The sequence below is a fragment of the Fundulus heteroclitus genome, chromosome 23 (assembly GCF_011125445.2).
Source record: "Fundulus heteroclitus isolate FHET01 chromosome 23, MU-UCD_Fhet_4.1, whole genome shotgun sequence".
NCBI classification, from domain to species: domain Eukaryota; kingdom Metazoa; phylum Chordata; class Actinopteri; order Cyprinodontiformes; family Fundulidae; genus Fundulus; species Fundulus heteroclitus.
This window is the reverse complement of record NC_046383.1, coordinates 4424834-4569012: the sequence shown is the minus strand read 5'-3', so window position 1 is coordinate 4569012 and position 144179 is coordinate 4424834. Positions and strand designations below refer to the sequence as shown.

General features: G+C 40.3%; 2 protein-coding genes across 2 annotated transcripts in view; one reads left to right on the top strand and one right to left on the bottom strand.

Annotated features, from left to right (window-relative positions):
• The window catches only part of xpnpep2 (X-prolyl aminopeptidase (aminopeptidase P) 2, membrane-bound), a 28365-nt gene extending 28131 nt beyond the window's left edge, over window positions 1–234 (bottom strand). Inside the window, exon 1 of the mRNA XM_012861668.3 lies at window positions 113–234. Within this exon, the coding sequence (XP_012717122.2) occupies window positions 113–212 (100 nt within the window). The 5' untranslated portion in view covers window positions 213–234. The remainder of the gene's footprint in view (window positions 1–112) is intronic.
• A 91039-nt stretch (window positions 235–91273) lies between these two features.
• On the top strand, window positions 91274–119673 carry apln (apelin). Its single transcript, XM_012861776.3, has 3 exons — window positions 91274–91779; window positions 112948–113117; window positions 117670–119673. Exons 1-2 carry the CDS (start codon window positions 91713–91715, stop codon window positions 113109–113111), a joined length of 231 nt encoding a protein of 76 aa, XP_012717230.1. The 5' UTR covers window positions 91274–91712; the 3' UTR covers window positions 113112–113117; window positions 117670–119673.
• The last annotated feature ends 24506 nt before the right edge of the window (window positions 119674–144179 follow it).

Sequence of the window (144179 nt, the reverse complement as noted above, 5' to 3'; positions counted from 1 at the left end):
TCTGCTACAAACCAGTTCTAACAGACAGGGTTTCAGTAATTATTACAGCAGAAGCAGTGGCCATCAATAAAGAGAACAGAGACAGAAAACAGCACGAAGACAAACTCTTTACCCGTCAGTACGGCCACAGAAAGAGCCCACAGCCAGACGGTGGAAGGCATCTTCAGCCAAACAGATCCTGCTCTCTGACTGCCGGCTGAGCTGATGTGCATGCAGGTTATGTGACAAGGAGTGCCCGGCAATATTGGGAGTGAGTGTGTGTGTGTTTGTGTGTATGTGTGGGGGGGCGGGGCGGTCCTCTCTCTCCCTCCTCCTGCTCCTCCTCTTCCTCACCACCACTCACCCTGTCCTCCTTCTCCGGCCCTTCCTTTCCTGGTAGGATTTATTTACAGAGGCCTTCAGAGCAATAATTCTTCCCTTCCTTATCTAAAACATGTCCCAGTCACCTTTTTCCAAACATTTCCATAATCAAACATTATTTCTCACTTGTTTTCTCCATTTCTGGAATAAACCTTCCATGTTTTATGTCAGTGGGGATTACATCTTTGCTGTGAATTGTTGTAATATCCAGAGAGAGAGAGAGAGAGAGAGAGAGAGAGACAACGTTTTGGCATTTTTTATTACTTTCTTCAGCTTAAGAAGTGTACATAAATTTGTGTTGGCTTTTCATAGACAACAATCATCTCTTTAAACAATCTGGGTAAGACAAAATGATGATGCGATGGCTTTCCAAGCTTTCAATAGGTTGATGCACAACATTTGATTTAAACAGAGGTACTGCTATTGATGAGTCTTAAGGCAAAACCTTAAAATCACTGCCTCCTTTTGTGACATGATAGAAAAAAGCAAAATACAGAACTGTACATATTATTTCTTGAAGAGAGTTTGGACCACCACAAGTCTTGCTTATCCCTGGGTACAGTTCCCAAATGCCTAGAAGTGCCCTTAATCTATTTTAAAATAATTATCATAATAATAGCAATAATAATTATGATAAATGTAAACACCATGGGAATATATACAGCTGTAATATGGTTCAGGAAGGAAACGGCTTCTTTGTCCCTGAGATTAACATGTTTCGGTGCGAAATGTGTGAAACAACTGAAAAAGACGTTGTGGGGACGCTGGCCTAAGCTGTAAAGAGAGCATTATTATCCACAGTAAAACGGCTGAACGGCCACTCAGGGAGGAAGAAGTCATTACTCTAAAACAATATAAAACCGTCAAATTACAGTTCACAAATGTGCACATGGACAAAGATGTTGATTTTTTAAGACAAGTCTCTTGGCCTGATGAAATTACATTTGAAAGAAAAAGGCTTGCCTGAATGAGAACACCTTCCCTACTGTGAAGTAAGCTGGTGGCCGCATCATGTCGTATGAGGGTTTTTACTACAGGAGATACTGGTGTCCTTGATAAAAAAAATAGATGGCGTCATGAGGAACAAGCATTACTTGGACATTTTGAAGCAATTTCTCAAGACATAAGCTAGGATGTTGAAGCTTGGGCACATTATAGTCTTCTAATGGACGATAACGTAAATCATACCAACAAATGCCCAAAGTTGCAGAAATGCAAGATGAAGACGTTTCTGAGGATTTTGTGAAGAGATTTTATGCAAAGATAATGATGGAATAAACAATAATTTGTCTTCAGATTCAGAGACAAGTGGCTGGTCTCTGTTAATTCTCAGGAAATCAAAAGCATTTCTATAAACCTTAACTCAAGCTACATTTAAAATAATAACAATGTAAAATGTGTTACTGAAATTATTAACCTTAAAAAACACATATTTTGTGTGTCTTATTTTTTACCTGTGGTCCTTTATAGGTAGATCATATAAAATACCTACTAATTCCTAATAAAACTAGTGTGTGCTCATAGTTCTAATGTCTGGTTTACATACATCTCTTGATTAGTTGTTTTGGTTTTATTGCACAGAGATAAGAGTGACAGCAACATTCCTACACAGGTCACACTCAAGGTCCACTCATTAGGCTTGTTGTTTTGTGGTTTTGTTAATACAAATGACAATTCAACCAGTCCCAAAATAGAAGAAAGGGGATTTAAGTGACTTTGAACTCATTGTTGGTTCCAGACAGGCTGGTCCGACTCTTGCAGAAACAATTTTTTACATTTTCTGACCAATCTCTGTAAATGACATGTAAAATCTTAACCACACTGCTGGGGGCCACTCCTTTCAACTAAGATCAGCTAACAGAGGCTACAATTAGCACAGGCTCACCAAAACTGGTCAATGTGGGGTTAGAGTTAAGCACCACAGTCTAAACACATTTTAAAGATAGAGATATTTTGAGCTTTGTGTTTTTGATATCTGCCCCCCCTCCCCTTAAAAAGTAAAGAAAAACCATAATAATATTATAATATTCTAGATACATAATATCTATGTGGCCATCTTTAAAATAGCATTTTTAGAATCTAATAGACCCAGGTGGAACAATTCATTTATAAAAAACTTAAAAAGTAAAAATCCATCAGAAACACTTTTGCTGCTGATTTTGTAAGTCTCCCAGGCTTGGACAGGAACCCTTCAAAAAACTCAAACATAACATATGGGATGGGGACAAAACAATTAAGTTTGTGACTTATAAGTCAAACAAAATATTCAACTGTATTAATATGAAGCGTTCGAAAATAAAAATTACACAGATTGTTGGGCAATGCTTCTATTAAAGATTTCAAAGTATGTGTTTTTTAGAACATTTTGATCTAAATTTTGTTTTTTTTTTTGTTAGTATTTTACAGCTACTTCTGTTGATTATAATTTGGCCATATGTGAAACACCAAATAAATAACAGGTTATTATTCTGATTGACATTTAAAGTGATGCAAAGCAAATACGATCAGCGGGCCAATTAGCTGCAGGACCTCCACATCAGGCTGTTGTTGCTGGTTTATTAATACGGCGCTCCACATTTAGGCTCCTACTGTACCTCGTGAGAATGGATCCACCCCATGTTGTAACACCTCTGTGTTGCTCTGAGAGTCTCCAGCTTTGAAGATGACTTCAAAACCTGGCTGCTCTACAGACCTAATGGCACTAAAACAGGTTCAGGTTGAGATCTTTTTTTTCAGGGATTAAAACTCTTCTGTTTTCTCTGTTGCAACCATGCGAATCTGTTTAGGAAGTTGAGAAAAAAAATCCAGGTTTGTGGTGTCAGACTCAAAGCATCTTCTTGTTTCTTCTCATAATGCTAATTTTAGATATCATGAGACCCAGACACTAAAGTTGAACATCGTATTATCTGTAAACAGGCCAGAACATCTGATTATAATTGGCTTGCAAGCCACACAACACTGAAAACATTTTAGTTTGTAAGGCTTGATCTAATCAGATGTAGCTTGATTAGGATGTGTTTTAAACCTGCAAAGTGACTGCAATGTCACCAAATTAAATATAAAGTCTATTATTGTCAGTAAATTTTGCAAGGACCGCTGATGTGCAAATATCTTCATTATAACTTATGCAATAATACAGTAATGTTCGCATCCAGACATGCTTCCATACCAAAGACCATAACGTTAGACAGCAGCCTTAAGTGATATGCAGATTAGAGAGAATAACTGCAAAAGTATTGGCCCCAGGGATGCGTACATGATTTCAGCCTGTAAGAAAAACATGGCATGCTGTGATTCTCTGCTTGTCTGAACAGAACAAGGTGGGCAGATAAAGTGCAAATCAAATCGCTGCTCAGTCAGGAGTTTATGAGCAACCCTGGAGCCTAAACTCGAGATTGCCATCCTTCATTCTGAACCACAAACAAGTTAAGACTCATGGTCAAGTCAGCGTTTTTACATGCTTCATTTGGGTTTGCAGAAAGTACATTATTTTGTATATTCATACGCCTTAAACGCACACAGCTGCATAGTTTGGTCATGAGAGAAGAAGAAGAAGTGGCCACGTTGGCCTAATACCAACCTATCCATGTCCACACTTAGTTGGCAGGCCTAAGAATGATTTATTGCAAAGCTTTTGGCTTTCAGGGCAGCAACAACAAGGCTGAGGCCCAGAAGTTGCTGATGTTGTTTCCTCCTCCTCCGCAAGGCTGAAACCGATGGTGAAGAGAGAGAGAGAGACCTCCCATATCTGTGTAGGCAAATACCAAGAGATATATGTAAGATAAAACATTTCAGCTGTCATAACTGAGATCATTTCGTTGTGATAGGATGGTCATAAATCTGCTGGGGCAAAAAAAAAAAAAAAAAAAACAACGGGAAAAAAAACATGCAGAGTAGTGAGAAAGCAGTAGAGTGCACACTATTCTTCACATTTAACAACATAAACAATAAAATCAAGAAATAAAACTGTGATGAATTGATTAAAACAATGCAAGCCTCTAGTGTTAGGACTTTTTTTTGGTCCGTGGTGGATTTTATCATCTGGCTAGAAGGTGTTGCTCAGGGTTGACGTTTTAAACTTGCGTCTTCTGGAGTGAGAGTGAAAAGCTTCTGCTGGGCCTCAAGCGAACAGGATCCAAGCATAAAATTCTGGCCTCTATTTATAAACCCTCTTTCTGGGCCTCCATGATCACTTGACAAATATCTCTCCATCATGTTTTTTACTGTGGTCCAAGAAAAATATAATAAAAGGATCTTAGTTTGGCCTTTACTTTGAGGAAATCACCAGCATAATAAAAAACCCAACCACCACACTCCATTCAACTTTATTTTTATTTCAAGAAATGGAGATTGTTAGCTATTTTTGAGGACTTTATTTGGACAGGTTACTATAAAATATGAAGAAAATGTGCAGAAATGTGTAAATGTTTGCAATGCCCCTGATGAGGCATCTAATTTTCTTTATCTTTAACTGGACTGACAAACAGGCTTTTCAGTCTATCCAGGCTGTGTGTCATTTTAAGCTCTACTAATAATATTATAGCACAATGTCACAATGGTACTAAAAGGTTAAATATACAGACTTGCTGTGCAATAAACAATTACAACTGATTTTAACCCTGCCATGTCAAATGACGACTCACTTGGTTTTAAAAATTACAGTTTTTTTAGAAATCTGCTTCATTACATTTTTCAGATCGAATCCTGAGATTTCTACTACCGATCACCGGGAAAAGCCTGAAATATCAAATATAAAGTTAAACCACTTTTACAAAGAAGTCTGCAACGTGCCAGTGTCAGATGGTTGGTGCTGACCTCTTTCATGTTGATGAACGTATTAATAATTAATCTGTTAGAATAAAACACTAATGAGGTGATTTTACTCTGAGAAAACCCCTGCTGATACTAGATCAAAGTGTTGAGCTTCTCGCTCTGCTCAAGAAGAGGAGAATTGTCTTCTTCCTTTCCTTTATTTCTTGTATTTTCTAGTTGGCTGATTACTTTCTTGGGGAAACGTGTTTTTTTCCTGCATCCTTGCTCCTCTCCCCGTTAGACTGCTCTATCCACACTTGAACTGACCAGATGTACTTCCCCATTTTGCCGCAATTTAAAAAGGGAATTAGGAACATGTATTTTTATTGTTCATTGAGAATTTAGAGAACCAATTTTTTTTTCCCAAGCAGGGGGAATTTCGCTTTGACATTACCTCAAAGCTTTATATAGATCTTGTTTTATAACCCACGCCTGCTTTACACTTCTCCTCAACTTTCTCTCTGACCTGTCTGCTTCCTGGGTCTTTATGATGCTGTTTCTTTACTAACAGTCTCCCAGAGGCCTTCACAGAAAAGCCATATTAATACTGAGATTAAATTACACTCAAGTGAACATTTCATAAGCAATTAGGTGAGTTTCCAAGGCAATTAATGGTTGCAGTTAATTATATTTAGAAAAGGGGTCTGAATGCAAATTCAGGGCACACTTTTTAGACTTTTATTTGTGAACCATTTTGAAAACCATGAATCCTTTTTCTTCTACTTCACAGTTATACAGTGCTTTCTTTTTGGTTTGTTTGCTGTAAAATAACAAAAGGAAACGAGTGTGAGTACTTTTCCAAGGCACTATTTGTATTTTGTTGTTGTCTTCTTTAACAACAGAATAATAATAATAATAAAAAAAATCAGAATGAGACACAGATGTATATACAAATTTTGAGGAGCATCCTTCATCGCTCTCCCCCTTGACACACTGGAAGCATCTGTATTCTGCTTGTAGCACGGCCTGGCTGCAGCACTGTAAATAATCCTTTCTAAGAGCCTCTTATGTGTAGCTGTGTGGTGCAGACAGTCATTATCTGCACAGGGATGAACTGCAGCTCCCAGACCTTTTTTACTGTTTTGCTCTTGTTTCCTTCAGAAGACTGCACACTAATGGAAAGACCTCTTGAACCTGGATGTAAACACCCACAAAAACAATAGCAACTGGAGAATTCTGATTGATGAAATAATTGAGACGAAACCCAGAATGTCTGTCGCTGCAATCAGTGAATTTTTGCAACAGAAATGTAAACGAAAGTGAATTTATGACAAGAGGTTTTTGAGTTTTCCTACAAACGAAAAGAACATGATAATAGTTTTTCTACTCTATTATAAAAACTGGCTTTTTACCAAAATATGAAATATTCATCAGCATCTGATGAAAACCCTTTTCAATTACTGTCACTCAGCATCTCACTTTTCACATTCATTCAGGTTCAAGTATTGATAAATGGAGGAATAGAGATCACTTTAAGAAAATGGCCCTTTAAAATAAAATCAACCATTTTGGTACACAATGTGCATTCCTTTGGTAATTACTGTGTAACATTTATATGATTAAAACATTCAATCCAATAGCCCCGTTTACACTACCCTTTTTTAACCATGCCGACAACGGTCCGAGCTCGGTAACTGAGATAACTTTCGAGTGTAAATGGAACGCAAACTGAACTGAACCATGCCAGACACAACCGAACCGCGCTAAATCTGGACCAGTTTGATAGCAGAGCTCGGCCCGGTTTTTCAATGGCTTGGTTCTCTGATAACAAAGAGCGCATGAGCAGACCGCGTCATCTCCTCAGTCAGCTGACTAATTTTGCGGTTTCAGACATTCATAATAATACTAGCTTCCTTACCGTGCCACACGATTTCCAGAGATGATTCTGCTTAGCAGTGTGATGAACCTCGACGTCCGTCTTTGTTTCCTGCTTCTGTAAGCCCTGATTAGACGTACGTTTGTCTTATCCATTTCCCAAAAGCCGACTCTGTCAAGTAAATTTACCAAAGGTTGCCTTCTTCGCTTGACTCTCCGCAAACAACAACATATCACAATTATAACCAAACATAACTTCCTCAATGTTACGGGCGCCGCCATTTTTATTTGCTTGATTCCCTCCTTCAATCCTGGGTAGTGTAAATGGGGCTTATATGTCTAATTATGAACTTTTGTTTGGTCAGTGTCCTCATCTCCCTGTTGACTTGCCTTTTGGATTACCTGTCAGAGAACCACCGTCCATCTCCCATGCAGAATATGTCAGACATCTGCGTTTATAACTTTCTTGTATACAAGAAAGTTATAAACTCTCTTCTGAGAATACCCTTAAATCAGCTGCAAAGAACAAAATCAGTTTCAATCAGAAAATCGGAGATTCAGTGCTGGTTTGCAACGTCCATCTGCGGGATAAGCGTAAGCTAGCAGATAAATGGGAACAAAAGTGTACAAAGTTGTTGATTGTGCCAGAAATCTACCGGTTTACACTGTACAACCTGAAAACCAAGAGGGGCCAACTCGTACTTTACATCAAGACTTATTGCTCCCTTGTGAGTTCCTGTCAGTTTGCTCTGCAGAAGAGCCCTCCATTACTACGCCTGCCCAACAACTAAAGACTCGCAGCCAGGATGGTCATCACTAAAACTTTTCTGATATTGAGGAAGAAGATGTAAAACCACCTGTTCCAGATATTTCCATTCAACTCCCAATCAGATTCAGTGTTAATAAAGTGAGACAATCTAAGCCATCACCTGAGTCTTTTATTACTTTGGAGCCTACTTCATCATTGGCTCAAAGTGATGCTGACGCTCCTGACCTTCTCTTACCTTTCATTCAGAGCAAAGATCTTGAGACTGGTATGCCATCCGAAGATCATTTACTTGAAAACCAGAAACCCGTTTTTACAACTGATTCCACACTTTCTCACAGTGAAGAAGAGTTATCTCTGGACGTACTTGAGAGCGAAGAACTCCCTCAACCACATACATCTAGAGCTATTGACATACATGTGGAGGGAGGAGTACTTTCCAAAGAACACTTACATGAAGTTCAGGAACCTGAAGCTGAGGCCCGTGTGAACATCCAGTCTGAATCATCTGTGGGTTCTGCTGATGCCAGTTCATCCCATAATTCAGCTGAGGCCGAAATATTGCCCAGGCGATCTGATCGACAAACGCTAACCTCCTATAGTCGCCTAATTTATCCTGTGTTGGGTAATTCACTCATTTCGGTTGTTCAGACTCTATTGCATAGTTTGGCGAATGTGTACATTGAGGCTCTCGGTCAAGTTTGTAATGTAAATACTTACTACTACTAATACTAATGAAAATGTGAATTATATTAACCGTGCAACGGGATGTGCAGGAATTAAAGAGGGGAGGATGTAACCAGGGTAATTTTTTTCCATTCCCATCAGGAAACTTCCCCATTTCCATTAGATTAACTTTTCATTATTACTTTGAGTATTGTTTCTCCTTTACCATTTTTATTTGTGTGATTTAAATTAGGTTTCCAAAAAATGTATTTTCTTAAAGAATTACATATTTTTATTTATTAATTTAAAGATTTATTATATAAATCTTTAGTATATTTATATACTCTTTTCCTTAATTTTCTTAAGTATTTTGTTTCCTACCATTCTATACATTTCTCGCGTGATTTCAATGTCACGTAACTGGTAATAGTACGCCGCCGTCAGTGTCTCATTAGACAGCTGCTGCTCATCACGCTAAGTGGGAGATGCTATTCGTAGCTGCCACAGATGTCTGTTTGAGGAAAAAAAATAAGCTGATTGTACTTTCTGAAGTGGGAACTGGTCTGTTTTACAAAGGCCAGGTTCCTGATTCCTGTCTGTTGCTGATATGACCAGACTGATGGTGAGCTAACCCAAACCAGGAGATAGGAGGTAGGAGGTGTTCAAGGCTACAACCACATTCTCATTTCTACTCTGAACTCAACTGGATTCTGCCAACAAGCTTTTTACTCCCATCAGGGAGTTGAACCATTGACCCTTTTGCCTTGGGCACAGAAAAAAACAACATTTGGGGGTATTTATGAAGTCACATTTTCAAGTACTTGTCTGTATATATTTTGGTAAATATTAGTTGAATACATTTCATTGTATTTTGCACACTGTCAGTGTGTGTGTTTACAATGTAACACTTTCCTCCAGTAGTCAAACCAACTAAGAAACTTCTGATCTAGCTTCATCACAAACCAGCTCATATAAAAAATATGCATATATATATATATACATACACACACACACACACACACATATATATATATATATATATATATATATATATATATATATATATATATATATATATATATATATATACTTTTTTCAACCAAATTGCTAATAAAAAAGTGGTTGATGAGTACAAAAACTATGTGGTTAAGGTCCAATCTGCTAAGAGTGGATTGAATATTAATGGGGATGAATGTAAATATTTAAGCCTGAGTGGATTCAAATTTGCAAAATCAGTGGTTCATTTAATGAATTCAAAGACTGAAATCTGTTATAATGACACTGTGTGTAGACTTCAGACTGCAACTGCAGCTCCTGTATGAGCCAACGATTCCTGAGCAGCGGTCTGTTCTTGTAACCATCACCACGAGGTCACTCTGCAGAGGATGCACAACAGTTTGCCCTGTGGCTGCCTCAGCTGCCGCGTCCCTTTCTTTAATACATACATCTCAAAAGCTTAGACTTTGGACCGCTGTCACATGCAATGCAGCTGTTAATGTTTGGCTACACCTGTGCCTGAACAATGAAAACTGCACACGAGCCTATAAAATTACACAATTCAGTGATAACACAAGAAAATGGAAGACGGAGACACAAAGGCAAGCAATAAAAGGGATTGCACAATCCGCACACAAAGGTTTAAAGTTTGCACGGTGAAATCAGATTGTGAAGATCTGATAATAACTAGCACTGGTTATTATACTATGCCCAGAAACTGTACAATGGGTTGCACAGTTTTGTCTCGTGTTTTAAAGGAGCTGAAAAGTCCATCTTTTATCCATTACATTGGCTTTGGAGGTCCAGCTGTGTAACATTTTGGTTGAGTAGAGAGGATAGCTGTGTGGTAAAGTCTGTTACTAATGCTGTGATAAACGTTCAATAAGTTGGCCTGTACTGTGCATCAAGGCTAAAGCAAACTCTGATTTAGAAACTTCAGACCAACATAACCTCAAAGATTCACAGCGACCCCATGAGGGATTAAGCGGATCAGAAAATGGATGGATGGATAGTTAGATACCAAAAATGTGCAGAAAAAGTCAATAGCTGACAACGAGATAACAGTTTTGGTTGATTAGAGGAATGATAGAGTACATTTATTGTGAAAAATATAATGACAATATTTGTTAAACATCTAATAATTACATGCATTAGAAAACAAAATGCAGATTTGACTGGAATTTGTTTCATTCAACACAGAATCTGACAAACATCCACCTCATGAAACATTGGGTTTATCTTATCTACTCATAATATTTTTGTTCTAACAATAGAAATAAACTCATAGACCTGTTACCATTAAATTCTACATCAAAAGCCTGTGATGGTCACAGTTTATGCAGCTTATTTTTGACCAACTTTCAGCCATCCGAGTTTAATAGTTTCTGTTCTCACTTCCCCAAACATATTTGGCACCTATACTGAAATAATGGCGTCGGTTGAAGGTGCGCTTTCTGCATGCTGCTGCTACTATGTGTTATTTCAGTGCAGCACTTGTGCAAACTGCTGACTTTAAATAAAGGTTGTCCTTTATTTACTACCTCGACTCAGCTTAAAACACTTCACATGTTTTAATGTAAATGCTTTTGCACAAATAGTCACTTCTCACTATGTTCCTTCCTGAATATGTGTGAAAACAGAGAATGTCCTTATCCAAATTAACGCCAGATGACAGTTACTTTTTTGGTTTGAATAAACTACACAACACAATTCAACCAGCATTAAAGCTGATCTGGAAGGCTAAAAGTCTTTGCCTTTTTGTCTTTGTTGCTTTGAAGGTGAACAACAACAAATAAATGAAACAAGTAGCCAAACTTGGAACTGTATTTTTATGTAGTTAAGCAAAAAAACGAATAAATATTTCTGCTACACTACAGCTTAAAGTTGCTCAAAACACAAGTAGAAGATTGCCAAACAATCTTTAAACATGCTAGCTGTTAAGATGAGTAATGGAAAATAGAGAACGCTTCACTTTGGGCTACCATATTTATAGCAGAAATTGGCAATGAACCTAAACGACCACAAGGGGGCGGGGTTTACCAGGAGTATTTTTTATTTCACAGTGAAAGCTCATCCCGGGTTAATGCACTTCCTGGATTAACAATCACAATGTTTCTACGTAAATGCGCGCTGTGATTTGAACATAAGAGCATAAATAAACAAGAAGACAGAACAACAATACGGACCATGTGCCGAATTTACTGAATTAAAGCGGCTTCAATACTAGTACTACTACTACTACTAACACTAATAATAATGATTCCACTACTAGGAGTAATATATATTGTTATTAATATTATAAATGTATGCAGGGCCGGATTTAGGAGGATGGGGGCCCCTGGGCTGGAGTAAGGATGGGGGCCCCTGGGCTAGAGTATATATATATATATATATATATATATATATATATATATATATATATATGCCCTCTGAAGGATTTTTTACAGCCCCCGGTTCTCAATAAAAGCAGAGGTGGGTGCAAATGAACAATTTATCATGTTCTAGACCAAGGTTTTTACAGAGAACATCTTGAAAAATATGAAGAACAAAATACAGATTTCCATTTATTAATGACACTTTTGCATTCAACTTCTTTGTAGGAACTTGAACCACAAACACGACCTACATTTACTCAAACGCAAACCAAATAAGAAAACAATACTCAACCCTGAAAAGTTTGAAACTTTGAGCCTGTCTTATAATGCAGACATGCACAATCTTTGTTTTGTATCTACACTCATTTAAATTTTGATAAACTTTAAAAAAGACCAAGTTTGTTTTCAAAATTATTTTACAGCCCCAAAGTTGTTTTAACATAATATTAACCCTCATGTCAAAAAGTTTGGACACCACTGCCCTAACCAGTAACACCAAGCCCTTTCAGTAATGAGTGAAAGGGTTATCAGACATTTAAGCCTTAGTCTGATATGAAATTTGAAAAGTTGCCCACTTTTCTGGATTTTTTTGCTGGAGGTTTCCCTTGATGCTCCTCCTCCCCAATGCGTAAGATGAGTCAAAAGTGGACCAATAACAAGCAAACATTCAAGATGGACGTTTGCCAGAACAAATGGTGTTCCGCGAGCAAGTTATTTTAAAACGTGACGTCATATCACGTGGTACAAGTTGGGCAAATATGCGTTTTCCTCCACTCTTTTGCTGTACGTTACCCTTGGTTTAACTCAATAAAACGACTGCTTTTTCTAAGTCTAAGACGTCTCCTAACCATGGTTTTTAAACATTGTTGTTATGGAACGTGCAACAGCGACTCGAGGTACACTGATAGGCCGCATATGAAGGATGTTAAAGCCGCAAGCGGCGTTGATCGGCCCTCGCAGCCAAGCGCCGCTGCGGTGCCGGCCGGTGGGCGGGGTCCGCGCACCGCCGACCGGCCGGCCGGCGAGGATCGCGCACTGCCGGCCGGCCGGCGGGCGGGGTTTGCGCAGCCAAGAGCTGCTGCGGTGCCGGCTGGCGGTGCCGGCCGGCGGTGCGCATACCCCGCCCGCCGGCCAGCCGGCGGTGCGCGTACCGACTATCCATTCACAAAAATAGAAAACATCCTTCGGGGCCCCCGAAATGCCGGGGCCCTGGGCTGCAGCCCCGGTAAGCCCCTGCTAAAATCCGGCCCAGAATGTATGTACAGTGATAATATTATTATTTGAAGTTTTCACAGCAACAAAAATATATGTTTTAAGAAGAAAAAAAAAAACAATTTATTTAGAACATACCATCATTTCTACACAATTTCTCTGTCAACTGTGTTCAATTGTCCAAAGTTATGAGCCAAGTGTTAAGAATAGAAAATAGGCAGCTGTGTACCCAGCGGAAAATTGCCAAATAATTAATCTTAAAACATCAGTATGCAGAACCTGAAATCATCACAGGCTCTTGATTGATGTCAATATTTATTTGCATGCCTCTACATCAGCATAGATACGGCATTGATACAATTGTTGTGCAAACTATTGTTCTACAAAAAAACAAACAAAAAAACCCCATGGTGGCAAAATTAACGTTTGCCAGAGAGAATATTCAAAATTTAAAGTTTTGAACATCAGAAAAGCAGACATGCTTGACATAAACCAAATGTAGCTTTCCAGGAAAATATCCTCATTCCAAGCATGGAGCTGGAAGTGGCATGGTTTGTGGAGGCTTTGCTGAAACACAATCTGGCCGGCTCACCGTCACAGAATCCACCATGAATTCTACCGTATATCAGTGGGCGCTTGAGGAAAATGTGAGACCATCTGTTTTAAAGCTGCGGCAGAACTGGACCCTGCAAAAGGACAATTACTCAAAACATAGCAATAAATCCACCAAGAAATGTCTGAAAATTTAGAAATGGCGAGTCCTGGTCCCAGTCAAAGCCCAGATCTTGAGATGCTGTGGGGCAACTGAAACTGGCTGCACACATAAGAAACTCCTCTAACATCTCACAGCTAAAAGTGAGGAATGAGACCTCAGGCAGATATCAGAGACAAGATGCCTCTCAGCGAAGTTATCACAGCCAAAAGGGTTGCAGTCGCTGCTTGGTGCCTTATTTCCTCAGCTAGAAAACTCATATTGTAAATATATTTTCACACGACTGTATTTGTATTGCAGATTCTGTTTTATGAAGGCCTACCTCTGAGGGGTTTCTTTGTGCCTAAAAAGTGCCTTTACCTTTACTTGTTTGCTTTAAAGACTAGCAAATAGGTGTGTTATTAAGCTTTTTAAGTTTTGTGATACCAAAATATGATAAAATGTACTCTTTAAAATAAATGTAAAGCACTATGACAAACCAACCCCCACACGACATCAGGTAAAACAACAGCATTCTTCCTCTTCAATGAAAAAATTCACAATTATTAGAACATAAAATCCATCTAATGCGTGACAAAACCAAAAATGGGAGTCCTCTTACTTTCTGCATATGGGGGAGTGAGGGACCTGACCACCAGGGGGCACAAGTTCCCCAGGTATGGTAGCTCTATCTCCAGGCCCAGCAAACATCCTGTTCTCCAGAAATCTTGCTCCATCATTGTTGCTCCCATTCACAGTCCCCATCAGTCAGACACAAACTCATTTCTCTGCATGTGGGTTTGCGTCAGAGCGATTCATTGCCGGTGTCAGCCCTCAGGCCACGCTGCAGCCTGAAGATGAGGCTCAAAGTTGAGGACCAGGGTTAATAAACGGTAGCTCTGGCAACAGTGTTGAGTGCGTGAGTCAGAGCAGCTCAGGCAGGGGTGCCGTGGCCAAACGTCTGGCTGCCACCCCGAGTCGCATCTGTGCCCAACACAGAGTCGGAGGTTGATTAGGAATTACAAGCAAGTCAACACGATGAGCAGAGGAACCGTTTTCACGTTCGGAGCTCTGTTTGTTTTTGCTCCACTGTAAACCGCAGCAACAGTAAATGCTGTTTGAATGGCTTCAACGACATGAAGGATTAAAATGCAGTAAACAATGAGGGAGTAACAACATGGGTGTTCCCTGCTGCAGCAGCTCTGGGATCGTCGAGATGTACAGTGGTTGTGATTCTTCCAGCTCTCCAACGGGTGGATGTTATTTTTAAAGCGTCCACAGTGGCTGCTTGGGGTCTTTTTTGCTTCAGACTGGACATAAATCAGCTTAACTGTAGCAGACATCGAGCACCAACCCTGAGGGCTTTGAAGACCCACAGATGGATAATAGTTTGCAATGAAATGACAGACAATGAGGACTTTTGGGGGGGAAATTAAAGTAATCAGCAGTCGTTCTGCTCTGTTATGCAGTTGGATGAAGGGTTTCTGACTTTGGTCACGTTTACACGGTGCGGTCCTGTACGCAGACGTTGGTCTCTGCATAAAGTAAACATCAACCCACCAAGTTGGGGTCACTCACTTCCAATCTTTGAGCGGCCTTTGTTTGCTGTCCCGCTGCACAGAACCCAGGAAGCTGATTACAAATCAGTGCACTTCCCCAAGATAGCGTGTTTATAACAGTTAAATGTTTTTGCTCAGCTTCACGCATGTTGTCCAGCTTCATATGAAAGCCGGTAACAATTAAAAAACAAGGCTTTTAAAAAGGGAAATGTCACTCTGCTAGCATCCATTTAGCAGTTTCATTTATCTGCCAGGCTTTTAATATTTTCAAGCGGTTTGACAAATAGTTCTTCAAAATTTTTGAAAGTTTTCCAAAGTTTTTCTGTGAGCTGTGAGCTTTGGCAGCATTGTGGCTTATTTATATTTCAGTTCCTGTTTCTGGCAGTGAAAGAATGCTATGAAGTCAGTGTGTGCTTAAAGAAATGACAAAAACGGACAAGTGGGGGGCAAAAAAAGAAGCGTCAGGGTCAAAGCAGCAGGTGAACCATATCTTTAAGTCATGTTTTCAAAAAATTAATAGGCAGGCATGATTCACAGCATGGAAGACTTGAACTGAGCCATTTAACTACCAAGATTATTTCTTAAATGTGTCGTCTTTGCCCTACAATGACATAGACCACCTGCAACAATGAAGCACAGTGCCTTGCAAAAGTATTCATCCACCTTGGCTTTTTACCAATTTGGTTACATTCCAACCTTTAATTTAAATCTTATTTAGTCTTTCTGTATGGAGTTTGCATGTTCTCCCTGTGCAAGCATGAGTTTTCTCAACTCCGGCTTCCTCCCACAGTCCAAATCATGACTGTTAGGTTAATTGGCTTCTCTACATTCTCCTTAGGTGTGAGTGTGTGCGTGAAAGGTTATTTGTCCTGTTTGTAAAAGACTGGCGACCTGTCCAGAGTGTACCCCGCCTCTCGCCCAGTGAACGCTGGAGATAGGCACCACACCCCCTGCGACCCCATGAGGGAATAAGAGGGTTCAAAAAAAAAAAAAAAAAAAAAAAAAAAAAATATATATATATATATATATATATATATATATATATATATATGTATATATGTCTCTATATAAATATACAGACATATAAATAAATAAAAACACTAACTTCTTCATGTCTATCCACCTTCTTTGCCATGAAACTCCTACATCCTTCTGGTCCCACCATTTACCTTGAAAAGTCACAATTAGAGAAATAAAGTCCACCTGTGTGCAGTCTAAGTGTCACATGATCTGCCAGTATAAACACACCTTTTCTAAAACCATAGGCTGCAACACCACTAAGCAAGAAGCATCGCACCATAAAGATCAAGGAACTCTCCAAACAAGTCAGGGACAAAGTCATTGAGAAGTCAGGGTGGTGTTATGAAGAGATCCAAATCATTGATGTTCTCCGTGAGAACCATCACATTCATCATCTTCAAATGGAAATGGTACCACACCAAACCCGCCAAGAGAACTCACAGACCAGGCAAGGAGGGCATTAATCAGAGAGGCAGCATAGAGACCAAAGGTAACCCTGAAGGAGCTGCAGAGACTGGAGGATTGTCCATAGGGCCGCAGTAAACCGTGCACTCCATAGAGCTGGGCTTTATGTAAGAAAAAGTCATTATTTAGTGTTAAAAATAAGAAGCCATATTTAGAATTTCCCAAAATGCACGTGAAGAAACTCAGTAATGAAGAAAGGTGCTCTGGTTGATAAGAATAAACTTTTTGGCCACCAAGGAAAATGAAAACATTATATCTGGCACCAACACACACCTTCACCTCAAGAGCACCATAACTAAAGTGAAACATTGCAGCATCATGGTGTGCTGATGTTTGTCAGCAGCAGGGACCCAGAAACTGGACCAGGAATAACAGGTGGTGTTGTTTTGCTAAATACAACGATATTCTGCAGTCTGCCTGTGATTTGAGACTGAGATGGAGTTTTTATTTTTCAAAATCTCAATGATTATAAATAATACATAATAATACACAATATACAGAATACATAAAGTCTAAACATATAAGTTGAGAATAATGAATTACATCAAAATATTACATCATTGGTAACACGTTCTTTGTTCATTTTGATATTCAACACAGGCAACCCACAGAGAGGGTCGCTCCACGACTGTTCAAATAGTGAGACCAAGTTCACTTTATTAAATAAATACAATCTTTATCTTTATTTCAGTGACTTGGTGGTTTATTTTATCTACTTAGTTCTTGTTTCAGTTGAACTTTTGAAAGTCTGAACTAAATATCAGCAAAGCAAATTCATGCTTGTATCTCCAGATGACCGTCAGCTGTGGCAGAACCAGTTTTCAGGGTTGGGGGACTTTTTCACATTGGCCCCGGTTTGTTTGGATAGCTTTTTTTAAACTTTAATAACTAAAATCCTCATTCAAAAACATTCTATTTGTTCTTACTCAGGTTATATTTGTCTCATATTAAAATACAGCGTATTTGATGTCTGAAACCAACAGTTGAGGCAAAAAGTAGAAATTTGTAAGGAGGGCGAATTCTTTTTCCAAAGCCAAAGCGTTCAATTTTCTCGAGTCTTCATCCTTAATTCACCATTAAGGTTATTTCCAGTGCAGAAACATCAAGCCATGGTTATGCCACCTTTCTGAGGTATGGTTTCTGTAAATCTGTTTCCACTATATAATCATCCTGTAGTGAGTTCAACAGCTGTCCAATAAAAACAGGTTTTATTTGAGATGAGCAGTAATTGCAAACAGACAGCACGCTGCAATTGGAAAACTGTAGCTTCGTTTCATCTGCATCATAAACACCCCAACATCTTGAAGACATTAGGACATTTCAGCACCAGCCATACATAATATCTCTGCCTCTTTTTCTCCACAACACAATGCATAATTTGAGATTGTTTGGCTGGGAAGAAAATCTCCTCCTCTCATTGTGTTGACAAAGCGCTCTGAAATAGAGCTGGGAGCCCAAGTGAAACCAGATTGCTCGGAGAGATAGAGGAAAGCTGGGCGATAAAGGGCGGTAAATCAGATGCTGCGGAGACAAATTTCTGCAGCCTGAGGTGCCGTTTTTCAGGCTGCACTCGCACCTTTTTGGTGTGTAATGTGGTAACCTCTGTAAAAGCCAATATTGTGAAGCTGTGACATTTTCAATTTTCCTGGCATTTGCATTTTAGAAACCCTGCAGGACGCTTAATGCGAGCTGCAGTGACTGTTAAATTCCCATAAAAACAAGATCAAGAGTGTGAGGAGATAGAGCCTCAGTATCAGATGTTTTTTTTTTATGAATCATTTTAGTTTGTCTTTAAGTGGCAAACAAACAGCTGCTATTTGAGTTTACCCTGTTTACCACATTACATTTATTAATCAGAGTTAAACACACAGTAGGCTTTTACCCCCACTCTGCTTTGTTAAACAGTTTTTTTTTTAGCTCTGCTACGCAGTGTTATGAACTATTTGTCAACTTTCCTTTCACCCTGGAGGTTTTTTTGGTCAGACGAGGCCAAAGCTGTTGTAAAAACACAACTTTCCTCCACTGACTTGAAAGCATGACTGATATCGTTGCACATTGTTTCTGTTTCATTAAATATATTCAAGTTTGCTTTCAAGAATGTCAGTAACATCTGTGACTCGTGTTGCAATTCAGTTATTTATCGCTTGATCTGCGGTTTTTATTACGCAGAAATAAAAACGTCACAGATTTTAATACCTCACTCTGGCCTAAAGCCAAACATAAGACGACTTGTTTTACTTTTAAAACTCTCCAGAGTTTCTCTTATCCGCACAGCTCAGTGCTGTTTGTTCATTTTGGGCCAGCTGCTACTGACGAAATTTAGGGGTTGTTTTAGGTGGTAATTTAAATAAATAGCCTCCCGGCTTAAGGGCTGAAATGTTTGAACACTGCTCATCAAGACTAAATACAGAGGTTGATTTAAGTTTTATTTGCTTTCTTCTTGGTTGGCCGCAAACCAATGTACTGAATAAAGTAATTTTTTTTCTAATAGAGGATGAAATAACACCAGATCAGTGAAACCTTAACAATTTGTCCTACATCTGACATGAACGTCTGTTCCAAATTTCATGCTAATTCAAGCAGTTGTTAATCTAGGCTGTTTCCATCCCTGAAGTCTCTGGTCTAAGTGGTTTCTGGGGTAAGAAGCATGTCTGAAATATAGAAATGCATCAAAAACAAAGTTTAATTAAGCAGGTTTACATGAAAGATCAATAAGCATTGGATTGATTTTGTTTTATCATGAGAATCTGGACAAACTGTGTAATTTTTATGATATTCTCATCTTGAAGATGTCATATGCAATAAGCACATCGGCAAGTTTCCTTACCAGACTGTCAACGGAGGCCTTAAAACTTCCTTCAAGGAAAATACAATGCTGCTTGGAAAGGCAGGTTTTATACTTTATATGATGTGTTTATAAAACATTACAGAAAAGAATAAAGGTGGAGCACAAACCTGAGCACACCAGTTCAGAATGCAGATGGAAAGCACCAAAGAACAAAGACTTGGATATCAGGAACATTTATGTAAAACAATGATCACATAGGAAGAAAGTGGTGATGTTGGCATTGGCTGTTAAAACATAAATATACTGTATATGGTTGTTTGGTTCCTTGTCAAGAATACAGTTAAGATAAACGTCTTAGAACCAGTAACGTGGGGGCGTCACTGGTTCACCCTATCACTAAAACTGAGCCCAGCTACCCTCCAGATGAAGCTCATTTCGGCTGCTTGTATCCAGGATCATGTCCTGTTGGTCATGACAACAGGACATGATCCTTTTTTTATTCTAAGATTTTTACAGGCCTGCAGTTCCCACAGAGATCTAATTTTTAATCTCCTTTTTCTGAATACATAACATATTTGCTACTGTCAGGATGGAAGGACAATTTTACCCAGTATAACAAAAAAGCTTTTTCTCAACAGGATTACCAACTGTATCTTTAAGCCCCCCCTCTTACCATTTCACATCCCATCCTTAACTCGGCTCCAGCTTCCCACATTGTGGTCTGTAAACCTACGCCTGCTGACCAACTTTTTTCAATAACTCCATCATTATTTTGAGAATGCGCAATCATCCCCAGGCTGATCTCAGGGAGGGTGAGTCAGCGTACAAGGAAAAGGAACAAAGACTGCCTGAATGACATTGAGTAAATATTCAAGGCCTCAAAATAACAATAATAAAGGAGATGATTCGGGATGTCAGAGGAATCGATTTAAAAAAAAAAAATGACCTTCCCATGTAAACATGGAGTATGCATGTTTAGATGCAAACCTACATTTCTGGGGGTCCTTATAGACCTCTACTCCTATGTTTGACCGTCTGGATGGTGTGTTCATTACCAGACGGTTCAACTTTGGTCTCATCTTAGCAGAACATCTTCTCTCACATCTTTATGTGTTTTCAAACTGTACACAGAACTTTAATGGCTTCCTTTGAACCATGGCCTCTAGGATCCTGATTAATGCTTTTTTTATTATTTTGCCAGGGTTGTTAGTACATATGGTTTGATAGGTTGAAACAACGTCATACGTTTTCCATTCAAAATGAGGGATCTGGGATTTACAAACCTTGTGTGATTGTTCAATTGGTAATTTAGGTTAAAACTTCTCCACAGGGAGTCTGCCATCCTGAATCAGTCAGGATGGCAGACTCCCTCACAAGTTTCCAAAGCAGCCTGAAGACTATTGTTTCATGCCGCCATCAAGAAATAAGACTTCCCATATGATTTCCTTGTTCTTAACTGCAATTGTTGGCCATATTTCAATTCCATTATTTTAGATTTGTCAGGTTTTTAATCTTCATTATTTTAAGACTTGTTATTCTTGATTGTTTTAAACCTCGTCTATTCTAGAACTGTGAAGTACCTTGAGAAGTTGCAAGATTTTAAAGTGTGCTATACAAATAACATTTATTATTATTATTATTATTATTATTATTATTATTATTATTATTATAAAATGTAGGAAGGTTTGTTAGGACAAATGATGAGACTTCTACTGGAATGAAAACTTTTGCAAGTCATTGTAGATGATATGCTGCTGCAGACTGAAAAAGCCCCTTTGAGATGTATCAGGACTGCAGAGCAGAACACTGAAAAAAATTACTGGCCTGACCAGATGAGAGCCAAAAGCATGATTGCAGAGCATTCTCACTCGGCCCACCTTCGCTTTGAACTGCTGCCCTCTGGCAGACACTACTGAGCTACCAAAACATGAACCAGCACACCACAGACACCCACAAATGTTACTCACATCTCATATACACCAGTGTCATACTTTGATCCTCCTAAGATTGCACTTAAACTCAAAATTGTTGATACATGTCAGATTAAGATTTTGACGAATATTTGTATTTTGACCAGCATGCTTCTTTTGACATGCAGTAATGTTATAGCAGTGACCAGAAGCTGATAGAGAATTAAAATTAGGGTGATGGTCAGGAAGCTCCCCAACATCAAAGACTAGGACCAAATTCAACATAAATTATCAGTAGAAAATGGCAAAAAACTCTGGTCCTTTTTTTTTTTCTTTTTTTCTAAAACAGGTTAAATTTCTGTAACGCTAATTGGGATTTTTTCTATTTTTATTGAGCCTGGTCTAAAATATTTTCAACATTTTGAATAGAATATAAATAAAAGCCCAAAAATATATTTCTTTCAAAACTGTTGTCCCATTTACATTGTTTTATTATCTTTTAAATGATACCTGCATCATTTTTATCACTTTAAAGTGGCCTACGATGACTCTACAAATAAAAATAATATTAAAAAACATTTTCTTTGTTTTACAATTTGTTTTTGCTCTATTTGTTAGTAAAGAGCTTTTGTGTATATTTACCGTAACAAGACCACGTGACCGGAAGTACAATATTGTACGCGATGAGTAAACATGTAAAAGCAACGGAGCCAGAAACGTCCAGCAGAGGTGTGAAAGGTGCGAGTAAGTAACCCTAACTCTGTAGATCGGGTTGGTCTTCAACCGCGCCGAACTGTCCCTTCACTCTGAGGCATAGCAGGATGATTTATTGGCTCTTAGTAGCTGCGTCAGTTCCTGATGGCACAACAATGATGATGTCTGCTGGTCGAGCCCAAAAAGAATTCGAAAAGGACTTAACATTTTATTTGAAGAGGAATATATGTTGGTTTTCTAAATTTATTTATTTCATAATATATGGTCATGGTACATGACTAGGCCACTTAACTACTTTTAGAGCTGCGGAGTCCAAAGTCAGTTGTCAGGGCTGGTGTCCTTCATGGTTTTGATGTTTCCCAGGTTCGACACAGCTGAATCAAATGGACATCTCATTACCCGGTTACTGCAGGACTTAATGACAAGCCCCCACAGGGTGTGGGGGAGGCAGCGTCTCTGGGCTCCAGGGTTGGGCTCTGGTTGGCCGGCCTGTTCGGTTCATATTGGCCCCGTCTCCGGGTAGATGGGCCCGTGGGTCGTCTGGGCTGGGATCGGGGTGGGGGTTAGGGCCGGAGTATGGACCATTGAACATTAAATAGTCCAAGAATAAAATCTAATAAAGCTTTATGCATATATATAAATCAAGCTGAGCACTATGTAAAATTAAATCTGTTGGGCTCTCTTTGGAATTAAGAATATAATATGCAATACTTAATGCTACACTGCCAGACAGGACATGTTAAAAAAGAAGATGAAAAAACAACAAAACAATCAATTGTATGAGCTAATCTTGTCTTCATTTAGCTTAAGGTTCAGTTTAAACCTTTTTCTTGTGGAGGCTTAATTTTGACCCAAGATGGTCCCTATGGTAAGGGTGTAGCAATATATTTAGCTAAAGAAGCAATATTATACAAACATACAAACGTTGACATATTTTAGTAAAAGTAAAAAAAATCATCCTTTTGGACTAAACTTTTGATCTTTTAAGAAATTAAAATTTCCCTGATCTCAAGCTAAGTAGCCTGTTAGAAAAATTTTAAGGACATTTATGTGAACTTGACCTTAAAGAAAGCAATAAGATATTTTAAAATGTCCCTCTTAATATTCAGGACATTAGTAAATAGAAATAATCATGTTAATCCAAACTGACCTAAAACCAATATATATATATATATATATATATATATATATATATATATAGTTTGATTTTATAGACAGCAAAAAGAAAGGTCTAGGATCTTTTTGCAAACATCTGGTTTCACCTGTTTGTCCATTTGTAACAAAAGTGATGAACCTGCTGACACGACGAAAGAAAACTCTGAAGGAGAGCCACAAGCTGAACTCAGGGAAAGGAAATCACTGCAGAAATCTGACCCCACGACAATCATGGAGGAGTCCCTCCTTTCAGCGCCAACTCAAGACAAATGACAACCGCTCCTCCGAATCAGGCGGGACGAGATGATACAAGAGGACTCCGCAGATTAAAGCAGGAATGCAGAATGAATGGCTGCAGATCGTGGTCAGTAGCCGGCGTTGGGAGTCCTGAGTGTGACTGCGTGTCGGGACGGCCGCAGATCAAGGCTAACTTTGATGCTGCGGAGGGTGGCATGCTTTCCATCCATGTGTGAGCCAGCAGGGAGTGAGATAGTGAGCAGTGCTGGGATTACTGGAAGGTCGGGAGCTGTCAGGTGAGATGGATGCAAGACTTCTCCGCCGGCGGCTCAGATCACACACAAGCACAGTCAGAGGTGGAGGGGTTCGAGTCCCCGAGGCGCAAATGTTTCACCCGCCATCCACATGTGTTTAGATGCGAATGCACACATGAACTCAAAACAAAACAGATGTATACATGCATACATTCTCTTTCTCACACACACACACACAGTTCAGCTAAGCAGTCAGCTCACAAACTGCACACATCCTACTGGGCTGTGCTCCAATCAGCAGGATTAATGAAGAGGTATCACATTTTACAGTACAGCAGCATGTGGTGCTCTAGGGTATAAATGGCAAGAGGCTGCAATTCATCAAGTCTGTCTTCGATAATGTAATAGACTTTTAAGTTTAGAGAATGGTTAAGGTAGCTCGGAGAACTTTCTCGCATGATTGAGTTATGTGCATAACAAGTTTTTCCACATGCAATGTGCTTCTTTAGATGGACCACAGATCTTCAGAAATACCTTATGTGTAAATAAGAATAGGCACAGTGACGTCATAAAGTCTCTCAAGAAATAAAATAGAAAAATCACTCTAGAACAATGTTTAATATGATGATTCAACTTTAAGTCAACCGAGCCTGGAAAACTTCAAACTGGAGCCCGTAAAGAGCACAGCTTCATGAATCTGGTCACGCTCATATTACAGAGTCAACCTGAGACGTGTTGGACGCCGATCATTCTCCATGTCAAGCATGGAGAGAGCCTTCAAAGGATTTTCACAGGTTGAACATTTCCACGTTTTGTCACAAACTTCAATCAATAGCCTTTTCTGCCATAAACCAACACAACGTAGTGTTTAATTAATAAATAATTAGTCAGTGATGGCTGATTCCAAAAATGTCTTATAAATAAAAGTCTGAAAAGTGTGGCATGAGTTTTTATCGATCCCCTTTTACTTTAACACTCCTGAATAAAATTCAATGGAAGCATCTGTTGCCAGAAGTTTCTTAGAGAGTAAATAAAACCCACCTGTAAGCAATTTAAACTTTAAACCTCTGAAGTTTTTTTTTTTCTTACAGAACACCAGTGGCCAAAGAGCAGCATGAATCCCAAGGAGCATAGCAGAAAGGTCAGGGATGGAGTCATGGTGTTATGTTTTAATAACAAAACAAAAACGTTGCTACTCAGTTGTTCAATGGGGCTAAAAATAGACATAAATAGCATATATAGGCCCACAAGTGTGTCAGGCTTCTTAATCAGAGAAACAGTCACGAGGCTAATGGTAACTATGGGGGAGCTGCATAGATCTGCAGCTCAGGTACAAGAACAAAAAGTGTGTAGTCCACAAATTTGGCCCGAAGTCCACAAAGAGTGGCCCGAAGGAAAGTAGAATAGAAATCTTTTTTTGTGAGTGAAATTGTACATTCCAACAGACTTTGTCTTCTGCATTTAATGCATCGCTCAGGGAGCAGTGGGCATCTTACAGCGCCTGGGGAGCAATCTGGGGGTAAGGGTCTCGCTTAGGGACCCACAGTGACAGCCTGCATGGTTTGAAAAGGGTACTTTCAGCCTTCGTAGAATGAAAGCACCCTGCTCTAACCACTAGACCAACACATCTAACCCCTAGAAGAAAACAATAATGAAAGAAAACCCCTAGGAAATCATGCTTTTGGTTTGCCACAAGCTACACAGTCGTACGTCAAATATGCAGCATGAAGAGGCTGAACTGTTTGGTCGAAATTCAAAACACCGTTCTGGCAGAAGACCAGCACTGCATATCCCCCTGAAAACAGCATCTCCATGTGAAAACACTGTGGTGGCAGTGTTCTGCTGTGGGAGTGCAATCCTGGAAAGAAAAGTTTAAGTTTGAGCTTTTTCTGTCGCAAAATGTTAATTTGTAGATGTCCAGGGACAAAAGTCATGACAAAAAGAGCCCAAAAGACTTTAAGCCGTATTTATAGTGGCCGGTGTTTGAACACAAATTTCCCTTTCACAAAACAATTAAATGGTTTGGGATTATTAAAGTATTTAAGATAAGATAAGATAAGATAAGATAAGATAAGATAAGATAGGCTTTATTGATCTCACACTGGAGAACTTCACGTCACATCGGCTCAGTAATCAGTAGTCATAGGAAAGAGGAGTCAAGTAGGACGAGGTGCATAAAATATATACACAATGTCCTCGTTATACCATGGATCAAAAGGAGTAGGTAAGAAAAAGCAAAAAAGAAAGAAAAAAAAATACAAAAGAAATAAGGCAGAGGATGTCTTCTGTAAGGATGTCTTCTGTAATTATTTTTGATTCTGATTAATAGATAAATAATACTCGAAAATGCTTTTGCGAGGCCAAACGGCGAAACCTCATGCTGTTGTGCTGATTATTTTGCAGAGGTAGCTGTTGTGCTACAGGCCGCTGTCATCTCACTGGCCCATGCAAGTGCAGCTGGCGAGGTGCGTTGGCAGAGAGCGGGATGATAAGAGCGTGCAGTCGGTGTAAGGTGACAGGTTCCTGCTTCAGTACTGGTCGCTAACCAGGGAGACTTTTACGCCTCCGTTTGTCTGTGCGAGTGTCAAATTCCAAACCGCTGAGGGAATAACCCGACTGGATGCAGGCGAGAGAGAAAACATGTCAGGGGAGAGTTCAGTAGATGAGTGCTGGAGTAGCAGGTTTAAAAATATAAACGCCTGATAAAGCTTGGGCAGAATATATGATACAGTGAGAGTCAGCAGGGCAGTTCTGCACTGAGCTGACTAATCTGGCGTTATCAGCGGCCGTTGTCTTGTGTTGGCACAAAATCAGCAGAGCTTTGGGACGTGTGAACAGACACAGAGTTGCACGTTTATATGAGTGGCCACAGGACTAGTGGAGTTTTGGGTCTTTGTTGTCCTAATTAAGGCATTAAAGCAAAGCCCCTGTGATACAATGAACAATGAGATTCTCACTGGATTCCTGGCAGAGCTAAATCCAGGTACAGAACCACCTGAGGTAAAGCGGACTAAAGGGACTGAGTGTAATCCCACATTTGACAGGAACGTGTGTCTATTGTGATTTAATTTAAGGAATATAAAAAATTGTATTCCCGTACGAACTTTGGAGTTGTTCAGGAAAAAATAATAATTTAAAATGATTCCTATTGTGGCAAAATCAGGTAAAAAGCTGCGAGCTCAATAAGCATTTGATTAAATCTTTGGCATTTCTTTGTTTGTTTTATTTCTATCCAGTTTTTGACCCACAAAATAACAGTGGAACAACAGATCCATAACCGGTTCAGTAAATAAACATTTCAAAGTTAAACACACATACAATGACTACACCAACAGTACGTTATTCCACTCTGTGTCCCTTCAAGTTGAGCCCAAAAATGTTCATCCCTCTAGCACCTTTAGTTTTGAAGCCATCTTTCGATAACCCTAACATGTTTTCTCTATCTGGAAGTAAAATTAACGTTTTGGAGCAGCCCAGCCACAGTCCCAACTTGAATCCGATACAGAATCTGTGATGAAATTTAAAGATTGGAGTGATGGCAACTGTAAAGACATGGAGCTCGTCATCAAAGATTAATCAACAAAATACCAGTGGAATCACGCCAACAACTAGTCAACAACTATAAGAAGTGTTTGGTAGCGATAATGTATTTATCCAGCATGCCATGTTTTACATACATTTTTATTAAAGCAGATTAAGTATTATTTTATGTGAGATGCACATCTCACTTATCAGAAACCGAATTCTTGGTTGATTAAACATAATTTTAAACACAGATCTGCAGATTTATGCATAATGTCAGGTTAGGGGGTGTGAACCCTAAATTAGCCAACACACATTGGCTACGTTAAAAAGGATTTAACGAAAAATGGAGAACAGTGGCAGATGAGGCAGGCAGGCAGGAGACTAGAAGACGCAGGTGAGTCTGCAGGCAGAACCAGATGCAGATGCAGGTTGAGTACATAAGAACTCAAGGCATCATGGCGGCAGGGCACAAGTGAGAAGACCAGGACCTGGATCATATAATTTACCCACTACTAAGTTTTGTTCTGTCATAAAGTCCCAATTTAAAAAAGTTTGCAGGTGGAACAAGAAAAAGGTTTAAAAAAGTTAAGATGTGTAGACACTTTTGCATGTTTTAAAGTTTTAAGTTGATAATACAATACTTTATATGTATATAATTACACTGGAAAAAGGGAACTAAAAGTAAGCAAGTAGGATTTTCTTGACCTGAGTCTTTGTCCTTGATTTGAGCAGGCAAGGTTAAATGATCTGCCACTGAAATACGATTTTCGCACCTAAAATAGGAAAAACTGCATCATCTTTTTTCAAGTGCAGTATATCTAATTATCTTATTTTAGGGGTCATGATACTCATTCCATTGGCAGATAAATCTAATTTACCTGCTCAAATCAAGGACAAATATATTTCTAGAAAACTGTACTACTTACTTTTAGTTCCCTTTTTGCAGTATATATATATATATATATATATATATATATATATATATATATATATATATATATATATATATATATATATATATATATAATTAGGCTAATAAGTAAAACATTGTTATGTTTATGTGATTTTTAACCGTCTGGTTTATACAAAGTTAAAGATCTACAGTTTGGTTGAAAAAATAGACTTGTAATCCCACAGGGAGGAAATAAACAATCTTAAAGGAAGTCCTTGGAAAAGTCATTGTTAGATTTGGCATTGAAGGCATTAAGAGACCACAAGGACTTCTAATGGCTGAACCATGCTAACGCGCTGGAGGTCGGTCCGAGGCTCTAGAAATAGCAGAAGCTCAAACCGGCATGGTTTCAAAACAATGCATCGCAGCATGAACTCAATCGGACTTCCTTCTGCCGTTATTTTGAGCGTTTTTAATGACGTCCGGTGGCCCAGAACAGACCGGTGAAGTCAGGCGGGAGGTACCTGGTCCACAGGAAGATATTGACTTCAGGGACCAGAAGAAAGCACCCAAACAAGCAGGAGGCCGAGTCTGTAAACAGGAAAATACACAAGAGGAAGGCACCTGGTTTGAGTGTGCAGAGCCTTCAGGGACGACGGACACACTCCTGCTCGTGCTCTGTTGTTTCCTATTGACACGCAGCTTCTTTACTTTTGGACATCCTGCATGTGTGAGTGTATGTATGTGAGTCAGTCATTGTGTCAGTTTGTTTGTTTAACAATTCCTATAGCGGGTGCCATTAATTTCACTTCGGAATGCGCTGCTTACTGATTACATAGGATGTTACCGCGTGTGTAGGAATGCTATTGTTTTAATCGGTACGGACGGTTGAGAGATCACGTTGAAACACCTTCTCCCGGAGCCCAGACAGAATCCCGCACAGCTCAGATGTTGCGGCTTGATTGGACCTGGATGTTTCCCATAAAAACAATCATGTAAAAGTTTCAAGTTAGCGAAAGAAAGCAGGTTGGAAGAGGAGAAGGAACATAAATTTAATAGGAAACGAGAGAAAGCGTTCGGTGTCCAGACTAATCAGTCACCAGCTTGTGCTAATCAGTATTTTTGGTAATAACGGTGGATGAAATTACACTGCGTAATGTGGAAGGTTCACTTGTTCCAGTGAATCCACGTAGACAATGCAACTTTAAGGCTTCACTCACTCTCCTAAGCAATTCAGTGTCTGCTTCAGCTCTGCCTTTGTTCATTTTTACCTCACACTGGCAGCATTTTCTGCTACAGCCGGGAAATATTATCATTGCATAAACACAAACATAAAAAAATCAACCCTAGAAGAGCATTTACATGTGTCATCTGACACAACTAAACAAAATCTAGCCTAAACAGTTGCTTTCAGAAGTAATCTAATTATTAAATACAGTCAACAGTACCTGTGTGAAGCTTGATGCCAGCGTTAATCCAGCTGTTCTCTGAAGCCCTCTGAGGTTTGTAAGAAAACATTAGCAAACAAAGAGCATCATAAAGACAAAGGATCACAGCAGACAGGTCAGGGGAAAAGTTTGGGGGAAGTTTTAAATAGGGTTAGACTATAAAACAATATATCACCCTTTGACTGTCTCAGAAAACACTGATCACTCCATCCTCTAAACATGGGAAGCGTATGATACAACTGTAAGCCCACCAAGAGAAATACACAGAAATTTGTGTTATAACGAGACCAAAGTTCAAAGTTTGTAATGTGCTGCATGCAACCATGCCTCTCTGTTAGGTATAGTCAACGTTCAAGTTTAATGTCGGCCCCGCTGTCAAGAAATAATATATGCTGACATTGTTCTTGTAGTTTTAAATTACGCAGATGGCAGATGTTTTCGTTTACATTTCATGCACTTATGATTTATAAAAAATGTAAAGTGACAACTTATTTTCCCAAAGACCGGTCTGAGCTCTAACAAGTCAATTTGGGGAGAACAAAACCATCTGCAACTGATTTCCTGTACATTTATTCACATTATTTTAATCTAAAAAACTAAAGAACCCCATCCAGTGCTGTAAGGAAAAGCAGAGGTGTCAGAAATTTCTACATGTTTTTTTTTTGGAGTAATCTTCTCCAGAAGGGAACATCCTGTCAAGAATCCTCTTCTTAGTATCGTGAACATCTGTGTCGATGTCCCTCAACCCAAAGCAAGAGGAGCCAGGAGAAACCTGACTGGACGTAAAGCTTGCACGGTGTCTGTAACAGATTAAACAGAAGCATTGCAATGATTTTGAAGTTTTGCACACCTCTAGTCCACACGTTCAGGAGCTTATAGCTGGCTTGTGGAAGGATTAGTGTGGTGCCTAAGTTGACCAGTTGACCCATCAGAGTGAGGCTTTTTCGCCGCTGGGAGCCGGGCAGCAGCTGGGAAAAGGCCCGCAACCTCTCAGTTTGCAGGGGCTTTTTGCCTTGTCTCCACAAATTCCTCTTCCCCTCTGACACTTGTAAACCGCTTCACCATGGTAGCCTCTGACCCCCATTACAAAGCAAGGGCTGCATGTCAAACGCCGGCCAGTCAAGTCGGACCATGATTTGCGCTGCTTGGGGGCGTGAGGCTCTGGCAAACTTTGAAAGAAAACTGCAGTCACAAGAGAATTTAAGCCCATTAACTATTTTATATGCAAATATTCCACAGTTGGGAAAAGAGGATAAAACTTCACTGAGACATACATGACCAAATCGAATTATTTGCTTGTGTGATAGACAGTAAAAAATAAAATAAAAAATAATGTCATTATTATTCTGCAGGCTGCTGTTTTAAAAAATATTATGTGCACCAACTGTGAAGAACTTGGAAAATATGCCACATAAGTAAGAATAAAATCTTACTGACAAATCACTTTTCTTGGAAACTTTCTATTTCCTTACTTCAGAATAAGCGAAAGCAGAAAGCAGCAAAAAAAAAAAAAAAAAAAAAAAATGTGTCTATTTGAAATTTTATATACATATAAAGCTCCAAACCAAGAACCTGATATGGAATGACATATACAGCAAGGGCTTTAAAACTTGACTCAGACCACGCATATATTTGGCTTCACTCATGAGTCTGAGAGTGTTTTTTATAAAATCAGTGTAAAACTGAATGCATATGGTTTAAAGCCTCTCTAGGAGGGAGAATAAGAAAAGAAAGCCTCTGCTCGATGAGACCCTGCAGCTGCACCCCCTGTCATGTGCAGGACTTTTACAGGCATCAGCGGCGACCAATGGAAAGATGGAGCTGCTGTTTTCGGCATGCACTGTCTGACCTCGGTCCACATGTCATCCAGAGCGCCTGTTTGCTCAAACCCCTTCTTCACCCAGCTCCAATGGCAAATGCTATTTATAGCTGTTTTAGCACCTTACACTGTACCCTTATCTAATATTTTAAAGTTAATGAGCTGGCCCACATTTTGAAGCTCTCTCTCTCACCATAAAGAAATGTTATACTAGCCTTTAAAAATGCCAACCCTCGAGGGTCTGATAAGCCATGAGTTGCTACGAATGTGTATGATACATTTTTTTTTTTTATTGGTGATGCTCAGCTCGGATGTCTGAGGGTGAAAGAAAAATAGTGAATTTAACAAGACACTGTACCACTAAATGTGACTATATGGTATAATAAAACATGACAGCCTTGTCTGTGTGTGATTATAAGTGGGTTTGGTTGGTGATTAAGTCACTGCTAAAGAGCCATGTCATATCATATACAGTGTCTCTTCCAGATGTTTTAGTGATCCCTGCTTTATGGTGGGGTAATCTACAGGATTGCAGAGCAGGCATGCAGTTTATCATCAGAGATCATAGTGTTGTTATCAATATAAAGAGATGGTAAGGGGGGTAATAGCATCTGAAAACATGAATAAAGTTGTGGTCGTGAGAATGTTTGCCTCTCTAAGTGATATCGGGTTACCCAAACACTTTGAAATGGCTTTTTGTGGCATGATTTCTCAAACATGGGTCAACCTGGCCCTAAGGCTCTCGCTGTGGTTCTCTGGAGTCACACAGACTTAAAAAATGGTTTGGGAACCTTTTCAAGCCTGACAGATGTGAGTTACTTTGTTTTACATCTTGCCTTAAATGTCTTTATATCTGGGCAGGAATACGTTGCTCTTTGAGCTCTTTAGGCCTACTTCATGTTGTTTTGCACGTCCTATTTAGTTGATAGCTGAATTTTGTTTATGAAAGTCAATTCAAGATTTAACAAGGGCTTGGTGTGGATGAACTTTTTCCCCTTAATTAATGAATTCAGTGTCAAGTCAAGTGAAGTTTATTTGTCTAGCACATTTGAGCTGCAAGGCAGTTCAACGTGCTTTACATCATGAAAACATAAAAAGATCATAAAAACATCAAAATGGTCACCGTTTGTGAGACCAGTAAGAAACATAACATATTATCAAGTTAAAACATCAACACACGTCAAGTATGTTGCTTAGTGCTCCCGTTATGATGGGCTGAAAGCAACTCTAAACAGGTGGGATTTCACTCTTGGTTTAAAGGACTGAAAACTGCTAAATTTGTCAATGTCAAATTTAACAGTTGACCAAATGGCTTCACATTTACACCATCATAGAATAGCAATTCAAATAAAATGTTAATAAAAGTAAATAAATCACAAAAGAGTTGGGATATCTAAGGACTATTATTATCTCACACTCAGTCAATGTCCAGGGAAAAGAGACGAGTTTTTAACACACACGTAAACTTTTCTGTGCTCTGAGCGGTCGGGACATGCAGAGGTAAGGCGGCTGCAGCGAATGCTCGATCACCTCTGTGTTTTTGTGTTTCTGATTATATCATTATGTGAAAGCTGTTTTCTTTATATTTACTCAGGTTGCATTTGTCTAATAAAAAGTTTGTTTAATGATCTGAAACTTAACTCTGACAAAAAAAGTGGCTGCATACTTTTCACAGCACTGCTGGTATTCTGTCAAGAAAATAAACAACAGATAGGTTACTGTAAGACAAGAGCTAGTTAGAAAATAGTGAGAAAATGTGACTATTCACCTCTGCTGACTGATGATGCGGATTCAGTGCATTGAATTCAGCTTCTTTTAAGGAATCTACTCTTCATTTGACATCATCAACATCACAAATGCCTGGACAGATCAAACATGAATTAGATGTTTCAACTGTAAAACAATACAGTTTGTGAGCTACGAGACCATTTTTCTAATAGTGAAAACAAAAACCAGTATTCTCCCACTTTAGATTGGGACAAGCATTAAAACCCCAACAAAGGTGTCATTGCAGCCCCTAATATCACCAGCCTAATTTTAGACAACAGTTGGTGCATTTGAATGCGGTTTACAGTGTCAACATACATGTCCGGCCAGTATTTTTATTTATAGTTTGTGCTTTAAGTAGGACCCACTGTTTCTAGATAGATCTATAAACGACACCTATAAAATGGTCAGCAGTGCTTATAAAACGCAGTCTAAAACTGGACTTATAAAGGCAGCTGAAAATGGTGATTGTGAAAAGCTATCATTACTAATTATAGTTTTTATCAATGTTAACTGTCTGTGGTTTTATTGTTCTTTATTTCAAATTAGGCCAACTGAAAGTCAACAACTCCCAACCAAACCTTTTCTCTGAGTTTGGTGAGGACCACTGGTAAGAACAACACTGGCATTAAATAGGAAAATATAAACAGGTTTTCATAGTCTAAATCAAGCTAAAATGTAAGCTTTGCTTTTGGCTCCAGACTTTTAAATATCTTTTAAACCATAATTAAACATATTATCATCAGCTGAAGTTCCAAAAATCCCAACAAAATGTCCAACAAGTCGGAGACAATTCTCTATATGCATCTCTGTTGTGTCATCATCTCAACCAGTCTCTAACAGTGAGGCAAAAATAAGCAGGACACCTTGAGTAAACAAAAGTTTGGTGCTAATCAATCTGCGAGAGGCCCCTCTGAGATCCTTCAGGTCAGCACTGCAGCGGGGTCCTCTCTGGGTCTGAGGGTCAGACAGAAAAAAAGAAAAGCCATGACACATTAACAGAAGCAGGCCATCTGAATCCTCGCAGTCTCGCTGTGAACCATCATGAAGAACTTCCTGATCGTACATCTCACTTTTCAGCAAATTTGCCGCTCGCCCTGCAGTGTGCAGCGAGCCTATTGACGGGGGGCCAGCAGGTCGGAGGTGATGAAGGTTGAACGTGAATGAAAACACTGCATGTTCTCATATATGTTAAATATCACACCTTCTGAAAGTCAATTACAAATGTCACTTTTTTTTTGCAGATTGGGTTGATTTGTCTGCGAAAGGCTGTATTTTTATTAGGACATTAAATACCCAGGCCTTGTTATGATTCCAGACTCAACAAAAGGAAGACTTTTGAGTTTATTTAGACTCATAGCATGAGTTCTGAAACAGAACCAGGTTCCTGTGGAGCTGTTATTTCCATTTAGGTGTTTTTACAACACACACACACACACACACACACACACACACACACACACACACACACACACACACACACACACACACACACACACACACACACACACACACACACACACACGTGTAAACATAAGCTTGTTCCGCCTACTTCGCTACTTTCATAGATGTTAGTCCAGTTTGGTTTGGATTAAAAAGCTGAAAGCTCCAGATTTGATGATTTTTAAATCTCGGTAGAGAGTTTTTGCCAACGTGTTTTTACCTTCACCTAGACCAGAGTCTGCAGTCACATGTGGCAATTCATAACGTAGAATAAAAACTTGTGTATCTATTTTGAGCTTTTTTTCAAAGACGGTACTGTTACTTTTCCAGGGCTGATTTTCTTTCTTGCCAGAGATTTGGCTTTTAAACTTGTTCCATACATGCTCAATAAGGGTTGTTATTATTTTTTGAAAAACTACTTTTGATTGGTTTTGGAGAGCGTTGTTCCCTTTCCTGCTTGAGATTGTCCAAGAACTACCTAAAGACCACCCAGGCTCAAATCAATCATGAAATAAAAACTGCTGGAACGTAAGAGTTGTCCAGAGTGGAGTAAGTTTTAAGTCAACATGGACTGTTTTCTGACTAGGAAATAAGTACCTGCTCAAACAACGTAACAATTTAAAGTATGAAATTTTCAGGTGACCACATGAGTGTGGAGTTATGGGTAAGATCTTGATTATTATTATTATTATTATTTTTTTTTTGGTTTGCTGTAGATTAGTTGGAGCCAGAGAAGAGTCAGCAGAGTCTGGGGGTATTGGTCTGCGTGGTGAGCTGGGATTCAGTGTGGAGTAGACGGTGGACATCTGAGAGGTTAGGCTAGGAGGTTCTGGTAGATGTTGCTGGTTCTGGAAGGAAGCTTCAGTTTATGGCTAAAGGATGTTTGAACAACGAATCCAGGAAGCTTCTCCAAGAAGAAGACATTGTGGAGAGCTTAAGAGTTAACCCTGGGAAAGTTCAGAGGGAGAATGAGGTTAGCATCAAGGCAGGTAATCACTTGGAGATCAACACCAGAAAGATCAGGGAGGGTTAGAGGTACCACGTAGGTGACGCGCAGGCGTCAAATCACAGGCAGCCAGCTCCTCTTCAGCTTCAACTGATGAACTTGATGTGAAGCTGATGAGCACAGCGCTCATCAATGAGCTAATAGTCAAATTCTGGGATAAAATCTGATTGAGATGATGGAGCATGACCGTAAACAGGGGGCTAATGTTGGTAAACCATCAAACATGACTGATTTGAGAAAATTCTGCAAAAAGAAAGCATGCCAAGCTACTTCCACAGCAACATAAAAGCTATTCCTGAAAAATGCTTTATATGCAATGTCTTATGAACTAAAAGATGTAATTTGATAATAATAATTGACTAATTGATGGCACAACTGAGCGAGTCCCGGCTCATCTTAGTAGTAATAAGCAACGAACTGGGGGACAACCCGAGACAAATTTTCTCTGCCAATGGCACAATGGGGTGTGGAGCCGTTGCTGAGCAGCAGCTCCTCCAGTGCTTGTAAGTGTTGACCACTCACATAAGAAAATATAATTTACCCAGGACGAAGCCGTTTACGTCAAAGAAAACTCAGAGAAGTCCCTCACTGCAGCCTTGTTCCCTCTGGAGGATTGTGCACGAGCTTGAAGCGCCTGTTTAGTCTCGTGCATGTCGAGGGTTTCTCATTGGGAAAAAAAACTGTTGGGGTCGGAGCTAACACTTCAAACTAAACCGTTCTCCTCCATTACGGTTTGAATCTGTGCAGAATCAGGGATAGTTGCTTTAATCCCAGTTATTGCAAACCTTGGCTGACAGTTGTTGTCCCACGGACGTCCATGCCTTAAACTTGGGCTTAAGGCACAATTACATTTTTTCCTTTAAAAACTGGCATCATACTTTAGCCTTTTTCTATTGATTCAGGTTATCTTTGTCTGATTTAAAAATTTGTTTAATGATCTGAAAAATGTATGCATGAAAAGAAAAAAAAAAGGAGGAAATCTGTAAGGGAGGAAATATTTTTTGACAGCATCTTATTAGTTGCATATTTATTTCACCCATGAAACAAGACGGTTCACATAAACAGCAAAAAGCTCAATATAATGTCAATCCTGCTGACAATGAGTGTTTTGTAAACCTTTGTTTTAGATATAACTTTAGTAATGAAAGTTTTCCACTGTTTGTCCTTTGACTTCTGGGGTTAAAAATTCATTTCAGGATTGTTTAAAGCAGAAACCTTTACATATATAATACTGTAGGCCTAAAGTATAGTTGTGTGTATTTATAAGAACTGGACAAAACACCCTGGGTCAAGTTTGTTCTGGTTTGCAGGTTGTTATTGCTTGTTTTCGTCCTTTAGTTACTGTCAGTTTCCTCTTTCCATTATTCGGCTGGCATTTTTCTAGATGTTACTTGTAACAGATGTTTAGTTTGGCAAACATTTTAAACGCATGCCTTCTTATTGTTTTAATAAACAATAATAAATCATTTATCATTTATCTGCTCCCATACAAGAGCCGTCTGACCTCTGCCACCGCATCCCAGTCCAGACGAGGATAACAACAACAACACAATGGAGCTTGAAAGAATATTAAGTCTACAGGTGCTCAATATCAGAGATGAAGAGGCCAACTCTCAGTAAACAATGGCTGCATTCTTGGCCATCGCGGTGGACGTAGAGGTGATGCTCAAATCGACATTCCTCACCGTTTCCTCGACGCATGCTTCGGCTCGCATTTTTTCCCCCCAGCCGCACATCCTCGGCAGAGATGGAGCTGAGATTCCAGCAGGTGTGAGGCGGAGGCGGACTTTCCAAGGATGTAAAGTCAATGGAAGACTCATTCATGTCCTTCCCCTGCCTCTGCAAACAAAAGGACTGGAATGCAGGAGGATGCCTGCCGACACGCCGCAGATGGAGGAGATACGGTCCTCTGAATAGGATCCTGACCACTGGTTGAGGGTGGTTTATACACCAGGGGGGCCAAATGGGACTTTTTCAGCTGGTCTTAATGGAAATCAGAACTCCCCACTGGAGGAATAACACTTGTCAGTTTGTCTCAAACTGAAAAAAAAAGAAAAGAAAAGAAAAACAATCATTTAGAGCTTTTCATCTGTGACTGTCAATTCTTCTGTGTGGTGAAGCAAAAAGAAATAATTTAAACAAATCAAATGGATTTGAGGAGGGACACACTTGTCTGTAAAGTGGTTAAACAGCTGGAGAACAAAAAGTAGCCGGGAGAAAAGAAATGTAATACCACCTACGGCTTCTGTGTTGCCTGACACAAATACATTTTAAATATCGCCATGGTGATTGCTGGAGATGGGCTTGAGAGCTGAAATTGCACATAATTGCTCCGTCTCAGCATGAGTGAATCTTTAGAGGACTGAAAGTGCAGGGAACAAACGACAATCCTTTTCAGCAGCAGCGAGGACATGAAAAGGCAGTTTTTCTGCCTGGAACACGTGTGCTCCTGTTGCTACACCCAATCATATGTTTCTGGATTTATTTATCTGCTTCAACACAGGATGGTCTGCTTCCATGCATTGAGGGAATAAAATTCAGCTAAAAATGCAATGTATATTTGTCAATTTACCAGATTAAACAATAAAGAGAATTGATATTAATTTGCTGAAGTCTTAGCAGGACAAAAACACAGCAATTCTTATGGGAAGATTAATACTAAGGAATTTGCACACACTAAAAAAAAGATTAACTTCTATACAGAAAACCCCCATAAATATCTTTAGCTGTCACTTCATACATGTGGTATTAATTAATACTGTATATTCTTCAGTGATGGTATCAATGTGTTGGTTGTTTGTACCTGTAACACTTTATCTGTTGGTTTTGCTTTTCTTTTTATATCTCTCTTTGCAGGTGTAGAAGCAGATTGAGAGGATGTTATTTTGTTCTCTCCTTTTCCTCTTCTCTTTACCTTTCACCTTTTCTCCTTTTTAGCATTTTGTTTCATCTGTTTCTTTCCTTTTCCCCCTCTTTTACCTTCCCATTTCAGTGTCCATTGAACATGAAATAGTCCCAGCTAAAAAAAATATAAAGCAGAAAAACTCTGAAAGGATTAAGTCTATGGAATATTTAAATGCACAACATTACAATTAACATATCAAATATTAATCCTTTATAATTTTTTATAACAAGTTCTCGGTTTTAGGACTAACACTGAACAACAGTTTCAGAACATCCTTATTGACTGTTTTTGGGTGAGTTCAATATCCAGACCTAGGTGAAGTTCAGTTCATACATGTTAAAACTGAATTCATGTCTACAGTTAAGCTAAAGTTATAGTAAAGTTGTTGTAAAGAACAAATTAGATTTTTTTTTTATATAAATGACCCATTTAGATGATTTGTGTGAACATTTAAAGCTCATCAAGGTCGGTGTACTTCTTTGTTAAAATCCAGATTTAGTTGACTGAATCGAAACTTACATTAATTAAAAATCTCTGGCATTTTGCATGTGTAAGCAAATGCAATGCCAGAGCATATTTTTCTTGTAAAATATACAAATGCGTCCAAAGAAACCCTTGGTTTTCAGCATTCACTGGATGTATAGAGCACTGTTTAAGGCAGTAAAAGTTGAAGAATTGCATTCCTTCAACTTTTAGATTCTGCAGACACACCTGAATCAAATAAATGGCTCATGACCAGGTCCCTGTAGACTTTGACCACAAGCTGAGGTGGTATTTCAACCATTTGATCCAGGTGTGATGGAGCAGTGATGCATAGTTGCAGGACGGCAGCTGGACTGGAGTAGGCGTTTCATTGCCAATAGGAAAACTGCGTTGAGTGAAAAACAACATCGCTAAGTTCAAATATAGAGCAAGAGTTAGTCCTGGACTCACTCATTTGATTGTATTGTTTTATGGATCTCTGGGTTTCTGAAGTTCTTTTGAACCTATTCTTTGGACCTTGGCTTTTTGTGTTACACATTTTCTATCTGTACATGTCTCAACATGACAGCATATTGTATGGAGTTTGCTGGAAAAGAAAGTAACCTGAATAAGTTGAGAACATGGAAATAAGTTTCAGACCAAAATGAATATATACAGCAGATGGATGGTTTCTGAAAGCCATGTCTATCAGTAACTTCCACTTCCATTAAAAAAAAAAAGTCACACTAATATTTTGTTGGACCACCTTTAGCTTTGATTACACCACTTATTTGCTGTGTTTCAGTGTTTCAATAAGCTCTGCAAAGTCATAACATTTATTTCCCCCTAGAGTTGTTTGAATTTTTCACCAAGACCCTACAGAGACTTTGTGAGCGATGGACTGCTGCACAACCTCTTCTCCAGTACATTCTTAATTCATTTCAATTCAATTAAAGTACTTTATTAATCCCAAAGGGAAATAAAATGCTGCTGTAACTCATGTTTTGTGGTTTCTTCACAGAGTTACTGTAGATACTGATGGCAGGCAGCAGGCAGGAAGGACATCCTATAGCAGTCTGTCTTACAGTGGGTCTGGAAAAGCCTCTGACTGAAGACACATTCTGATGAAGAGGATGCTAAAGGTTGTCTTTGTTTCTCTTGTTGTATCTCTACTCTGTCTCCTCTAACCCCCAGTCGGTGGAGGCAGATGAGCGTTCACACTGAGCCTGGTTCTGCTGGAGGTTTTCCTTTCTGTTAAAGGGGAGTTTTTCTTTCCACTGTCGCTTCATGCTTCCTCAGTATGAGGGATTGCTGCAAAGCCATGTACAACGCAGACGACTCTCCCTGTGGCTCTAGGCTACTTCAGGAGGAGTGAATGCTGCTTGTCGGGACTTTGATGCAATCAACTGGTTCCCTTATATTGGAACTTTTTGACCAATCTGTAAAATCTGACCCAATCAGTATAATCTGATTTAATTGGAGTTTGTAGAGTGCCTTGAGATGACATGCTTCATGAATTGGCGCTATGTAAATAAAATTTAATTGAATTGAATCATAAGTGCTGTCCAAATAGAGCAGTCCGTAAGGAAGGAGGTAGGAAAAGTAGCTTGTATGCTCCCTTCTGCGGCTAGTTTTGCCTAGGAACCCTGAGACGTCCCTTACCGGCACTAATAAGCCTTAAGGTATCCCACAATCCTTTGTGTGAAATGACGTATCAGTACAGCCCCCTAACGGAAATCAAGGAAAATGTCTGGAGAGAAGAGAGCTGGCACTTTTTAGATCATTTTTGGAAGGCTGTAGGCCTGGATTTGAGTTGCATCACCAATGAGCGTTTCCGTCACGTAATGACGTCAGAGTTAAAGGCTGTCCGAAATTGGCACAGCGGTCCGAAGCTCCTTTGCTCCCCATGATAGATTTCGTACTGTTGACCCAATGAAAGGTCAAGGTACAGGAGCAAGAAGCTAACATTAAAGCTATTCGGATGGAGCCTTAAAGAAGCTCAACCCAAACACACACAAATAATGACATATACCTTCTTTCTAACCAGGTTTGGAAACCATTGGAGCCAATTTGTGTTATAGATTTTGTTTTGTTAGGTGATAAAAATAAGATACAAGTACGTATTTTTAAATCCATAATGTTAATATTCACTTCTTTACATCTGAAACTTGTATCTGTGGAGTTTCTATACATGTGCGTGTCTCGTTGTTTTTTAAAAATGTTTAGCCAGGCAAAGATCCAATTTGGATGGAAAAATCATTAATATATGCTGTCAATATGAAGTGTGCTAGTCTTCTCAAGGTCTATATTGTGGTTTCATGGCCTTCCAGGTGAGTTTAAGCCTCTATTTTCAAGGCTCCAAACTTTCTTGATTACAGTCTGGAATGGGAACTGCTCTGTGGAAGACCGGAAAACACTTCAGTGGGTGGTGAAAACTGCTGAAACCATCTCTGGATCTGAGCTTCCTGTCATTGAGGATGTACATAGGAAGTGATGTCCATAAAAACAAGCAGTATCATCAAGATACTTTTCATCACCCTCATAAACTGCTTTCCCTCATATCCACCGAGAGGCACTTTAGATTCTTGTCAGTCCAGGAGAGACAGGCTCCAGAATAGCTTTTCTTAGTTTTCTCACTATTAAACTCTGTAACTTATTACGCTAGAGCTCATGTAGCACCAGCACCATGTGTTTCCACAACTACAGGCACCAATAAACTGGTTCTCTATTAGCAGCAACTCTGAGATGGACCAGAACAAAAACAAAGTCTGCAGCCTGAGCCTAGCTTATGGAAAGTAACGACCAAAATAATGTGAGCAATATGTTAAAAACTCCACTGTTCTTCTTTTTTTTATCCTCCAAACTTAAGACAGTAAAAAGACAATGACCTTCAACATTAATACAAAGTTAAGCTAACTGTCTTATCTGCCTGCTTATCATGATTCCAAGTTATTAACACTTTCACCAGAACAATCTGCAGCAAACACAATCTTTAACTCTCGCTTTCCAGTGGTGCTGGTACCGACCAGCTACTCAGGACTGTAAAGTGTTAACAGTTTGGGGTTTAAAACATCCATACATTTTCTATATCTGTTTACCCCCCGGATGGCTGCAGTGGGGTTGTTGCTTTTTCAGGGTCAGGAGGTGGGAGTCAGGGTGCAGGGGATGATAGTCTACCACAGAGCAACTTAAACACAAGACAAACAGCCATTCAAGCACATTTTCACACCTAAGGGCCGTTTAGAGGTTATTTTTGGACTTTGGAAAGGAAGCCAGAGTACCTGGAGCGAACCTGCCAATGAACTGGGAGAACAGGCAGAGTCCATGCAGCAAGCCCCAAGTTGAAATTCAACATTTCTAACAACTGCACCGCTGTGCAGCCTGATGTTAAAACTATAAGAAATGTGGTGGTGTGATTAAAGCGGTCACCTACACTACAACCCAGAAACATTAAAACAAATGTGAAGATAAACGCTGCATTCGATGAGCCGTTTATAGTGACGCAACGAGCTGACTCCCTGGTTAAAATAGAAACCAAGACAGTGTTTTCATAGAACCAGCTGAGAGGTGGCTCCACCACCAACCCTGGCTTCTCACTGGAACTGCTTGGATGGGGAAACCCTGACTGATCCCCCTTCCCAGACTGCAATTAAATATAATATATACCACCCTTTTTAACCTTTCAAGCCCTACTTGGGGGACTCCGTCCTGAAAACGAAAAAGAACAAATCTTCCAGCTGACTACTGTAAATTTATGTCTTCCCTAAGTGATTTCACAGCTCTGTTTGAGTTCACGTGTGACTTGTAGCCCCATTCTTTAGCCTCATTATTATTCTAACCCTAACCACAACCATCTCTTACCAGGATGCAGTAGTTTTAGTAAACAGAGGGAACAATTTTCTCTTTTCTAATCTGTTAGTTCTGTTGCCAGTCTGTTATATTAAAAACAGTTTTTGTCTTATTACTTTTAACCAGTTGATGCAGAAAATGCATGATTAAACGCGCACATGCCATTCATCCCTCTTTATGTCTTAGGATCCACATGGTTTTGAGCTTTTATATGTTCCTACTTGTACACCAGCATTAATTTCTATTCTGAAATGATGCATTTCTAAACAATAACTGGAAATTGAACTTTTAGCAATGTGTTGCACTGTTAACAATTACAATCTACTGTTAAAAATGTCAGAGAGGGCTCTCTGTTTCGTTTTTATGGGGGGGAAAATACATTTAGAAATTCTTTCAAAATTCTTGTTACAAAAGTATTCACAGTCCTCTAAGTTTTTTACATTTTATTACATGTAAAATGAAAATGTCCTTTACTTTTATTTTATGTGGTAGACCAACAGAGGTGGTGCATATTTGAAAAGTGGAAGGAAAAGAATGCATAGCTTTCAAATAACAAAAATATGAAACAGAAATTTGAAAGTATGGCATGCATTTGTATCGGGCTCCTTTACTTAATTCTTTGTTGAACCACCTCTGCTCCTGAGTAAGTCTTTTTCAGATTTACTGTAAGTCAAACGGCTTTAAACATCTAAGGATGGACAGTTTTCCAATCACTCCTTCACACAAGGAGTCTCAGTCAGATTGATAATAATAACTTTATTTATAAAGCGCTTTCATTTAAAGTGTTGGTGGTAAAAATGGTAAAACAAGAAATAAAACAATACAATTTAAAAACAGGTAAAAACATAAAAACTAAAGGAAACACCAATATTAAAACAATGTAGTTTAGGCATCAAATTAGGCTGCATAAGATAAAGTGTTGTTCACTTTATCTTATGCAGCCTAATTTGATCTTTAGTTTGGCTTTAAAACCTCCACAGAAGAGGCCTGCCGAATGTCTCAAGGGAGCTTGTTCCACAGAGATGAAGCACGAAAGGAAAACGCTTAGATTAGAAACGATTAGATTCAGAGTGTCTGCCAACAAAACTTTTCAAGACTTTTAGACAGATTCTCAATTGGATCTACGTAAGTCTGGACTTTGACTGGGCCACTCCAACAAATGAAGATGCTTTGATCTGAACTATCTTCTCAAGCCCATAATCTATCTTAAAAGTCATTGTCCTACTGGAAGGTGACCCTCTGTCTTCCATTCAAACCCTAATCTGTTTCCCTGTCAGTACTGAACAAAAACATCCCCACAGCATAATGACGCTACCACTTTGTGTCATTGATAGGATGATGTGGCAACTGTGGATCAGTGGGAAGAGTATTGGTCTTGCAATCCAAAAGTTGTAGGCTTGATTCCCGTCTCTTCCTGCTACATGTTGATGTGCCCCTAGGCTAGACTCTTAACCTGAACTTGCCTACTGATCTGCATACTGGTGCATGAGCGCACGTTTGAGAGCGTGAGTAGGTCAGTGGTTCTCAAATGTTTTCTGTTGTGCCACCATTTCAAGAAGGAAAAGGTTTCAGGCCCTCCATCCCAACAAAATGGGACAAAAATGTACATTTTTATTGTTTTCTGTTTTAATGCATTAAAACCGTCATTATGAAGATTACCCAGAATCCCTTTTAAAGTTTCTAACACATATGGGTTTGTTTACAACATATAAAAATGGTTTCTAACAACTAAAATGTTTTAACACTGGCACACTTTTAACTATATAATATTAACAACAATATAAATGGCTTTTAGCCCGACTCGTACCTGCAGTCAACTTGTAACTAGCTATGAACCTCATATATGGCAAGAATAAGATCAAGCAACTAATATAAAGACAAACTTCAGTTACATTAAGTTTTGTCCTCTTTGAGGCGTTTATCAATATTATTCATCATACTACTGACTGCAGGTACACAGCCACAGTAGGCGATGGTGTTGTCATATTTAGAATGATTTAGCAGGTCAGTATTTTCTGGACCCAAAAACAAGGCAAGACTGTTCTTGTAGTATTAAAGTAGAAGTGCCGCCCTATTAGTATAGTAGGAAGTTAATGTTGAAAAAAATTGCCATTGGCTGTTTCATCCACATATACAGTATGTCCGTTGAAAGTGAACCATTTAGTGTAATGCAAATATATTCAAAGTCCATATAGGCGCAATACTTATCGTCAACATGGGTTTCATGGGGCAGAAAAAGATGTCTAGCTGCTCAGGTCAAACTTCGGAGACATATTGTCGATAATCTTTTACTTCCTATTATTAGAAAGTAAATGAACTTCCAAGCATAGCTACAGGAATTGATTATGTAAGATAACGAAACTGGACATGAAAATGAGTGCATTGCCCTCTTATAACAATTACCCTTGTATGGCTGTATGTGTACAGCAGACAGTGTTGTCGAAATAAGTAATTAATCAAAGAGGTTAATTAAAAAAAGGAAAATGACAATCCTTAAAATGCAACATTCTTCTTCTACGTTTTATTCTTCTTAAGTTTTTGTTGGAGCGTTTGGCGAACAACTCGGTGCAGAACTGCCTCCAACCACTATCAAAATCGCTCTGTTCGGGTAGTTCTAGTTATCTGAACATCTTTTGTTTCTGTTTTTCATCGACAAGCCAGAATGAAAACAAGCTGAAATAAAATAGAAGTAATGAGGCTATTTTTAAAATGTAAGGAGTAGAAATAAAAAATAGGCTAAAAATAATTACTCCTCTAAAGCACAAGTAATCAAAATTTCTACTTAAGTAAGGTAACAAATTAAAGTACTTAGTTACTTGTCACCTCTGCTGATGAGTATTATTTGTCTGAAGAATAATATAAAACGGTAAAGAGACTAAACAAATGAACTGATTTCTTTTATAGCTGCACCTCAGGAACAAACGTCAGCCTTTAAACTGGTCACCATGGCCTCTGGAGCGGCCCCAGCTGGCTTGTCATGACGCTTTAATGGAGCTCGTTGATGGATGGCTCCATTACTGTACCACAGCTTGCTGCGTCACCCCCAGCAGCACACTGAGCTGGCAGACTTTCCTCCCTATCCGAGGATGTCGTTTCCCCCGCTCAGACCAAGGGAGACAAATATGATTAAAAAACAACAACAAGTAAACAAAATATATCTCCTGGAGAAAAAAACTTCCTGTTGGCAAGGAACAAGCCTGATTAGAGCGAGGGCTCAGCAGATAAGGCAAGCCATGTCGGTCCAACATCCTTTAAGGGAGAGCGTCGATATGATGCTCGGTCTTCCTGAACCAGACCACAGCAGCCGGGCTGAAAAGAGTTCAGACGGCTGTATTTTAATTTGAGGTGTTGCCCGACTGTCATCATGTACGCCATTTGAACCACAGTCTGAAGATAGATGAGCATCAGGATGGCAGATACAATGCTGGTGAAAAAGAACAAAAGAAAAAAGACAGATAATCTTTTTTATATATATATATATAAAGATTGAAACTCTTTCTCAGCATGCAAAACCACACAGGCTGCTGCTTCTTCCTAATAAATCCCATGTGTTCATGTCGACGAGGTGTTAAATCTGAAGGGTCCTGCCCTCTGTGGCCCCGGGGGCAGAGCTGGTCTGTGCAGGGCGGAGGGCCCCAGAGACCTGACCATAACCGTCACACAGCATCGCATGTTTTACGCCGTTTTCTTCAACATTCATTTCATGTTCATACAAAATGCTGCACTGTATGGATGATTGAATTCAGCGTGTCAGCATGTGCGCTTAGATGCAAGCCCATGAAGATGCTTCGTGGGGTTATTCGGACTCAGATTGATGCAGCTCCACAGCCCACCATCAGGGGTCCACTGAAATGGGCTGATAAAAAATTTAAGGCATTACAATAAATTTTTCACTGACAAAAAAAAAACAGAACTTCTGCTTAGCCAAGGAGCGAGGTGTAGCAAAGAGGAGGATGGCTCTGTTGAAATCTAAAAAAGCTCAAGCGGATGATGCTTTAATGAATATTATCTGCCAAAATCTTTCCAGCCACGCATGGATTCTTATCGCTCCTTGATTGACTGCATGCATGTGTAGCCATTTCAAGAGGAATAAGAAAAATAGAACATGACTTGAGGGAGCAAACATCATTCAGTTTGCTGATTGCATTGCCAGTGAACCAGGATATGAAGCCTGAAAGAATGTGGTCAGGAGGCTTCCAAATTACCTCTCCATTCGGCGCTGAGGCTTACAATAACACACTTTTAACTCATTCCTTTAGGCCAATCCAACAACGCAAACATGTAAATTAGGATGAGAGACCAATTTCCTTTTCCAATTGTGCCTCTCGTTTTGGTTTTACTATAGTTTCTTAGAGTTGCCAAAAAGCTGTCGCTCTAATTCAAACAGAAATCACACAGTAATTAATCCACAGTACTGTTCCTCTGCGGCTCCAGGAGAAGAACCAAACATCTGCTTCAGACCACAAGCTGTTTTAGTTTCTCAGTGCGGGAATGGGTGGCTTATATCTGCAGTTTTTTTGTTATTTTCTTACACCCTGATTCAAGTGGTTTCATTCATGCATGGGTTATAATGTCTTGCAAACACATTAATACCCTCTTTAGCTTTTTATTGGGATCGTATGTGTCAGAGCAACGAAACCTAGTAAATCATTTTGAAGTGTGAGAAAATAATATGTGGCTTTTTGATGTCTTTAAAAACAAAAATCTGAAGAAAATGCAATGCGTCTGTCTGATACGCTTTTAAATGATACAACTAAATGAAATCCAGTGCAACCAGGTGCACTCAGTGATCAACTAGTAGATAGAATCTATTTCTGTATAAAAAGTAATCTCTGAATAAATCCAGCTGTTCTATGAAGGTTTTTTTTTAGAGAACATCAGTGAAAAACCAGCATCATAAAGGCCAAGGAACACAGCAGGGAGAAAGATGTGAAGGGTTAGGTTCTAAAAATATAAAGCCAAGTTTCTAACATCTCACATACCATATCATTTTATTTCTAGAGCACTTTAAAAAACAACAAAGAAGCTGATATAGCATGTAGACATAGCACTCTTTCATCTATCATTGGAAAATGGAAACAGTATGGCACAACTGGAAACCTTCCAAGATGGCAACTAGAAATAGGAGAAACAGAAAAAGAGGCTTGTGGTAAATCTGGAGGAGCTGCAGAGAACCACAGCACTGAGAGACTTTGCTGACAGAACAACTATCAGTTATGAGCTCTACAGGTTTGGTCTTTGTGGAAAAGTGGGGAAAAAAATGACAAACATGTGGAAGAAGGTTATCTGGTCAGATGAGACCTACACTGTGCTTCTAAGCAACCGAGCCAACCAGCAGGTGGGCTGGGATAACTATAGCCTCATTTACACTACCCTTGTTAAACCAATCCGAGCCGAGACCAGTCTGAGCTTGGATCAGTTAACCAAGCCGAGACGACCGTTTACACACCACACTATCCCGGTTCCTTGGTTGCTCCTCGCCTCCTAGTGACGATCTGCGGTACTGCTGCTCTCTGGGATTCAAGGCGGGACAAAGCAAATCAAAACGGCGGCGCCTGTAACATTCAGGATGTTATGGTTGGACAAAGTCGACTTTTGGGACGTGGATAAGACAAACGAACATCTAATAAGGATTTACAGATGCAGGAAACAACGACAGATGCTGAGGTTCATCACACTGCTAAGCAGAATCATCTCTGGAAATCGTGTAGCACGGTAAGGAAGCTAGTATTATTATGAATTTGTCTGAATGGAGTGTGAATCGGGACGTGCAGCCAGACACGCCGGAAAACCCACGGACAGTCAGCTGACTGTAAGGGGATGACGCAGTCTGCTCATGTGCTCTTCGTTATCAGATAACCGGGATAAAAAAAAACCCAGTCCGAGACCTCCTCAGGAACTGGTCTGCATTTAGCGCGGTCCGGTTATGTCTAGCTCGGCTCAGTTCAGTCTGCTGACCATTTACACACGAGAGTTATCTCGGTTACCGAGCTCGGACTGGTCTCCGCTCGGTTAAAAAAAAGTGTAGTGTAAACGGGCCTTATCTCTGAACACACCATCTCCACTGTGACATGTGACGGTGGCAGTCTTTAGCAGCGACAAGGAAGCTAATCAGACTTTATGGGAAAATGGCTGGTGCTAAACACAGGGCAAATCAAGAAGAAAACCTTTTAGAGGCTGCTGAAGTCTTTGTCCTTCCTTGGAGGACACAGCATTTAGGGAATATTAAAGTCTGAATGAGAATGTGTGGCAAATATGTACCACTTGTGTTGGTCACATAAAGCCCAAACAATATCTGGATGTTCATGGTTGTGAAGGTGAAAAAAAAAAAAACGTGAAAAGCTCAAAGCGTATTCATTTTTTTTTCACGGTAATGTGTTTGTTGCACACAGCAACGGGTCCCTCTGTGCAGTCTGGGGCACCTGTTTTCTGCAAACGCCAACAACCTCCCACACCTCTTCCTCCCCCCCTCACCCCCACCAGTCAAATCTTATCCCTCGAGGGATTTCGACTCCTCTTATCACAATTCTACGGATCCCCTTTTGTGGATTATTCACATCCTGCGCAGTGACTAGTGGGTGCCAGCAGGCCGCGACTGCCGACACAGATGGGAGTTCATGCTTGTGATGGCTTCCATATGTCACATCCCTCCTCTGAATCTGTGATTTAAAGAAAACTTCTTTTCTGTTTTTTTCATCTCACATCTCTTTCTCTGTTTTGCTCTTTAAAGCATCCTGGGTGGGGAAGGGGACATTTGATTGGAGAAGGTCAAACCAATGCCAATTAATATATTTATCTCAAAAGTGGGTCTTCTCTTTGCAGAATGATTAGTGCATGATTAAAATGGCCACGACTGGCAGTCAAAATGCCACAAGGAGATAATTTGCCCCGTCGTGTCGACTGGAGATTTCCCACCATTAATCCTTCCCCCATTCATCTGTCACAGGTTCGAGACCTCCTATAGCCACCCATGCATGGTATATATGAAGCAGGCGGAAGCTGAAAATCCCGCTCTGGCACTGCAGCACTGTGAGGTTCTCACATCTTGACTGACACATGAGAACTCCAATATTCCCTGCCTGATTATAATCCCTGTAGTCGACCTCATTAGCCAGGCATCCGCACTGAACCCTGGCTGAGTAGGGTCTTGGAGCTCAGCTGTCAGTCAACACCTTTTTCTTCAAACAAAGAGCATCACGGAGAAATAATCCATCCCCCCACCACCACCACCCCCAGAGCTCACCAGCAGACTGTTTTGGGATTTGTCAAGATGTTTTACATGCAAACATGCATGCACGGCGCCTTGCAAAGGCATTCATACTCCTTTTTCATACACGTTTTTATGTTTTGTCACCTTAGATAATCTGATTAAATGCAGTTTCCAAATGATTAATTCATTCATTAGTGGAGAAAAATAACCTAACCTTATGTGGAAAGGTAATCTTGACCAAGTTAAATCATGAGTTAACTGAACTTTTTTGGATAGTGCCAGAAAGAAATTATTTTATAGAACCTGTCTGGCAACAAGTAGATTGAAATATCTTACATTCTTCCCCGATTCAAGAAACCAAGCTATTGGCATCTATTAGTCTCGGCAGAATTAAAAAGCCATTTCAGAGGCTATTGGACTCCTCTGCAGCTGAGCGAGACCCATTATCAAAAAATGGAGAAAAGATGGCGCAGTAATGGACCTTCTTAGGAGGGGCCTCCTCAGCAAAATTATTCTCAGAGTGCATCTCCGGCTGATCCAGGGAGCTCAGGAATTAACCCCGGACAACATCTAAAACCTTGAAGGCATCATTTGCTTTAATTACAAAGCCAGAACCCCGACTGACCAAGAAGCACAGAAAGGTGATTCCCCAAGAGTGTTGGCAAAATATTCTGACGTCTGACAAGACAAAGGTGTAACTTTCTGGAAGTTGTGGCTCCTCTAACATCTGGCTCACAGCGAACAACGCATTTCAGGAAGAGAGCATCTCTCCAGGAATCAGTGGTGGCGTGACGGTCAGCGGCTGCTATGCTGCTTTGCTGCTTTGCTGCTTCAGGGCCTGTATGACTTGTTTTATCTCATGGAGTGATGAATTCAGCTCCAAACCAGAAGATCCTGAAAAGGAATGTCCAGCCATCACTTCTGTTTTTTTAAGCTCAAACGCACTTGGGCTTATGTGGCAGGACAGTGAGCCGAAGCACAGCAACAAGTCCATCTCTGAATTTCATTGGCAAAACCATCCTCTTTTTTTCTTAAGTCAGGACTTAAATCCAGTTGACATGCCTTGGTATAACCTTAAACAGGCTGCGCTGCTTGAAAACACTCAAACATGGCTGATATAAAACTATTTTCCAAAGTAGAAGAGGTCTAAATGCAGTTAAGAAGGCTCACTTTCAATTATCACAAATGCCTGATTGCTGTTGTTGCCTCTAAAGGTGGCAAAACCAATCATGAGATTCAGCGAGAAATTACCTTTTGATAAAGGGTCAGGCTTGCTTTTTCCATAAGACATGAGAAAATTCTACTTTGAACCAAAACTGGACAGTTTTCTCTCTACACCCCTCAGCCTCCACACAAACTAATTCATTGTCCACAGCGCTCAGCTAAAGCACGTTAACTTGTACGTTCAGGTTCACATCCTTAAAGAATGCAATAAAGCCTCTACTTTACATACTAAAAGACTTAAGTGAATTCCTTAAGGTTCAGATGTTGGACAAAGGTTAGGCCGGGGTTCCTCGGTGAACTCTGAAGAGTGCTGTCTCTCCGCTCGTCCTCGCTTTGGTTCACCACTTCGCGCAAACATCAACACTTAAGCCTACATGATTTCAGAAGACTTTTCCTGCTTCCCCCCGACGACTCAGAGGGGGAAACAACGCGCCTTTAAAGCGACACTGGTGTGACGCTCTGAAACACGGAGCTGCCAGCGTGATTTACGGCACCCTCACTTTTCCTCAGGGTGACAGCAGAGACAGCGAGGAAGACTGATTCGAGGCTTTGTGGGGTCTTCTCGTAGAAGGGCTGAGCGATGAGACCCCTGCTGCTCTCACAACATTCCTCTGCTGTTTGGCTAGCGTACCAAAACAGAAAACGATACGGCATGCGCGCCATTTGTAGTGTCACCAAATACCGACGGCGAGCATCGAGGTGGCTATTCATGGGAACCGCGCAGGGACCGACGGCTTTGAGCTTGATAGCAGAGAAAATAAACTGTTGGACCGGTGCAGGAAGCTGAAATGTCACCTTTTTGCATAAAGATTTCTAAATTTCCTTTAGATCAGCAATGAGGACCAGATTTTGCCTGCCACTTCAGTAAGAAAGCTGTTTTTGTATATGCATGTCCAGACCTCGGAGGCTGACCCTTAGTTATGTTAATGCGATGCTGCAATGCTGCAATGCCAGTCGTGGTGCCTGGAGGGCTGCGCTCTGCTCCCCCGCCCCCCCCCCCCCCCCCCCCCCTGTGCCTGTGCGTTCAACGTCGCGCCCGCTGGACCGCCGCCTGGGAAACAGATGGCAGAGAGTAACACTGTCACCCACCCTGAACGCTGACATCCTGGGCTAGTCCTTCGCCACGCACTTAGCTATCTGTCCGTTGCCTCTGAAATTGCCCACCCCTCACCCTCGCAGACCCGTCTCCAGATTAGGAGATGCACATGAGTGAAACTGACCGGACAGCTGAACCTCATTAGCCAAACACAAGCTCCCATTTTACAATAACTCTGTCTGCTGGAGGCTGTCACAGCGGTGCGGGTGGGTCCGTTGGCTGGGTATGTTTTGGGTTCAGGACAATGGGACTAATGACCAGTGAGCCAGCCCCCATGTGAGTGCTTTAGAGAAAGACGGGCGTCCCCTTTATTCCCTGATTGGGATTCAAACAATTAGACAATTAACTGGTTAAGAGGGATCAATAGGTCCAAGGATTAGCACCGAATTTCTTTAGATTAGAGATTAGAAAAGGGAACTCAGTGTCCTAACCCCACTCAGGAAATTAAATAAGCCCTCTTACACCAACACAAGGATCACATTTGTAGATGAAGATTAAAATCAAGCTGTTAGACAAACTTTAGACAATGTGGCAATATGGGAAGGTTTAAAACGTAAAACCTGCTGAAGCTCTCTGACATAAACTGGCTTGAGCTTGATTAAGCTTCTCACTGAATGGAAACTTTGAGTAAATGCCACTGTTTCTCTCTGCAATCAGTTTTAGAAAAATACCCCACTGAACATTTAAAACAAAAATGTATAAAATATCCTTTTTTATTTAAAACTGAATATCAACAATTATTCTCATGGCTAATACTCAGTATTTCACTTTTAATATTGCTTGTAGTCTAATCTGCATCATTTGCCAGTCATAAACTCACAGATGGGTCAAAGAAAAGTGTTGCATAATAACCATAACCCGGTCATATTCAAACCAGTTCACCTTGACTTTGGATCCCATTTAGCATCAAATAAGGCTCAAATAGAAAATGCAAATCGCTGTCCTGCTCTTGGGTACTCTGTGATTTGCAGACAAAGGTTTTTGGTTTTCAAATGTAAATATTTACTGGGCCCAGATTTATTTTTCATGATATTTTCACTGCAAAGCGCTGTGATATGTAAGATATTAGTTTTTACTGTCGGGCCATTTTAAAAGTTTCACTTTGAAACGTCAAATTATGTCCTGGTTTTATTTCCAGCCCGCAGACGGCATCTCTGCCTGAAACTTTTTTTTCAAACATAAGGAGACAGTATATATATTACTTCTTATCCAACAGTAGGATTTGACTGACGCATAAAGTGAGAAGTAAAACAAACAAGAAGCAGAAATGCCAAATCCTAAAGTTTATCAGATGGTCTTCTGTTTTCAGAGTGGTCGAGTGTGACAGCTATTGTTTCTGGTAGGTCTGATTGATTTTTATCTGCCTTTTATTCCTTCCACCAGAGTTGAGTTTATTTAAAATCTGCCAAACCGCCAACTATCAAAAATACCAGAGAAAACTGTCACAAGTCTTCTATGACTGTCCAATTGTCTTTTGACATTTAAAACAAATAAAAATGTAAAATTTTATGAATTAATATCTACACAGTAGATTGCCAGTGCACGGACAGAAAGCACTGGAAAGAGAGTGAAACATATGTTAAATACTTGGGATGTAGATCAAGAAACCCTTTAAAAAAACTTTAAAATAAAAGATAAAATAATGGAAACATGCAAAGCCCATGTTTTTCTGCAAATCACTGTTTTTAAAAGTGTAAACTACCCATTTCTAGCATTGTGACTGACATTTAACAAGTTTAAACAAACAAAAGGTCTTCTGAATATGCTGAAAGTTAAACCTCATCAGATACATTCCACTCTGTGGACTCGCCTCGGTATATATTAACACCTCGGAAAAGTTAAAAGCGGGGTAACATGTTTTCACATGCTCCCGACTCATCCATAGCTGCCGCTTTCACTTCCTTGTTGCTGTTTAAACCTTTTCAGAATCACCTGCGGGGTAACATGTCAGAATACCCCTGCGACAGTCTCCACGCTCCACTCTTCCTCTGGACCTTGACCGGAAACCCCACTGTGTAAACTGTCACGCCATCAGCAAGGCTGCCCCTCACCTGAAAATCATCGCCTAGTCAGACCACCAAAGGAGGCTTTTGCTTGAAAAGAGGTTTTTCCTTGTACATAAATTATAAGGCGGGTGGCTTCAAGTCAAGAGTTATTTTCAGGAGGAATCATATCTGCATCTGCGGCAGGAAACGAGCGTCTCATTCGTCCTCAGGTGGGTCCACATCTGGAGGGGGCCAGCTGCAGGAGAGTGCAGGTTTGCAAGGCCAGATAGATGGATGCACTGGCTGGTGGAAGTCCTCGTTACCCATCCACATCCTCCCAGAAAGATTCTTTTGCCTATTGAGGCAATTAATCCTCGGCTGCTTCAGGGGTCATGTGTCACTTCTAGTCCATCACTTCCCTGTCAGCCACAACATCTTTCACAACACTCTCTCAAACACACACACACACACACAGAATAATCTCTGGCAGCCCCAGAGAGATGGACTTGTTGTGATGGAGTTGGTCATGCGTGAAGAGCCGAAAGGATGTTTTCATCGCTGAGAGAGGTACGCTGATAACAGACAGAGCGCGACTATCAACAGGTCAGTTAAACGTGCATCCTAAACCCAAAGTGTCGCCTCAAACCGGTGACTGAACGAGTTACACATCTTTCACATTTCTCAGGTACATATCTGATATTCACCTCAAAATTTGTTCTCCACCTATGCTAAGGTTAGATGTGATAAAATTGTGTTCAGTAGAAAATTAAATGGAACATGGAACTTGTAGTGTTTTTTTTCCATGTCTTTACCAACCACTCAAAGGGCTTTCACCCACATACAGAGAGATGTAGATAAGTAGGCGACATGAAATTGAGTGCCTCGTGTAAGCTGGAGTCAAACACGCAACTTTCTGACTGCAAGAAAACGGTTGATTTTTTAGCGCAAGGATTGCCCTCTGAGTCTGTTTTATTGAAGTCAGGGAGAAGGAACATGTAAACACAATCATAAAACATTTGTTAATTTCTCTTTCAATTAAACTGTTAAACGGCTGGTTAGCAGGAGATGAACAGAAACTGGTATAATGCACCTGTCAGGGTTACGTTTATGCACTTAGCACAGGCTTTAAAGGTATACTATGCAACCGGGGTTGATTTTTCAGCAAGGTTCCCCCCAGAGGGTGAAAGTAAAAGTGCACTGTCATAAAGATGCTCAGCTGTTCTCCTGGTTTCTCCGTCAAGCCAGGCACGGTTGTTTTGAGCTTAGCAGACAGGCGAACGCAACGAAAAGTGGAAAAAACGGCAGTACAAACAATGACTAACACGGTGAAAGTATGAACATGCACAGAGAGAGAGAGAAACCATTCCAATGTTACTTACAATCGCATCAGCAGAAACGCGAGGTCCGAGTCAGCCTTGCAGCCTTCTTTTTCTTTTAGCTCTCGCCATTCTGAAAAAGCTTTCCCGATGTTCACCCGTGTACGACTCCTCTCTCTGTCCAGAGCCTTTTTCCTCTTTCTTACCTGCTCCGACAAGGGCTTTCGCTGTTTTCTCCCTGGTTCTGCCATGATAACTGCACAAACATCGCCACTGCGCTAGCAACGAGCACACCTTTCACTGCGGGCGTGTAGCAATTCTCGCCGTAAAGCAAGGCCGACTCTCGCGATGCACGAGACTTCTGAGCCTGTGTGTGCGGGCTGAGAGCTCCTGCAATTGCAAATGCGGTATTTCCCCCACAGACCACCAGGGTGGCCGAGAAAACCTTTGTTCAACCTGAAATGACTCATTTAAACATCCAAAACGGTATGGAACACATTAATTAACTGAAAAATGTTGCATAGTATGCCTTTAAGCTAAAGACACATGAAAAGAGTCTGGATGGCCTTGACATAAGCCTTTGTGAGATAAGCCACGTAGATGGGAGCTGTTCCATCAAGCACCTTGTAGGCTACCATCAGTGACTTGAATCTGACATGGGGGGGCGAAGGGTTGCCAGCAGAGCTCAACAAACAGAGTGATGAGGTGTGCTCTTTCAGCCTAATCCATCTGCAGAGGTTCAATTTTAAAGGAGCAATAAGTCATAATGTCGGAACCACACACTGAACAGATTGCATAGTATGATCGGCTCATATAGCTTATATGATTGGCTCAGGAACCAGGAAGTAAACACGGGCTACACATTTAGGTAGTTCTGCACCGTACCTCAAGGTTTGAAAGGAGACAAACTCCAACAGGAGACCAATAAAGAAACGTTGAGCCACAGAATTTCATGTCAATTTAAATATTACAGAATATCTTCACTGAGAAAATTAACTCTGAGGAATTCAATACCTTTAACTACTTGCTATAATTCAACTATGTTCACTTTATTTATATGGCTTAAATGTTGTTTTAAGGCAGTTTTCATTATGAACAGATCCAGTTCATAAGCAGAAATGCATATTCAATTAAATCCAATCTGAAAATCTGACACAAATCCCAACTTTTTCAACTCTAATTGCTTTGAGGTGATGAACCATTTAGACTGACGTCAAGTGGCGATCGCATTTAATTAGGAGTATAAACGATTTCAACATTTCTGGATTTCAGAAAAACATTGGCGTCAAGACCTGCAGTGTAAAAGTAGTCTTACGAATATAAAATTTCTAATTTGACCGTAATTATACATGCTGCACAGTTAACAAAGTAGTATCAGTTTATGATACCATTTGGTGAAAATAAATAAATAAAAATAAATAATATAATATATAGTATAGAATAATATATAGAAAGAAAAATTTAAAGATGCTGACAAAGCTTTGACTGTAGCTAACATACTGTTCATAACCTTCTGAGGGAACCCTAAAAATGACCTTTTAAAGCTAAAACAACACAAAAAAATGACATGGAGGAAGCACATATATTTCCAAGATTTACAAAGTCTATTTAAATAGTTTTTAAGCTAATTTAATCATAACTGGAAACCTGCCAACAGGTAACAAATGTTTTTTTTTTTTCCCAACATCCAAAGTAAAGGTTTTGAAAATAACTGCCCATGATAGGACAAAATGAAAAAGTTAAATTAATTAAATCGCTAAAATATGACAATATTATATCAGTTTTACACATTTCTCAAGTATTGTGCAGCTTAACGATTCCTCACTGGGGATTTTAATGGTTGAGGACGTCGTTAACGCTGATGAGTCAACCAGCTGCTGTTTCTGTCTCACCTCTCGCTGCATCCCTGATGTCCCGCTTGTTTAATGTGCATCTGCTCAGAGAGGATAGCACAATCTTAGTTAACTGTCAAACGTTGTCCATCCGGTCTTATTCATACTGTCTCCCAAATATCCAGGCTGACATTTTGGACGTCGCCACGTCACACAGTCAGAAATAACAGCAGGACAAAAATAAGTCAAGAACTGAACGGATCTGGAGCCTCTTGAATGTGCTCGGTGGCAAAAAGATTATGGTCTCCTGAATTCTGTTTACAGCAAGGAGCTTCTCCTTGTTTGAAGAGGAGGTAAACATTTCTTTTTCACAGCTGGGGTTTAATACTTCACCACGACATGTTGACTCCTGGGCTACATGTTGCAAACATACGAGGTCTTTTAACAGACTGGAGGTATTATCTGTAAACCTCCTCACTCTTGGCCCAACAGCGTGTCATGTACAGATCTGCACGTAGTCAATGAGTGAAAACTTACACTCACTTCCTGCAGTTGTTAAAACAGCAGGCCGTGGGGCTCGCTGAAAACCTACTGATGACTCATTTTTGTGTAAAAGAGTAACGCTTCACCACATCCGTCAACAACTTTGGATACAGTGCTGTACAAAAGTATTCACACTTCAATGTTTTTTCACAATTTATTTTACATTACAACTTAGCCTTCGGCCTTCACTTGTCACCAGCTTCCTGATTGACAGGCAGCTGCAGGCGAGGCTGAGAAGCATCTTCTGCTCAAGAACCATCAGCACAGGCGCCCCCCAAGGGTGTGTTCTCTCCCCCCTGCTCTTCTCTCTGTACACAAATGTCTGCACCTCAGTGGACCCTCCTGTGTTAATCCTGAGGTTTTCAGATTAGACCACTGTTGTCGATGTGATCCAGAATGGTGATGAGTGTATATACAGACAGGAGGTGGATCTGCTGGTTCACTGTTTATTTTTTATTAAACCACCAGGAGCTTCACTGCAAAAACGAAACTATAAATAAGTAGAATTTTTTCTCGAAATGAGTGTGTTTGTCCTTGATTTGAGCATGTAAGCAGGGCCGGATTATCCATAAGGGCCAGTGGGCCAGTGCCCAGGGGCACCAACCATGGGGGGGGGGCACCACATGACACATGCTTTAAAAATATATTTTTCATAAAATGTTATGTTATTTACTTGAAATTGTTGAAAGACCATGCATTATTCGTTTTGTGAACACTGATGTCACAATAATAATAAATGATAAATAAATCAAGATTTCTTTTGATTTCAACATTTTAAAATGAGATATTTGAATATTGCTCACTGCTCATATGCCTACATGTAGTTGTGTAAGTTAGTAAATAGTAAATTACATTACAGAAATCCCCTTGATTATGTCTGATGTTTTTGACCGAAGGACAGCACGGGTAAGGTGTGTGTGTGTGTGTGTGTGTGTGTGTGTGTGTGTGGGGGGGGGGGGGGGGGGCTTTGAGGTATAGTGCTCAGGGGCACCACATTGTCTTAATACGGGCCTGCATGTAAGTAAGATGATTTGCCAGTGGAATAAGATTTTTGCACTTGAAATAGGAACAACTCATCTCCATCATCTTATTTAGAGAGCAGTATATCTGATTATCTTATTTTAGGGGTTAAAATGCTCATTCCATTGGCAGAGCATCTTATTTACCTGCTCAAATAAAGGACAAATACACTCATTTCAAGAAGATTTGACTCATTTTTAGTTCTGTTTTTGCAGTGTTGAGCTTGCCTGCAAGACGAATTCTCGCGGAATTTTGTGCTTTCACAAACACACGAGAATCCATCCCTGGCTTCAACCGTTTGTGTCCAAACCAAAAGCGTTTTTGGGCCAATCACGTTGCAGTATAGAGGTTTAAGGCGGGACACACCGGTGTGATGAAAGCAAGAGCTGCCGAGCAAACAGCTGAACCAATACAAACGTGGCAGCGCAGTAGGATGTGCGCATAGCTGCTGCTATCACATCTGTTTGGTAAGAATCAACGGTTTCGTCTTTGAAAGTAGAACAGCAAGAAGTGCTTCGTCTAGCTTCTTGTGGTTTCTGTATTTTGATACAGTGATTGGCTAAAACCAACCTTTGTTAGGCGGGCACTAGGTGTCGCTTTGGCCAATCAGCTTGGAGAGTTCTGCTACTTTCCCCAAACAGATTTGATGGGAGCAGTCCTAGATTGATAATGTGAAGAACGTAGAGTGCTAAACATTATCAGTCTGGCTGGCTAAGTTACCAGGAGCTTAACCCGCTCAAGACTGTAGAGATGTTGGTGGATGTCTGAAGACCTCTGCCCCCTCTTCCCCACTGTCTGCTTTCTCCAGACCTGTGATGGTCCTCACACTCAAACATTGCTCGGAGGAAAGTCCTGCAGAGACTGTCCTTACTGCAGCAAGCCTCCCACAGGATCGCCTATTCATCTTCTACACTTCCATTATTAAGTCTGTTCTGTGCACATCCCTCACTGTGTGCTTTTGGCTCAGGCACAAAATAGGACCGGTCCATCCTGCAACGAACAGTCAGGTCTGCAGAGAAGATCATCAGATCTGACCTTGTTGTTTGCACACGATATGAAAGCTGCTCAATGGCGGGATGAACCAAAGCGTTTTGCAGCCACCAACTTGAGTGAGTGTGACTGAATATTTATACAATATAATTGACTGATGATGAAATGAAAGTGTTAAAGAGAAGGAGAACAAAAGCAGACTAGTCTGGATAACGCAGCAAACTACTTTTGGGTCATCAGTCTGTTTTTGTTGCAACATTGCATGTAGCTACTAACATAGGACAACCTTACAACAAAGCTAAGTTCCCTTTTCAGCTTTCTTAATACACCTTTGGTCTCCAGTGGCCAGCTTAACCTGCTTAGCATTTATATATTCTATCTGCAGGTTTATTTTTAGTGCTTTTTGTCAGCAGGACAAATGGAAACCAACACTGAAACTACAGAGGGGAGCTGAAGAATGGGGAAAAGGAAGAAGGTTACGATCACTACCTTTCAAAATCATGAAAAATTACAAAGCATAGGATAAACTAAAGTCTAGTTTTGTTAACTGATCTATGATCTGATATTTTTCATTTATTTAAAATAGGAAAGACTTTAAATCGCAAATACGTCAATTCTGAAAATGTTCCACAGCCGATGTTTCCCAGATCCAGTTGCTGCAAACAAAAATATTTAACTATTAAATATAACTGGAACTAGGAAGCCCTATCAACCCGCAGCTGTCAGTTTAAAGCGATTGCTGGCATGAAATGTCAGCATCGCTATAATTGTGGAGTAACTGAAAAGAAAATAATTGTGTGCCACTGGCAATAAACAACACTTCACATTTTGCCTGCACAAACAGTATTTTCTACTGTTTTAATGAATATGATAGCAAGATACACCAAGAAATTTGTCATTGGGAAAAAAACTGGTGTTATAGATTACAAAAAAATGGTGTTTTTTTGTAATCTATATTTTATTTTCCAATTTGATCGGAGTGTCCAGGAAATGTCAATTGGTCTTCCATGAGTTGCTGTTTCCCTGGGGCATAACTATGAAACAGAAGCCTAGTTCTCTCAGTCACTCTTCAAAATAGGAAAGAAAGGAGAACATGTTTTTCAAATAAAGAATATGGAGTCTAGAGCTTCATAGGTCAAGAAATGGCTACAAGAAAACTGCTACTTGCCCAAATCATGCTTCATGGGATTTTGATTATATAATTGCACTTTAGTTTCAGGGTTTCTGCAATTTTGGGGTATATTTTTTTTCTCATTAGATAATTATGTTTTTTTCATTATACTCTGTTCAGTCATTGTTTTATCTATTAACTTTGTTTCACTTATGTTTAGATTACAGTGTGTGTTTCTGGTATTTTTTAGACTTTTAATCATGTTAAGTTATAGTTTTCCTTTCAGTGATTCCTTATGTGCTTTTATTTTAGCCATTTTCTCTTATTACTTACCCTGAGATGCCTCTGCCGTCCTTCTCCCTCATAGCTGCAGTCATTCAGAAATCACTCCTCCCAGTATTTCGACTCCTGACTCTTTCGTAGGATTCTCCTGCTACGCTCCGAATCCAATGGCGACTGGCTCCTGGTTTCTACCGCTGAATTGTTCCTTCCGGTGTGTTCAAGCCCTCTTTGTGAAATTAGGACCTCATCACGCCACAAATTATAACCAACCTTGCAGTTTTCTATTATCGGAGGATTAATTAAAACTTAGCCACATTTATCTTGCTGTTATGGAAAGTAATCAGAAGGGTAAGGTGTGTTTATGCATCTGCAATAAAATATCTAATTACTACTTCAAAATTGTATACACATCTGTAAAAGGGCACTGGATGAGAGGATCAGGATTGATTCAATTGGCATATTATCTAAGCCATTACAAGGTCTTTGTTGGGCAGTACTATAAAGCTTGCAACTCCACACTACTCCAGACATTTTGAATTGAGAAAGCTTTCTGGATAGGAAGCGAAACGTCTTCAAACTTCAGGAAAAAAGTCCAGTAGTTTTGTTTTTTAACATTTTTTGGAATGATCAGCACAGAACCACTTCTAGGATTGAAATGGGTTCCTGAGGCTGGTTCTCTGGGCCCGTTATCGCACTCATTTTGATGCTTCCCTGGCCCAAAACACTTTATTCAAAGGTTTCAATTACCTCCTCAGCAGGCCATCGAGGTCTGTTAAAGCCTGTTTAAAAGCCATTTATTTAAATCAGGTGTGTTGAAGCAGGAAAACAGCCAAAGCATGCAGACGAGTGGTGTCCCTGAGGACCTGGCTCAGAGAGACCGTCTTTCATCAAGCCCAAAAGCTGAAGCTCAGTGGTCAAAAATCACAGATGCTGAAAGGTGAGCCTCCTTTGATCTTTACCTTCTAGATTCTGCTTGGATGAAAATGACAAGGGTTTAGATGTACAGTATCCTGGAAAACTATTCACACCCCTTTAAGCTTTTCTATATTTTGTCACAAGCAATGTTCAAGGTACTTGAACATTGCCCAAGGAGAATTTGTTTTACAGCCGACAGAAAACATAGGGAGAACAGCCACATTCACAACATACACAAAGTTACAAACTGAAATGTGAAAAAATGCATGACTGATGGTGAGAGTGACTTTTCTGAACCGGTTAGTTCCTCATCTGGCAGGATATATCTGCACCCTGATGGGAGCGAAGCAAAGTCGGTCCGTAATGGATGTCTTGGATCAACCAGGATAGATTGGGCTTCTTCAGTGACCTGATCTTGACTTGTGCACCTCGCTAAGGTCCTGAAAAGGAATCTTAGCAATTTTGCTACAAATCTTTGCAACGCTCTGAAAGCAATTCTTCTGAATGACACCAATGAACAATGATAAAACATTCTCATAAAAGTTGTATCAACATCAAATTTGACGTAGATGACATTCCTAAAGTTTTAATCCTGCTGCTCTCCTTCAACCTGGTTGGGGGGGATGACAGAAGGGGTCCTGCTGAAATCAATGCGCACTTGAACCCCAGAAAATGAAAAATGTGGCTTGCTCAGCTCCCTTGGGTCGTGACTTTCTGGAACTGTTTTTTGCTGCAGTTCCAGATGCAGGTGAAGTACACTTTACACTAGTACACTAACCTTTTTTCCCCCATTCTTCTGTGCAAAATAGTTCAAACTCTGTCAGAACATACATTTCTAACTCTTGTCACTGATTCTGAATTGTATTCGGGTCTGGACTTTGCAAGATTTGGCAATTCTGACACATAAATATGCTTTGATCTAAACCCTTCCATTGCAGCTCTGGCTGGTTGTTCAGGGTGGTTTTCCTGCTGGGAGGGGATCCTCAGCACCCGTCTTTTGCAGAGCTAACAGGTATTCCACTCATAATTGTATACCATCCTTGCTGTACGCAGCGAGGATGGTAAATACAGGGTGATGTAAATAGTTGGATTTCCTCTGCATACAATGCTTTGAATGTTGGCCATAATGATTGCTGTGCTCTCCACTTCTTATGACTTTAATTCAACATGTTCTCCCCAGTTTTACATAAAGGACAAATTGTTGGAGTGCAGAACTAATATTTATTGTGTTGACAAAGTCTCTGATCTGAGGAGTGGATCTCTGCAGCTTCTCTACACTATTCAGTGATGTACTAATGGCGCTCCATGAGCAGTTGCAGGCTTTAGATATTGTTTTACAGTCTAACCCCGCTTTAAAGGTGCATTGCGCAAGTTTTTAAGTTAGATATTATTTATTTTCCTTTGCATGCTTTCCCTCACAATTGCCCGACGTGTAAAATGAATTATCCTCTGTTTATCGCGGTTTCCTCTATAGGCTCAATTAGTCAGCTCATGAGAGAGGAATTTGGTCTGAATCCTCTGGGTAAGTGCGTAGGTGTGACGCACTGCACACTCTCGTTCACCTGGCTACTTTGTTGAGTCTCCGGCGTAATCAATGCATAAGTGAGAGAACACGAGCTTCAGTATTTATAGCTTTCTTACCTCAGAATAAATTACGCCTCCAAACAAAAGACCTGCGTAGTCGCAGCAGCAGATGCTTTTCCTCTTCTCCCATCTGTGTGCACAACACTGGTGTTATTTCAACTTGTCGCCAGAGGGGGCAGACTTCTGCAAAAAATCCTGTAACTTGTTCTATGCTCCTTTAAATTTTTCCACCAGTTTATTCCTGACCTTCCTGGTGTGTTTCTTGGTTTCATGCTGCTGTTTGTCCACTAATGTCTGCTAACAGACACCTGAATCTCTTTATTTTATTTAAGAGTATGAGAGTGGTGAGGGCTAAATGTACATGACACTTATGTCAAAAATCACAATAAAATGCATTAAATATTATGGCTGCAAGGTGACAAAATGTAAAAAGACATATAGGGAGTGAATAATTTTGCAATACATGCATGCATTTAGATTTGTCTTTCAACAAATGTTGAGATTGACATAAATTGGTGTTGCACTTACTGCCAGAGGCGTTACATACTATCCAGGTACTTAATGGTCATTTGTGTTAGATTCTATTTTACTGGGTCTCCATGTGGTTTGAGGAAAGTTTTGCTGTTGTTGATGCTGGATTATGAGGAACATCCAATGAAGAGGACAGCTGGAGCGTGATCAATATGTGACCAAAGAGCAGCCTATCTTTCTCGTTGTTCAAGAAATGCCACATATTAAACTTTATCCTATCAAAATCTTACTGTAAACTTTGTTTTTGCCTTTTAAAATGGGATTCCCAATGTTTTCTCTTTGCTGGTCACAGTAAGAAACCAGCCAACTGGGAATTGGCCAGTAATTGGAGTCTCTTCAGCAGTTGCCTACAGCACAGATCCAAACGATGCACTCGGGGAGGCTTCCTGGGGAAAACTCAATAAGCTCTTCACACTCAAGTGCAGTCATCATTGGGAATTTTCCACTTTACTGAGCAGAGCACAACTTGTTGGCAGTAGGAAAAAAAAACACAAGCATTGTTTCTTCTAAGGTGTATTTCCTTCATCTGGAGTCTATTTTAAATTATCCATCTATCATTTCCCTAGGCACAGCTTTGTTGTTTTAAGGTCAAGGTTGTTTTTTTTTTTTTATCACAATACAGTGTGTTTCCAGTCCATCAGGAGTCTTAAATGCTTAGGTGGATAAAAGAAAATGTTGTATCGTCCTTTTTTTGCAAACTCAAAACACAGAATCTTCCGGCCTTTGAGTTTCATTCCCATGTAAAGCTACAATTAAGCTCTTTTGTTGTAAATGTTTTATTACGTTTGCTCCTCTGACAGGGAAGTAAACTTCATCGTGAAAGCAGTGAACTGGGATAGCTGTCCACTATCATTTTTACCTTGCTTCTTTGGCAAGTTGCTAACATGTTTTCTCAGTGTCTCTAGTTTGCTGTAAACAGCATCTGCTTTTAAAATATAACACCTCAGCGTGACCCCCTGACCTATGAATTGCATCTTTGCAGCCCTTCCTTTATCCTCCAAAGAGACAAGAGCAACATGCCTCAGTGTTTAAAAACAGAATCCGTCTTGCTCCACCTGAACTTTTCAATCCAAATTCAGCTTCATTGCATGTTTTTATGCTGAGGGCTTTTGCTGTTTACATCACGTCGCAGCTGTCGAACAGAAACATTGTATCTCCAAAAATCTCACTTTTCAGGAAATTTAAGAAATATCTTGCCTCTTAAAATAAACTCTTACTGTAAAAACGCAGCACTGGCCATGTGATTAGGATATATTGACAGTTAAATTACAGAGCAAAGCTGTGACCACAGATGTCCAAAGGGACCAGTCCTTTGCCAGTAACTTAACAAATGAACTGTTGTACTTTAGGTCTTAATGTTATGGACATATGGCAAACTGTGGATCTAAGACCTGAACACACCTATTTTAAAACATCAGATGTTTGTACTGTAAAACAAAAATTAGACCATCATAAATTATTGCAAAACTTTTTTCACCTGCAATTAAAAACAAATATACTCCACAAATGAACTGAAAAACAAATACATCTGTTTAAGATAAAGAATCATATATTAAAAAAATATACTATAATTCAATTAAATTTTATTTATATAGCGCCAAATCATGAAACATGTCATCTCAAGGCACTTTACAAAGTCAAGTTCAATCATATTATACAGATTGGGTCAGATTATACAGATTGGTCAAAAATGTCCTATATAAGGAAACCAGTTGATTTCATCAAAGTCCCGACAAGCAGCATTCACTCCTGGGGAACTGTAGAGCCACAGGAAGAGTCATCTGCATTGTACATGGCTTTGCTGCAATCCCTCATACTGAGCAAGCATGAAGCGACAGTGGGAAGAAAAACCACCCATACTATAATCTGGTGTCATAAGTGTGTGTGACTCCTTAAAAAAGTATTTTTTGTGTCTTTTGATCCAATTTCAACATTTAATCTTCTTTGGTACACAATTAACACCAATTACAGCAACTCTGATAAATGTGAATCAAAGTCTGACATTTACTCATTTGTCTCCTTTAGCAAAAGCCAGTTTTCAGACAGTTTACTAAGAATCAAAAAAGTTATTGTTGTGAAAAGGCAAGGCAAGGCAAATTTATTTATATAGCACAATTCAGTACAAAGACAATGCAAAGTGCTTTACATGATTAAAATATAGCAAAACAAAACAGAATAAAAGCCAGTTGGAATAAAATGTAGATAGAAAATACAACATTAAAAAAAACTAGTGGTGTTCAGTTAACTAGAACAGTTGAAGGCAATCCTAAACAAATGTGTTTTTAATCTTGATCTAAAGGAACTCAGGCTTTCCGCACCTTTACAATTTTCTGGAAGTTTGTTACAGATCAGTGGAGCATAGGAACTAAATGCTGCTTCTCCGTGTTTGGTTCTGGTTCTAGGTATGCAGAGCAGGCCGGAGCCAGAAGACCTGAGTGGTCTGGATGATTGATACACTGATAAGAGGTCAGTAATGTATTTAGGTGCTAGGCCATTCAGAGATTTATAAACTAACAGAAGAATTTTAAAGTCTATTCTCTGAGATACAGCGAGCCAGTGTAAGGACTTTAGAACTGTAAAAAGGTATCAGTCAGGAAAATCCACAGCATGTGATTTTCACCATTGCACAGTAAAGTTAGCAATAATCAGACAAAATATAAAAACAACAGGGATGGTCCTAAAACTAAATGTTTCTTCACACTGATAAAACGGCGTCAGGGAGGCTGCCAGGAGGCCGAATAATGTGCTTTACTCTTTATAACGAAGACGCAACGTGAAAAAAACAGGAGACCTTTCTTCTAAATAAAACATCCAGGTGTAAAAGGCCGATTCCAACCCCAGAACAAAAGCTAAAGACCACGTGAAAGTGATGGCTGAAGTCGGTAAATACCCACAGAGAAACAATACCTATAGCAACATGGGCTGATATGCCACTCAGACCTGAAGAAGCCGACACTCTAAAACCAACATAAAGAACAATATTACAGTTGGTAAATGCGCTAAGTCAAAAACACCTATTAACACCTGTAGGTAATACAAAGACTTTTTCCCATTTCAACTTCATCAGTGAGATAATGTTGTACTAGATGAAATACACAGTCTTATGAAAGAGGATCCTCTTTTTTCGGCTATGCATTTAGGAAATTCAATAATTTTGGCTGCAAAGGTTTATATAAATAACTTAATTATGAAACATGTTTTTTACAGGTAGACATAAAGAAAAGTTGGAACCATGCTTGTTAATGTTTAAAATGTTGACCTGGCATATTTCAAAGCTGGATTAAATACCTCTTTGTTAGGAAATAACTGTGCTCATATGCACAATACTAGTGTTTACACTTATTTTCCTTGAAAAGAAACCTCATATTAAGAAGTTCTTCATTTGCACTTCATTTAAGGAAACAGATGAGTTATTTCCTCTGTTGGTTTTAGTGGTTGTTACAGTAATTTATGCCTGGGATGTCTGCCGTGAGCTGCATGTTTGTCAGACGTCCTCTGCTCTGACAGGAATATCGGCTGAGCTGGACTTGAGTAATAAAGGGCATTAAACAGCAATGCCCCTTCCCACTTTAAGGATTATGTGCTTATCTCAGAGCCCACTGGGCACCAAAGTGAGAGCACAGACAAACTGTTAATTGCATGAACTGGATTAACTGCCTAGTCAGCAGTATGGCAGGGCTGCTGCTCCTCCGCGAAGGTCTAACCCCCTCTGACACTAAAAACTGAAGTCTGCAGGTTTCATGCGAAGGTAAGAAGATGAAAGGGAGTCTTTCGAACATCTAAATTGCTCTGCCTCCCTGGATCTGTCAGAGCTCTGGAAAATGAGATCCGGTCTCCATTCTGCTGGGGCCACTGATCCCAGCGGAGCAGGTACGGCTCCCAGGAGTGGGAATATGAATTTCAGCCTTCAGATGCTTGCTTCTGCCGTTAAACACGGATGGTATGACAACCAGACCGCACCATGAATCATGGCTGGATGCGATCATTTCCTGATTAAGAGCCCCTAAAATTCAGGCCGCTCTCACACCTGATAAAGCGCGCTGAGAGTCTGGACATGCAGGCACTTAAGCGACACTGTGATAAATGTGAAAGTGATGAAACCCAGAAGCTCTGTGAACCCGCAGGAATGGAGCCGCTTCCCCTCAGGAGAACAGAAAATCTAATATTCACAGCCTTGGAAACATGTCAGAGACAGCGCTGCACTTTCTCCAATAAAGTCTTCTCCGTTCTACTACTCAACAGTTTAAGGTTTTTTAATAAGATTTTTGGTTTGACATTGAAAGCGTGTGCAAGAAAACGCAACGGAGCTGACGCAAGTCGGGACACTTTCTCTGCCTGAAGGGAGGCTTCCAAGAGGCTCCTGTTGCCTAATTAAGCAGGAAGAGCGAAGACTCGGCTCATCCTCACTGACATATCATTTTCTGAATGTTCTACCACGATATGACTCAGCTCCTTTTTACGTCTTCCTCCAGATAGTGGGACTGTGGCTTCGTCTTCCTGAAACGACAGATCCTGGCATGTTCACTGTGGCGTCACCTCTACAACACGCCACCCACCGCACATCATCGTCAAGACGCCACGGAGCACAGCTTGTTATGAAACAGCCATGATGATGCAACATTATGAGCCCCCAAGAGTGTAAACAAAACATTTGGCTGTGGAGAAGAGGCTAGTGTGAGTCCTTCAGAAGATGATTTAGTGATCTCTGTAGGAAGCAGTGGGCGACTTTTGGGATTTTTGAGGTGCAAAAAGAATGCTGCTGACTGTAATTCACTCACTATTTCAGGACTGCAGTGGCCTTCATAGAGCATATACACATTTTTTTCTTCTTTTTTTTTTTACTGCATTTGGGCAAGTAGCATATGATAGTTGTATTAATTCCCATGTACAAAATCATAGAATATGTGACACAATGAATGAAAAGATAGAGAATGAAAGGATGGAGACTGATAGAGAATGCAGCTGAAAGTTGCAAAAAAGTGATGACGTTATGTTTATGACGGCATCAGCACATAACAAAAACTGGCCTCAAATTCAAAATAGTAAGGGCAAAGCCTATAGATCAAATTGCAGTTCGAAAAGTGAGTTTTCACTGTATTTGGGACGTTTTCCAGCGAGGAGGTGGACAGTACAGCAGTACAACATTAAACCATTAAACCTAACCATAACCAACAATCCTACCCAGAGATTTGTTCATATCATATTGACGGATGACTACTTGTGACGATATATATATATATATATATATATATATATATATATATATATATATATATATATATATATATATATATATATATATATATATATGTGTATATATATATATATATATATATATATATATATATATATATATATATATATATATATATATATATATATATATATATATATGCCAGAGACCTGGCAAGTTAGCAGTAAAAGCTATAAAATCTTCTCTTTGAGGCAAACATTTTTTGCTCCAGTTCTTACCAGCATTTTTAATCTGAAGAAAGGAGTTTTCAGCATTTTTTCTCAGTTCGGCTCTCAGAATAGCCTTTTTTGTGTTGGCAAATGTATAGATTGTGCAAGTCTCACTTTTTTTACACGTAACCTGTCCTGCTTTTACTCATGAAGACAATGCTACACCACGTTAGCTGTCAAAATGTTTTTCTAGTCTGTTGTGCTATTCAAGCTAGTTGGTTTCGTCCCAACAAGCCGTTGTTTGGTACTAAAAAGTTACTTAAAGCAATTGGAAAATATTTAGCGGTCAAAAGAGAATTCTGCAGCCATATTTTATTTTATTTTAACTTGGCTCAGACGCACAATAAACATATAATTAGCTGCATGGGTAAAACTGTGGGTAAATAAACCCAGAAGACCAATGGTAGAAAGCAATTAATGTTTTACTTAATAAGGAGATACGTGAACTTCAGCAGATGTTTTGTACTTATAGAGGACATAAACATACTGTAACATCATAAAACAATGCCTTTTCTCTGAGAAACACCAGTAGTTTCCTTAGTGGTCTGTCTGTCGACTCCATGCCTGAGCGATTGGTGGTCGCCATGGCTTGAGTTGTGTAGTGTCCTCTTCCCTCTTGTTTACTTTCAGGAAACTCTCCCACATTTTTATGTGGAGGGGATCTTTATAGAAAGTTTTCACAACACCATTTTTGTTTGTTGCCAATCAGTGGCCACACATCAGTTCAACACATTCATGTTAAAAAGGTCTTTTTAGAAAACAATGATAGCTCTTAGTACAGCCATAGGCGCTGATGAGCTTCTGGGGAATGCAGTAACAGATGCTGCTATGCCATCATCCATATGGGGCGCATGTCCAGTTTTGATGGCTGACCCTAAAGGTTTACTCGTGACAGAAAGGTGAGTTCTAAACTAACCTATCAATAACTTGTTTGACAAACAATTCCAAGGCAGAATGGGATTATAAAGATTTTGGCACTAAAAATGATGGTATTCGGACTTAAACAAGACGGGTCAACCCAGTCACATTGATGCAGTCCACTGGTTTAGCACTGAACCATGAAACCTGACATTAATCCTGAGGGTAATGTGGTTCTTCCTGTAGCTAATGAAATCTGAAGCTTTTAAATGGCTGCACCTAATGACACTGCCTGACAGTTTTTGAATTAAGCAGCCGTGACTGCCCGGACCGGACTAAATAGCACACAGATGGCCCACACAAAGGTTTAGTCCGGCCACGTCCACCTCCCCGTCATTTCTTGCCCTTGGGCTGTTGCACGTGTTTCCATACCTGCATTACCATTAAAGGAGCTAAAGATTTAGACACCAGTGAGACTTCAGTGTTAGGTTATAGCACAAGGATCAACGTAAGATGAATTTAAGGATTCATTAAAATTGTATGGATGTGAGCATAACTGGGATCGCGGTAAAATACCAACAGCAAACATGAGCCTCATTTCAGGAAAGTACTTGGTGCATTAAGCCCAAAGGTACATTTCTCAATGAGCTAGATAATTGCTTCAGTTGGTGTTTGCAGAGGGATCTAAAGTACAACAAGGATTAGGCAAATTATTCTAATGTCAACATTAGACCGCTGGGCCTCAAACTGAGTAGCTGCTCTGATCTGAACATTTGGAGAGGAATAAAACTGGAGGAGAACAAGAGGCAAAACTCCCTTTTCTCTACATCTCTTTGCAGGGATGTTTTAGAAGAGACAGAAAGTCGAGCTGAAATATTATATTTTTTGATATACTGGTTTGAGCAATGAATTGCCTTTCCGGTGTCTTGTAAAAACCCCGGTTGTAGCTGTCGAGGTAGAGTTAATAGTTTTGTAAATACACAAAAAACAAATCTTATACTTGGAGCCTTTTCTTCAGTTTGCAGAGCCAATCATAATCTTTGTGAAATCAGCTTTGTTTATTCTCTGTAGCCTTTTAAGCCTTTTTGTCATGTTTCCCACCGTGTTATTCTTGGTGACCTGTAAAAATGAATATACTGCGCTTACTTGCTCGACAATTGAACGCTGTTATTCAACAACTTTAACAGATTGTGAGAGTTGCTGTTAAAATGTATATTTAGAAATTGTACTGAACATGATCAGTTTCAGCCTACAGGAGATTATTGACATATAACTTCAACACAGTAGGTAAAGACTGTGTTTAGGTGTATTTGTACAAAGTTCAACACTTAAATTACACAAATACTTGCATATAGGGCTGCATGGTATCTTTTATCACAATCTTAATCACAACATCCATGTAGGCAGCTCCTCCAGCGTTACCCCTTGGCTGGTTCTTTGATTAATGCAGTCCTTGTCCATCATGTCAGATCAGGAGGACGCCCATGAATTTGTTTTTTGAAGGTTTTTAAAAGCCATGCATGATTTTCCTTCCACTTAACAGTTATGCACCGCTTTGTGCCGGTCTATTACATAAAATCCCAGCAGAAAACACAAAAACCTTTTTTAGAAAAGTTCAGAATGTATGAAAACCTTTCCAAGGCCTTGCATATCTCTTACGTCCGGAGAGTGTTGTTTAAACTTGAGGCATTTGCTCAACCAACAAGATAACTACACGGATGTCGTCCATCATTGTTTTGAAAAGAATGGCCTTAGGGGAGAGACTTGTGACACGGATTTCACGTGTGGTGCTGACGTCACCGCCACAGGACACCTCACCGCCACGTTTGAGAATGAGGCTCATGGAAAGATTAGATGTCACATTGCAAAAATTGATCTAAAAATAAGTTAAATGTTCTTAAAGTTAATGTATTTATCCTTGATTTGAGTAGGTAAAATGGATTATCTGCCAATGGAATGAGTATTTTGACCCCTAAAATAAGATAATTAGACATCCTGCACTTGAAATAAGATGATGGAGATGAATTGCTCCTATTTTAAGAGCAAAAATCTTATTCCATTGGCAAATAGTCTTATTTACCTGCTCAAATGAAAGACAAATACATTCATTTTACTTATTTCTAGTTCTGTTTTTGTAGTGCACTGTTTCACTGGTAGGGTGTTGGGACCGACAAGGTTATTCCCAAAATGTTATTAGCTGAACTGGAACTGACAAAATGATAAGAAAGCAGCAATATGAAGTGATAAGAACATTTTTAAATATATATATAAAAAAATCTGGATCTTTGACAAAATTAGGAGCTCTCCAGTTCATGGACGAGTTCTGCCATATTTAACAGTGTTGCTATTTAAAACAGACATTAAATCCAGCCAGACTTGTCTGATGATAGCTAAGGATGTCAAAGCCGGACACAAACATGAAATTTGAAACCACATAATTGTTGGTTTGGTTGCTCCAAATATGTGATGCGTGCAATCTTCCCAAACCAAATAAATCAATTAATTTACAAACTGCCAACCACAGGGAGACAGTCTTTTTTGAAGCAGTGCCACGAAGAATAAACAACTGCAGAAAACAGCTCAGACCAATTTTTCTTTCATGCACAACAAACAAGCCATTCCAGCAGCCCACAGAGCCACACTGTGACTGCCGCCTCAGGAGACCGAGTGTGAAAATGACTTTATACAGGATGAAAAGGCTCCTCAAAACCAGAAAACAGAGGTTATTTCACACTTTTGAGCAGGACTTTATTTTTTTATTTTTAGAAATCTTTAAACCACTAATCGTAAAATTTAGCTCTTGAAGCTGCCTCTCTTTTAGTTTAATACGAGTAGTTTTCAAAAAGCTGAAAGCTGCAGAAATTTTCCAGCGCGGGAGGAAAACCATTTATCTTCAGACTGTTGATTCTTCACGGTTATTTTTTTTACTAACATCGCCAAAAGTCAAAAGGCCTTTCAGACGACAGCAGCATCGTTTTCACCGCACTGTATGCTTTAAACTGACACCTCAAATGGAGCATACCGGGCTTATCTGAGCTGAAGAGCCTCCCACAGCGCAGTGCAGGCTCAGTGTCCAGATAATGAGCGAGCACCGAGGGGCCCGGCCGCTCGTATGATCACAAACACATCGGGACATTTGGGGCAGAATCCGTCAGCTGCCCTGGTCTCATTTAAACCAGCTGGAGAGGTGATCAGGGGGGGGGGCATAAAGCCATCTATGCTTCGCCTGTGGAGGCTGAGTCATCTCACCTCCTGAGAAATCTGCAGGACTGGTGCTGAAATCCAGGCATCCAGATCCTGACCCACTCATCTGGAGAAGCTTCGACACGTAAACAGAATGCAAAATAAATGAGACGGAGAATACGGATGAAACCAGATACCTGTAGGCCTTTCTCTCCTGTCTGACATTTCTATTTGCTGAACGGCAGAATAATGAGTATTGTCTCTTAGAGGTTTTTACTACTTTCCTGAAATGCTGACACATACATTGGGATGAGTTTAAGTTTAAGTAATGTAGGACAGCCCAGGTGATGATGTCGTGGCTTTGTACGTTTTTAATAGGTCAATTTGAAGCATTTAAGTTAAATGAAGACACACCTAAAGGAGGTAATCTAAGGCAGCACCTTAAGCTTACTGCTTCACTGTTTTATATAATGATAAAAGGATTACAGTATTGCACAACCAATTCGACCTTTGGTGAAATAATATAGAATTTTGACTGAACACAGAGCCTCTGTATTTCTTGGAAAAGTTGGAGAAATCGTTTACGTCAATTGCTCAGGTTCCTCTGCAGCTCATTTTGTCATCAAACCTCTGACTTTCCCCCAGATGTTTGTTCATTAGGAAACAGACTGATGACTTAGCTACATATCTGTCTGTGGAACCGTGACTCGCGTTTGCTCACAGGAAGCGTAAGCACAAAATTAGAAATAAAAACGTTTAAAGCTTCGAGTAGACGTTGGTGTACGTGTGTTTGTGTTCATCTGCAGAGTTCGCCATGTGCTGCAATGCTCCGACAGGAATGTTACATCCCGACAGCTGAAACATGAGGCAGGAAAAACAGGTGCCAATACACAGTGGAGTGCTGCCAAATCCATAAATACCAGCCTGTTCACAAGTGCAACACTTATATCTGCACAGCTGGATGCCCATCGGACAAGCTTGGAATTGAGCGTTTAACAAATTTTCTGTATTTGTGCAACAGTGTGTCACAAAATTTACTATAGCCCTTGAAACGTTTCTTATTTTGACAAATCACAATCACACATATCAATGTTTATTAAATTATTTTTAAAAAAATCTATTCAAAGTATTACACCATTGTGAAGTTAAAGGAAAAGGAAATTTTCTACCCAAATACCGAGCTTTGTATAATGGGGTACATTTATATTCAGTTCCCTGTTGAATACAATATTTCCTTTAGAAGTTACACAATTGTGGCAGGCCACAGCAAAAAGAGCAACAAGTCTCCCCAGGGTCGTTTTGTGTTATTTACAGATCCTGAAAAAACAAATAAAGTAAAAAAAAATCCTGTAAAACTATAAAACCATATATCATTTGCCTTCCTTGTGCTCTTTCTTGATCTATCACATAAAATCCTGTTAAAATCATCAAACATCAGTTTGTTGTTAACATCTAAAAAAATGAAAAAGGTTCAAGGGGTGAATACTTTTGGAAGAAACTGTATACATAATATGAACACAAGGTCCACACAATATATATTAAACCATAAATTTGAAAAACAACTAACAGATGTAAACTTATTATGTAGCTACTGAGGACTTTTAAGGTCCTTGAAAATTTACTCCAAACATGACTCACTGCACTGCAACCATGATGTGAAAAATCAACAATCTGCAAACTTCATCTTTTCCACAAAAACAGCATCAACAATCATGTTAGAGATTTGTGATGGTGAAAATGTGCTAATTGTGTGTAAGTATGTGTCGGCATGACGGTGCTAAAAGGCTTGGCTCTGGTGTGAAAGACTCCAGCCTCCCCCTGTAGATACGTTTGAGTGGTTGTGTGTGGTTTTTTCATGTGTTTTTCTGTGTCTGTGCAAAGAGTTTATTCTGGCGCATTGACCATTTGTTGTGCTGTGTCAGATCTGATGCCAGAAAAAAAAAAAAGTTAGGGAGACCGAATCACAGGAACTGTTCAATTGACCTGAAACATAAACCCAAGAGTTAAATAAGAAAGAAAAAGTGGGTGAAATTAATGTTACACCTCTTCTTTAATGGAGCACATGCCAGTTTTAAATTTATGGTTGCCTGCATCCGTAGATGAAAATGATGTGAAATACGATTCCTTGCTCCAAAGACTAGTTGCTACGTAACTGAGAGAGGTCAGGCGTTCCCTGTGAAGAGACGCAGTTTCTTCAGAGACATCCATTCATCAAGAGCTGCCAGCTTGCCAAAAGCACAAAGGAGAGCATATCCTTTGCCGGCTCCCTTTCCTTCTTTGTTTGTCTTTCCCGGCTCCTTTCTCCTTCTTAAAATCCATTCCCAGTCATATTAAACTTCTTTAAAACAGACCCAGCACAAAGTGACAACCATATTTCTTAGTTTCTGAATGGCGAGCGGACTTTGTCGTTCAGTGCCACCGAATTTTCTGGTTGCCGCCCATAAATATTGTTTCCCGCAGTTGGTCTCGCAAGTTACCCAAGAAAAAAAAAAAAAGGGGAGAATAAAGGAGAAAAGAACTGACGGGATATGAGTGTCATTCAAGAGTAAGGTGCTCTCCATCTGCATTTCATTGAGCTACATGTAGAAAAGTGTGCTTAATGGGTCTCTAAGCTCATGTTGAGGAATGCCCCCTTCCATACCCCTGCAGAGGCAGGTGGGGACTGGGGTGACTCGCATAAAACAGAAACAAATTTAGCTCAGGGTGTTTTAACTTCTGAGTCTACCATAAAATATACTGTTTCATTAACAAAGTTTCCCTTTCTTGCACTATTCCCTTTTCTGCAGCTGGGGAAGTGCTCTCCAGACCTGCTAAAACTTTATTGTCTTGGTGACCATGAATAATTTATTTCGACTGCACAGCAAAAAAAAAAAAGGGGGGGGGGCCTTTTAAACAAAAAAGGGCTGCGGTTTTTCTGCTCGGAAAGAGCAAAGAGAATTCATAATGTAGGAAGGTGACAAAACATCAAAGAGAAGTTTTACTGACAGATAAGAGACAAAAGAACAGCGACTTCAAAAACACTTCCAGAGTTCTCTTCCTCTTTGGCCTTTAGAACATGTTTTTGTTGCTTTATCTGCAAACGTTCACATTAAGTTATTCTACATTGCATTTATGTACAACTGCACTTGAAACTTTTCCACCCTTAAAATGCAGAAAAATTTACAGAAAGGATTATCTGTTACATAGCTGTATTATCCAAGAGGAAGAATCTGATTTTTCCCTTCATTTTTTGCAGATTGTTTCAGGTCCAATTAGAGCTTCTATCTATGTCACTCTATTATTCTCCTTACGATTTTCCTACACAGGCCAATAACTAAGTACGGGAGGTTTCTCCACCTCCACCATCAGATTCCTCACTGCAGAGGAAGTAACGACCTTTCATTAGGTTACCAGCAGCATGAGAGGATGCAGGTTTTTCTGCATGGGGAGCTGTGCATTCCCGGGGGGTGCTGGCATGCAATGGTCAATTCTGGTTCTGCGCTCTGTGTGTCTGTGGCAAAGCAGTGAAAATGAGTCTTGCACACAAAGCCTAAAATCTCTGTTTTTCGTTGATCATTTTGAGCTGATCACTCGGAGACTCAGAAGCCTAAAGTTTGTTTGTTTGATTCAGATTGAGGCAACTTCATTTGTCTCAGTAGACAATCTATTTATAGCTTTCCAGGCCACACATTCACCTCTTGCAGGCATCTTCAAAACCGAAAACATTGTCCAGATAGGAGTCAGAGGTGATCGGGACACCATCCATTGGAGACGTTTGAATCTGCGTCTGGAAGAAGATCCCAGAGGAGGTCCAGAACCGGCTTGAAGGACTTTTTTTTCCATTTCTTATGTTGGAAAGCCTTGGGATCTTCAAGCTGGAGGAGATGGATGTATGGGTTTCACCTTTAGAAAGGATAGACGATGCAGTACTAATCCAGCCGTTTTTACATCAGATAACAGGAGTATCAAAGAACTGAAGAAACCAGGTTGTATAAATACTGGATTGATAGCAGATGTGTTAATTTAGCTAATATCACAGCAGGTGTAGAGTAGGTGGAGAACATTCACCCTCTTTATTTTGTTTTTACTAAATACACAAATCCTGTTTAGATCTGAGGATTTATGCAACTTTAGCACATCTCTTCCTAATAATCTACCAGCACTCGCATGGAGGAGAAGGAAACAGGCACTATACGGCAATATAAAGTGAAACTGAACAACATTTGGGCTTAACAAATGACGAGAAGCGAGGGAGTAGCATTATAAAATGTATTTAAGACTCTTAAAAAATCTGGCATTTTAGAAGGTAAAAATGTAAAACACAGCTTTGAAATAAACTTTGTTTGCACAAAATATCCATCCATCCATCCTTTTTCTAACACGTCTATCCCATGTGGGGTCCTGGGGCCTATCTCCAGCTGTCAATAAGTGAGAGGCGGGGTTCACCCTGGACAGGTCACCAGTCCATCTCAGGCACTACAGAGACAAACAATCATTCTCACACACACTTACACCAAAGGAGAATTTAGAGTCATGTTATTGGACTGTGGGAGGAAGCTGGAGTACCTGGAGAGAACCCACACATGCTCAGAGAGATCATGCAAACTCCATGCAGAAAGACAAAGCTAAAGGGTAGCACCTGAACACAGGACCTTCTTGCTGCAAGGCAACAGCGCTACCCACAGCGCCACTGTGCAGCCCACTGCACATGATAATATATTGTTTAACCTGAAATGTCACTACTGAGAATAGTGGATGAGAAAATGTAAACCACCTTCTACTAAAAAGTCCTGATTCCTTTTTGGAGAAAGGGTTATGTGGTCAAATAACTAAACTTGTAATATAGAGGTGATGCCTAAAGATGCATGGTGCCGACAGTCCTGATATTTAAGTGCAGTAATGCATTGATAGAGAATGAGAATAAACAAAACAGCGACGTGGTAATCTTTTAGCAAAAAGAATGTCAGATAACAGCATCAAATGGGAGGATCACTGGTCCCTTGGCCCCCCTGTTTCTTGGCCTTGATAAAGAAACAATCACTCTGCTGAGCCTCTTCCGCTTTTCTGGACAGGCCTGTTAACTCGCTTCTGATAGCCTGCATTAAAACCAGGTGGTTTGTTTAAGAAAGAGTCACTGAGGAGAGACAGAAAAGGGTTAGCAAGTTGACAGAATGTATATAAAAGCATAGATGCATCTCTCATAACTGTCTGCAAATCATTTTTGCCTTCATAAAGGTGTTCATAACCTATAAAAGATAAAATAAGCAGAGGATCTGTCTTTTCTTTCACTGGGGTCAATGTTTGCAGAAGGCATACGTTACAAAACCTGAACACATTCTTGCTGCTTTAACGGGATTTTAAAGAGAAAGAGCAGCCAGAAGTTGATTAAATGCATCAAAGGTACTTTTATCAAATGCAAGTTGGACCCCCTCCATTAAAATCCGAAGTTTATGAAGTGTTGATCTGGAAGATGCAGGCTTTTGTCAACACACGCCAAGAAGGAAAGACATTAGCAATTACCTGACAGACACCATTATTGCTGTTGGAATGGGTTATGAAGACATTTTCAAATAATCTGAAGTCAAAATACTAAAAAAGAAAGGTGAGAAAGAATAATATCAAGTGGAAAAACTTAAGACAGTCACCGGTCTTCCCAGAATTGGACTTCCCAGTAAATTCACCCCATAGTCAGAGTATGCAGATGTGCCAAAACCCAGAGGCTCCATCTCAGACTCTACAGGCCTGAGTGAACATAGTAAACGTTAAAGTTCATGACAGGAGAAATAAAAACAGACTGAACGAGATGTCAGGATGACAATCTCTTCTGTCTGAAATGCCCAATAGTACACACCAAAGTATTACAGTAAAATGTGATGATGTCTGTCCAACGGTTCTAAAAAAAAAAAAAAAAAAAACACCTAAAAGAAGTTGTTTCAACTCCAAAAATGAAATAAACTTAGAATGATGGAAAGTATAAAACTGATGACCAAAAGATTGGGTTGGAATAGTTTTTACAATGACTGAAGTAGTATAAGCTGGCACAGCTAATGGATGAATTGATAGAATATACAACAACATATTCTATCAATTGAAAATGGTCACTGTTTAGACATTTGTGAATGACTCTGTGTCCATATTTGAGAATAAAACATGTTTAAATAACTTTGCAGTTGTTTTAATATGGCAAAACTCTTAAGCCGGAGCTGCACTTGAATGCAGCATACACAGCTGTTTGGAAAATCCCCTCTAATCAAAGGAGATTCCTCTGACATGCATTTTATAATATTTAGGAAGTTTGGGCTGATTGGATGCTGTTAGTAGCCATCTGGCCATCAGTGATGTTTATATTCAGCTTGACTTTGCACCTTGTTGCTGTTGGAAAATGCGTGTGCTGACATAACGTTTTGGTTTGGTCCACCTTTTTTCCTCCTCAGTAGCCGAATGAGAATCCTAAATGGACTCAAACAGAGTTTTTAGTGATTACTGGAAGTCCTCTCTGTTTGGTTTTGGTGTCACTTTTTAAAGTTTCAATACAGAAAGTTGTATTGAGTACTCTTAGTTTGTCTCATAAACTTTCTGCATGTGTTCAGGTAAAAAAAATAAATAACCTAAATGTTTTCAGTGCACGTACGCACCAAACTGACAGGGCTGTACGGGATATTTTGAGAGTGAATACATGTACCATTACATCCCTAGTCGACAAAACCTTAAAAAGTTTGCCGTTCAGCTTTGTTATCTTACCTGAAAGTAAAGATTCATTGAAGCTTTAAAGTCTTCAATTAAAAGAACCAGGGTAGGAGGTGGACTAATTTATTTCAGAAGCTCATATGCAAGTGGTTGAGTAAGAGGCGGCCGAAGATGTTTCACCTTTAAGAAGCGGTTCTGGTTGAGATTTAAGTTTAAGACAGAGCCAAAAGAAACAGAAAACCCACAAAATAAATCACATCTGCATGTTCTTGTGTGTGAAATCGCAGTGGTGTCTTTGTACTAAAGATGGACTGCTTTCTTTAAAACAATACACCTCACGTATCAAGGTAAAACATTAAATATAGTTAAAGCTTCATTGATCTAAGTTCCAGAAATTGATGCTTGGAACCATCGTTAGCTCTGCTGGGCTACAGTACCGACTAAGCTTTTGTGAGCATTCAAAGTCCGTCTGTATTCTCCCTCAGAAAACATTTCCTTATCTCTCAATTTCCATTGCTCTATCTCCCTGTATGTCATTGGGACCAAGCTGCAGCATGCTCAGTCCCTGGTTCAGAAAGAAAGAGAGAGAAATGCATTCATAAGACACAAATCGGCCATTTCCAAACTTTGACTTCTAAGGGAAAAACTGCAGCTAAAATAAAACTTCCCCCTCTTTTATCTTGTTTTGACTCCGGTTGATCCTTTGCTACAGTAAAGGAAGGGTGGATGATCGCTAAGTCAAACAGCAGCGGTCATCGCAGTGATGGCATAATGGGACCTGATGATTGGTATTATTAAGAGCATTGGAGCAGGTAAAAGCTTGGGAAATGTGTCATCAATCCCCCTCTCTTTGCAAAGCATCAGTCAGCATCACCACCAAATTCGTAGAATAAAAGAAGAAAGGGAGGAGTCAAACTTCAGAATATGTCTTTGAAAATGTTTTTTGTACTGTAGGGACATTCAGCGTAAGCAGTGAAACGTAGAGGATGATGTCAGAGAGGCTGATATCCCCCGCCACCTGGAGACAAACGCTCGGTAGATCCGTCCTGCTGATTAGACGGCAAAGAGAGCAGACCCTGAAAAGGCTCCCCGTATTTATTGTTCACAAATATCTGAGGAGAATCTGGGCTTGACAGGGACATGAGGGTGCAGAGCAGGTCTTGTGCATGCAACGAGTTTCATCATGCTGCTGATGGAACAACAGAATGACAATTATAATACAGAACTGTCTCTTATGCTGGACTATTAGTAGATTAAAAAGCAGCTTCAGTGTTATTTTTTTAAAACCAGCCCTCTCAGTGTTCAGATACCCTGAAAAAAAGTTGGATTATAGGGAGCCTCTATAAATTAGGTTATATTCCCCTTTTTTTAAAAAATAGATTACAATCTGTATAAGATTTGTTGTTGTTGACGTAATACTATTTCACATTAGTTTGAAAAAAGCAGCTCTTGCATCCTTTCGCAAGTGATTTATTTCCTCTTTACAACATCCAAATCTGTTTGATATATAATCAATTAAGAAACTTCAGCCTGGTTCACACTGGATTAAAACTGGCCTGCAGCCATATCTCTGCTGGAACGTTGCTCAGTTCAGGCAACTTTTAAAATCCTCATTTCACAGAGGACGCAAGTAAAAAGTAACTGCTCTTAGGACAGCAGAAGAAGAAAACAGCAAGGGAAAAAACATCCATGTGCTGAATGCATTTTTTTTTCTTCTTTTTTTTTGCGGCGAATGCTATCACAAAAACCTCTGCCATGCGTGGACCACAATGATGAAAAACAACCTGTTGTTTCCTGGGTCCTTCACACAGCATCCTGGTCCCAGATATGGTGCTTCAATGATAATGAACCACAGCAATGTTACTGCAGAACTTTTGGGATGTTTTAAAAAAAGGAAATGCGTCATCCTGTGTAACAGGAAGCAACCCAGAGGACCTCTCCAAGGCTCTGCAGTGACCATCCACTCTGACTGGTTTTTAATGTCATGGACCCATTTCAAAGAAGTGGTAAAGACGCCTAATCAAGGCTATAGTTTTTTCTTTCTAAATTTTCTTTCTATACAAGCTCCACGTCATGTCCTAAAATAAAACTACCAGTTATATTCATTGTTGCATCTAAAATCATATTAACTCGTTGCCCACATGAAGGCCCACATCATTACACTCCTACCTCCACGCTTTGCTTTCAGAACCATAAAGTTCATGCAAGATTTGCTGGATCCCAGCTGAGCCAAGATGAAACTAAAAAGAATGTGCTCCCAAGATCCATCAGGAAAGCAATGTTTTTTCTTCTTTGATGTGCTCAGATGGATTGACGTGATGCAGATAGTTTTAGTGTCTTAACAGTGACAAAACCTCCCCAGATTTCCCCTGATAACCTCTTTACCAAGTGGTTCCAGTGGTTTTCCCCTTTGTTCTTAGAATCAGATTGTGTGGGTCACCGTCACTATCCCTGGGGTCATTTTCACAGGATTACATCTGCACCATTTAAAAACTGAGATTAAGTCCACAGTTTGATGTATAACATGGATGACAGTGATTACAGTGTTTAGTTCATCTTTTTTGCGCTGGTCTTTATTTTCAACATCATTTTGAAATATATTCCTATGCTTGTTTAGAGAAAGCATCAGCATTTCCCTTTACCTCCAACCATCTTCCTATGATTTCAGACCAGGTTCCTTGCCACTGCTGAAGAAAAGCACTCCGAAAGCATGATGCTGCCACCAAATATCTCAGTTTTGATCACAGACCAAAATGGGACCAAAACTCCCATGAGGCAGATACCCTGTCTACTTTTAAGACCAGGGTTTAAACTTTCCTTTTTGACAAACTTATAGTTCTTAGGTTACCCTGAGCTATCTCAGTAGTTATGCTGCTATAGGCTTAGGCTGCAGGAGGACATCAGGGTCTAGTTCTCTCACTCTGTTGAGTTCTCCTACTGTTCTCCAATTTGCATTGTTTGTTTTATTTCACCTTTTAACTTTTTGTTCTCTATCATTTTTTTGTCTTCATAGAAGGTACACCTGGTCTGGTGTTCTGTTAGCTGTGACATCATCCAGGGGAGACAGACCATCCACTATTACCATATAACATAGAAAGTACTCCTTTCTATATAATAAAATAAAATTGAATTGAATGGGAGCATTTACCATGAAACCTGACAAGGTACATATTTGTGTCCTCTGGCCAGAGTGCCTTGTTCTACGTTTGCTTTATCCGCTTTACGGCTTGTAGCTAAACATTAAGCTGGACTTTTTACAGTCCTCAAAAATTTATTTTTTCTTTCCACTTGTTCATTAAGGCCAGATTTGTGGCGTGACAATTTCCCCTCCCAGAGTTGTAGATCTCTGCAGTTACCATGGACCTCTTGTCTGATTCTCTAACTAAGGATCTTCTTGCCTGGCCTGTGAGTTTAGAAGGACACTCGTGTCCTGGAAAGCTTTCAGTATTGTCATTCTCTTTCTATTGTTGGATAAAGGATTGACCAGAGCTCTGTGAGACATCCAAAGTTTGGAATACTGTTTTATAACCTAACACTGCTTTAAACTTCTGTGTTCCCTGGCCTTCATGATGCTGTTTGTTCCCTGTTGTTCTCCAACAAACTTCTGAAACTAAATTACATACTGTTTGGGTGACTTCCTATAGAACTTGGGTCAATGAGTGTCTAAAAAATGCACACCCAAACATTTTAGATTTTTATTTCTAATGAAAAAAAAGAAAGGAAAAACAATTTATCATTTTCCTTTTACATCATAAGCAGCGTAAAGCCTCCAATAAAACACACTGAAGATTGTGGGTGTTATGGGGGAAAAAAATCTTGAAACATTCACAGAGTATGAGTACGTTCACATAGCTCAGTAATTCATCTGAGTTCTTTGGCCTCTAATCTCCGAGGGGCTTTAATTCCAAAGGATGATGAACCATGTTATGTTCACAGCAGTTCATACGTCGGTAAAAATCACCAACTAATGTGTTCCCAAAGGGAAATTTACGTGGTCAGTTCCGAAGAAATATTTGTGCAAACTAGGATCATGAAACATGTAATATTTAAACATTTTTGAACCACAGCCAGAAATTTCACACCACAGGTAAAATAACTTAATTTCTGTGATTGATGTTGTGAAAATTACTTTTCTCTCTGGATCCGCAGCACTTTGGTTTCCAAAAAATGACAGCTGATGTCTTCAAAGCCTTAATTAAAGCAGGAAAAACCGCAAACTGTCTCAGAATTGACTAACAGACTTCCTGTCTGTCCTCATGTCTTTAAAGATACTTTTCCACTTAATAATGCATTGTGCAACATATAATGATGTTCAGCTTTTATGGATAACTACTAACGCTGACATTTCGGGAAAAATCTTTGCTTTGTAATTAATACAAGGAACCTGATTCATGCATGAAATTACAACAAAAAATGTGTTTATGGCTGAGTTTTTACATTTTTGGCCTTAGGGAAGAATAGCAAGTGGCTGGCAGGAAATCTTCCTGCAGACTTTGCAGAAGATAAATTGGCAATGTCACTGATAAGTCACCATTAAAGACAGGGTAGTTAATCCACCATGCCTCTGATTCTTGACATTTAACAATATGAAGTAGCTGCTGCCGACAGGGAGGATTGTGTTTGTTTAAGGCTTTGCAATATTCTAATAACAGCGTCAGACCTTCTTTGTTTAATTGCTGATTGCTCAGCTCGGTCTTGATCCGACATTCTGCATTCAGTCAAGCTGATCAAACGGCCTCCTGTGGAGACGGCGGTTTGATTTGTTTTCCATTTCAATACAAGCTTCTGTATCTGATAGATGCTAGAGACATGGAAGCGGATGCGGAAGAGTTTAGCCAAACAACAACACGGGTAACCTGCCACTGTTCGTTTAATCACCCAAGCAGCAATGCAAACAAACATCCGCACACTTCATTAGCATCTGACGGCTTTATTTAGAAGCGGATGATAAACAGGAAACACAACAAATGTGAATGTGGCCTTTTATTTTATTTATCCACCGCTGAGGGACCACCTGTGGATGATTTGTACATTTCCATCAACGTAAAAGGACGAGAAAAAGATTCAAGGGAAATGCAGGGACACCATTTTCTACTATCTTAGGAATGTCTGCCTGTTATTAAAAACTCAGGAATGAGGAAAAGTCGTCACCAGTGACCGCATCCAACATCTACAGCATTCCTTCATCAAACGCTTCCTGTAAACAGCCAAGTGTTTCCTGTGTTGAGACGTATGCGGCTGTATTGCTGCCCTCTGACTGCTGCTGCTGCCTGTGTCACGCTGCCAGGTATCTCCCCACATCCCTGAGCGTAAAAAAACCCCAAATCCCCCGCTGTCTTACAAACACAATCCACTGACACACACGCAGGAAACGCCATCTGTTAGGTTTTCATTACAGGCTTTGCTTCGAGCTACTTTAGGCTAATGGGGTGCTAATGTTTAAGCCCTCGATGCCAACTTTACCATGGCTCACCCGGACTTATTTGTTGTCCATATTACATTTTAACAGCTAATCATTCTGCAGTTATAAAAATAACATTGGTAACACCTGGACTCAGTGCATTCTGGATACTTAATTTAGTCTCTAGACTCTATATATCTAGACTACTTTTTAAAAATATTGACATCCTTCCAGCTTTTTTTTTTTTTTTTTTTTTTTACATTTTATGTTGTTTAAACCACAAACTCCAATACATCTACTTGGTATTTTATGTGATCAACCAACACATAAAGGTACTTAATAGGGAAGTTGAAGGAAAATTATGTGTTCTTCCATTTCTTTTACCAACAAATACCTGAGAAATGTGCTGTTTATTTGTATTCAGTCCTCTTTAGACTGAGTCTTGGAATAAAATCCATCACAACAAATTTTCCGACAAAGGTGGCAAATAAATAGACAGAGCCCACCTGTGTGTAATTTCCTTAACATTTAATACAGCTCTATAGCTCAATCCTACACCTGTGTGATGCAGCGGAGAGGTGCAGGTAAGTTTGGAGGAGCTGGAGAGCCCCGCTGCCCACGTGGGATTTGTTGACAGGATGACTATTAGTCCTGCACTCCACAAATTAGGCCTTATGGAAGAGCAGCAAGAAGAAAATCCTTGTTGAAAGAAAGCAATAAAAAGTCCAATTTGCACAATAAGAGCAACGCAAACATGGAAGAAAGGTGATCTGCACAGATGAGTGCAACCACTGGCTTCTTGGCCAGCATCCAAACTATTCTGCATGGAGAAAAAAACTAAAGCTGCACATAACCCTAAACAGACTATAGTGAAGCATTGTGGAGGCAGCATCAAGATGTGGGAATGGAGTAAAATGCAGAGGTATCATAAAAGAGAACCGAGATTTGGATGATGGGGTCATCTTCGAGATACATACAATGGGATTTTATAATGTACTAGTCAAAGTCTAGACCCAAATCCAATTAAGACAACAGGCAAGACTTGGAAATTAATGTTTTCAGACAATGAGTTTGAGCTTTTTTGCGAAGAAAGATGGGCAAAAATGTGAGCTGACTGAAGTGCTGTGGTGTGACTTTTAACGTTAAACAAAAGTCATCCACAGTGATATAAAACACTTGTTTCCACTCATTTTAAACCCTTGATGACCATTATTTGGTTTCAGGGACAATGACCTTCCCACATACGGCCAGTTCTCTCATCTTCGTTAACGAAATATCTTTGTTATTTCTTTCAGTATTTACTCAGGTTTTCTTTGCCTGATGTTTACATTTGCTTGATGAGCTGAAATAATTTTGGCAAAAACTTTATCACAGCACCGTATCATCTTCTTTACGTAATTATAAGGCAAGACAAGCTCATTTGTATGGCACATTTCAGTAATAAGACAATTCAAATTCCTGTACATGAACAAAGCATAAAGAAAATATACAGTACATTGCTGAGGAATAATAGCAGTAGGTTAAGATAATTTGTACTACAAAAATAATCTAATGAAGTTTCAGTGAAATGCAACAGTTTAAATTGAACATTTACACCAAAGGCAGCTCTAAACAAATAGGTTTTTAGCCTTGACTTAATAGAACTCAGGATTTCAGCACTTTGTTTTCCTCCAGATAAATGGAGCATAGGAACTAAATGCTGCTTCTCCATGTTTGGTTCTGGTTGTGGTTCTGGTTCTGCAGAGTAGGCTTCATCCGGACGACCTTTGTGGTCCGGAGGGTTGATACACTGATAAAAAGTCTGTGATGTATTTAGGTGCTAAGCCATTCAGGGATTTATAGACTAACAGAAGTATTTTAAAGTCTATTCTCTGAGATACAGGGAACCAGAGTAAGGACTTTAGAAATGGGGTGATGTGCTCTACTTTCTTAGTCTTAGTGAGGACGCGGGCAGCAGCGTTCTGGATCAGCTGCAGCTGTCTGATCCACTTTTTAAGCAGACTTGTGAAGACACTGTCAGCAATCAATTTGACTGAACATAAACATATGGATTATTTTTTGCAGATCCTGCTGAGACATCAGTCCTTTAATCCTGGAAATTTTCTTCAGGTGATAGAAAGCCGACTTTATACTTGTGTTGAGATGCTTTTTGAGGTTCATGTCTGAGTCCATTACTACACCCAGATGTCGGGCCTGATCAGTGGTTAGTAGATTAAGCAGCTGCGTGCTAACTTTTGATCTCTGCTCTATTGGTCCGAAAAGAATTACTTCAGTCTTGTTTTTATTCAACTGTGGAAAGTTTTGGCAAATCCAGGCATTGATTTTTTTTCTAAGCCTTTACTCAGCGCTTGAATGGGTTCATAGTCACCTGGTGACATGGTGATGTAGAGCTGCATAGTTATGCTACCTGATGTTTTTTTATCTTCTCAGCTAGAGGGAGCATGTAGATATTGAATAGGAGGGGACCCAGGATGGACCCTTGGGGAACCCCACATGTGATTTTTGTTGCCTCTGATGTAAAAAAACGTCCCTGTCATTTAAGTAGGATTTAAACCAGTTTAGTGCTGTACCAGAAAGGCTGACCCAGTTTTCCAGGCGCTCTAACAGAATGGAGTGATCAACAGTATCTAATGCTGCACTGAGGTCCAATAGAACCAGCACGGTGGTTCTTCCACAGTCTGCATTTATATGGATGTCATTAAACACCTTGACAAGAGCGGTCTCTGTACTGTGGTGAGCACGGAAACCTGACCGGAAAACGTCAAAGCGACCATTCATTGTCAAGAAGGTGTTTATTGTTGAAACACAGCTTTTTTTTTTTATAATCTTACTAATGAAGGGGAGGTTTGAGATGGGCCTGTAGTTCTGCAAAAGTAGTTTGTCCAAATTGTTCTTTTTCAACAGTGGTTACGTAGTGGGGAAATAAACCTGACAGAAAGGACGTGTTTATTATCTAAATCAAATCAGACGCTATGACAGGCAAAATGGTTTTAAAGAATGCTGTAGGTTGAACATCAAGGCAGCAGGAGGAGGAACGTAGCTGGTACACGATTTCTTCTAAGCTTTTGTAGTTTTATGGCAGAATTTGGACCTTTTGTCAGAATCAGTTCCAGCTGGAGACAACTTTGGTACTGAACTTGATATGGCCATACAGACTGCCCCTCTAATCTTTTGGATTCTCTATAAGTTGGCAAATTCATTGCCGATCTGGCGGGGTAGAGTTTAGATGCCACAGTCACAGGAGGGTTTGCTAACCCACAAGCGTTGTTAATGTCTTTGTTGATGATCTCAGAGAAGAAAGATATAACTTCAGTCGTAAGTTATATCTGTAAAGTTTAATTTTATAGATGTCATGGTGAACCCGGAGTCTAGTCTTTCTTCATCTTATAGCATAACTTTGTGTTGGTCTGTCTCACAAAATCCAAGTAGAAGAAATTGAAGACTTTGGTTGTTTTACTGAGGAAAAGTGAAGTCCAGGGGATGTGAATACTTTTAAGGCCGTGTAACATTAACTGTTAATTCGAAACAACTTTGCAGGCTGTTATTCCACGTCGCTTTGAGACCGTTCCTGAATGTTGCATGAAAATGAATTTTGAATTAACTACTCGTGACTACTAAATGAGTCTGTAATGGAACTCTAACTCCCTGAATTGCTCATTATGTGCCGTTGGAAATAATTACTCTGGGTTTCTGTGAGTGATCAGTGAGCACCTCTGAGAAAATGCGGGGAACAGACTCTTTCGAAGGCACTTGGACGAGCTATCTTTGTGCTAAAAAAAGGTCAGGCTCGGATAAGCATCTTTAGCCTCCGGGTCTTTTAGTCACCCGTGAGGTGTGAGGGTTGCTTCACATAAAGTGAAAGCTTCAAGAGCCGCGTGTAAAAATGGAAGGTGCTCTTGTTGTTCGATCTCAAGTGGGTGTGCAGAGACTCTGGCCTCTGGGACCCCGGGGCCTTGTGAAGACAAAAGCCCAGCTATGAGAAGCGGGAGCAGCGGAGTCGAGGGTCACAGGTCCTCTCCTCTCGGATCCACGCCACTAAAGTGACTGTTTAGTGACAACACACTAAAAAAGAGGTTGTGTGGAGGAGGACCAATATGGTGAGGGGGGTTGCTTCTTAAGGCTGTGACCGAAAGCGCTCCATCCATCATGTGTCACCGCAGTCCTTTTGGGACTCAGATCTTTGGACTCACAGTAAATTGACCCCATGTAAACAGTTCATCACTTAGACGTATATAATTTAGATTAATCAGTCATTTAAGTGTCTTATTTATTTTCTTTCTTTGCCGAGTTTTACCTTCGCGGTTTGCGGCCTGATTGATTGCTTTTGGACGAGATCCTTCAACTCCATGGTGAGGTATGGAATGATGTAACAGGGTGGAGTTCATCGTTTCTTTTACATTTTCTTCATACTTATGGTAAACAATACAAAATTTATGGTCCCTTCCTATAAAAAGTATTGTTCCCAAAAGGAGAAACGTCGCCTTCTTTGGCTGAAGGCGATAAGGAAAGCTGTTGTACCTCTCACAATTCCCAGCAACCCTTCCTGTTTATTGTCCGATAAACACATGAAATAAGAAAAAAAAAAAAAAAGAGGCCAACTTATTTCACAGGGTGCGGTTTCACCCGCGGCTTTTGTTCATGGAAAGAATATAATCCGTGTAACAAAATAAAACAAATGACTTCAGGGGGGGTTTGAAACAAACATTGCGAGCAGTGCACTCAGCCACGTTCTGATAAGTTTTTTCCTGCTGTGACTTGGAGCGTCGCAGGCTCCAACTTCAAATGGTGCGAGTGATTTAGATGTACACCTTCAGCATAGCACGCGAAAAGAAAAGCTGGTGGAGACACAAAAGCTGGAAACCTCATCTTACACCTTCCTTTCTTTCATCTGCCCCCCCTCATAAGCTGGTGTTTTGATTTCTGGATCCCTGGCAAAACGCCCCGTACGCTATTCAAAAAACTTTTCAACAAGGGTTTGATCATAAACCTGCGTGCACCACCTCCCTCCCTCCTAATGCCACCCCCTTTGCCCCTGCTTCCCCCGGCCGCTGCACTTGCGTGTTTGCAGGAAAGGGGTGGAGATGGTGGGTGATGGTGGGGCAGGAGGGCTTGTCCGTGACCCACAGAGTCACTGATACATAAGCCACATGACCAAGCAGGCTCCCTTATCCAAGGCAAGCGGGGGCTCACATGCGCGCCGGCACGCTGACAGACGGACAGACCTGAAGGCTGACTTCCAGCACACTCACAGCTCCTCTGAACTTGCTGCCGATCCTCTGACAGAAGAAAAGAAGAGACTCTCTCAGACCTCCTTGGGGAAGCGCAGATAAAGACGTGCCTTCAGTCTTAGAAAGGGAGCTGTCACACACTGATATACAAACACACACATTCCTAGAAACTGAAGCACACGCACAGAAGCAAACAGTCTCTCTCTCTCTCTCTCTCCCTCTCTCTCTCTCTCCTGCTCGCTCAGCTGCTCTCTCCCCCTCCCATCCACACACACACTCACACACACACACTCACTCACACACACACACACTGCTACAGTATATCAGCGAGTGACTAGCGGAGAGCCAGAGGGGAGTGCAGAAATGAATGTGAAGATCCTGACGCTGGTGATTGTGCTCTTGGTGTCTCTGCTGTGTTCTGCCGGTGCTGGTGAGTACACGAGAGGCCAGCCCCGTCGCTTGTCCTCTCCCTCTTCTCTTGTTTTTTTGCTTATATTTCTTCCTCTGTTTGCATTGTGCTTGTGCAGGCAGCTTTTAGTTGATCAGTTACCCAGCATGGTTAGCCTTGTGTGGGCTCTAAAAAAGGCAGGAATCTCAGCACCTGGTTGTGTACAGTACTGCACTGCAGTGGTTGTTCTGCCACTGCTTCCACACTCAACTTCAATGAGGGTTCTACATTTTGATTTAGCATTTTTTTTTTTTTGCCTCCCTGCTTTACCTGGATGCATGCTTGCGATACCTGCCGATGAGATGTAAGGAGGGGGGTTTTTTACCGGCGAGCTGAGCCGGTTCTGGCTGTTTTGAAAGATAAGGTTTGCATTGCACACGCTCTGCGAGGTGAATCTGATTTATTTGCAGCTTGATTTGTCATTACATGTCTCTTAATTGTGCAGCGGGTCTAAACAGCACCTGCAGGTGAACGCACTCCTCCTTTTGGAGATGATGAACACTGTAATTGCTGAATGCAACGATGAGGAGAAAACACACATCCCAGATGCGTGGATAAGTCCTGATGCTTAGTCACAAACAATTTCTGTTAGGTGATGCCTTTCATCTGGAGTCACTCTCGGACCTGAAATGTGGAGGAAAAACATAAACTTAGGTCAATCATGCGGAGATGAGGGTTGGCTCAGGGGAGGGAATGAGTTCGGCTGTGAGTTTGGAGACTGATGGGCGATCTGCGGATGTGATGCAGGTAGCATTGAGGTGTGAAAAAACAACGGTTAGGCCTGTGTAAATGTCTGGACTATTCTTGGGATTGTCACCTAACCACAAGCACACCCACGGGCTATGTTTACGTTCAGTCTATGTTAAAGAGCCTGCCCAGACCGTACAAGCCGGCATATGGAGCATTTCTTGCATGATTTTGCTGACAGTATATTGCTACGTGGTGTTGAGATGCTGTGCAGACTTTATGCTGGCAAAACACAGTCCACTTTCTGTATCGATCCATGGCCACGGCAATCATAGCTCCCATGCTCCACCGGCAACGTTCGTTACAGGGACATGCTATTTTTGTCTGAGGACACGGGTAAATGGGAAGCAATTATCTAGCATCATAGCCAGTGTCGCTTTTCACGCCCTGCGTGCGGCTGATCGTGTTCCACGCCTGAAAAACCCCACCGTGCCACACCGAAGGATGTGGGGGGGAAACAAGGCGGCTGCGCCTTGGGCTTTTAATGGAAGCTCGCTCCTCTCGACAGTCGAGTCCCACCGCTCCTGCACCTTTTCTGCTTCCCCACCCGGCTGCCGCTGTTAGCACGAGGACTCGGCTGTTGGGAGGAGAAGAGGGAGAAATGGAGTGAAGGAGAGGCAGGCAGGGATGCAAGTGTGTTGCGGTGCCGATGGGTGTGGGGAGGGATGCTAGCTCGAGTGTGTCTGCGTAGCACAAGCCTCTGCTACAGTATGCGCCGTCGCTGGAAGGTGTCGGAAGAGACTCTGCATGTAGGCAGTGGGTGTGAAGCCTTTCATCTTGAGGCAAATGCTTTTCACGTTTAGTGGGCTTTCTCTCTCTTCCAGGCATCTGTGTGTGTACATGTGGCTCTGAGAAACAACAGATTCATAAAAAGAAACTGTGCATGTGTGTGTGTGTGTGTGCATGTGTGCGTGTGTGCAGGATGCAATGAATATAGAACCGGATCTCACTAATCCAGGGTGGGGAAGTGTGCACGTGTAACTGTATTTATGATGCAGATGCATATTAACAAAAAACTGTAATGCAACAGGCAATTTATTCAACAACCTAAAGCTACTCATAATGCCCATTCAGCGCCTTAAATGAGCTCCCGAGGCCTTCTGGGTGATATTAGCATCTTTTAGCAGCACACCTCAATTAGCCATCCTTGCAAAGCACTCTGGCTGAAGGGTGGCCTCCAGCTTTAGACATGTGGTATCCATAATTCATCCTGAGGCCGAAACACTCTTCCTCCCTCTGTGAAAGTCTCAGGGCTGGCATGTAAACAGTCCCTATTCACAGAACACGTCCGCCACAGCCTCCTACAAGATATCAAAGCATCACTTTTCTCCACAGTGGAAACATCCTGTCAGTCTTTACCAGGAGACTTTACAAGAAAAAAAAACAACAAAAAAAAAACAGCAGCTGGCTCAGACATGCACGCATGTTCGCAGGTGCAATTTAGCAGCCGGGCTGGAACAGGTGAGGCTGAGCAGGGCACGAAGCCCAGATCACAGAGATTATCTAGGGGTGAGATCGTCTGTTCGGGAAGAGGGCAACTTTATGAGAGCTGTCAGGAGTGCTTTTATTCTGTATTAAACTTTGATGTATTGTCAAGCCTAGGAAGCTCTGTGGCACCAGCATACACCCGCATGGAACCACTGACAGGCCTGCTCTGATGCTTAGGGACGCATAAAGTAATAAAACAGTCTTGTTATGTCTCAATCAACATGGGCCAGTTACCTGTATCAAGTTTTTAAAAAGTTAAGTCTCAGTACTGCTAGATTTTCCATCTTTGTCAGATATAAAGTGCTTCTAAGTTACAAGATGAAAGCGCCAGCTATGGAACAGGGCAGCCCCTCTCGTAGCTGTTGCTGTGCACTGCCGGTCAGCTGACTAAAAGGTGGCTGCTAAACCTTAAAATTTAATCTGGAGCTGAATCCTTCCCCTCCAGTCTACCCTGACTGACCCCCCTTCACTAGTTTTTTGTGGACGGCTGACGTACAGGCTGGACGAAGGCTAACCTTTTCAGAGATTTGGATTGAGACAACTTTATTAAACCCAATAGGCAATTTATTTGAATCTTTCCAGTTTACCTTCCCCTCTGACATACATCGTCAAACTAAAAGCAAATGATGAATGATAGAACAAGTGATTTGTGCATAAAAACAACAAGAAACAACAGAAGCAACACGAATGTGACATATACTGCATGTACTCCTGAAATGAAGAAAGAAAATCTACTATTTAGGGAATGCATTATCCATATTTAGCTGCTTGAAAGACTGAAGGAGTGTTAATCTATAAAAATAGCAGAAACGATTCTTTGCCACAAGCACCAGCAAATTACTTCTAAATTAAACAGGTGTTTAAGTTTATGAGTTAAAATAAATAAATGCTGTAAACTTTATTATAACCCTAATAGTCCATATGTTATTTTACCTTCAAAATTTTATTTTCTGTTTTTGATAAAAGCAAACGATCCTGCTTTATATGCTCGTTTGTTTTACATTATAGTGTTAACACCTTGAAACTGTAAAATCAGGGTATTGTTAGACAAAATTACCTCAATGGCCCTTGACTAATATTCTTTCTGCAACACCATCAGATGTTAGCCGGGCACTTTAACTCATAGCTCAGCTTTGTCTAACGTAAAGAAGATGTTTGAGGCTGTGGATGTGATTATGGACAGCGTGTGGAAAAGCGGAGCGGCTAAACTTTTCCAGATGTCCAGGGGATAACTCTGTGGCGGTGGGCAAACAGTTGGGTCAAAGGGGGGGAGCAGCAGAAAGGTTATTACAAGATTACAGTGAAATCACAGCAGCCAGTTTTTTTAAGGCACAGGAGCTTGTGAGAGGACCATCTGGGTTTATATTACTCACACTACGCAACACACCCACAGCGTCAGATGGAATCTGATGCATGAAGACCCTGGATTTCCTCCTCATGCAGCATCACAGGAAACAGAGCCAATAATCTGCAGCTTCATCCACAAATTCAGGTTCTACTTATCAGCAAAGGATCATTTTAAAACACCACACAACATGGAAGAATCTAGTTTAAGCCAACAGAGTCCATCGACTTTGAGTTTAGAGAATTTCTTGTTTCTGCCTGTCGGTTCAGAAACCAACTTTTAGCTTTGACTTCAACATTAAACACGGAGAAGGTTTATTCCTGAATGGAAACAGAATCCAGACAGTTGTCCGTTTTCCCAGAACAGATCTAAACAATTTCCGTTTAGATGTCAAAGTTAAACATCTAAAAGCTGAAAGAAATTGTCGAAGACAGAGCTAAACCTCAAACCCTGCAGACCCCAGTGACCCAGTTACAGTGATTAAAAAAAAAAAAAAAGCTAAACAAGTATGGCTTGTCTGGAAGGTTTGCCAGTAGAAAACCTCTTCCTGTCAATGTTTCAGAATGACTTTGTTTAGCAAAGTTGCATTTTAGCAAACCACAAGATTTTCACAACAAAGTTAGGCAGAAATTTCTAAAGTTAGACATGTTTTGCTTTTCCACGCAATCTCAAACATGTCACACCAGCTGCCAAGTACGGGGTTTGAGTGTTAATAGTTTGCATTTGTTTTGCAACTACAAAAATCTGGACACTCTACAGTTTGACATGGAGTCAAATTGTAGTCTCTCTGTATTAAAAAGAAAAATCAGGGAAAAAGTTTTCCTCATAAATGTAAAAGACTGACAGGTTCATTCAAGAGAAATTAAGTTCAAGTTATGACTAATAAAGGTTGACCTACATCCACCGACACCAAATTGTAGTTCAAATTGTGTGTACTGCATGATTTACTGTAGTTCCCAGTGGAAAATAACATGTTTTCTTTTATTTAATGTGGCATTTATGCAACTATTTGACCTTAGGAGCAAATACATTTTTGTAAAACTTGTCATTTTTATCTTCCGTAGATTTGTTTGTGTTGGTATGTTGAATATCTCTACAGTGACCCATTTTACAGTTGTGCTAGTTTATATTTCAGTTTTTAGTCAAATTTTATGGTTGACATTTTAATAATAAACCAGCAATTTCTAACAGCTACATTTTCTGCTGCAAAAACTTTACTTAATGCCTCTCAAACTTACGGTCAATACTTGATCATTTTGTGGTGGTTTTTGTAAAGCGTTGACATGACAGTGCTGATTTTAGCTGATTTCTTTTTAAGAACTACAGTTTAAGCAGAATTAAGGACACCACAGATTTTCAGTGTTCTCATTTTTGAAGACTGAAAGCTGAAAAGGATTATAAAACAGCAACTTTGCCGTACTCTGTCCAGCCTTCCTGTTATCCACTGTAGGTCTTGTTCTATCTCACTTCCTCTCACCCTGAATTGACAAGGCCCAATATTTAGTAGAACAACTTTCTAAATAGCTTTTTACATGAAAACACTAAATTAGCTAGCTTCAAGTTGTGCAGTAACAACGTCCGCATTGAAGAGTGTGCGTTGCATGGTGCATTGTTTGATAGCAAAAGTATTATATTTCTAAGTTTCTGACCGTTCAGTCAGATTTGTAGAACATCAAAATCCCTAACGTATCAAAATCGGAAAAATTAAATACATTCATTGGGGTAAATCTATGTCAAATTGGATCATTATCACCAAAAAACAATAGCCATAGCGTGCAAGAGAGTGCAGAAAGGTGAGCTTTAAGAAAATGTGGAGTGATGAACTCCTTCACATCTGTATATTATCAGTCACCGTGCATTTTGAGAAAGACATCCACTAATAAGTGCCTTGGGGTGGGAGTTAATGAAGAGATTTAGTGAAAAATCATAGCTCATTTGGTGGGGATATAAGACTAACCTTTGGGCTGACAGTCTCAGGAGAGCTCAGCGGCTGAAGACTTTGGCATATGCGACTGCTGTAATGTAATTCAGAGCCTTTAGAATGAATAAATCGACTCACTTAGATCTTCCCAGGAGAGCAAATCCAGTGAAGTGGAAAAAAAGCAAAGGGGGGAAGTAAAAGATGGTCCAAAGGGGGCATGACAGGAAAAGGGCAAACAGGAAGGGAACAGAGAGGTTGTGTGAGATTTTCAGCAAAGGAGTCCTTTTTTGCTTTTATCTGAAGACATTTTTAATCAGGAATAATGAACCTGTTCTGCTTCCTCTCTTTTTGTCCAGTGTAGTTCAGACCCCCCCCTTGAGCTCTGAGGGCACAGCCCCTCAGGTTTGGACAAGTGGTGGTAGTGGGGCTGCAGAAGGGGTCCTGTGTTAACCAGGCCTCATGCGATCACCAGAACCCAATGCTCAGGCCTGGGGGCACTCCTTAAAATCTTAATTAGACCCAGATATTTTTTCAGAAACAGCTCAGATTTGCACCAGAGTCCAATAAGAAAATGATTTATGACTCTTTTTGCCAACATCAAGTGTTACATTTACAGCAGTTGTAGCGGCAGATCGGATTCCTGATCGTGACCTGAGCGGACATTTTTATTAACGGGCTGCCAGACCTCAGAATAAATACTGCAGTCCTTAAGAATGCAGGTGCACTAATTTCTTTCAGGCTACATTTGTTGGACTCCACAATGTGAAAATATGACACTTTTATATTGCTTTGCAGTTACGATTTGTCGTGAAAATCAATTTTCTTTAGCAGTTGTGTAGAGGAAAGCGAACTAAATCTGACAGATTGCATAAATGTGGTTTCTGACGCTACATTAAAGCTCTACGGGGGACATCATGGCTTATTGTAATTTGCTTTATGTTTAAAAATGTTGCACATCTTCCATTTATCTGAGAAAGACAATGGAGTTACGTACCAAAACAAGTATAGTACAGCTACAGACCTACAACAACTTGGCCATCCATCTAAACTGCATCTAGGCAGCCGAGAGGTCCGTGTTAACTCTGGAGGAGGTGCAAAGATCCACAGCTCAGGTGGGACAGTCTTTTGATGGAAGAACTATTAGACATGCACTCTAGAAATCTGGAAACTATCTTTATGAATAAGACTTTAAGTGAACACACTGTAAAACATGGTGATGAGCGCATCATGCTACGGGGCTCCTTTTCCTCACCAGAATCAGGACCGGTTAGTGTTGATGTGAAGATGGATGGAGCTAAATGCAGAACAATTATGGAAGAAAACTTGTCAGAGGCTTGAGAGTGGGGGGGTGGAGGGGTGGAGGATCACCTTCATGCTGGACAAAGACCTAAGAGCTACACTGGAACACTTTTAGCTCAACGCTGTTCATCTGTTCAGGTCCAGTCAAAGTCCGGGTCTACATCCTGTTGATAAATTAAAGCAAGGCTTTAAAACTACTGTACAAATATGCTCTCCATCCAATCTGGCTGAGATTGAGCTATTATGTAAAATGGACAAACAATTTAAGTCTCTAGATGCCAAAAGCTGGTAGGGACATAAGGCAAAAAGACTTAGGGCTGGAATTGTAGCAAAGGGGGGTTTCACACAGCATTCACTCATTTGGTCTTGGCACCAAACCTCATCACTCAGATTTTTATTCATAAAAACATTTAAAGCCAGGTATTATCTCAGGTCCATCCTGCATTTATGTGTATATTTGTGTTGGTCTGTTACACAAATTCCCCCCAAAATAAATTTTCTATTGGTGATATAATAAATTAATGTAAAAAAAATCCAAAGTTTCTAAACATTTGCAAAGCACTGTTTTTATTTTGGGCTATTTCAGGGACACCCCTGCTGGGCTCGTTGTGAATCCAAGGGTGTGCATGTCTACTTTAGTGTGAGAGAATTGTGGGGCATGTCGCTGCACATCATGTGGTTTTAAAATATGCCTTTCACCTCTGTTCTTACCTTCCTCTGCACTGTCTCCCTCATCTTCTTCACTCCCGGGTCCCTCCAGTCACAACAGAAATCGTTCTTTGAAAACATACATCATCCATCCGAATCTCACCATGATCATAAATGTTGTTACCCTTTAGAGATTGTTTCACGCATACATTTAGACATTAGTCCATCGAGCTATCTGCCTCTGAGCAATAACGTAGATCACCCCACAAACTGTTTCCTGGATCAGGATGGGGGCCCCACGCTGCTCCCTTATGTCTCCTTCGCCAAGGAGGAGACCCACTCAGGCCCCTGAACACAAACAGATGTTTGTAAAATAGAAGAGCTAAACAATATATGGGATTCATAAACATGCGTCTGGATCAGGAAAACAGTTTATCCTCTCCCTCTGGTCAAAGCTCTCCAATAAAAAAAAATAATGAACTTTAGCTCACCTGCAGCCCTTTGCAGCTTAACTCATCAGTGAAGGCTTCACAATATTTATTTCCTCGCTAAATATGTATGACGAATTTTGAATATCACGTTTCATTGCACTGCACTGACCTACAAGGGTGTTTTTTTATTTGTGCAGCACATGTTAAAGTAGTGCTTTGGAAAACTGTATGCTGCAATTAAACCCGGACATGTGTCTCATAAAAAAAAGGTACAATCCTTTACATTTTCAGCTCTTTAAACATATGTGAAAACAAAAATATTGATAAAATATATAAAATCAAGTATATTTAACAAAACACTAATAATTTGGGAAAAAAATCCATTTCACTTTTTTTGGCTTACCTTGATCCAATCATCAGATAAGTTTTTTTTTTTGGTGTATCAATATTTCTGTTAATGACATTTATTTTCTCTTTCATCTCATTAATCAGCTACTTCAAACTGGTTTAAAGATGTTTAGTGTCCATTTTACCTATTCTGGGGTGGAATTTTTACGTGTGGGAAAAACTTTTTTAAATCAGTATTTTGCAAAAGCAAAAAAATAGGGCAAGAACAACAATATAATACTTTTAAATATGCAGCTGTAAACCCTGTTTGCCTTTCCGGAGTGAATATTTCCATTTGCATCTTTGCTTCATGAGCTGCTATTTTATAACTTTGAGTCTGGTTAAGAAAGATAGAGACTGATGCTGTGCAGGTGCTCTTTATCCTTTAAATATACGTGTTTTTTTAGTTGTTTTTTTAGGGGGAACTATTTGTCTCCTCGTGTTTTAAAAACTGCAGCGAACTCTGCACAGCTAAGGCTTTCAGTCTCTCTCGTTTTTTCCCCCCACATCTCTAATGGTGGAAGACATGCAGATTCACAGCAGGGGGGGTGGGTGGTGATGACACAGGTGAGGGAGGGGCTTGGTTGGCACATTTCATTTGTGTGTCCATGGAAACGGATGGTTGGAGGATCCCTTTGCCCTTGACGTTGCGGTCTCTGGAGATCAGGGCAACGGTTGGTATCGTTACCTTCCTCCTGCATTGTAAGGGTAACGCCGCTGCTGTTATCGGAAACAGAAGACCCAGCATCCCTCTCTCCCCCTGCTCCTTTACCCGCTGCTGTTTGGCTCATCCAGTGGAAAGTTGAGAGCAGAAACCTCCCTGCGGAGTCATCTTATGTTTGTGCCTTAGTTTGCTCAAAGGGCGACCAGATTCCAACCGAGTAATTGCGCGGCGTGCGACCGATTCTATAAGGTGGTCCATAAAAAAACACGCGTACATGTGCAACGGCATCTACACACAGACGCTCAAATTTGACAGAAAGGACCCATAAATGTTGCTTACCCTTACGCAACACCATGCAAACACCGTCTGCACTCACAAAGATTTACTTAGGAATGCCAGAGGCTTATCAGTGAAAGTAAAAAGTAAAGCTTGACCTTCTTTTTTTTAATAATTTGGCTAATAATTATCTGAGCACTTGGGACTCTCAACCAAGTGCAGTAGAACACTGAACTGGACACCCTTGATCCCACTACGAACGTAGCTACTAATCAAACTGGAAATATGTCACATATTTCAAAGACATGACATGTCTTACTGATTCCACTTAAGCGTTTTTTACACATGTAATCATACATAGCAACATAGGACATAGCGTGACAACAAACAAACAAAAAAAGCACCACCTTTGCACAATTTAAGTCTGAAAAGTAGAACCTTCCAAGAGTTAAGACATCTTAACATCTCTGGTGATGGACAAGTGGAGGGAGTTTTATACTCTCCCACTAACAGAGGGATGCACAATCCTCTTTTTCTGGTCATGTTCAGAAGGTATCAACCCGCAGTAACCTTGTAGCCACAAATTCACCTCTTCAGCTGGAGTGAGATTGTGAATAAACCAAGAGGCAGCCAAGTGGTGAGGGGAGTCACTGGCTTCATTAACTGCTGCAGGCAGGCCCTTTGAACTCGCAGCGCTCTGATCATGGCAGAGTATGCTGTCTCACACCTCATCATTTCATACGCTCTCTAATTCAGGGCCGTGCAGCGGTGCACTTCACAGACTCAGAAGGACATCTGTAGAAAGTCAGAAGCCTCGGGGCTGCCCGGTTTGTTTTTAATTAGTTTCGAACCTTCAGAGAGCGTGGGGGGGTAAACTTTCAGAGCAGGGCTTGGAAGGGGTTAAGCTTAAAAGCTTCAGTAATGGGAGTAACTTTTCATGCACTTTGGTTTCCTCACTGGATTTTGGTGTAGACAAAGCCAGCCTTCAGCTCAACCACAGGCCTGGCATTATCACGCTACAACAATGCTGCATATCAAACAGTCCCCAGCAGGAATAAAAAGAAAAGTGCTTGTGACCAAAATAACCCCCCGATCCCTCCACTTCCTCCCTCCTTCTCCCTGCGAGGAGCACTTAGATGCAAAGTGGGGTGGCCCACAGAGGAGCCTGAAGACATCACAGAACACAGAAGGCTGATCACAGATTCAGGCCGTGTGCGGAGGAAAAATTGTAAACTGAGAACCTGGTCGATATCAGCTGACACTGTCAGACTCTTTGCTCCAAACTGAGCACCATTCACAATGGCTGCCATGGTAACCGGGCCTGAAAGTCAGCAAGCGATCGGTACCAGTTTCTACCGAGGCCCAGACGTGCCGGTGGGAGAGCAATATGCGGCGTTTCCGACTCTGAACGCTGGATTGTAAAGGATGAACAACAAAGCAGAGCCTTCTTGGCACAAACCGGTCCATATGTGCAGGATGAATGTGTGGGGAAGCTGTCAGGCACCAAACAAATCCACTGTGTGATGCCGGAGCACTAATGGGGCTTATGCTATGTTAAAAGAATGTTTGGCTCTGTTTCTGGCATATTTTACACACTTCATCCTTGGCTTAATAACCCTGATCCCTTAATGTGCTTATGCAGCACGAGCATCTCCGCTCTTGACACGATTCTGTCTGGATGTGTGGGTTAGTATGTCTGAGGTAATGCCGTGCTAAAGCGATGAATTAGCTGAAGCTACTCCTCTCCTTTTAGTGAATGAAGGAGGAAGGCACATGACTGCAACCCTGCCATCTCCAACGTCATGGCAAAACACCTTAGATACTCTCACCAGGGCATTAAATCTTCCTCTCTTCCACTGAGGCGTTCATATGCACACCATTAGCTACAGCTCCTCCACGCAGACAGTTTCTGTAAAATTAAAATTAATACTATTACTATTAACATGGTTATTTTTGGGGCAAGAGAAAAAAGTTTAAAAGGGATAGTTTAAGATTTTTGTAATGAAGTTAAAATCTGACCTGTCCTTAATAACTCTTCATGTCTTAATTGATCCAGATTAGTTTGCCCAGAAGGCTGAAGCCGACAGCCAGTCAGAGAGGGTTGACGACAAAAGCAGACCTCTTTCATCTTAAAAGAACTCTAATTGCAAATAAATCATAGTGGTTTTCAGTAACATGATTTAATGAACCCTTTACCTGCCCTAGTTTAGCATTTGGAGGTTATTTATACAGAAGCTGGTAATTATTTACATGGGTAATGGAGGCTTGAAGTGGTCCACCACTAATGATCTTCCTTTGGGAAACATGTACTGAAAACTGAGACCGTAAAAATCAGTCCTGTCACAGTAACGAGCTGATAGAAAAGTAAAAGGAGTGTAAAAAAAACAAATAACAGCTATCTTTTTAGACTGTTACTCTGAGAAGAACCATTCGATATCATCTGCGAATAAACCATTGACAAAAAGCTACTTCTAAAACACGCAACTCGTTGCCCACGTTTAAAAACCAGGACCCAAATATAAGGAGGAGGCAGACAGGTGAATATAAGCAGTTTTACCTAAATATGGAAATTCAGAGAAATGTACAAAAAAAAGCTTCTTCTTCTTCTTCTTCTTTATGGCGGTTGGCAAACAACTTTTGGTGCATTACCGCCACCAACTGAAATGGAGTGTGGATCGGGATTGACCTAATCTAATATCCTATTACTATACAAAAAAAACAAAAAATAAAAAATAAATCCTCTTTATCAAATTAGTCTTTTTAAGAAATCACAATAATAAAGAATTGTCTAAAAGGTATGTCTAAAAGGTATTTTATGTTTAACTTTAATTTACTGTTTTGTAATCTATTTATCAATTCATTCCTCTCAATATCATATTTACTACAAAAAAAAAAGGTGACTAGCTGAAAGACATTTAAGATGAAGAGTTGATTACTGAACAAGGAGCAGGTGGCTGATTAGAAACAAGGTGCAGCTGTGAGGGAGGGCAAGTAACGGCCTTCTTCCCAGTTAAAATGGGGGGGGGGGGAAATGGCTGATAAAAACACAGGGAACAAGAGAGCAGAATATAAACACTGAAATACTAAAATGGGGGGGGGGGGGAATGGCTGATAAAAACACAGGGAACAAGAGAGCAGAATATAAACACATCTGAAACACAAAAATAAAGCTGAACGTAAAACCAGAGTCCCAGAGATAATATAACAGAATCACCTCCAGCATGCTCATTTCACATATCTCTTAAATTATATTTATCATGCTCATTACCTAAATTTAACCTTATATTATTGTAGCATTACATAACATAAAAACAGCATAGGCTCTAGGGGGATTCCAAAGCTATCTTTAATTGAGAATCATTGGGTATATTTGTAGGTATACAATTAAAGGACTTCTGAAGTGGGATTCTATGGGGTTTTTTTAAGCTGTCAATATACTACCAACAGTAGACATCTCACTCACTTAGGTTTGTAGAAACAAACTGCCAAGCTAATTGCTTAAGACCCATTATCTGCAGACTTTGTTGTAGCACAGCTGATTACTGCTACTGTTCCATATAAAACAAGCAGCACATGGAGTATGCAAAAACAAGAAGCAAATTGAATATGATAGAGCAGCTAAATTACCTGATGCAAAAGAATAAAGAGGTTTTTTAACCAATAAAGAGTGTTTACAAGAGTATTTAGACTGGAGAACTGAAGAAAGACATATTAATGTATTTGACTTGAAGAAAGAGCTGGTCAAATGTTGAGAAATACCCAAGATTGTTTTATTTCTTTCTGGTTTATTTTCAATACATTACTCTACAGCATATTTTGCATGTTTTTGCATAAATATACATAAATGTCCATAAGAAACATGTTAGCAAATGTAAATTTGATTAAAGAAAGACTTTTAAAGTTTGAATGTTGTTCCTGTGGGAAGCATGAATGTACGGCTGCGTGGTGAACCAGTTGTTAGCACTATTGCCTCATAGGAAAAAGGTCCCAGGTGCAGTCTGGGTCTGAGTGCAGTTCTCCCCGTGCATGTATATGTTCTCTCTGGGTACTCCAGCTTCCTCCCACAGTGCCAAAACATACAATTTACATCGACTCTGACTCTGACTCTTTTGCTCTGTGTGAATTAACATGTCTGAGGTCGTGTCCTCTGATCTCGTTTAAAATATTTCAATGATATTAAATATAGCTCCTCTACACACATAACAGCCTCTATGCTTAAGAGTGCTGTTGTTATAGTGACCAGGAAGCATTGAGTGCGGTTTGTTCACTGATCCGGAAAAGATTGAATGTTTGACTTTCCAACCAGTCAGTTGCCGCTCAGGGCAGACAAAAAGGAAATTGGCTGATATCGGTCCCCAGATGATTTTCTTGGGTCGTCTAAACCTTTAACGGCTAGAAATAGTAACCAAACGTCCTAAATGTACTGAGCAGGTTTAAAGAAATGATGGGTAGATGCATTACACCCACAGAATTAGCGCTTCTAGAGTTTAAGGATCCACTTATCCACCCTGCACTGCAAAAAGTGAACTAAAAGTAAGTAAAATTTTCTTAAAATTTGTATATTTTTCCTTGATTTGAGCAGCTAAATAAGATTATTTGCCAATGGAATGAGAATTTCAAACCCTAAAATAAGATCATTAGCTAAACTGCACTTGAAATAAGATGATAGAGATGAATTGTTTTTATTTTAAGTACAAAAATCTTATTCCATTGGCAAATAGTCTAATCAAAGAAAAATACACTTATTTCAAGAGGATTTTACCTACATTTAGTTCCCTTTTTGCAGTGTGGTTGTTCAGTTTTGTTTTTTTGATGAGCTATAAATAAAAGAAAAACACTGTATTTCTATTCTCCTGGGGGTTTGTTTGTTAGTTTAATGGAAATCCAAACAAAATTCAATAAGAAGTAGAACGAAAAGGTGTCAGATAAGAGATGTAGCAACCTGACGGAGGAGAGATTAAATCTGAGAAGCGCAGCCAACCATGAAAGTGATCTACGAGATTGCCCGCGACAGATTCATGATGAGTTTGATGAGAGATGAGCAGCAAGAGAAAACAAACGAGTAAAAATGCAAAAGAGCGACAAATCAATTCTTGCTGACAAAGAAAATTAAACCCAGCTGGGATGAAAACTTTGGTGGTCATTCTTCAAACTGCACGTTCGACACTTGATTTTGTCTAATGAATGTGTCCTCTTGTTTCTGTAGTCAGACTTTCAGACCAGCGTGGTTTAATCTGTTAGGCCTCAGTGACAGAAAGCCCATTATACGGCGGCTCCATTTACGCACATTTGTTAAGGCGGCGGTTTTGGCAGCCAATACTTACAAATCAGCTTTACAACTATCAATAAGCAGCTCCTGCTCATTTGGCCGGGCTGTTTCTGCATCGACAAACTCATGTGATATATATTTCGCTCTCGCCAGCCATCAGGGCAGCTGATGAACTTGGCGTTGGACCAAATCACCGTAGACTCTCTGCTCTCATCTGGCTGGATGGACAAACTGAACATGTATATCTCTCTAGGCTTCGGTGATGGACTGATAGAGCAGCTTGCAGGGATAAACTGCCTGCATCTCTGTTTTCACAAGGCCACAATAAGACAGTACATAAGAGGTATGGAGGGAATTATTGTTGCAAGCAAAGAGCACGTTTTGTAAATGAAAAATGCAATGCAGAAATTAAACTTTGAAAAGCCTCTTAATCAAAAAAAGGTTTTGAGAGCAACTTTACTGTTTTCACAGATTTCTTTTTTTTAATTCAAATATTTTTATATATTTTATTTTTTCAAATTTCATTTTTGTTTTTCCAAATTTCTCTTTCAGGTTGAGTTTTACAAATTGTATTCTCTTCAGGTTTCATCTGGAGTGAGGACATGCAGACGCATCAAGAGCGAGAAATGAAGAGAGTGTGATGTGTAAAAACGCAATTTGGAAAGAATGTGATTCGTAAAACTCAATCTGAAAAAGAGAAATTCGAAAAAAATAAAATTAGAAAATATAACATCTGTAAAAAAAATTACAAACAAAAATCTGAAAAAATAAAACATGAAAAAAACTTTTTTGAATAAAAAATTAGAAAACAGCAACGTTACTCTCAATACCCTTTTTTTGATTAAGAACTCTTCAAAGTTTAAATTCTGGATTGCATTTTTTTTCTTCTAATTTATGTTGCTTGCCACAATAATGGCACAAAATTCACTCCATAGCGAGGGGGCTGTTTGAAAAAGACAGCCGAACGGATATCACCTCAGGACTCGGTGAAACTAGGACGAGGAAATGGGGAGCAGCCATTCATCATTAGCGTGCAGAATGGCCAGTTTCTGACATTATCAACTAATCGTTTCTACCTCTCCACACGTGCTCTCTTCTCTTTTTCAAACCAGCAGCGGTAGTGGCGCGGCAGCGATAGCAAAGCATTCCTGAAATTCCCCCGTTATTAAACTTTAATTAGGGAATTATCAAGCGAGGGAAGATGTGCCGAGTTTTGACGTAAAAGGGGCCAAAAGGGGCCTTGAAGGTCACCGGAGGTGGTGGTAAGATGCTTATTGTGGTAGGACACGTGTTATCCGGCCATTTTATCGTTTGACCAAAGGAACACAAACATGAAAGATCTCTCACGGGGAAAGAGCAGAAGACACGATGGAACAGAGACTGGGTCTTATTTCAGATTGTGAAGATAGCTTTGTTAATGGAGACTTCACCAGGAGATGTATGAGAGCTTATTCATGTTGCCACCTTCAATCTAAAGGTATTCCACCACAGATGAGTCGAGACAAACAGCTACCTGTGAATGTACGTGTCACGCTGATATACTCCCCCCCATGGGCTGCAAGAGTTAATCTATACCAGTGGTGTTATTGCCGAGGCTGGCTTATTTTTAGAAGCTTTCATTACACTTTTCCCTCCCGTAGCCAGATAGGATAGGCTGAGATTTGTCAGGAGAATCACGGGGTTGCTCTCCCTTGAAACCCCCGGTGCGGAGCTTTGCTTGACAGCTTGCATTGACAGGAGACATCTAAATTGTCTCATTATGGACCCGGACTGTGACAGGCCGAGCCACCCGGAGAGGAAAACCAGGCGAGTCTGTGTGAGCCGGGACACAATTACTTCTACAAACTCGCACCGCGGTGTGTTTGTCTTGGTGTCTTTAAAGTAGAGAGTAACCTAAACATCAGCAGCAAGTCTGGCAATGTGAAGCAGTGTACTGAGTGTCTTTTCAAACAATTTGCTTTCCTGAATGGTAGAATAATGTTTTAACACAGTCTGCAACATGTTGCATTCAAAGATATATATGTTGTTTCCTATTTTAATGCTTTTCACAGAGGAATTGAATGGATTAGGGGTGAAAAAAAAGCAAGTAGGGATTCCTTAGAACTTTGCCCACATTCTCTTTTTCATCTAATGTTGAAATGTGTTTATGTCACACTCATTTTAAGCTTTAAAACATGCATTTCAACTCTTGAATGACTACACAAAAATAATAACTTCAAATTTGTGTGAATTTGTTCTGCTGCACACAGTTTCAATGTTATACATAAAGGCTCAAACATATGCATACAGCCCCGAAGGCATAACAAGAAAGAACCTCCTTCAAAATCAACCCAATCAGGCTTGATTCAAACTTGAAGCTCTCGCAGAAGAAAAGCTTTTTTTCTCAGATGGGACAAAGGCTTATCTATTTGGTCCCAATGTTAAAATATGTTTAAAGGAGTTCAGGTAAAGCTTTTTGTCCCACAAACACTGTAGCTGCAGCTGGAAAGCATGGTGGTGGTAGCTTTATGCTGAGGGAAGGACGGCTTCCTCCAAAATGTTCAACTTTCCATCACAACAGTTTGGAGAGCTAGAAACTTTAACACAATTTGGTGTTGCAGTCAGACACTGACCTCAAAATAATAAAAAAAAAACACATCAAAATTGGATTTTGTATTGATAAAGGCCAACATGAACTTTCTGGGATGACAACCTCAGTCCTAGGAAATGTATGAACTTTTAGAGTGGACTTTTTGTAATGTTTTTTTTTTTAAATAATCATTCCAAGAAACCAACCAGATTAATTGACTTCCATTTTCTAGAGAGGAAGAGGTCAAATATCTACCCAGAAATGTTTCCAGGGCAACAAAGAGTGTTTTCTCTGCAACGTGTACAGATTTGGGCCCGTATGTATAATTTTGACTCCTTGCGGACTAAAGGAAATTCAGAAACATGGACCTAGTTACAAGTCTTAAATATTACAAAACATTTGAGTTGTAAAAGTAACGGAACAAATGTGTCTTCATAATACAAATATTATGATGATATGCACTCCCGTGATAATTGTACGTCAACCTCTCTCCGTTACAGTATTTATTAAATGCTACTCAAATTTTTAAATGCTTAAAACATTATTTAAAGTCCCATTTTTACACATGGTCCCTTGCATCATCTTAAACAACTTCTGCAGATAAAGCATCTAAATAAACCAGCTTGTTTTCAGGCCTGCTTGCATGCTTGTGTTTCTGTGTGCTCTGCATCTGAATGAAGATGCCGTTTTGTTTTTTGGTTTTTGTGTGTGTGTTTTTTATAGGCAAATCAGGAGAAACACAACTGGCCAATGATACTTCTCTTAGCCTCAAAGGAATCTCCCCAAACACACGGTTTTACCATATAGGCTCCAGGATTTGAAAGAAATGTGCTGAATTCTTTCACGATGTGTGAACGTCCCTCTTTCACTGCATATGTGGAACAATAACAAGAGGATAATGCACAGATTAGTGCTCCAAGGATCAGAGATGTGCTTTAGATGTGGAAATATGCTGCAAATGAATTAGACCCCTGTTAGGCCACAAATACAGCTGTGTAATATGGTTACGGAAGAAGATTAGTGTGGAAATGGAACTTAAGATGTCTGACATTTCAGGGATATACGCTGAAAACATTCAGCTGGCACTCTGACTCGGTCATTATTATTTAAATCCTGAGGCTTGAAATGCTTTTCTCCATTCCTGGTTATTCAAATGAGTTGAATAAAGGCCCTCATGGAGTCGCAGCTGGGGGTAATTAATTAATAAAAACTCCATAAAAAAACTATTGACTTTCTTCTAACCATCGTTTGAATTCTGCTCTCTGTTTTAATGAATCGATCTTCTGTTCTTGGGGGGGAGACTTTGAATTGTTGAAAGACAGCCCATCCTCCGGGTCCCTGCTGAACTTTCTTCTTTTAACAGCATTTAATATCAAAACTCAGCCTCAGCTCACACCAAGTCATGACAGAACACTTAAGGAAAGTGCAAGCCTAGCATCATTTTGGCTTTTCTAAGCTCTTCAGCTGCCTGCCTCAGTAAACTTTTTTTTTTAAACTTTTTCAAGTCTCTGCAGTCGACCGGCGGACTTATCTTAAGCCGTGTCCTCACCCAGGCTGCTGTAAAGCCCAGGAAGGTCATTCCCTGGGGAATTTTAAAAATGGTGCCCGTCGCTCTGAGGGCGAGACGGCAGGAATGTCATGACCTCATGTGAAAAATGTCAATCAGCTTTATGATTGGAGATGCAGGAGGAAGAGGAAAAAGATGATAGCTTGGCTAAGAAGGGATAATTGTCTCGAAAAATTAACAGATTTATGAAACAAAAGGAAGTAGAAAATTAATAAATGCTCTCTAGTTCAGGTGGCATCCCTCTTAAGTTTGAAATAAATTGTCTAAAACTGATGAACTAACGAAAGACAAGTACATCTGGATGTGATATTGTTATAAATAAGAATCCAAAATTTTAGTTGTGCATTTACTTCAACCTCAATTACTCTGTCACTACAAATTAAAATCTAGTGCAATCAAATCCCCTCAGATATCATCTTATTAGTAATAGAGCTTATCTTTATGTTTGATCTCAGTATAAAAATGTATATTTGTAAAAGATGTAGAAGTTTGTCAGAAAACATTAGTGAACAAACTGTGTCCTAAATGTCAGGGAACACGACCGACTATAAAGGATAAAGTGTTGGAGAAGTTTAAAGGAGGGTTAGATTATAAAACAATATCCCAATCCTTAAACATCTCAACAGCTATGGTGGGGAAATGACTGGTTGACAACATCCCAAATCTAGCTTTTAAAGAAGAACAAGATGAATTCTCGCAGTATTTGTGCGTGCACAAACACACGCAAGACTTCATCTTGTACCGCTTTGGCTTCAATCGTTTATGGTTTATGGTTCGGGCCAATCACGTTTCAGTATTGAAGTTTAAGGCGGGAAATACCAGTGCCACAAAAGCAAGAGCGGTTGAGCCCACAGCTGAACCAACACAAACATGGCAGTGCAGGAGGACGCACGCGTAGCTGCTACTCTAATCTGTTTTGTAGGAATCCACAATTTCTTCTTTGATCGTAGAACAGCAAGAAGTGCCTTGAGTAGCTTATGGTTTCTCATAGCAGATGCTGCTTATGTTTTAATTTGATACCATGACTGGCTAAAACCAACCTTTGCTGAGCGAGCACTAAGTGTCTCTTCTTCCAATCGGCTCACAGAGTTCTGCTGAAATTCCCTCCTTTTACCAAACAAATTCAAACGGAGCAGTGGCAGCTTGATAATGTGCAGAACTAGAGTGCTACACATTATCAATCCGGCTGGCCACGTTAAAAAATATTAAGATTACTCTGAATACATCATGAACACAGAGTCACATAAATGTTGATGGGAAGATTGATGGAGCTAAAAACAGGACAATAAGGGCTGCAAAAGACTGGAGATGTTTTTCTGACCCTATTAAAGCATGTAGCAAGACAAAAAAATTGTGTCGATAAATGATCTACATTCAATCTGACTGAGTTTTAGTTAGTTTGTGAAGACGACTGAGCAAAGCTGGTTGAGACAAACACTCAAAACACCCGCAGTTTAAATTCAAAACAAAATAAGCTTCTACAAAACATTAACTCTGACGAGCCACAATATTATACGTTGTTAAAATATTTGAAAACCTTGAGTCATCTTTCTTCCGCTCCACAATATGCTCTAAATTAATCTGACACGTGATTATGACTAAAAAGTGCGATACAAATTCAGCCAATTAACAATTTACTTTGTGTTTGTCCATCGCATTAAATTCCAACATGTTCAAGTTTGTGGTTGCAACGAGACGAAATGTGGAAAACATCTAGCAGCGTGAATCTCCTCGCAAAACACTCAACCGTAGCGGCTAATGAAGACGCAGATTCATCACTGCACACATATTCAATGTTTTTCTAAGGATGGGAGTTAAAGAAATGAAGTGAAAATGAAATGAACGCCTCAGCTGCCTTTACTCAAATTTCACCTAAGTTATAAAATGGATGTGGCATTAAAGATCACACGTATACGCAACAAAAAAATAAGCTGCAAAATGCTGAGCAAATAGAGAGGGAGTGTGTCGCTTTGCTGAAGGCATGGAGGTCACGCAGGCATTTTGGGTGGACCAAACCGGGGGGAAATAAAGGGGCTTAAAGGGATCAGGCCACACTTATTGAGAGATGACTGAGAACATCTGGGATCACTCTCAAAACATGCGAACGCAAGAAATCCACACGCTTTCTGTGCGTTTAAACTCACCCCCGAGCTCCCATCAGGCCCTGCAGGAGGATGCTCCTCTGCAGCTTGGTGTCTCGCGGAGTTTGTAAACTCCAGGGAGAGTGACGGAAGACATGAAACACGAGGGGTTTAGGTTTCTCGCCTTGGTATCTGCTGCACTTTGAGTCGGAGACCACACTGACCTGATGAGCCTTCGGTGCTGATGGGTGGGCTCCAAGGGGCCCACACACACTCTGACATACGTACACCCATTCATACTTGTCTCTTTTTTTTCCTCATCCATTACCAGCGTCGTCCCTTTTAGGGTCTTTGCTTCAAGTGTCGTTGTAATATCCCCGCTGGCAAAAAAAAGTTTATCAACTTTACCTTTTTTGGCTTTCTAATTGATCTTTTCTCGGTCTGTGTGTGTCCTCCAGGTCCCATGGCCTCCACGGAGCATGGCAGAGGGCTGGAAGAGGCAGCTACAGTGAGAAAAATGGCCCAGCAAAACCCAGTGAGAGGCGGTCAGCAGACCCACAGGCCAGGCAAGAGAAGACGCCCACGGCCCCGTCTTTCCCACAAGGGGCCCATGCCGTTCTAGAGCAAGGTGAGTTTCTCCACCAATAAGCAGCCAATAACACAGTGTCACGTAGAAGAGACGAGGCCTTCGTAGCCTCTGTGGAGTCTTTTGAAAATACAATATGCCTGCCGTAGCTGTGTTTACCCAGAAGACCTGTTTTCTGTAAAGCCTGCGTCGGATATTTCTCCGGAGGGCGTCAAAAGAAACACTTCCAGATATATTAAGTCATAACTGCTGACTATGTTGACGAGAAGGAGGGAAAAAAAAAAAAACTTACAACAGGGGGCTGTACAAACAATATGATTTAAAGTGCTGAAACACTTGGTCGGCAGAATCTGATCTGATGCGTTTGATGACAAACGCCAAAGCGTCTCCCGCAGGATGTTATCGTTGGCTGTAGAAGACGGATGACTGGACCCAACCTGCCATCTTGAACACCTGCCTAGAACAACTATGACTGTTTTTAAATCTCGATCATTCTTAAAAACCTTACCCCCCCCTCAGGTCAGTGCGGCAGCCAGTAAATAAAAGTATTTTCTCCAAAGATAATAGTTTTGTAGAGTTCGATTTCCTGGCTGTTAACAGGTTCTTGTGAAGAGAGTTTAACTTGCTGTCAACTAAAACAGAGATTTTCTGTAAATTATCTTACCCTCCATCTCGCATGTGGTTTAATATCTTGCCTGTTCACTTTTCCCATTTTTCAATATTTAATAATCAAATAATTTCACTATTTAAAGAGAATATGTCAATCATAAGAGATCAAGATTCGCTGTGAACATAAGAAATACCTCAACCAGATGCACAGAGGTTTAGATCCAGATCCCTGATGTCGTTCTGAAAGTCAACAGCAGCAGGTCCACACATCTCTTTCAGTCAATCTGTGAGACAGGCAAACTTGATGAGACAAAATATCCCTGCAGGAGGTGTCAGCTATTCAACGCTGACCCGCAGAGGTCCCCCATAAATTAAACCCATGGTGAGAGGAGTCTGCAACCCAAAGGTTGTTAATCAGTTTGAAGAAAACGGGGATCAAAGCAAAGCACCCAGAAGTGTTTTACAATCTATAACAAATTATGAATAATCAATTGCTACCGTATTTTTTTAAGACTCTTTTGAAATCACTCTAGCATTCAATACGGGACTCCGGGGACTCATAACAAAGATGAAAACAATGAAGGCCAAAGCAGGGTAGTAGCACTTGAAGGACGAGATGGGTCCTAAAAGCTGCCTCTGCCAATAAAAAGTGAGAATCCTCTCAGTGAGTTGAGTGTTTAGAGCTAGACTCGGTGCCAGAATGCTGAGCACATAATAAAAGGGAGCTTCAGAAAGCTGCGAAGCTCTGTAAAACTGAACGGCTCAGTGAGTCACAATGCTGTCTCCGCAAACAGCACTTAAACCACAACCACACTGGAGATTTTTGTTGTTGTTGTTGACTTCCCTGCCTCTGCTCTTTATACGTTAGCTTATAGTTCACCTGAATCGCAAGGTTTTCGCCGCATGCAGTAGAAACAAGCTGATTTCTGCTTTGTGTCTGTAATCAGATGGTGCACAAAAGTGAATCGCAAATTTAAATCTTTTCCACCATTGCACACACCGTACTTTTATTAACGATAGCCTATAATGTTTACCCCAAATTTGCATGTAACCTTAAATCTCTGCGCAGAAACCCATTTTATTCCCCTCCTAGTTTACAGGTCTGTAACCTGTGACTCCAGAGCCACAAGTAACTTTGGCTAAATATTATAAAGAACTATTGTTTTAAAAAAAATAGATAATAACAAATGAAGGTTTTAGCAATTTTTGTTTCATGGAAAAAAGTAAAAGTAGCAGTAACATTTCTCAGGTCTAGTTTTCATCTTCAGTCATCAGGTTGGAAATCCAACATCCCATAGAAAATTAATTAATCTTCCTTTTGGCAAATTTTTTATGTTTTTTCTATATTTGAAAACCTACAATGAGAAAAAAAGGTGTTCTTTTAAAAAACAACAACAAATTTCCCATAATAGGCTATTTCTAAAGGTCACGCAACATTTGTGGCTCTAAACCAGTTTTATTTCGCTGGTCTGAGCTAAAAACGTCTCTTTGGGCAGACCTCTGTCTTATTTTGATCACAGCCTGACTGAGAATATAAAGTCTTTACAAGGCCAGACAGCTAGCATCAATTTGTCTCCCTTTCTGCAACATCAACTTGAAAGGCTCTGTTCTTCCTCATGCTTTCCCTCTTTTCTTCTTCGATTTGTGCCGATGGTGGGAAAGGAACCGCCTTCAGGAACAGCCGTGGATGCAGTTTGTCTGATCAAAGCAAGACTTCAGCGGATACGTCGTGCAGAGACAGAACTGTGCCGTCGCTGACCTAAACATAATTACAACACTGTTTATATGAAGATAAAAAACAATGATTCCCACCGGACGTTGTCCATCCTTCAGCCGCGCGCTATTTAACAGCATCACCCCATTTTAGAGTCAGAGACAGCTCATCTTTTATTCTCTATGACACCTGAGGCAATGCTGGATTTTTCATCGTTACACTTTCCAGATGTGAGCAGCTCCAAGAAGAAAGACTGCGACCTGGGTCAGCCTCTTTGAGAATCCAAGTATACTCAGATTAAACCAACTCTTGGCACTTAAGACATGCCAGTGATGGTGTATGAGACAACAGGATATTACAAACTTAAAACCAGAGGCAATTTGTGGAAACCCCCAACGGTTTTGAGTGTGAGAAAACTCTGTGAATGACTCTTTCAAGGAGTTTCCCATCAAAACAAAGGGGAGCCGGTCGGTATCTCCTTCCATACGCTCACTTTGTGATGTCGTCAGCCCACATCACCGTCATAAAAGCACAAAGAACAACAACAAATGACAACACAGCCTGGTTCGGAGATATGTTGCAGACCAGTTTATGTAGGATTGCATGTCAACAAACAAAAAAATGTTGCCTTGCAAGAACAAAAGGGTCTTATCTGTGAAAGAACAGTGCTGTTTACATCTTCTGAGATCTCCAAAGTAAGAGGGGAGATAAAATACAGCAGAACTTTTTTTTTTCTGGTTATGATCCTGCCTCCAGAGGGTAATTTAGTGGCAAGCGTGTGTTTCACAGCATGATATACAATTGTTTTTCTTACTCCCTGCTGCAATTTCCAATCAAAGACCGTGAAATCTGGTTGGGACATGTCTAAGGTAGTCTTGTAGATGTGAGAGATAAGGTCAGAAACAACACGGAGGAAAGCTTTGTGAGCTTATGTGAGGAGGATATAAAATGTCTGCAAAGTATGGACGGCTACAACGAGCTGATGATTTTACATACTCTGAACGATGTGGTCTCCTCTGTCTTTTGTCACTTTGTCAATATGACTTATTGTGGCACAGAACAAGCCCCACCAGAGATCAGTCCTCATGCAAACAAATAGCGGGAAGAGGGGGGGGGGGGGGGGGGGCAGCCATGCTTTCATTTAATTCAAAACCCTTCTGTAACAACAGCAAACACATATCTCTGTGGCAGACATGCACTGCATGGCTGGATATGCATTATAGCCAGACTCAGAGTCAGGGTGCAGAGATTGCAGACACAGCCAATAGGATAATGTAGTTTCTCGGAAAAAACAAAAACATTAACAGTAAATCTTAAAAAAAAAAAATCATCAAAGGCATTTTTTTGTCTGCTAAAATATTAAGATAATTGGGCAAAATGAAAGGATGCATGTTTAGTGCTATGAAGGTAAACCTCACAAACTTAGGAAAACCTTACTGAATGTCCAGCATGGTGGAGGCAGCATCATGCTGTGGGGCTGTTTCACCAACAATCCTGTTGGTTCATTGCATGAAGGAGATCAGATATAAATACAGTTTCTTGTCAAAAAATAAATATAAAGAAAAAATTACAAAATTTTAAAAAATGGGAATCTAAGGCATGTTGATTCTGTATGAGCTAAAAGTTGAGCTTTTTCAGGTTAGTTAAGGTAAGGCTTTCTGACCTGGGAACACTGCCAACCATCTAGCATGGTGGTAGTAGCATTATACTGTGAGGTGTTTCCCCATGGTTGAGTTTAGTTAATTATATACAATGAATTTGCAGCAAATTATTAGCTGACAAAGACCAAGAAAAATAACAAAAGAAAGAGAATAAAAGGAAAAATTATCATAGGGTGTATTACAGTTGTATGTTGTAAAACATTAAGGTATTTGTCACATTAATGAATAGCAACTGGAGGAATCAAGTATCAGCTATCCGGCATGGTGGGAGCAGCATCATGCTGTGGGGCTGTTTGAATTCCTAAATTGAATTGATTTGCATGAAGCAGAAGATATTACGGAGGAGAGGGAAAATCTCTAAACTCTTCTTTTCAACAACTACATGGTTAAAAAACCACAGGTGGTTCCTGCAGGATACAAATCACTGATAAACTGGCTGTAAAATAGACACTAGCCTTCAAGAGTAGTCATATAATACATACTCGAGACTTTGGAAAAGTACTATAAACTGATAACGATACATCTTGGAAGCAGTATTTGACATGTTTTAGGAAAAAACAAAAGTCGCTAATTGTGTTTTCTCTTTTTTTTTTTTTCCCGTGTGTTGCAGGCACTGCTTTGAGCGCCCTCCCCCAGGTTCTGATTTCTATGCTCTTCCTTTGCCTTGGGGGGCCTTGCAATGAAGGGCCTACGCTTGCCCAGCCTGAAGAGTGATGTCCATAGCACCTGCTGGTTCTCCAAGCAACTCTGTCCACACAAAAAAATCAGGACAAGCCACTCACCCTCAGCTCCAGGAGGAATGGGGGGAGGGGGGCATTGAAAATGGGGTGGGAGGTATTGAGCCTGAGCTACCAGACTCTATTTCTCTGTCTCTTGATCTTACTCCCTCCTTACTGATATATCTCTGTCCTTTTGTTCAATTTGCTTAATAGAGGCCAATCCTAGCAATCTTTCTGAGTGTCTCGCACTCTTTGCATGACATGTGGTGGAGAGGGAGCCCCGTCAAAAGAGTCTTAAAGCTTCTGTCACTTCTCCAAGGACGTGGTTTTCGCATGTCTCAGATCCAAAGTCCCATCAGTCGCTGATTTCATTGTGTAGCTTCTGAAACGAGCAGATGAGGGGGCTGATCGTGCGGAGGAAATAACCTAATTTCTGTTGTGATACTCTGGATGTCTGCTGCAAAAAAAAAAAAAAAAAAAAAAAAAAAAAAGGAGCTGAAGGTTTAGTGTTAGGGAGTTATGATCATCACTTATGATTATTAATGGTGCTTTGTATCTTTTAATGTCAGTTTGTCCACATGCAAAAGTAAACTAAAACAAGAGCACATACCATTAAAACAATTGAGCATTCCCTCGTTTAGGAGAGTCTTCATTCCAAAGCTGTTTAGGTGTTTCTGAGTTCATTAACACCTTGGGGGGGGGGGGGATGGGGTGGGGACTTTCAGGCTTGCTCAAGGTTACTGTAACTTGTCCCACCTTGAAGGAGTCCTCTTACCCCTCTAAAACCCCTTCCCCGTACCGGATCCCAAGCCTTCTCGCCCCCCACACCGCTGCCCCCACGCAGCTGCTCTTCACGACTGTTAACTGGCGGCGGCGGTTTGCTCTAATCGGCAGACCCGCCTCGCCTCTTAAGGAAGTGCCAAATAACAACCTTCTCCACAATGCTGCCAGGAACGGAGGAACGAAAAAGTCCGAGAGAGACGAGAAACGCATTACCTCTTGTTTGAAGTCTCGATACACTGACACATGTATGTTTTTTTTTTTTTTTTTTTGTTCTTGTTGTTGTTAGATTTACGAAAACAGATATCCCACTTCAGACAGTGCTGTCGAGAAAAAAAAAATGCCGTTTCACAACAAACATCAGCTCCGTTTGTTAATTAGCCACCGCGATCAGCCTACCACTAGTGCTCCGGCTGCTTTAATATTCAGCAAACGGCGGGTTTGACCCTTTGAACGATGTCGTACATTGAGATTTAAAAAAAAAGACAAAAACAAAAGCTATGCTTTTCCACCTTACTGGCATATATTTCTGTTTATTTCTGTGTTATAGTTTTATTTCCTTATTTCTCAGGGTGCTGTGATAGAGGCTTGTACTAAAGCAGGCTGTTTTGTGCATTTACTCAACACAAACATACAAACTCATATGAGCATATTTTCATATACTGTATCTTTACTCTCCCTGTATATATACTCTAATTTAATCATTATGTTATTGGAGAGTTATTCACTTCTTTTCATAATCTCCCTGCAATATGTTGGGTGCAGTTGCCTTTCTAATCAGCCCTTCCACAGCACAGGTGGTTGTGGCTTTGATCGTCATCCTCATTAAATCCTAAGGTTAATCTTTCTTAGATGGATCTCCACATTAAGTCAGAGCTCATTGTTAAATTGGCTCAGACTGAAAGCACACCCCCCCCCCCCCCCCTACCCTCCCTCTTTTTGATTTCAGTCCCCCATGCAGATTCAGGCTGTAACCATATCGCATATTGGAATCTTGACCTCCTTGCATCTTCTTGGTGCGTTTCTGACATGCCGAAATCTCGCTTCATTGGTCGTCTGCATTAACCTACAGTGGGTGTAAAAAATGTCCACACCACTGTTGCACTGCCTTGTTTTAAAAAAAAAAAAAAAACTTTTCCACCTTTACTGTGACATATATCCTGCAGAATTCAGCATTCAAACAAATCTGTTTGGGGTTGAGCGACAAAAAGAAAAGATCACATACTCCTAAACTAATACTTTGTTGAATCACTTTTGGGTTCAGTTTCAGCATTCAGACTCCTTTAATAGGACACATTTTCTTGTAGGATACCACAACTTGAATTGGATGTCAACTCATTCTTGCAAAAATTGTCCAAATTTATTAGAATGTAGAGAAATCTCTACATTCATAACAAATTTAAAATATTGTTCTTATGATGCCAGTTTCTGATGATCGCCACAGCATGATGGTATCACCACCATCTCTTCCCCAGTTAGTAATTTAAAGATGTGCAGATGTTTTTGGTCCAGACAAGCATTCTGGTACAAACACTCTCTCAGCCCTGGTGCCAATTTTTTAACTTGTGTCTTGGACCCTGATTTCTTAACCCATACATAAGGACAATACTGGAGATTATCATCACATGCGGAACAAAATCAGCGCTAAGTACACATACTTGCTGCGTCCTCAGCATAGCTGTGGTTTACTTGACCAGTTTCTTTTGACCAGACAAGATAGAAGCATCCAGTTTGTTCATGTCACTGTTTTAATTTCTAATTTTACTGATGACAGTGTTGATTTTTTTTTATCCTGAAACCTTAAACCTTAAAACTGAAACCTTTATACAATAATATACTTTAGATCATTTGTAAACTCTCTGCAAAATATGGGTTGACCTAAAGGATTCAAATGAAAAAGTGTTAGAAAAATCCAAAACAGGAAATCTGACCGTCATTTCATTGGCAGATGTGACTCAAATAGAATAAATGCTGAAATGGAATCAAAAAGTGTTTAAACAGAGTAACAGTTTAAAGTGGGCACACTTATCAAACCGGATCATTTTCAAATCCCCGTCCCAACATATTTATTTGATTTTCAGTAAGAATGTACAAGATACATGTGGCAATAAAGTGGAATTTTTTTTTTAAAATGATTTATTATGGTCTATTTTTGTATTGCTTTACAAAAACCTAGCATGTTAACAGGGGTGTGTAGACTTGAAAGGCGCTGTAGATTTCCAGCACTTTTTCCCCTCTCACCATGTCTCATGCAAATATTAAAATACAAACGCTGAATCTTCTCAGCCCCAGCATGAGAAGCTTTTATTAAGAGAGCATCTAAAATCACACTGGTATCCCAGCCAAGCTTACCTTGATTAAAAATGCATTAAATCCTTGGGCACTGTGAAGTGTAATAATTTCAGTTCTGCCATTATTTTTTCATACCCTCACAGACAGAGATGTAGATTTCATGAACGCTCCTCGAGAGTGAGACGGCTTTGCTCAGGAGGTCTTGTGTGTTATTAGGGGAAGAATATAGGAAGATATGAGCTGGGGATGAAGGTTCAAAGCCGCAGGAGTTGGGATGCCTGGAAGTAGACTGGGTCATAACAAGGGGCTCGAGTCAATAAGCCCCTTCTCTCCCTCCCCATCTCAAAAGTTATTGTTACTGAGCCGAGCAACGTCTGTATCCGCACTGTTCTTCATGAATGTATCCTCACCATCTGCACCAGCCATGCTGCCCTCTCAGAGACCAGAGCAAACCGATGTTTATGTAAGGAACCCCCTTTTTAATCCCAGTCTGCTCATCAGTTGAATCCAACAAAAAAACACAAAAGCCAAATATCCCACAGATCCAAAGCTTCTGGCCTCAACTAGTCCCAAAAAAATAGACGCGGCTTTGCTCAAAGACTTCTCTGTATGGGTTCGCAAGGCTGCACTTTTTTGCAATTCCATGATGCTGCTGGAAAAATACACCCTGAAAACTAGAGTCTCTCGCTATGGAATGGTTTTCCAGTGTGTTGTGACAATTTCCTTTTGTCTGATTCTTGTCTAGCTGGTTGTCCAAAGCTTACTTTTTCGAATACAGTGCGAAAAGCTGTATCTTTTGTGGATGTAACAAAATAGAAAAGTATTCTGCAGCACAATATGTCGTGGACACGTGAAAGCTTTCAGGCATTCTGTTCTCGTATAGATCATAGCTCACAGCCCTCCCCTGCACATCAGGTCTAATGGGCCTGGTGGTGTAGAAGGACAAGCATGTCCAGGATAAAACTGAAACGCTAAACCAATACATTATGCTCGGGGAGCAAAAACCATTTTCCTTAATGGTCTCTTCCAGCAAGGCTTACACAAGAGAAACGATTCCTATCCTCTCAGTGTTCCCCTCCCTAATTCCTCTTCTCTGTGACCATCACAAGGCCTGAGTAATGTTTTCTATGCACTTGTTAGCATGTTTTCCTGGTAGAAAACCCCTTTTTCTGTTCCGTTTTTTTGTTTATTTTTGGTCTAAATGCATTTGGCAGGGAGTGTGAAAGGATGAGATGTAGATATGTGTTGCGGGTGGAGAAAAGAAATGGATAGAAAGCAGGTTTTAAAATGTCAGCTTATTTACTGGAGTAGTTATGGACACAAAAAGCCCCCCAAAAACTCACAAAAATATATATTTTTTTGTTTCTTTTTAAAAAACAAAAAAAAACATTGTTGTACTGAATTCTCTACCAGGTGAAATTCCTTTTATATTTATCATTGACTGCAGAAATGGAAGCAGAGCTAGCACGCTACACATTCCACGATTTTTCCCCTCTGAATCCCTAATCCTGTCAAACTGTATCATGTTGGCCTTCAAAGTGGGTGTCTGCAGGATCGAGTGGCTGATATTAAATCCAACGAATAGAGACTTTTCCACTGGCCGGGCAATCCAAAGGATAACTAGATTCCAACTCCCGTGAGGAAAGACGATGATCAGTCATTATCTCGGAGACTCAAAATGAGACTTCCTACACCCAGAATAGCACAGGCCCCTCCTGCCTCAATGGCGACACATTCTCCATCCGTGCACCCGCTGTGTCCGAGAGCAGTCAGTCACATTCAGAACAATCTTAGGAGAAATGCAGTCTGTAGGCTTATCACAACAGTGTTACTAGATCTCAAGCAGATACCATTTGAAAGACAATGTATTACTCCTTGAACTTATATTCTGTTTATGGTGTGTGCTCATATTACTCACCAGGCCAAATGTACAGTCCCTGTCTCTGTTTTGATGTTGAACTGGGCAAAAATAAACGACATGAATAAATAAATAAAACAAGTGTATCAGAAATGGTTGAAATACTGTGTACATATTTGAACTTTTGGTTTCTAATTTATAAAAGATAAGCTTTAGCTCTTGGAGTACTTATTTTATTTTATTATTTTTTTTCCTTTCATGCGTAGCTTTGTGTTTTTATTTTCTATTTCTGTAAAGTGTGTAAATATATCTTTATGATAATAAGTAATAATAAAAATCTTATTTTAAGAAAAAAAAAAGAGTGTCCTATGTGTTCTTTTCCTATTTATAGATGAATTAAGTGTAGAGCTGGTTCTTTGTTAGCACCAGCTTTAAGCTGGGCCAGAGGGAAGGAACACATGAGAAAACCTACAACCAGTCACAATGTTGTGCTGTATTTAAAAATCCAAACATTAGTTTATATTTTGATCTGTCAGTAGTAAGAACAAATTAAAACCACTACTCTTCAACAGCAACGTGTTGGACTAGCATCAGAAATATACATACTCACTGTCTCTTGTCTGCCAGCTTTTTATTTTGATATCACCTGTCACAGTGTAGGTTACACATAGAGTTGTGCACACAGTAGAAGTTATTCACTGATTACACAGTACATGCATATTCAGATTTAAATGTTATTTCTAACTCAGTTCTTAAACACTGCTTATATTTATTATCAGGCAGAGTTAATGAGTCTTATAAATGTGTTTCAGTGCTGCTGCTGACCATGACATCTATTGATTAAAATAGTGATGTGTTCATAAACACTCCTTAAATTATGTTGGTGACATTAAAGGTGACCTGTTATTAAAGAAAATAATTTTTTGCACCTTTATGTGCTGTCATTTGGGTCTCTACTGACTCTAGAAGCTGTCCAAGCACAAAACAATGGGTTTGGAAAATTTTAAAACCCTAACCCATTACTACATCATAATCTGTGGGCACTGCCCCTCACCTAGCAACCCCAGCAAAGTAAAACTATAAGATACAAAAATCTACAATACTTTCATATCACATCTTAGACTGAAGTTATAATTATTATTGGAGTAAATCACATAACGTAACATTGGCATTAATATATGCCAAATAATATGCATATGATTCTCTTACACTTAACTACAGCTGAAAAGACATGGATAACCAGACCTCTCAACTTTTATCAAAAGTTAGGAGTGAGATTATGCTAATTTGGGGGCGGGGCTTGTTTGGGGGCGGGGCTAACCGGACCCTGGAAGAGCTGGTGGAGTCAACTCCATCTCATTTTTATCCCACCAGACAATGAAGTAGACATGTATTACTTGTGTTAAAAAGAGAAAGAGACATATTAATACTTTATTGTTCAGTTAATGGATTAAAACATAAATAATACACAATTGTTCAAATAATACTGAATAAAATTAAGTAGATTTTAATTATTGACCGAATTATTATACTGTTACACATTCATCTATGTGTTGTTTATCATTGTAAATCTATAACCTGATTGGTGAATCAGGCTGAGTTTCATCAAGCCTTTATGATCCCCTCAGCAGCAACACTGAAGCACACAGAGGTTCCCGCTGCGTCTTTACGCACGATCCAGCTGCTGATGTGTCCCTCTTTTCAGCTCAATGCACTTCTAGACTGTTACAGTTTATAACCATTATCACCTTTCACAGCGACAGGTTTCTCAGTCAGTCGCCGCGCTGACCAGACAAATCTCTATTGCTCTCGTCAGTGCGCTCTGGGCGCCCAGAAAGCACCTGCTCCGAGGGAAAGGAGGGGGGAGAGGAGCAAGCGCGGAGGCACAGAAATACGGTGCATGTAGTTAAAAAATGCAGAATTAATAAAAACGAAACTTATAAACTGACCAAGTGGCGTTTTAAACTGCATCTGGTTAGCAGAACTGTTTTTATGATCAGCGTGCAGCCATGACTGGTTCTGAATGAACCGGTCATCTCGCAGCAGCTCCCCCCCCTCCCCTCCTGTGTACGCGGTACAGGACCTTACCGGCTCACTTTCACCACTGGTTAAGACTAAAATTATTCATAACTCTGATCACTCTTCCTGCTGCTCTGTTAACACGAACTGCAGCAGGAATTACTGATGGCCACAAGCTGTGAAAGAAGCCGAAACAGCTCAGCAGAAGGCGGAGTTTTGTCGTCCGCAGCCCAGATGGGCTTTGTGATTTTTATGCGTGAGAAATTCCATGTTTGCGTGTGAAATGTCTTGTGTTGCGTGTGAGCGTGTGAAGTTAGTGAAATGCGTGTGTCACACGGTCAATGCGTGAGAGTTGAGAGCTATGTGGATAACTAATGGTTAGCATAATGTTAATTTGGAGTGAAAATCCGAAAGGGGATGCTAATGTTATTGGTCTTGGGTTTTCTCGAATTCTTCTGACCTAAGCAACCAAAATGCCTCCTAAAAGTATCTTACACAAACTGTTAGTGTTTTGTAAAAACACTAACAGACTGGTGTTTCTAAGCAGTTGAGAAGATCTAAGTCTACACAGACAATGGTTAGCATGATGCTAATTTGCATTGAAAATACCCTAGGCTTGCTAGCGCAATTAACGTCTTGTTTTTTTTTACAGCCAGTTCATTCTGAAAGGAGCTAAAAAATGGGCAGGTTAAATCTCATTACTTGAAAGGGATTTTGTGCAAAAAAAATATGTAATAGACATGTTTCATATGACCCATAGACCTAGCCTAAAGGTTTAAAAGAATGCATTTTAAGTCACCTTTAAGACATCTGTTTCCTGGAGCAAATAATATGATTTGGTTAGAAACTGTTTCTGTGCACTGTGAAACACAATAAAACAAAGGGCAAAAGGGTTACTAATTGAGGCATTTCTAGTGACATCAAGATGGCTCTCTAGTTAGGCAAACTAGAGAGCCAAAACTTTCAAAAAACTAGTTTGGAAGTGGGTCTTGTACCAGTTATGGTTTCTCAGACTGTTTGGACAGAAAAGCCCTAATAAATTATCTGTAGTAAAACACAGTAAGCTAACACAAAACAAAATTGGCTAACATAAGCTAGCCAATTGCTTATTGCTAACACATTTGGCTAACATAAACAAGCTATAGCATGATATAGGTCTCTTGTAAAGGGAACTGTAGGAAAAATATGTCAGATGTTTTTAAAAGAACACGAGTTTAGGTATAAAGTGGGGGAGCTCATTTGAATAACACAATCCGTAGGTGAATTACCCGTTTTTGATCCTATTTACATGCTAGCTGATGTTATTAGTACAGCTAGCTGTCATGATAAGTCAGAAAAGTAGCAGTTTCAAAGTCGAATTACCCTTAGCTTCAAATTTCTAGGTTTGTTTATCATCTGCTTTTTTTTGTTTTTTGTCAATAGGGTTGTGACGGTACACAAAAATGGTACTGAAGAAAATTAGCTAAAGTGAAGAGCAAGCAACCTATTATATTGCTTTTGAAAAATCCGTACACTGACATAAAGATTGAGATTAGTCCACATTTTTTCTCCCCTGTGACTTAATGAAAAAAACCTTGATGTCCCTAAATAGCGTGGTTTAGAGATCACTGTGAGTCCTTTTTGTTTTGGTGTCACTTTTTAAGGTTACATTACTGAACGTTGCATTGCACACCTATGTCTGCATAATGTATGTTCAGATAGAAAACAATGCTGTATTTGTTTGGTACATGTGCATACCAAACCAATAGGGCTGAACCAGATATGTTCAAATACAAATACAGTTACACACCTGAACAGTAACAATCTATGCTGTTTTTGGTGATAGTGACTTTCTTCTATACTATAATTCTAGTAAATAAAAGTCATCATGGTAAAAAAGAAAAAAAAGTTGTTCAGTAGAGTCATCCTGTTCATGTTAAGTGGAAGAGTAAGTTTGGCAAAAATAATGTGAATGTGTTTGAAGGATTTTTTTTTTGCATTTGAGGAACATTGCTTCTACATCCCCCTGCTCTCCCTTGTACCTGAATGAAAAGTCAAAACCACTTTCTTTTTCCTAGGGTCCTACTTAAGCTGATGCATTATTTAAATTATGTTACGAGGATACTCCCTTCGCCAAAAGAGTCAAATCAAAGGAATAAACATACAACACTCTTGACAAAGAACATGGAGAAGAAAGTATAGCCTGCCTTGATTCAAGAAACCGTTCCCGTTTCCAATTTCATGACAGAATCAGGGAAAGAAATTAAGACAAATGCATTTTCATTAAGAAACAGGTGAGCAAAATAGATGTAATCAAGCACTATGTGAAACAGGGCATTACTGGAAAGAGAGGGACTTCTCTGCATGACAGCAGTAACTTGTACATAGATCCATCAGCTGGGTGGTGGTGGAGGGGCGAAGTCTGGCAAACAAATCCTATAGCGTGTGACCGCCTGCCACAGATCTCTGTTGTAGTGAAAGCCAACAGGGGCTTCAAAGCTCTCAGTCTTAACCTCTGGCTAAGAACGCATTTGTGTATTAAGGTGGTTTTGGTGGACAGAGACACAAACTGTTATCTTGAGAAGATTTTTGAGCAACAAGATGTCAAAATATGTCATAGATATGCAATTTGATCTACTGATGTTTTTCATACATATAGAAGGTAAAAAAAAAAACATTTGTATGAATCGTGTTCATGATTGTTTAGTTTTAAACTTGTTTTGTACATTATTTCAAATGTTATTTTATTTTCTCTTACATTTATTTGACAGTATTCAGTGCTCTCTCACCTTTATATTTCAGTCCAGACTGCAAGAGACTCAGGCCAGCACGCAGTTGGCTGCCATTTGACCCCTGCAGACTGGTGGACATGACAAAATTTATGTAACAAAGGACCAGCAGATGCCAAACCCCTGAATAAGCTTACTACAATGAAGTACATTGGTAGAAATGAGCAACTAGCGTGACACAGAAAACCCCTGGGTTAAACCTGTTTTTTTGGGGGTTTTTTTGTTAAGCCCCAAATCCTTTTCCTGGCATTAAACAGGCAAGAGAGGCAACATGTTTACCTGACACACCATTAACCTCTACGTCTGGCTAAAGCTTGTCTGGAAGTTGCTTCATTGTTGTCTGCCTATGGAACTGTAAATCAGCTCTTTGTCCATTGTGGATAATTTTACCAGCAACAGCCAGCTTAAAAAAACCAGAGTTTTAAGGGCGTATACAGCAGCCATCCGTCAGTCAGTTTCTTAGACCTTTTTAATTCTGCCAGGGTCAAGGGAGGCCTGGTACCTGTCTCCCACCCTGGCCAGCCAGGCTGAATTACGCCGTGTGTATTTAATGCACAGCTTATCGGTCTGGGCATGCTTAGACTCTCCGGTCTAAAACTTACTGGACCATTCACAGTGCGGGAGGTAGGAGTTTTACGACGGGTCACTCTTTACCCATAATGCTGCACCACGTTTCTGTAACCCTAACAATAAATGATGCCCTTTATTATGTCCTGAATGAGTGAATGTATCTTTAAAACCCCAACAACAGGCTGCTCTAAGAGCTAAAACAGAGCATGTTGCTTGGCGCTTGCGTCACATCCGTAGATATCTGACTGGTTCCAACCTGTCTCCGCTGACCCGGTTAGTCCCACCTTTGAAATCAGGCTCTAGCTGCTGTTTTCCAGATTGATATGCCGTGTTTAGGGCATATGTCAGTCTGGCTCGACTGGCTACCAGTTTCTAGAAGTCAGTGGGCAAAAGCCAGGGTACATTCTGGAGAGGTAGCTGCTGGCTATGCATTTATTCTGCTTATACTTATTTTTTGTCAAATATTTTCTGTGAGTTATCATATTCTGCCTTTCTGTTTCATTCATGTTTATCAGTCGTTCTCCTTCTCTTTCCCCCTCTCTCTACCACTCTGCTGTCCAGCTCATTCAGTTCACCTGTGTCTGCTCATCATCATTCATGCCACTCACCTGTTGCCGCCATTACTTAGCTCCTGTACGCCATTGTCTCTCCACAGGATTATTCCTTTTCTGTTCATGCCATGCCTGTCCGGGTTTGTGCCCTTTTGTTGTCCATGCTTCATCCTCCTCATGTCTGCCCAGTAGTTATTTTTTCATGTCTTTGATTTTATCAAAGGTTTCCATGCTTCTCCTGCCTGTCTGTCTGCATTTGGTCTCCAACTCCAGAATCTAAACCTGACCTGAGATATGTCTTGATGCAGTAAAAGTGGCTCTTATTTTATACCCACTCATCGACTGCTTTATTGGGTGAATCTAGCTAGTTCCGGATTGAACTCTATTTGACTTTAATTCTCGGACATATTCTAAAAAAAAAAAAAAAATTCCATATTAACATGAAAGCATTGTGTAGTTATTGCAGCTATTGGCTGTACTTCAATAATACAAATCCCTGGTTCCACCATATCCTAAAGATGCTCTGTTGGATCAAGATCTCCTGACTGTGGGGGTCATTAGAAAAACAGTGAGCTCCTTTCATGTTCAAGACCTGTTTGAGATAAATTGAACTTTGTGATGTGGTGTATTTTCCTGTTGGAACAAGACAAAAAAGACGGAAACTCTGTGGTCATAAAGTGGTTATGTGCAGAAGACACTGCGGGCCTCAAGTATGCCAAGAAAATATCTCAACAACCAGAACCGTCGTTGCAAAGCAGGATGGTTCCATGCGTTCATCAAATTCTGACCCAACCATTTGAATATCACAGCTGAAGCTGAGATTCATCCGACCAGTTGATGATTTTCTACTCTGTTCTTGTGTAATTTTGGGAAGCTTGTGCCTTAGTTTCCTGTTCTTAGCGAACAGCAGTGTAGTCGTCTGCTTCCAGGTTTGACAATTCATGCATTCAGGGATGATATCCCGCATACCTCAGCAGTAAGGATGGGTTATTTGAGCTACTAATGTCTTTTTCTTTGACCTCTAACATGAACGATTAATTTTCATTCACTCAAATATCACTCACAGGAGATTTTCACTTTTTTACGATCATCTTCTGTAAACCAGAGAGATGGTTGTGCATTAAAAATAAAACAAATTCAGTAGATCACCAGTATCTCAAATACTGAGACCAGCCCATCTGACACCAACAACCATGCATATCCAGAAGTGATTAAATTCACGTTTTGATGGGCTGGTGTACTATCTGTTTTAACAAGCAATAGGCAACAAGATAAGGTGTGCCTAATAAAGTGGTCGGCGCTGTTATGAGCAAACATATGACAAGAGGTGTTTCTTTTCTTTTTGTTTTTGAAGACTAAATGTGAAAATGACAAGGAAAGTAGTTAGTGTAGAGAGATCAAACATTTTTTTTATGTTTTGTGAGGATAATGGTCCGTACTTCCAGTAGGACAGAAGGTTTTTACAAAAATATAAATACACACAACTGTTTTCTGATATTGTTGGACTGAAAAAGACTTTCGTTATTCAAGAAGTATGATGAAATGCACATAGTCTTTCATGGGAGCCACTAGCCCTCGCTGGGACCACTCAGAGGAAGTGTCTGGTTAACGCACGGTGCTGACATGTCATGACAGACAGGAGGTCCCCCTCCTGAACACCGGCAGACCCCAAAAGACGCCCAAGGTTATATCATCAAGCCTGGGTCAGCTGTATAATTGGGCCTGAGGTCATCGGGAGGATATGGAGCGTGGCAATGAGGCTATAGAGTTACAGTTTGTGGCAGGGCAGCAGGAGCTGCCAGTGGGGCATTACTGCGAGGCCAGACGTCCTCGTCTTAAGAGTTCAAGGTCCATCTGTGAAAGTGGCTCCACTACTGCTCAGCAGTTCCCTGCAGAGAAAGAGAGCGCCGGCTGATGGAGACATTGGATATTATGTGTTGGTTTGTTTTGGGGGGAAAGAATTAGATCCTTTAAACTGCTGACAACATTCCCTCAGATGGCAGAGTGGATTTGTTGATTAGAGGAGCTGCCTGGGCTCATCTGCAGAGCAGTGCATGCATGCGCAGTATGTATTCAGACTGTGGGATTCACATCTGGATCGCTCTTGACACAAAGGCCCTGAATCAACTTCTGCTACATCATAAGAGCCTTTATTGCTGCTGGCTCTCCCACAATACCACCAACAAAGCCCACAGAAGTGCCGACAACCCCACTCTGATGGATGTTACCCAGCTGCCTGCTGTCACTCAACCACCTGGAATCTCCAGCCTCGAATCACAGAGAGTATGCACGCTGTGACTGGAAATCAACCACTCATGTGGAGATACTGTGATTACAATTGTTGGTTTTTTTTATATTTGGTGAATGTTATTCTGTCATCATGTTGCAATAGGCAGATGATTAACAGGGGTGTATATAGTGTTTTGGCCAAATCTGCCACACAGATGTAAAAATATGTAAAAACCATGCTTTTGGGTATATGTCACTTTGTGAGTGTGCCGTCCAAATTCAACTTGTCTCCTGTTCAAACTCAGATCCAGACGTCACATTCTAGCTGATCGCCTTCAAGCTGAAATTCAGATAAATTCAGTGGTTAACTTTTTTTTTTCAACTTGAATGGACCGCTGAAAGCACAATAATTTCCACAATGCTTTCCAAAGTATATATAATTAACCAGTTAATCTATAAATCTATCTGTTCAAATCATACTGTTTCTTCATAAAATTCAACTGTCTTCCTTGTTTAACATCATTGTCATGACCACAATAGTAGACTCTTAGACATCAATAAAGATACAGAAGATACAATTCAGCATCTAAGAGTGAAGATAAAAGTTACTGACAGCAATCTTGAGTGGCTTGCTAAAGTATTTATAGTCCTTAAACTTTCACAACCACAAACCCCAATGCCTTTTAAAGTGATTTGTTGTAATGGAGCATTACAATTAATTGAATCATTGTAAAGGGGAAGAAAATGACACAGGGTTTTTAACATGTTTGAAGTGAAAGAAAAAATGTTGCACGCATTTCTTATTACCATTAAATAAGTGCAGACAGGATTTGTTTGGCCTGTTGGGTGAAAGCCACTGAGATTTGTCCGCCAATATTAGAGAATAAACTACATTATAAAGATAACTAAACATGCCAAACTGATCTGGGATAATGTTATGGAGAAATTTAAAGCAGAGTTAGGGTCTAAATAATATAAAACATCAAGCTTGTGTGGGGACAAGCTGCCAACGGGTTAATCATATTAATCATGCACAACTCAACTCTGGCCTTCATGGAAGAGCGAGGAAAAAAGTCATTGTTCAAAGAAAGCCATAAAATGTCTCATTTGCAGTTTTTCTACAAGCTTTGTTGTAGGGGGCACAGCAAATATGGAACATGGTGATCTGGTCAGATGAAACCAAAAGGAAACTTTTGGGCCTACATGCAAGGACATGCTACATGTGTAGGGAAGGTATTGCTGTAAACCAGGCACACGTCAGAAAATGTCAGTGGTAGCATCATGCTGAGGGTCCGCTTTTCTTCAGTCTATAATGAATGGTCATGTCCTAAAAAGTATTATTGTTGACGGCTCAGGCCGGCCGTAGTGACAGCCACCTTGTTCCTTGTCTGGCTGTTTGTATGCATAAGAGAAAAATCCCGACACAAATCTACCTTCAACGTGAACAGCAAAAACTTCCTGCATGCAGGAGAGCCTGGAGGCATGCTGGTAAGAGGCAGCGACGACAGTCTGAGTAATTCCCCTCAGCTGTGTTAACACCAACAACTTTGCAGGGGCAACGGATCACTGAAGTAGTCATAAAAACAAAGACAACATAAACACGGGACAGGGGGCAGCTGATGGTGAAGCAAAAGCGGGATGGTGGGTAATCCTAAGACAAAGACACCGTGGGAGCTGAAAAAAGTTGTTCTTATATTGTCCATGTGTTTAAGATTTACTGTTTTTATTTTAACTTCCCCTGCTCTGTCGTATGGAGAGACTGCGATAGGTTGTGGAAGATCTGCACCTCTGTTAGATCTGTCCCCAACACTTCCCTGAGGATTTCTGCACAAACTGTACAGCTCAGCCACTTCAGCTTTATCTCACAAACCAGGAACAAAGCGAGTGCACCAGCCCGTAGGCTAATATCATCAGGGTCATAACTTTCCCATCACTGGACCATTACACTTTGATAAAACCGGGGGGGCTGGATATGAACTATTAGCTTCCTTAAGCCCTTCTTAAAGTGTTGGCTTTTAAGACAAGAAGACATTTTCCTTTTTTGTGTCAGCACAAGAGAAATATTTCCCCTTATGTCTTTGCATTTATGCCAAAGCAAAGGTTAAATGAACGTGAAGCTGCATGTGACCTTGCAGAAATCTGTGCTCTTATAAAGGATTCGAATCCTGTGAACCTTTTACATTATGTCATGCCAAAAACATAAATCTAATTGTATTATATAGAGATATTCGGTGATGGGTGAACAGAAACTAATGCATAACTGTAAAGGTAAAGAAAAAAAATTAAAACTTTAAATCTTTTTTTTAACTTCAGCCTTCTGTGGACAGACCTGTCTGACGAGCATTTGGGACAGGATACCCAGTTTTTTGCCTCAATTCCAAGGAAATATTTAAACTTTTACGGTGGTAAAGGTTTTGATAACTTAGCCAAGATCCCAACTTCCTCAGAAGGTAATCCTCCTCCAGGCAAGGTCCTTTGTAATATTGTCTCTGTAGTGATAGCTCGACTGATCATAGATAATAGGATAGGCACAAATAGCGACGACGAGTTTGTCTTTCAATGTCGACTTCTCGGCTTTTTGTGGCCCTTCTGTTCCATCGGAAAATGGACCACTATGTCCACAGCAGAGTTTCTCTTACTGGTTGACGCTCCTCATCCAGCTGCAAAAGTTCAGATTTTCCGACTCAAGCATCTGCTGCTTCAGGTGCTCAGACACTCGAAATCTCAAAACGCGCCGCAGGACCTCTCATCGCTCCTGGATGCCCATCCACTATAGACCTTGCATGTAAACCAGATGCACCCGATGCTCGGCCTGAACACAGCATTATACCATAGCTGCAGTTAGCAGTTAGTAGCCTTGAATTTTAAAGTGGGGAGATAACAGTAAAATATACGCAATTATTGGTGCAAACTGTGGGAAAACTGTGTATCACTTTTCTTCCACTTCATATTAATTTGCCGCTTTGTGATGCTCTCACACAAAAAAAAACCTCAACAAAGCACATTGACGTTCATTGTAATTTGAGGAAATGTGTTTACAGGGTCCTGCTACCAATGCAAGGCTCTGTGTGAGGTGGTAATTAGAAAAGATTTTAGGTTTCACTGTGAAGTTTGGCAAAGTCATTGCGTTGTGCACCGGAATATAAGTGAACTTCAATGATTTTTAACAGGAATCTTTTCTATTGTTTATATGTTCGTGATAAGGAGACATCCTCATGCATTCCTACCGACCATGTTTTTAAAAACATAGGATGTAAACAGCTTCACATGAGATCTGAAGCATGCAGTCGTCCTTGAGGGCTTCCAATAGTCCAATCTTTTAAACAGAAAACAAGCATTGGAAAAAAACACAGTCAGGAAGGGAGCAAAAAGATCAAATGACCTTCACAAAAACATGTTTATCAGCTTTGTGTGCTGCATAGATTTATTATCTACAATGACATCCTGGACCCCAGAGATTATTGATGAATTCCCCCTTAAATTTACGTCATAAAAACCTACCTGGAGGATCCGATCACTGTTATCAAGTTTGTTAGGGACGTTTGGGAGGCCCTGTCTCTGATGACTGAGCTGACCCTTTCAGGTCCTATTTCTGTGGGCTGCTGAATGGCTACAGATGTGTTGACGGTCCAAACCTCCCCGCCAGATGCACACTCAAAGGGACAAACACACCTCCAAAGATAGACAGTCACTCATCTATCAGAAGGTTCAAAGAAGACAAATCTATAGGGAGGAAATACTGGATGCCGTGCTCAGAGCCTGCAGGCAATGCTGTTAAAATTGCATGCAGTGCAAAAGTATTGCGTCATTCCTCATCTTTAATATGTAGCTGGCAAGGAGTCAAGCTTTTTGACCAAAGGACAGAGATTATTTGGGTGCACCAGGTTTCACAAGAATGCATGTTTATGAATCAAAACAGTTGTCACAATTCAGCTTCAGGTTTAATTGCGACTCGTTGCATCAAAAACATGTGATTTTAATTATGTCTGAAGCAGAATACAGAAGATTACCTGCAGCATGATACAGGTAAGCTTAACAAAAAGAGATGCATGCTGCCTTTGATCTACCACACAACAAGGGAAGAAACTACATTTGACATTGGAGGCCATTTAATATCATTGGACAATATGGATATAAAATGTAATATCAAAAATGTGATCCAGTGTAGCATTCTTAAATATGGAATTTAATTTGCCATTCTCATCAATAAAACATCCTGAGCTGTAATATCAGTGCTTTAAAACCCGTGTAGTTATCATTGATGAATACATGAGTAGTCATCAGTAATAACCCTGTATCGATTTCAAGATGGAAATATGAAGCCGAAGCTAATTATGAATAAATTTGTGTGGCAGCGTGTGAATTAATCAATAACCTTGACACAGTGGGGGGAAACAAAGGGAGCATTTAATGAAGCATCGATTATTTCCATTAAATTTGCTTTTTTTTTTCCTAACCAATATTAACAGAAGTGCAGTAAGTTGCCGCATTGAGCAACTTACTGCACTTAAACCGTTGTCCTTAAACTGAAAGTACTAGTACAACTCGTAATGTTGTGACCTAGCAATATTGCCAAGTTTATTTATATACTTTGCCCTCCACACCCATGTAATAATGTCTGGAAAACCTTCAAATTAATTCATCTTTTGTTGCAGCAACATATTCTAATACCACAAACGATAAAGCTAGAAGTATACTACCTTGGATTTAGTAAATGTATTCAATGGGGCGGTGTATCTATTGCTTGTACCTCTAATCTTTATGAAAATGTATGAAATAAATAAAACTCAAACTTTGAAAGTAACAATTTTTATTTGAATCAATAATTCTTTAATTCACTTAGGGCTAAATATGTGACTCATTATTTATAAGGGAAAGAAACCCTGGTCAAGCCTCTTCAACATTGTGTTTAAATATTTAGCAGTTTCTTGGAGGAAACTAGTATTCACAACAGGTCTTACAAGCTTAAACTGTGCTTTGAAAAATCTGTAATCACTTTAAAGTAATTCAGTCCAGGTTAAAATCTTTCTGTAGTGTTTTCATGTTAGTTTCAACCTAATGATGTCTCGATTCCAAAAAACAGGTAAATGTTTGTGCTCTCACAAAAAGAATACAGATTTCATGAAGTCCTGTTCAGTTATACAGTTTTAACTGCTAATAATGAAGTTATTTAAGTCTCTAATCTAACCTGTATTTGAAAACCTGAAACATATACCAACTTCAGCACCATTTGCTCTTTATAGTGTTAAAGTATTATAAATCCTGAAAAACAAGTGTGTGTCCATTCCCCTTACTCACTACACATGACAATGAGCAATATAAAACCTACTCTATTTAACTTTGATTGTCAACACTTAGAGTTTTGATTTCTGATAAGTAAAGAAAGTCCAAAGCTCACTGTTAGAGAACTGCAGCAGGGAGTTGATGTCAAACTCCAGAGGTTTCTTGGTTTAGCCAGTTGTTATCGATGGTTCATACAGAATTACAGCCAAATCGCTGCACCACTCCATGTTCTCACCTCCAACAAGTCTAAGTTTTCCTGGTCAGAAGCAGCAGATCAGGCCTTCAAGCGTCTCAAGACTCTGTTCACTTCAGCTCCCATCCTCATTCACCTGATCCTGAAAAACAGTTCATCGTGGAGGTTGATGCAGTTCAGTCATAAAGGTGAGGATAGTAAAGTTCCTCCATTTTCTCAAGGTCTTTGTCTTCTGCAGAACATAATTAGTGACCGTGAAGTTGTAGCAGTCAAGCTCACTCTGGAGGAATGATGTCATTAGCTGGAAGGGGCAAAAGAACCTTTTGTGGTTTGGACCGATCACAAAAATCTGGAATATCTCAGGACCGCCAGAAGATTAAATCCCAGGCAAGCCAGGTGGGCACTATTCTTCTCCACACTCAGTTTCAACGTGTCTTACAGACTTGGATCTAAGAGCACATACCCAGACAATTGTTCAAGGATAGAGGAACCCCAGAGGGAAGGTGATACCAGCGGTCCTGAGGATTTTATCCTGCCAGAGAGTTCTTGAGGCCTTTCCCAAGGAGAAGTTGTGCGTGCCTGATCACAATATCCCTCAGGTACTTTCACGCTGCCATAACTCCTTGTTAACCTGTCATCCCAGCCTGAAGAAGACATCAGATGTGGTCTCTTTCCACTTCTCGGGTGGGATGGTCCATTTGATTCCTCCCCATAAGCTGCCGTCACCACAGGAATTGGGGGAGATCCTGGCCCGTGAGGTTTTTCGCCTGCATGACATCCCTGTGGACATTGTGTCCTCAGCACCCAAGTTCGTTTCCAGATCCTGGTGGGAGTTCTGCTGTCTGTTGGGGACCAACGTCAGCTTGTCCTCTGGTTTTGACCCCAGATTGATAGTCAGATAGAGAGGATGAATCAGAGACTAAGCTTCGGAGCCTTTTTGGCCAGGAAGTGGTCGCAGAAACTCCCTTGGAAACAAAATGCCTTCAGCTCCTAGCCCTCCAGTACTACTGGCCTTTCTTTCTTCTGCATAGCTTTTACCAACCTCCTATCTTTTCAATCCAGGAGAGAGATGCCAAGGTTCCTTCTGCACATGTGGCCACATTGAGGTGTCAACGAGCATGGAGAAAAGCTAGACGCTTGATGGTTAAAATGTCTCAATGTTACACCAGGTTGGCTAATTTTCGTTGGATTCCTGCTCCAGCTTATTGGTCCATACAGAAGGTCTGGCTCCCCACTAAGGATCTGTCGCCACATGTTGACAGCAAGAAACTGGCTCCCAGGTTCACTGGTCCATTCACGATTTCCAAGGTTATTAATCCTGTTTCTGTTCGTCTCCAGCTTCCTCTCACTATGAGAATTGATCCCGCCTTCCATGTTTCTACAGTCAAGCCAGTTATCCAGTCACATTTCAAGTCTGCCTCCAGCACCCCTCCATCCACCCGGCTTCTGGATGGGGAACCTGTGTACACTGTGCGGCGCATCATGAAGTCCAGACGCAGATGTTGTGGCATCCAGTGTCTGTTGGACTGGGAGATTTATGGTGCTGAAGAGACATCCTGGATTCCTGGTCGTTTCATTATCGTCTACTGCTGACTGCTGACGTCACACTCTGCTCTCTGTGCTGCTCTAGCAATTATCCCCTGATTGTCTGCACCTGTGATTCCTCTAACTAGTGGTGCTGCTACACCTGTGTGTTGCCAATATATTCCAGTGTGCAGGCGCCAGATTCTCGAAAACCATAGTGTGAGTAGACCTTCCAGCGTTCCTTGACTGCCTTCCTGTGAGTGATTCTGATTGTTTGTTTGGACTTGTGCCTGTTTGCCCCGCTCTTGTTGGACTTTCCTGTTGGTTCTCAGTTTCTGTTGGCTGACTCTGCCTCTCTGCAATGCCCTCCTGTACTTCTGCCTATCTCTTAGGCCTGATGATCACGACCCTGGACCAGACTCTGTATTCTGTCTGTTGGATTCCCCATCTGAAACCTCAGCCTGCTTCAGAATCCCCCTGAGCCCCTCCACTGTAGCTAGTCAAGTTTTGGACCCGGCTTCTGCAAGCAATGGACAAGCCAAGATCCTCCTGGAACCACTTCTTGGATTCACTGCTACACCCCGGATTCAATACAAGTTGGTGGCTTTAATACAGTGCTCAACAATCCCCCCCCTGTTGGACTCACGGCCACTAACCTGTGTCTCTTCCTCGCAGAGGTTCCTGAGCCAGTTCCAGAATTTTCCCACACTGGTTTCTCTAATAAATCTCTTAAAAGTCTCTGCTTGTGTCTAGCTGAATTTCAGGTCCAAATTCTGGTTTGAGAGGAGCGGAGTGGGTTCCCCTGAGGCAGGTGCCAGATTGTTCAGGCCTCTTATATTTGCTCTTGATCTTCCTATGTCCTCCTGCTTACCTAATTCTGTCCTCCCTTGCAGATCACCTCATCTCCATTCACTGGCTCCATTTAGGGCAGAGGTGTCAAACTAATTTCTATTTGGGGCCACTTTGGCATCATGAAGTCATTAAAAGGGCCACTTGCATGTGTAGAGACGATACTTTTCATTTCATAATTTCATTCCAGTTCACACAGTTGTATAAAAAATGCACAGTAACATAAAAGTAGCACTCTTAGGCCCATTTTATACAGTTTATCTGCAAAAAAAGTTGATATTAGAGTATGTTACACTTACAGGAGGCACAGTTTTAGCCACTTTATACACTATAAAAGGATATATGCCTTGTTTTTGGCTCTCGAGAGCCGGATAATTTACCTTGAAGGGCCAGATTTGGCCCGCGGGCCTTGAGTTTGACACTGTGATTTAGGGCCTCAGTCCACTGCCTCCTTGTCCTCACAGTCCTAGGAAGGGCTCATTCTAGAAATCCCTCCGTTACTCTCCTCGTCTTGCAGCTCCCCTGGACCCGTTGGTAGAACTCCTTCAGACTCGGCCAGCACCACTCAACTGCCTGTCCACCCTCCAACGCCCCGCCTCCATCACCACCTCCTTCTGGAAACAAAGGATCAATACTAACCTACACCGCTGGCCACAATCTGCCAACCTCAGCCAGAGCGGATACACTCGCCTCCCTTTCAAAATCTTTACCATCTGTTTTTAAACAGATCCTTTTCTCCTCTTGATCATCATCATATGTTCCTGAACTCTTCAACACTGTTAACACATACCTCTCTTCCTCAGTTCCTGCCAGGATCCCTTTTTTAAAGCCCTGAAGAATCATTTATGAAATGAAATGAAATGAAATGAAATGAAATTTATTCGAACATGAACATAATACAAATATAAAAATAAAATAGTGCACAGTAACAAGAAGTGCAAAAGAAAGAAGAGAAAATACAGATTTTTGTTTCAGTTAACATATCATGCTCAAAATTACTTGTTTATCAGTAGATTAAAAAAACCCTCAGTAGTCTGTAGATGTTGCCTGCACAAGATTCTTACAGAACACCAACATTAGAGGAAATTTGTCAAAGAACCACGGACATACGTAACAATAAAATAAGAAGTACAAAGAAATGGACATACAAGGTTGTTGCCTGACAGTGACAATTAGGCCGTGGGCCAGAATCTGTACGGTGACTTTTCGTATGAACTGTCAGGGGGCAACTTTCTTGCACCGGGATAAGTTGCTACACATAGCAGTGATCTCAAAACACCAATGTTCCCACGTTTTCACTTGCACATTAAGAAGTTATAGCCGATAAAAAATCTAAACTGTGGCGCTCCAGTCCAATAAGTCACGTGATTCGATTTTTGCTGCTCAGCCAATCCGATCGCTGTATTGTCAGCTGAGCGAGTTTACCACGTCATCATGGCTGCGCCCGTAAGATGGTTGTTTCTGTTGTGTCTGTTTCCAGACGAAGAAAGCCCAATAATAGCATTTTGTGGCGCCACCTGGCAGAGATCTTGATGGCAAGAAAAAAATAAATAGCCCAGACCATCCATCCATTCATCCATCCATCCATCCATTTTCTAACACGCTTATCCCTGCGTTCGCGAGGTGCCGGTCCCTATCTCCAGCTGTCAATGGGCGAGAGGCGTTGTATAAACTGGACAGGTCACCAGTCCATCGCAGGGCAGAAATAGTCCAGACTTTTGCCCAATTTACTGTGATATCACCAAGACCTGCTGCGCTAGGATAGCACAGGTGTCGTTGTGCCAAACGACTTATCCCCGCCAGAATTTGTATTCCCTGCGCCAAGAGCGCATTCAGCTGGAAGAATGAATCTAGTCAACTCCGCCTCATTTCCAACCTATTAGGCGTGGAAATGAGGATGTTTTACTTTTCTTAACGAAATATAGCAATGGTGTCGTTACATTATCGTTCATCCATCCATCCAGTATAATACGTTATGAGAAAGAAAACGGTCATTTCCAGATGTGTCACGAAAATATTAGCTTTATGTTATTAGATTGTCGAATGTCTGTCTGCTGAAACCAAAATCCACCTTCCTAAGTCCATCACAGCTGTCTGCTGGTTCTCTTTTTTTCTTTTTTGGTAGCTAAACCCGCATGAATAGATTATATAAAGCGGATTTCACGTGTGATCAAATGAACACTGAATAAAGGCACAGCCAAAATTATCAGATTTAATAAGATTTTAATTCAACCAAGAACCTTATCGAGATATTAACCGTATTAAGAAAACGAGATATGTCTCTTTTAAAAATAGAACAACGTATTAGGAGTTTAAAAAAAATAAATTTCATTTTACTAGAATGTGATGTTTAAAATATTTAGACTTCACAAAGCTGGAGGTTAAAACTTTTATTGATTTCAAAAATACAATACAAAATTCTACAAATTCCGAAGGGGATAACTCGTTTGGCACAACGAGTTTATACAACGCGTCTCACCCATTGACAGCTGGAGCTCGGCACCAGCACCTCGCAAACCCAGCGGGGATAAGCGTGTTAGAAAATGGATGGATGGATGGATGGATGGACAGATGGTCTGGGCTATTTATTTTTTTCTTGCCATCAAGATCTCTGCCAGCTGGCGCCAGAAAATGCTATTATTGGGCTTTCTTCATCTGGAAACAAATGCATACAAACATCTTACGAGCGCAGCCATGATGAACTGATGAACGCGCACAGCTGACAATACAGCGATCTGATTGGCTGAGCAGCAAAAATCGAATCACGTGACCTCTTGGACCGGAGCGCCACAGTTTAGATTTTTTATCGGCTATAACTTATTAATGTGCAAGCGAAAACGTGGGAACATTGGTGTTTTGAGATCACTGCTATGTGTAGCAACTTATCCTGGTGGAAGAAAGTTGCCCCCTGACAGTTCATACGAAACTTCTTAAGGAAGCGTCCTACAGATTCTGGCCCACGGCCTAAATGTGTGAAAAGCACCCCAAACTCAGTGTTAATTTATGTTGGAGCATGGTGTGATGCTGTAGGCCCATTTTTCCTCCCAATGCCATGGGGACCTTTTTAAAGTGCTTGTCCTCATGGACTTGTCAAAAAAAAATCAGGAGATTTTGAGTAAAAAATGTGATATCTGGTGGATTCTGCCAGAAAACCGCCTGTGGGCCATAATAGACTCTTTCAGTAGGATAATGATCCAAGACATATGACTAAATCAACATAGAAATGATTCACTAGTGAAAAAAAATATCCTTACTCAGTCTGGGTACCTAAACCTTATGGAAAACCTGTGGGGTGACCTGAGCAAACGATAGCATAAGAGAGGATGGAGGAGTCTGGGCGATCTAAAGAGACTGCAAAGAGAGTAATAGCCAAATATCTTAAAGCAACCGTAAACTCTCAAAGTATTATACATTTGCAGAAGAAACCAGCTGACCAAGGTCAGACCATTAAATAATAAGAAAACAAAAAATATGCCATAGAAATTATTTTACTGCCAGGGTTTAGTTTCACTTTAAATGGGAAAAAGAAACTATAACTGAAGCAAACCGTGGCCCTGAGCCATTTAAAGGGGAGATGATGATGCTGTGACACTCGCTGACCTGTAATTGCCAACAGCAGAAGCAGTGATTTGCTGGTCTTTAAGGCCTGTTGCCCTAAGAGGATGAGAGTCATCATGCGCTTGGTAGAAAATCAGCAAATCACTGTCAGATGCAACAATCTAGTTTAAACTAAAGCAAACTAACAATAATTTCAAAAAAATTAAAAACTGAGTAGTTTGCTGTAAAAAAAAAAAGATTCAGCACATGTTGGCTTGATTTTAATGTAAGTAATCAGTAAAAGGGAATTGAAATAAAGGACTCTTTGTTCATGTCTAACAGACACAGTAATGTGGACACCGTTTAGAAAAGAGGCATCTGAGAGATGTCCAAGCATTTCTAATCTGCCAACACAGATTAGGTGAAGTCTATTTAAATCATCATGGCACATTTTCTTAAATGATCGCCAAAACTTCCCCTGCTTTGAAAAACAGTTCCCGTTAGCCCATCAGGCATTTTCTGATGTCTTAATGCAGGTCAGCTCTCAGACATCCAGCTGCAAGGAGAAAGGCAGACCGTGAAGAGAGCGGGGGATGGAATAAACCCAGAATCAGCAGCTCGCTCTCTCTCTCTCTCTCTCTGCCTTTTCTTATCTGCTCACACAGCCAGTCGAGACTGTGGCGCACAGTCACAGCCCTCTCAGACGCAGCCAAGCTTTCTTGGCATCTCCTCCTTCGCTGGAGAGGTGAGTTTGTCCTCCATCTACACCTCTGTGTGAAGCCCAGCGCATGTCAAGCAGCAGCAGAGTACATTTAATTGGCCAGCTGTCGGAGCGGTCAGAGGTATTAACTGCTTCAGAGGCGCCGCTTTGTTGAGTCATATAGGAGAATACATTTTAATATGTACAGTGCCTTGCTAAAGTATTGAGACTTAAAATTTCATGTTGCCATTTTACAGCCAACAAATAAAATGAATTATATCAGTTTTTATTCGACAAAACAATGCAAATTAATACACAACTGTAAAATGGAAAGTAACATTTTACAAATAAATATAAAAAATATGTTAGGACTTTGGTTTTAGCTCCCCTGAGTCGCTTTGTACAACCTCTAACACCTTTGTGCTACACAAATAAACTTGCCTTGCCTTTTTGAGTATGTCTCCTCCTGCTTTGGACATCTAAATGAAGATGTCAGCCCATTATTCTTTGCAAAATAGTCAAAACCCAGTTAGATTAGATGGTTTGCTCTAAACCATTTCATTTTAACTCTAGCTGTATGTTAAAGTCGATATCCTGATAGAAGGTGAACCTCCGCCTCAGTCTCAAATCTGTTGCAGCCTCAACAAAACCTGAGCAGTGAGTCTATGCAGCTTCTCCAGTGTTACCAAGCTGCTTCTCTGATAAAAGCTCTACTCTTTCCAGTTTACTCTTTCCAGTTTTCGATGACTGCCTAGACCTGCTTTAAACCTCTCAAACAACTTTATCCCTGAGCTGTTTGACGTGTTCCTTGGTCTTAGTGATGCTGCTGTTTTTTTTTTTTTACTAAACCTCTGTGGCCTTCACAGAACTTCAGTATATGGAGATATCATGAAAATCTAGTGGACTCTGTTTACAAAGTCTAATTTAAAAGGAGATTGGTTGCATTAGATTTTTAGGAGCTTCTGAGTAAATGATGCTGAATAGAAATTGAAAGCCATTTCTTACACTTTATGTTGGTCTGCAGAAATAATGTCACAAATTGGGGAACAAGGCTAATGGATCATAACTACTTCTGCAAACAGCAACTGCATCTAAATACCAGTCAGTGGTCCTTGCTGGTAAACTCCATCTGGACCAAGTAGCGTAGTGGAGTAGTAATTATTCAACATATGATGATACAATGTGTGATGTATGTGAATGCATGTGGATGAGGCTTAGCTGGAAGGCTAAAATGTTATTGAGCATGGT

Coding starts and splice junctions, on each gene's coding strand:
- apln (XM_012861776.3), top strand. CDS start 91,713: ATGAATGTGAAGATCCTGACGCTGGTGATTGTGCTCTTGGTGTCTCTG. Junction 91,780..112,947: donor GCTGTGTTCTGCCGGTGCTG/GTGAGTACACGA, acceptor TGTGTCCTCCAG/GTCCCATGGCCTCCACGGAG.